Source organism: Conger conger, chromosome 13, assembly GCF_963514075.1.
Source record: "Conger conger chromosome 13, fConCon1.1, whole genome shotgun sequence".
Lineage (NCBI taxonomy): Eukaryota > Metazoa > Chordata > Actinopteri > Anguilliformes > Congridae > Conger > Conger conger.
Window position 1 is genome coordinate 12,355,445 of NC_083772.1, and position 118,813 is coordinate 12,474,257.

Consider the following 118,813-nt stretch of genomic DNA (forward strand, 5'->3'; position numbering starts at 1 on the left):
CTATGCCACCAACCATATCACAATGTACATCACAGATCATCCAATCACGGTCTTCCAGGGTTGAGAACTGCTGGTTTTCAATCTTCCCTTTACTTCAGACTCTGGTGTGAAGACAGTCTGGCTGATCGGTAGCACTAATTGTTCAGTTAAATTCCTCAGGAGAAAAGAAAACCAGGGCAGGATTTGGATTTGAGGGCCAGATTTGATGATCCCTGATGTACATTTCACATCTGATGTATATCAGAAGATGCAAATCAGAATTTCAATGTAATTTCACTGACTGAATGGTGGCACAGTACATCAGGTAATACTGTCAGTTGGCATAGGTATTCATGAATGTTTGTGAATGTGTTCTGATGAACAGTTGAATATGACAATGGTGAATAACAGCTGCATAGGACAGAATAGGGTCGCAGTTTAGGGTCCACCTATTATGACCTTTCATATAGTACTATTGTACAATAACAAGTGGATATTCATAATAAGCTTTGCAAGTGCATCCCTTCCTTTCAAATTTAGGTTGTTTTCTTTTGTTGAGAAATGTAAACAGAGAAAAAAATGCAGAGTACAAATGAAAGGTTTGTGACATCTTTCATAAACAAGAAGAGTGAAATTACCCGAAATACTTTCAATGCTTGGGTAAACCCTTACATCACAAAGATGTTTCTGTTGGTGTATTGCCTTGCAATTCTTAAGGATCTTAAGCTTATTTACCAATTCGGGAGGTAAATCAGCTTAAGCTTAAACAATTTGGGAGGTCACCATATGTAGTTCTCACCTCATCAGCCGAACATGAGCAGCATTTTAGACCCTACTCTAGAGCTGTTCCGGAGAAGCCAAGTTCAAAGACACTAAATAGACATGCTGACAGATGGGAAAATTGCCCAATTTGAACTGCCGGTGACAATGGCAGCTGTTGACGCTGATGTAACAGAAGTCTGTTTCACGGACAAACAGGCCTGCAGTCTGACAAAGCCTCCTGCGTCTACAAATTTCCGCGCGTCTTCAGGCCAGTTGCTGCCTTTGGTCTCAGGACTAATGGGGGGGAAAACTGGGATAGGTCAGGTGACCCGGAGGTGCGGATCCCTGGGGAGATCAGGTGGAGCCAAGAAAACCTAGAGCCATACCCATGATCCCTTGCAGAAATAAGCTGTTATCAGATGCACAATACAATCGGGGGAAATCAAGACGTATTGTGTGTGCGGCCTATCTTGTGTGTTCTAGTTTTGCTTACTGCACTACTGTTTGAAATGATGTCTATGTTCTCCTGGTGTTCACACTCAGACATGCATTCCGTTGCCTCTATAATACGCTCACCGAGCATTTTATTACGTATTTATTAGACTTATTATTTTTACTTCTACTGATGTAGCCTATCCACTTCGAGCTATGATACGTTATGTGTTCAGAGATGCTCTTCTGCATACCACTGTTGTAATGTGTGGTTATTTGCGTCACTGTCACCTTCCTGTCAGTTTTGACCAGTCTGACCCTTCTCCTCTGAAGTCCCTCATTAATAATGCATACTGCCTGCAGAACTGCTGCTCATTAGATTTTTTTAAGTTTTTTGCACCATTCTTTGCAAACTCTAGAGACTAGTGTGTGTGAAAATCCCAGGAGATCAGCAGTTTCTGAGATACTCAAACCACTCTGTCTGACAGCACTAATCATTCAATGGTCAAAGTCACTTGGATCACATTTTTCCCCCATTTTGATGGTTGATGTGAACATTAACTGAAGCTCCTGACCCGTATCTACATGATCGTATGCGTTGCACAGCTGCCGCACAATTGGCTGATTAGATAATGGCATGAATAAGTAAGTGTAATAAAGTAAAACTATTCCGAATAAAGTGCTTGCGAATGTACGTATCTATGTAGCTTTAAATCGATGTATTTGACTTTAGGAATATGGGTGTTGATGATAAGGTATTTCCTGACAGAACTTGATTGGGTCATTTCTAATTCAATGTCCATATTAGCCATACAAATTGCCATTATAACTTTGTGCTTTCTGATGTCATTTCACAGGAAAGAAATGTTCAGCCGTCATCTTGCACAACTTTGCTCATGCATATTATACTACCCAATGCACCACCACCAGGGCTGATAACTCTTGAACGTCTTTTTTCTGTCCTGTTCACAGCGTGGCCTAACAGTGCAGTGTCCCATAAATTAATGCAGTGTCATACATTTTATGAGCTGGATTCACTTCCCTTCAAATGAGTTCACGATGTCATTTGATTTGATGCCAGGAAGGCTTGCTCAACCGGCAAGCAATAGAAAATGTGCCAGCATAGATAAGATCTGACTGCCTTTCCCTTGTATTAAATACCCTTGAATATTATGGTGGGCATTCTTTTCTCTGCAAGGAGTGTTTATCAAGTACAGCTGTGGAAGAATAGTTTAGTTCTTCTCGCTTGGAGACCTCCAAATGGAACATTCCACATTCCCATGCTGTCAGCACAAAAAATAAAACCTTAATGGACGTAATGAACTAACCAATCTGTCGAATAAAAAAACTGCACAAATGCACTGCTTGACAGGATGGCTTAGAATGCAGTTTCATTACCAGTTCAATCTATACTATATTACTAAGGGATACTCACCATTCTGCTTGTATACCATGCAGAATGGTGAGTATCCCTTAGTAATATAGTATAGATTGAACTGGTAATGAAACTGCATTCTATGGCAATGAGAAATGTACTTATGCTTGACAGATATACACTCAGTGGGCACTTTATTAGGCTAATTTATTAGACTTATCGGTCTTCTAAAGACTGTTGTGCGTGAAATGATCAGCAGTTTCTGAGATACTCTAACCTCCTAACCCTATCTGGCACCAAGAACCATTCCATGGTCTGAGTCACATTTCTTCCCCATTCTGACATTTGGTCTAACAGCTGAACCTCTTGACCATGTCTGCATGCTTGTGTGCATTTAGTTATTGCCAGATGATTGGCTGATTAAATATTTGCATGAACACGCTGGTGGACACCTAATAAAGTGATCACTGAGTGTATGAAGCAGGGCTGTTTGAGGGTAAATGCAGAGGAAACAAAAGTCAAGACTGTGGCTGGAGTGGCCTCTAGTTCTGTATCAAACATAAGCTGCAGTATCATTCTCTGAGCAGGGCTGTTCCCTCACCTCGGTCATGCCATGCTCCCCTGAATAAACATGGGAGAGTCTCAGCAGAGAGAGAGACCCGGAGAAGCTATCAAATGACGGTAAAAAGTTCAGGTTTACCTGCCTGCCAGCTGTGCTGCGGAGCCTGTCACCGCCAGCGCTCGGCCGCCCCCGGGGGCCACAGGCTTTGCTGGGGGCCACGTGGCTCAGGCAGTAAGAGCAGTCGGAGGGTTGCCGGTTTGATCCCCCGCCCGGGCGGTGTCGAAGTGTCCCTGAGCAAGACGCCTGACCCCCAAATGCTCCTGACGAGCTGGTCGGGGCCTTGCATGGCAGCCAATCGCCGTCGGTGTGCGAGTGTGTGCATGAATGGGTGAATGGAGAAGCATCAATTGTACAGCGCTTTGGATGAAGGCGCTATAGAAATGCCTGCCATTTACCCTTTGCTGTGGGAGTCGGGCCGAGGCAGGAAACGGGGCGTAGAGTATCCTTGTGCCTCTCCCCTTTGTAGATCACTCAAGTTGCCAGGCTGTCCTGGATGTGTGCTACGGATCCCGGTCCCAGAAGCTCCCTGGTGGGTTTCCCCAAGTTGACCTATGGTGGTTCCTTTACGATAACTGAATGGACACTTCATTTTTGCACATTAGAATTACGCACGGTACTTTCAAGCACTCATCATGGTTACATGTTGTATCTTCACGCAATTGCCATGGTTACAGGGCAACGCCATGCTTCCCTGTCGATACCCCCTCCATACACAACTCTCCAGGTAATTTAGTCATGCTTTAGACCAGAAAGTAGGACAACAAGCAAAACCAACCAAACCCAGTTCACTGCTGTAATGGAGGGGTCACCATAATATCAATAAAGCATAATCCTTCAGGGGGAGAAAGGAGACCAGCTGGGTTATGACACTGAGGAGTGGATACTAACAGAAAGCTGGGCAGAGAGAGACCCCCAGGCAGACCATAAGACTGATACAGGAGGAGGGTGATAAATTTAGACTAATTTCCTCCTCTGTCGCCTCTCCTCCAGCCTCAGCCCCCCCCACTTGCTTTGCCTCCTGGCGGCTGTAATATAACGCACGCAATCCAGGAGACGAGAAAAACAACCCTCCTTTAACACCAGATAAGAAGCTGCATGTGTCGAACCAAATGCACATAACCAACTGTGTATGGGTTCAGAAGCATTGAACCAGTCAAATAACCAGAGAAAATGAACATACTGTGGTTTCTGCCATAAGTTTGACATAGTGATATATTAAAATTTTTGTAATGGATCCTATTAAAACACCAACTCTACCATTACTGATGTGATTTACAGTAGGCTGATTTGACACAAGGGCCCACACGCCCATCCCCTGAAGCATGAACATGCAATATACTGCATATAATAGTGTGGAATAGCTTGCCAGGACATGTAGTGGAGGTAGAAACACTGGTCGGTTTTCAAGGCCAGGCTTCATACGGTGCTAGATACTATTTAGCTGTTAGGCAAACTAAGCAGAGGGTATACTTTAGTGGTAGGAAAAGGCAAGCATTGCTGGGCTGAATGACCGATTCTCGCCATTATGTTATTTTATATAAAAAGCTTGCTTGCTGGAATATTATATCAGAAAAGTGGGAAAGATCAAAGCACTTTTCTTTCTTTTATTGTGGCCAGTGTTCTGCCATTGATTTGGGATTTATGACAGATATGATATCACAGCCATGTGCTTTTGGTTCAACAAATACTTAAAAATTCATAATAAACACCATCAGTAGGACTTTATTGATCTTCACAAACAAAATTAAAGAGATTTCCAGCCCCCCTGTTCATCACATTCACATAAAAATACTTTATATTTGGTAGACTGCAGTTTGCAGCAGGCAAATCAGGAGTCCCATCCTAAAAACAAGATATGCTGAACACAGTTTAAACCATTAAGGACAATAAAGAAAAAAGAAGATTTCCATACATTAGAATGAACATTAGTAGAAGCAACTTTGAGCCATTTTATTGATTACAGTTGACGTATCAAATATATCATAACTTTTACTTTTTTAATAACAACCCTTAGTTGTGGCAGTGTCCAATAAGCTGTTGGCTTGGCTGGCCTGTTGCCTGGCCATGACTTTCCATAACCATACCAACAAAGATGTCAGTCAACGATTTTGTGTGAGCTGCTGATCTGGAAGGAAAGCAGTTGCATTATCGCAACGGGGGGTCTGGCTGCTGATGGTGGTTTGGCTGCCTACAAAGCTGCTGTAAACGTACTGGCCTGGCTGACCATCCAGGGAGGTGCCCGATCACTCTGAGGCCCACTGGCTGGCCGGGGCCAGGACAGGGAGCACTAGGCCCAAAAGCCTGGCCTAGTTGCTTATCCAGAGGTGGTAGACAGGCAGCATGGGCCGGGGCTGGGTTGGAGGCCAGGGGAACCCGGGGAAGGATGATGGCTGGGGTGAGGCCGTAGCGGAGCTTAAAGACACGCGGTGGGCCTGGAGCAGCAGGGCCATCCACAGGAGGCTTCTGCTGCTCTCTGGATTCGTTCTTGGCCTCGTTGAGGTTCCTGAGTTTCCAGCGCGGCCTACACAACTCCTGCAGCTTCTCTGCCTGGGCGCGACGGATGTGGTACACTTTCCTGGAGCATTGAAAGGACTCCAGGAACCCTTCCAGTGACATGCCACCTTCCATGAAGTTCTCCAGGAGATCCTGTCAAAGTTGACCAAATCATATATACACACCTCTATAATTCACAATACAGTGTATGCAAGGATTGATGGTAATGTCAAATAAAAAAATGACACGGTTGTCGAAAACACACCAATTTCCCATTCTTCATTCAAGAGGTTCAGATGTGATTGAGTTATCATGGTCATCATGGCAGTAATATGCATTGCAATTTGTATCTCAAAGCAATATCTTTACATACATAGGCCTGTATTTCCCACAGACTACTACCACTGGGTTTACAATACTAGTGTTTCAGATGTTCAGGAAAACATCCAGTGCTGTGTTTGTGATGTGACAATTCAATAAAGTGAAACATGGCACCGTCATTACACTGTTACTGTACGGTTGACGCAGAAGCCTCAAATTGGCAGTTATTTACCTCTGATTTCACCTCAGCACGAGCTACCTCTTCCTGGAGAAGGTGCTGGGCTGTCTGAGGCCCATGCCTTTGTATGCAGGTGTCTGGAGGGACAGGGAAAAGCAAGCCTTCTGAAACATGCTACATGAGCTGAGTCCAGTGAAAGCAGTGGCCGGAAGGCAGCCTTTGCTGAGGGTACACTTGAACCTCTATCTCGGTCTTTTATTTCCATGTGAACACCTTTCAGTCAGCTAGAAATGTTCCACAGTACAGCAGCAGCAACGCGAAGGCTGTTCTCAGCCCCTGGAGGCAAGAAAGGAAGCAAACTTTGTGTTCACTTATCCATCTGGAAAAAGAGGGGCAAGCCCCTTGAGAAGAGATATCCTGGGAGCATGTGTCCCAGCATGCATCATTTCACTAATGGGTGTATGCATACAAGTGTGCATGGTTATAACCTTCTAAGCAGCATTTACAGTATATAAAGGAAAAACAAAACACGGCAGGGCTACTTCAATGATGGGGGTCTGTACTAACTAAAAAGCACCAACAATACGCCAGCAAAAATGAAATTATGGAGATGGTGGTCTTTTAATATCACAATCGATAAATTACCCATTGCCTTCCCCCATTTCTTTTCCTTTTTGCATGATAATGCAATACAGTCTTCTTCCTAGAAAATGTGAGGCAAACAAATAAGCATCCCTTCAGATGTCTGGGGTTTGATGGGAAGAGACACACAAACACAGTGGAACAGCTGACCCAGATTTGGAGTGGAGATGATTCAGCACCTTAGCCTTTACTTCTCACAGAAGAATATGTGGTAGAAACTTTTCTTGTGAGGTAAATGGTAATATGGTACCAATGGTAATTTCTCTATCACAAGAAGGTGAGCAAACAACATGGACCCATCCAGAATGGGTCCATTACCTGAATCTCCATTAAAGGACTAGCCAAGAGAATGAGGTGTCTGCTACCAGTCAACGGAAAAGCCTGCAGTATATTTTAAGTATGATGAGAAAGTCCAATCTATTCACATTTTTGGCTCAGTACTCAGAAATGAAAACTGGTAATAGGTTTTTTGAGCGAAATATAGCATGAAAGCCCAATGAAGAACAGATTGTATGTAGTCTTGTGGAATACTGATCAGGATTGCAAAAATAAAACTCATGACACACTCAAAGTACAAATTGTCTTAAAATGTTTCCTTATTCTTAGTAGCCAAAGAATGACAGACAACGCCAGTTAGGATATCACTAGAAGGCTTTGACAATAAATCACTTGACATATCCTCTTCTCTCATCAATGCTGCTTGACAGTACGCATACAAGCTGAAAAGGCATTCAATCCTCTGACAGTAATTCAAAGATCAGGTAAGGGCTAATGCTGAGATTGATTGACACTTCATGAAAAAACAGTTTCATTATATTTCATAATGTGTTTAAAATTTTTGCCTGCAATTTGTCATTTGAAGAATATATGGCCCATTGCATATGGTCTTGTGAAAGTGAAAGTCTGCATATCCCAATGCAACATTACAGGAAAAAGTCTGCATCCAGCCCACAACCGACGCATTTGATCCTTTAATACACAATCACAAAAATAAATATCTTCATTTGAACTGCCAGTCACCTGCTGTACTGAGCCCAGCATGTCTCGTAGAGCAAAAAAGAAAGAAAGTGTAGTTTATTTTCAGCGCATCAGTGGGGCTGGTGCATTGTTTTAATGTATTTGAACATCTTGAGAAATTATTCTCTGAGGGAATGTGACTGTCATTCCAGTTAAATAAAATAAAACAACAAAGCCACATTGAGGAAGAGGAAAACATTTTTTTATATATATGTTCCAGATGTCCCCACTACATCTCCAGATAATTAATATAAAGTATAAAGAATATATGACGAAAAGGGCCTAAAAAGGTACAAATGTCGCTGGGACAGTACCCTACAGGTGCTAGCCAGCAACATATAATAAACGTGTACCTTTGTTTGTTTGGAAAAAGTACTAATTTGTATCCAATGAGAACGTTACTGTACTTTGAGGGTAATTTGGGAAATTTGATCGTTGAAGAACCGCAATGTACCTCCACTGTCACTTTCTTCTGAGAGCGAGAGTGTTTCGAGAGCAAGACGGGCAGACACTGCAGTCCTGATAGTTTAAGATTAATGTGTTGACGGGAACTATAAGGACTGAGAATGAAAATTTCACATAGGCCCTGTGGATGTACATTCCGTACTGTGGGACTGCAACATTTATCAAGTCTCTCCATATGCCTCTGTCAAAATACCAAACAACCCATAATCGGAACTGTGCCACCACTTTCACAGCAGATGCCGAATTAGATACTGGCAAGCTCATCATATGAGCGATGAGGAGCAGGGACCAGCAGGGAGCAAAATTCATTTTTGTCACCTCCCAGAATGCACTTCATGGGTACAAAATGAAACAAAACATAGTGTTGAATAATTGCATGAGTAGTTTCACCCAATGAAAGCAGGTAGTTGGTGAATTTTATGTTAATCCTTGCCCAGCATTATCCAGTTTCATCCTGAATTTGCTGTTTTTCTGATCCCAGTACAATGTACAATTTATAATGTTTAAAGAGGACACTAGATGCACTAGCTACCCTGGATGTCTATTTTTTTCCCCTGCCACATTCTTTATTCCTCCAAATTACCATGACAGTATTGTCATGGTAACTTCTACTTCCATAGGAAGTTACATCACAGCCTCCTTCTATCACTGAATTACCTTTGTTGAGGCATATGGGGGAATGTAGATGTGTACAGGGGTCCTACCATACGCATGCAGTCAGAACCATCTGACCCACCCTATCACTTCCTACTGCATCACATTTAAGAGACAGATCAGATTCTCCACAGAGATCTTCTATATTCCCCAAAGACCAACGTCTTAGCTTTGCCTAGAGAGGACCAACCCCCACAACTACCCAATCCTCCATGGCCAGCAGGTTCAACAGCTGTTCGTCCATATTTAACACATCTGCCTCTGTATGTGCACTAGACTGTGATCAGCAGATATTGCCCATCTGGCAGAAACCAAAAGTGCCGCAATCCGATTATGATGCCATGTCTGTGTTCTACCATTTCCATTGCCATAGGCTGTGATCACGCACACTGCACTGGGCTGTAATGTTCAAACTTAAAGCTGGAGAGGAAACTGCTTAAAAAACAAAGGAACTCTTTCATCCTCTAGGAACGCTGCCGCAGGACTGTGCACTACATCCAACAAGACCTTTTATTTCCCAGTGATCACAAGGACAGATGGATAGGAATGAGAAAGTGGACAATTACCAAATTGTTTTACATGATTATGTATTTTTCTGCGCTATTCCTCAACCACAGAACATCACAACAATTGAAGTCATCATTTTGAAAATAAACATTTTCGGCACATTGTTTAAAAATGATTTAATGTCTGGGTGCAGTACCTCCCAGCTCTATCTAGCTTGAAGAAAACAATTTCTGAAGGAGCATACAAGGTCTGCCACAGAAATCCTTTTCGGGAGAAATGGAGAGATAGTCGTGGACTTGAATGAAAATGATATAATTAAAAAGTGAATATTACGAAACACAAGTCCACCAGATGTTACACTGCCTACAACAATTGTTTTCGGGGGTGGGAGGGGGGGATCTCTTGGCCAAACCTCTGGGACTTGATAGCTTGGTTAAATCCACCATCTTAATCCTTGGTGGGATAAGAACCTGCTCTAGGTAATTCCACCCAAATTCAGAGTAACATCCTGATTTCTTTAGAGGCAGGAGCCATATCTGGGGCAGTATTGTTGGTGTCTCATAACACAAAATTATTTAAACTAAATAATAGAAATTAAATAATAATACAAAAATAATTAATAAGAATTCAATTTCTATTAAGTAAAAGTAATTAAAAAAAGCAAAAACACAGAGATTAAAGTTCCCTTCTCTTCTACCATCCCTTCCATAGCACTAGTGGAAAAGGATTACCTATTGCTGACATGTTATGGCTGGACCAGTCTCATTAACTACTACTTGACATGTTGGTGAGTGACAAATCTAGGCCTTTCTCATACACTAATCTCTCTGGATAAGAGCGTCAGCAAAATCCCTAAAATGTAAATGTCTATAATTCTCAAAATCACACATGTAATAACATTATACTACCTGCTTTAAAAAAAAAAAGAAAAAAGAAAGAAAAAGGTTGAAACATAATAATAACTGTGATCTAACATACTGTAATATGATAGGGGTCACAGTTTCAGAACCATCTCATTTGGAGTGACTTTGAGTTTATCACACTGTGTCGGGATCACAGATTCACCGGTTGACTTTATCAGGCTGATTCTCAGGCAGCTGCTGTAAAGCTGAACCCAGGCTTCGCCTCTGTCTGAAGCCTCTTCCCCCTCTCTCACCCAGTCGGCTCTGCTTCTCCCGGCAGACGGCGTCGAGCTGCTCCAGCTCCCGGTACTTCTCAGCCAGCAGTAGCTTGCAGTTCTGGAGACGCGGCCGTTGAGAAAGATTCTCCTCCGCTTGGCTGCGGTTAGCAGTCAGCAGGGTCTCTCTGTCCACCTGCAGGCCCTGAAACTGCACACACGGACACAGCCCAGCTCAGCACTCGCCCCTGTTTGGGTGTCCCGAAACTGGGCCTGGCCAACCTAACACCATTCCTCTGGATTGCTGTCTGTGGGCTACTGGACCAGGTAACAGTGAAAATTAGCTGAACATGTGCACATGACTGCAAAACAACACAAGAAAACACTAGCAAAAGTTACCCTACTGGATTAGTACCCTGAAAAATATCAGAACTTTAAAAACAGGCAAAAAGGTGAATCATTTTCTTTATTAAACCTGTAATGTCTCTCTACAAACAGAGCATAGATAAGACAAGGTTCTCTGTAAAGCTGCTTTGTGACAAAGCCCCTTTGTTAAAAGTGCTATACAAATAAAAATGGAATGATTGATTGATTGATTGATGAGATTGAGCATGTTTAACAGCGACTAGCTGGGGACAGATTTAAGCCTGGGATCTCATTTTATTCCTACCTCTAAGGCTGCAATATTAAAATTTCAGTGTTTGAATTTGTTTTATGCGGCAGAGACATCACACAGCTGATAAAAATTTAGAGGATATAAAACATGGAAGAATAAAATAAATAGGAATGAACAGACCAGTGATTGACAGACAAGCATGAATACAGTAATACAGGGAGTCCCTTGGGGGTTAGGTGATATCCAGCCCCAATCATTACTGAGAAACAAAGCGTATCGGATGCAATATGGATATATGTAATTGCCAGTTTAATCCAACAGTTTGTCTGTATACTACGCTGCCATCAAATGTATGGTGTGCCAGTACTTATTTATTTCTTTACAAGGGACAGTGCACATTAATCAACATTTTCAAAATCTATGTAAATGTGCCAGAGTTAGCTAATGAGCTCATTTTCATCAGTAGTCCCTAACCTGCATGTTTTTGGACTGTGGGAGGAAACATGCAAATTCCACACAGAAAGCACCAGGCGGGGCTTGAACCCAGGACCTTCTTGTTGTGAGGCAACAGTGCTACCCACTGCAGCACCCCACCCCAAGTTCCCCACTCCACCATACGCCTACAGTACCACAGCGTCATCTTATGAAGCTCTTCAGAGATGCTACCCTGGCTGACAGCACTATCAATTATTTTAAAAATACATGGGCAAATAATATTTCTGATTATAATGTTACCAGGGCATCTGGTATTCCCACTTGATGGCAGTGAAGAAGTCGATATTAAAGAGACGATGAAAGAAACACATAAATCACCATGACTAAGAGTTTCTGTAGCACGTAATCTACTCTGCCCAGACCCACTGGATAAGGAAAGGCGGTCTTCTGCCCACAGTATGCTTTTAATGTGGCCCCACCCAGCCTGCCAATGAGGGGTCCCGGAGGGCCAAGAGTCCCTCAAAGAAGGAGTTTACCAACATTACCACATCACTGTAAAACCACAGACCTAAGTGTTTACAGTACAAAACAAAGTAGTGTATTCTTTATAAGAAGTCAACTTTGGCTTTGGGCTCAAACCCCTTCAGTGTGAAATCTGTGAATCACAAGTACAAAACCAGAGGCGTTATCCATAAAAATAGAAGAGGAATGCCTGCACATGTACACGATTTTATTTCGGACTGAATAAACATATCATTAGTATAAAAAATTGACCGTTTGCAGAAGAAGGTCCACAAGGACCAGATTGAACAGAACAAAGGATTAATAAACGTGATTGCAGAACCTATTTCAACTAGCAGAATGAGAAATACACTTCGCACTGGTATTAGGATGAGAGAGGATCCTTCAGTTAGGCTGCAGAACTAATATCATCCACGATCCCATTTGGAACAGTGTCCAGTATAATCAACACAGTATCTCAGTGTGTTTTCAGGAGAAATGTACCGTCATACATACTGATTAACATACTCACGTATGCAGTATTCATTCTGCATACACTGTCCATGTCTGATTAAAATGAGTAGCGACTGACCCATATTTCCTTGATATGATTTTAATACCCTTACTGGACTGTAGCCTGCTAAACATATCCAGTTTCCAAATAACTTTGCCTACTATATATGGTGCAGGAGTTATTAATACTAGCCATGTAGAGAGCAACTGCTTCTTAAGTTGGATTGATGAAGAGGTCAGGGCTGAGGTAGTGCGTTTCGGCCAAGCACTTCGAGTAATTAGTATTATTGACTGACCTTTATCTCAGACAAAGGCATGAATCCAAACAAGTACAAGTACTAAAATCTGACATCCGCAATAGTCGCTATCGGTGTTTTCTTTATTGCCTAAATGTAAATATCTTGCACTCCTGTCAAGTTCGCAGTCATCGCCTTGATTCATAGCGAGATACATCTCACTAATATGCCATTTCGGATTGGGGATAGGGTTACTTCTATGAATGTATGCACAGGTAGGCTAAGTTAACTTTTTCCAAATGTGGCGGAGAGAACATGTTTAGGTATTTTTTATTGAGCAAGCAAATATGTATAGGCGACAAAATAGTGTATACAGCAAACTCACAAAACTCATACGCAATTGAGCAAGAAGCCTATAAGCACGGTTGTCATGCATTGCTGTCAAGGAGCGGACGCGGAGGCAGCATACTCGGTAGCATCAGCCGCAGTTTAGTGTAATATATGATCATAGAACATGAAAGCAAGTAGTTAACAAGTAGTCTCGCTGTATAGAAATCCAACCCATGGTGCTCACGTCTGAGCTAATACAGGCTAATAGCTTACCAATAAACCCATATACCATCAGTAGCTATGACTGCTAGCAAACAATAATTAAAAAGCATAATATACAACCTTTTGACTGAGTCTGATGATCTGATCCATTGTTCCTTCATCTTGTAAAAGATTCCGGAGCTCATTGGTGTTCAGAATCCTAAATTGGTCTGGGTTAGAGTTTAGGTCTCGACTGCGGGACATCCTTCACTTGCTGTTCAGACGATTCAGCGCACGAGCCGACCCTGTTCCAACTTGTCACCCGAAGACGACATACATAGACGCAAGATTTTAGGTAATACAAGTTACATTGTTCTTGACCACAAACAAGAACCGCACCGTTGCCCGAGACAATGCGAGTTCCTGCATTGCCAGTTTCACACTGGCTTCGTTTAGTATATGTAATGCCACGGGCAGCCGCACGAACGCATGGGATATAAGATTAACCCTTTATCGAAACACATTATGAAATCCTATGATAAAACATGCAGCACTTGGCCGTCTCAAATGCATAGGAATAGTTCTATAATGTACCCTGACGCTGATATTTGCAGGCAGTCCACAAGTTTAAATATGAAAAGGCTTTCTACAGTTGTCGTATTATCCGAGGCGTCCAGGAATCTGTGCTTATTAGGATACATTACAATTGCAGCACATGACGCAATTGCCCGTGCTCTTATCCACAGGGATTTACGAAATGATACAAGCGCTGTCATTTGAGATTTAATGAGACACGTTGTAAATGAATTATTTCCATGAATTGTTTTTTTCCCCTTTTTACCAATTCATTGAACCCAATTAATACAAACTAAAAATTAAAACAATGTGTGTACTGAGACTGTAATGAGATACAACTTTGTGTCTGGTTTTAAGGAGATTGTATTCGTTGCAAAATAAAAGCCTCAGCCACATCGCCTCTGACAGTATGGCCTTTAAAGGGGTGCACGGAAAGGCCACGCACACCCTCCCTGCAGTGGGCAGGTGCACATAGAACGACTGTAATTCCAGTTGCCAGGTAAATTGAAAATGTAGGCAAGCTGAAGGAAGATAGACGAGCAAGTATGTGGGACCGCTAAGGATCAACAGGTAAACTGTTGCGTGTTTCCTCCATCTGACTGGTCCCTGTGGGTGAGTGTCCTGTTAAGATCACGCCTGTATATTAGGAGACCGCCACCTCGTGGAGGCGAGGTCTTTCAGCACACAACACAAGAAAAATGAACAAAAATGTTAATACGTTGAAAGGACTACCTAGTCTTATAATATAATTGTTTCAACAATGTATCACATAACCCTCACCCATAGCATTAATGTACTGTATGTCAGATCTCTTCAACTGCTGTATCAACCGCCTGTTAGGCCGTTTTCATTTTGCAACTTAACATTTAATAACGATTTTTGTTTTTTTACACTGGCAGGGATCTCTGCCGGGAAACGGATCCCCATCAAAACGGATTATAAATAACTGCGAGTTCAGAGACTGAAAATCCAAAGAAAGGCTTGAGCAAAGTTGCGCACCAGGACACCAAGAATATATTTCTGTGATTATTCAAATCTAAGAGTTCATATGAGTCCAATAGGGATTAAAAGCTACTCTGTCAGAATACAATTACTCAGTGCAGGTACACAGAACTAAAACTGAATGGAAAGTCGGCACAACTGTAAATGTAAACCTCTTACAAATGTAGAGATCGTTATGATAAATAAAAAAAAACGCGCATATTATGAAAAAAATGAATGTGCAAAGCGCAAAAGTTGACACCCTTCCAGGATAAGGTGTGATGAAAAGATATTCCACGCAAGGGCGGGCTGCAGGTCGTTTTAGGCGCAGCGAGTGGAGGTCTTCATGCCGCAGGGTTTGGTTAATATCAATCATTTTGCTGCCGTGGGGTATAGGGGCTCAGCCCAGCCAACGCGCTTCATCTCGAGCTGCCAAGAAAAGAAGGGCCAATCAGCAACCACATGACCACTGGTATAAATCACACAGGTCCAGGAGACGACACGGTGGAGCATATAGCAGACCACTAAAAAAGTGGATTTTAAAATGGAAATATTGATGAGACCGCTTTCAGACTGAGTAGGGCTGAGATAACTTTCAGTCTTTATCTCAAGGACTTTGATTGTTCAAGGAGAAAGTTGAAAAATTGTTTACTTGGAGCAAAAGTTGAGCAGATTACAAATTTTTATCATTGCAGCAAGATTGAGGATTACTTGTGGGAACTGGAAATACTGCAAAACTGTTGGACTTTGAATAAGTTCTTGGTCTTCAGAATAACAAAATTATCTGGAGAGTGCAGGCTAGGATAGAGACGACACCAGGGCTGTGTACAATAGGAGACGCGTAGTGGGTAAAAGCAAGAGTAAGGGCATGTTGAAGAGATCATTTAACAGAGCTCAGGCGTCTCACCTGTCAGTCACCCAACAGTCGCAGGGCATGCACCCTTTCCTCAAACAGCTGGATCTTCAGGCCCAACTGAAATGGCACAAACACAAAGATGACAGACAGCTCAGGACTCTTTCTTCAGCAGCTGCACTAGAGTAGAACAGGAACCATCTCACATACAATCTTAAAATAATAAGGATCCTCAGGAGTTAATGTGCGTGGAAAGGCATGTTGATTACTCATGTGCAGATGAACAGACGCACACCATCCAGGAGACCAAAAAAACCTGTACAATCCAGCACACCACTACAATGTATGACACTAATCTAAAATGTCAGTTATATCTGTACCTGTAGGTTATTTTTAATAAATGTATTCCAAGGGAACGGATTACCCTCAGGGAGCTCATCATTATCCAACATAGCAAGGGATGCATTTCGCACGTCATTAAGCAGCTTGTAAAAGCCTTAAAATGAAAAAAAAAAAAAAGGAATAAAATTTAAAAAATCTAACTCAGTCAGAATTTAAAGGAATACACCAACATTTAGGGAAATATAGGCCTACCTTATTTCCGATTTAGCCAGACCTAGTCGAGATATTCGATTTAATTTTCGCGCATTCACTGGCTCGGTTTCCATGTCAGCATAACGTGTCAGCTTAGCATAAAGACTTAAAGCCTATAGGAGTCAGTAGCCAACCTCCTTCAATACAGTACATGTGGGTTCAGCGGTTATAGTTCCAACAGCATAAGTTCTCCGAAAACAACGTCTCTTTTTTTTTTTTTTTAAAGGAAAGAAATCCGCACATGCATTTTAAATACACGATACCTTGAGTAAATAAGACAGCTTCGGAGTTGCTGTCAGGTGTATTTCTTCACTTTGAAGTGGGTAGGCTACTGACTCCAATAGGCTTCAAGTCTTTATCCTAAGCTAACATGTTATGCTAACATGAATGCACAAAAAATAAAATGAAATCGAATATCTCGTCTAAGTCTGGGTAAGTCGGGGTATTTCCCAAAATGTGGGTGTATTCCTTTAAAGACCCTATGTATAATGGTTAAAGGTACAATAGGTCATTTCGGACTCCTAACAGACAAGAGAGAGGAATTGCAGCAAGACGCCCTCAAACCACAACATGTACATGTTTTGGAAAGTTAACAGTGACAAACGCGACAGAGCCTGCCGTTCTAGTAAGAAAATGTTCGCCGAACCGGTGAACTTATGAAATGTTCACTTTAGTGTTCTGCACAACACTATTAATACGTTTTGTCTTTTTGAAGCTTTCACTTTAGCTAACCAACGGTATTATGAGCAAGCAACTTATTTGGCTATGGAACTAACTGGATATATAACTAAGATATGATAGTGTACCACAAAAGAGGCAACTTCAACTTAACAGTTTGAGACAAATAAAGGTTTAGCTAAACACGCATGATTGAACACGAAAAGGGATTAAAGGAACGCGAAGATGCCCAAATTGCACACCAGACAAGCGATCACTGAAACTCTATATAGTACTGTTGATTATCTAGTTAGAAAACAAGACCAGTTCGCTATCAGTAACAGCAAACAAATGAGCTATTAGCCTACAAGTTAGCTTCCCGAATTTACAAATATCCACCTGAAGCACAACGTTTGTGCAATCGCTGCTATTGCCTATATTTTATTGTAAATGGATATTTGTAAATGCGTGAAGCCAACTACAATTAATTTGCTTGTTGCTACCGATAACAAACTGGTATTGTTTAATAACTAGTTTTGTAGTCTTTGCTTGGATAATAAGCAATAGTAGCTACCCAGAGTTTCGCTTGTCTGGAGTGCAATTTGAGCAGCTACACAAGCAGCATAAGCCCCCACCAATTGGCTGTGGCAGTTTTCCAATTTTCAACCAATGAGCTTGAATGTTGTACAGCTGTACAACGTTTTTACACAGTGACGGCCCGACAAATTTACACTTTTATGGACTACAAACACAGGCAGAGGGTCAGAGTCAACATGTCAGTGAGCCTTTTTCAATGATGGGAAGGGATCTACAATGGTCTTGCAACAATGTTTTAACACAAAAAATCTTACCTATTGTACCTTCAAAGTCTTTTTCAGTCTTTTCTATGTTATAAATCCTAACCTCATGGAAATTTGTATCATTTATCATGAGCAAGATTAAATCACCCTCTTTACAATGGGTTCTCCATATGACCAATGGTGCTATCATTTGTATCCCTTCACTCGTCCCATTAAACACCAGTCATGGCTGAAGGGCTTAAGGCTGCCATTTAAACTACCAAGAGCCATATTTCAGAGATAAAACAGTGTACGGGTTCTACACAATGCAGAATGAGGGGAATCTTTCATCGGAATGAGTATTTGGAAATCTCTTTTCCTTCAGGAGAAGAGGGGCAAATCAGGCTTCATATACACAATCGAGAACTTCATTAGCTGAAACACTCCCGCCAATAAATACATCACAACCACCCCGAGTCATCCTCAATGCATGTGATCAGCTGTGTGCACAATACAGACAACGCACAAAATAATCCAGTGACAATTTGCAACATATTATAGTACCAGTCACCCTGCTCCCCTTGACCAGTTCCAGAAGATTCCTGACCAATGGAGCATAAGGCAGGGCAGCACTGCTGACGACCTGTATGAACATGCACTATAGCACATGGCACTGCAACCATTACCCGATGGGAGACCAATCACACCTCCATGCAACAACAAAGCAAAAAATGCAAACTCCAGCAACCAAGTGACAAACACACCACAGAGGAGGCTACTCTTTACAGAGGGGTTACAGCAGCACAGATTAATGATGTGGTTAGGGTGACATATGCAGTTAGAGGTAGTGTTGAAAGCATGCATTTTTTTTTTAGTAGCACCAAAACCCCACATTGCACATCCTGAATATTTATTTAAATATCAGCAAGTAGATTAAAAAATAATCAAAAAAGATAAAAAAAATCCAAAAATGGGCTACTCGAGATTTTTGATTTAACTATTTTAATCACAGCTCTAGCACACTTTGTAAGCCAAAAACAATTATTTGTTAAAATCTCTTAACATCTTTCAACAGTTAAAATGCTCAGTCACATTATATTAAGAGCAACCCCGCAAGGCCTCGCGACAGCGCAGACGATATGAACACGGCGTTACCGCCCCTTAAAGCATTCACAAACAAACCGGAACGGCAGATGGCTGACCGATTTGTTGCAACGTAAACGGCGTGTGCATACGTTTCACGGAGGCCTCGGGAAGTCGCACTGAATATCAAGTGTGAGCAGAATTCTCTTTGTAAACCACATACTCAATGCTGACAGTGTCACCGATTGTTATTGCAAGTACACAAGCAGCTGGATAATAAAATGCAATTTCAAGGCAACATGGAGTATTCTGTATTCACACAAAACTGTCCCATTTAAATGCCATAACCCATGTTCCTCAAGTTTTACATTTTCTTTTCCAAGTGAATTACTAATTTTGGTTACAGTATCCTCCATAGGCCAGTTTTTTTCCTCCAACAATCATTCATGGGAATAAAAACGGTTTGACATATAAAAAAATACAGACATTTGAAAGCTTCATCTGTGGACACAGTTGAGTTTACATCCACGTGCCACATCCATTTGTTTCAGGATGTTCCTGCATTCACTTAATCATTTGTCTGAAGGCTTTCTGATATTTCTAAAAGGGAAGAACCAAAAGTAGGATCCAAGTCACACAACTGCTGACAAATTAAATTGACATGTTCACACAGATCTTTAGCAACACGCTGTGAGTTTATGCACAAACACCAATAAGATAGCATGGCAACACAAGACAGTTCTTGACAAACAAGAGTTCTTTATTTTATGTGGAAAAGCAAACTGCCATGTCACTGAATTAAATCCAAGGTATATGCTGGAATTACTTCATTTTAGATGCACAACAATTAAATAAAATATCAATACATTTGTTTAAGAATATAACAGGTAATCTTTAAACTTTTAAGGTTAAGGGTTGAGGGAGGGTTATTATTGATATTTTAAACATAAGCATACAATGAAGACACCAAATAACCACGGCCCTGTGATTTTATTTTCCATTTGAGCAGAATGCACAAACAAAACTGGCAGGAGGAGCAAATATGAAGTTTTTATATTCATTCTCTGTACAGTTGATACAGTGACCTAGAACACCACAACATCCAGCACACACAAACCTCAGCACAAGGAATTATTGGGCAGTGGGTTCATACAGAATTCAGAATAGTCTTTTCCCTCCTCAAAAATGGAAATGGTCCCACACAAGAGCACTGTATACAGCACAAAAAACTCATATGTTACATATGGAGTGGAAAAATAAACAAACCAAAAACAGAAAAACAAAGACTTCTACACGGTTAAACGGAGAACCTGTATTGGCTGGAAAAGAATGAAACTGCATGGATGCAAGCAAGTTAAATTATTCCATAGTGCTAGGCGGCTTGTGTTGAATACATTTTTATTACTTAGTGTTTCTAGTGGAGTTCACGGAAGCGGTAAAGTTCAAACAGTAAGAACACTGTAGCTTTTTATTTTTCTGGACATACAACAACCAAACCTTTTTAGGGACAGACTGACCAAGCAGCTCAGATGCACTGAAATGAAGATTCTACACTTGCTTCTCACTAGAGTGCAAAATGGACGCTTCAGAAACGGATGCTGCAGACTCGCTCTCCTCGTGTACAAGCCCTCTTTACAGCACATTAACCATTCCCTCTCAGGGAGGGGGGGGGGGGGGAAGAGGAAAAAAAACAAAAAACAAAACAGAACACATGGGACAGACAAAAACATTCAAGCAGTACGTAAAAATGGAATGTAAAAAAAAAAAGGAAAAAAGAAAAAAAAAAAAAGGAAAAAAAAAGGAAAACGACGAGGTCCGTGTTTTTTGTTTTTTTTCATAAACTGTAAAAATAAAATAAAAGTCCTTCATGACAGTGTAAAGGAAAGGGTGAGGATGGTAAGAAGTGGAATCGGGCTTGTTTGTACAGTATCCCCTGTGGCGAGCTGGTGAGGAGCTGAAAGAGACGGGCTGGTGGCTCCGGGCTGGGGGCTCTTACATGCCGTAGCCGAAGCCGGGCTGGGGCGGGGGCGGGCCGTAGCCGGCCGGCGCCGTGTAGCCGTAACCGTACGCCTGCTGAGGAGGCACGGCCACGTTGGGTCCCGCAGTGAGCATCAGCTGGGGCGTGCCTGCAACGCAAGTGTGCGACATGCACCACGCGCATGCACGCAAGTGCACACACACACACACACGTGCACACACACAGACACACACACACGCGCACACACACAGACACACACACACGCGCACACACACACACACGCGCACGCACGCACACACACACACACACAGACACGCACACACACACAAATACACACACACACACACACACGCACGCACGCACGCACGCACGCACACCCGCACGCAAGCAGACACGCACACACAAATACACACACACACGCACATGCACACCCGCACCCAAGCAGACGCGCACAGCCACACATGCGCACACACATACAGACATGTACACAGACACGCAGAGAGACAGACACACAGACATACAGTCAAACTAGGGACAGGTGGTTTAAAGCATATCTACAAGATTGAAGCTCAACAAACCACCACTATATAGGTGGGGCAAGCAAGCACATTCTATTACCAGAATTTGACAATTGCATGTTAAATACCACAGATCTAAACATTAATGAGTAAATATTAGAAAGACGACAAAAATATTAAATATTAGTATTCAATCAAAAATAAATGCAATCAGCTGTGAAGAATATCATGCCAAACAATAAAGCAAGGAACCATGAAATAAACCCATAAAGAACTATCTGTAAATACCCCTGCCAACCACTTCGTCTTCCTTCTTTTCGAGTTTTAACATCTAATCAAACATTTTCAAATATGCAATCACCATGATTTACAGTAACCAACCCTGGAATATAGTTCCACTAAATCTTCAAAAAGGTCAAATCCTAAATCTATGAGGCACACCAGAAGATTATCTGCAAAACCTTTGTTTCACTTTCCCTACTTGACATAATTGAATCCATCAGACAAAACCCGACTGGCTTATTTATCCTTAGCAAAATTATGATGACTGTAATCTTTTAATATTTATTCAGTTTCAAGTGCCTAAATGTCTAATTGCTCTGATCCTATGGCATGATGTAAGATAAGATATACTTTATTGAACCCCATGGGTTAACTTGTCCTCTGCATTTGACCCATCCTAGTTACTTAGGAGCAGTGGGCAGCCACAGTGCAGCGCCCGGGGAGCAATGTGGGGTTAAGGGCCTTGCTCAAGGGCCCAACGGCTGTGCGGATCATTTATTGTGGCTCGACCGGGATTCGAGCCACTGACGTTGTGGCTCCCAGTCATGTACCTTAACCACTACGCTACAAGCCGCCCCCAGAACCGAGCCATGCCACCATGTGCTAGCGTGTTAAAACAGTCACAGCACTGAAGCCCAGAAGTGGAGCACAGAGGCGGCAGCAGGTGGCAGCGGTCACAGGAGGGGACATTCTCTCGGACACCCTGGCATGGGTGACAGAGGGGGGGGGGTGGGGGGGAGTAGAGTGAGGAGGTGCGTTACCGTAGACGATGGGCTGTGTGTCCGTGGCCTGCTCCTCCTCTTTCCTCAGCGACTCGGAGGCGTCCAGCTTGTCCACCTAAGAGAGTTTGGGCAAGTGAGGCAGTGAATGTGACCAGCGGAGGGGCAGCATTCCCACGAGAACCGCTGGAAAAAGCCTTCATTGAAACCCCCGGTTGGTTGTTATTGTGGTTAACCGACAAAATGACTGGGATGGATGGGACCATTCCTAATGCAGGAGGGTGAGACTCCTTCATTCAGGAGTTCAGTGCTTTGAGCGTGACAATCTTAATGCTGGATACTGGCACCATGCATTGAAGTAAGGATGCCTCTTTAAAATCTACTTTTAAACCATCTAAACACCTCCACCCTGAGTCCATAAGTGAATGTTCTTATCTACTGATCAATAAAAAAAACTATCCAAGTTTGGAGGGGGTGGGGGCGGTAAATGCATTGACAATGGTCCCACCATCAAGCCACCACCTTTTTTTTTTTTTTTTTTTCATTTTGATATTGATTGGAACTGAATGTAGAGAACCAAACCCAAAGAATGGATAAAGTTCTCCCAACATTTCTGCAACATTACCGCAACGTGAAAACTGCCGCACGGCTACAGAAGTGTTGAGATACTCGCGTTAGCTGGAGGAATGGAGTGTGGACAGTGAATTTCTGCCTAAGAGGAGTCCCTGTGCTAGCATGACCTTCCCAACTAATGCTTTTTTTCTAAAACCATCATGTACATGCTGCCGTTATAGAGTGGAATTTATGATACTTTTTGTTTTGGTACAATGAGTTCAAATACCTTTCTTTAGAGAGGAGACCTCTCACATACTATACTAAAACCCCTGACTTTATGATCCCCATCCTTGTGCTTTTTCCAATGAAACTGATGCTCCCAAAAACATGCTCTGTAACTGTACAATACTGTCAAAAAGATGTTAAAGTGGAATCACTTTACCTGGGGAAAAAAACTAAAAAACAACAAAAGTATTTCAGTATAGCTGGGCCTCTATTGAAATGATGTTGACATTATGACCTATGGAATAAGAAGCATAGCACAAGGTTCTTAAGCGGTTAGGAAAAGATCGATCGGGTTTGAAACGTTTGCAAAAGAGTTCAAGCGGCCGGCAAGATGTCTTGAGCTAGCAAAGCGGTAAAAGCAAATAATCCTCATATATGCGTGATATATATATATATTTTTTTAACTATCTGCAACATATGGGTCTGAACTGACTGCAGTCCAACTCCGAAAGAAAACCCACTTGCTGTTGGGGTCGAGTCTTTGAAACTGGGTTCAGTTCCCTACATGCTTCTCCTTATACACCAATTAAGTGTGGCTCTGTTAAAAAGGCTCTTCCAGAGAAATCTGAACAAGCTGGAGGGATTGAGAAGGGAGGAAAAGAACACATGCGAGTAGATGTGTTAACTCCACTGTTAAATGTGTGCATGAGAAAGAGGCAGAGAAAGTGAGGAGGAGGAGGAGCGGATGATGGTTATTATCAAGGCCATTCAAGAGGCTTCGAAGAAGCAGGCGCAGCCAAACAGCGATGTCACCTAGCCTCTCAAAGAAAGTGCCGCTATCGCTACGGAAAGGGTAAAACATGCCGCTTTTAAACACAAAGCCTGCCTGCATTTTACACTCTGCAGCGCTGTTACCAGGTCTTCACACACATCTCTTCGCTGGTCTGCACAGTAAGTGAAGGACCACCCTTCTCGGTTCCCGTAGGGAATCGTCTCTCTCGGGAACTTACCTTACCCTCTGTTCAAAACGCACTCATTCTTAATTGGGCGTCATTACCCCCAAGACATCAGTAGATAGAACTGACGATGACGCCTTCCTCCTATGCTGTATCCAGAGTGTTTATTCTCCTCCATCTTGGTCACATCCAATTGCACCTCTAGGCGGGTCACATAGTGCAGAGTGGAAAACTGTCCACCAGGAGCCACTAACCTCTGTACTCGGCCGTCTAGCAGCTGACCTGGATCAGACTCATGAGTAGATGGTGCTGGTCGTTCCACCAGAGGAGGTCGCTACTCTACATAACACACGGACAACCTGCCGACCCATACCAACATTCCTGGGTGAACCTACGGCCAATTATGCACTGCCCAGTCAGGCTATAGGTAAATAAATTTAAGTCCATCTGGACTGGATACCAACCCGTGGGGCACACCCACACATAGAATAAATAACCGTTTTTTTAATCATTAAAAAAATATACATAAATTAAATATTTTAACATCAAGAACATCTCAAATGTTTGATTCATTTCTGAGAAGGGTGGTCACCTCACAAACACACATACATTCTTTGCCTACATTTTAGTGAAACAGACAAATGTAGTCTACCACTGGTTTCCAGTCCTTGGCACCTTGGCATGTGTGGTAGTACACATCTAACTTACAGACCATGTCATTTATCACTATTCAGGGCGCAACTCTGGCCCACCAAAATGCTACTCAAACTGCATTCATGCTACAGTACCCAGACATGACAATTAGGGGTAAAATTTAAGACAGATTTTTCATTTCATGCAACCAGCATGCCAAAAGCCCATAGTCAGAAACAGAACTTGTGTTCCTATAAATAAATTAAATGACTTGCACAGATGCAGTTTGAATAGCAGGAGACGGTTTCTGCAGTCTTCCAAGTTCAACTGGGTTAAAATGACGAAAGAGGACTGGGAACCATTAGCGGACCACAGCACGGTGGCCGTACAGTACTCTCCTGGTACTAAGGACTTTATTAGTATCTACAGGCTCTAGGGGAGTAAGGCTACGGCTCTGCCTGCACTATGCCAGGGCTCTAGAGGAAACTGGGAGGCACTAGTGAACGTGTGGTTTTAGAAGCAGCAGTGCGACATGGGAGAGGAGGACTCATGCAGACTCCTGAGGTTTCACTCCTCCGGACTAAAAACAAAATGCAGAGTAAGAATCGACTTTCACCTTTTCCTTAATCGCATCAACCTGAAAAGGAATTCAGAGGAGCAGCTTAGAGAAGAAAAAAAACTGGAAATAAATAAATAAATAAATCAAAACTGCATTTACTCAGCATTGAAAAAAGCAAGAAAGACAACAAACACAAGCAACGCAACCATGGAGGCGTAAAACACTTCTTGAAAAGAATATTAAAAATACACAAATAAGGGGAAGGAAAATCTGCCTGATTCTGTTTGACGCACCAGTTAGAGATGCAAGTGCTATTATTGTGGACAAGGCTATGACCATTTTACTGCATTAACATTAGAAAGGCCGCAGTTTTTGCTTTCCTAGAACCGCCAAGGCATTATAGCATGGACTAATGTTGTGAAACTATTTCCCAGAAATTAAGGACACAACTGAATCAATTTCAGGGTGCCATATCATTTTAGAATAATTTTGTCAGACATAAATTCAGCACGCTTCCATTCCTCCTCTCACACTATTGGGAGTGCACTGAGTGCACTCAGTCTCCTCTCACTCATCAATTCCACCAAGAACTCAGACCTTTTGTGGCCTGAAACGGCCAGATTATTCATCCCCACATAGTCTATCATCTTCATCAAACGACTGAAATTAATTCATTTTGTTTATTCATGTGCCAAATCAGCTTCGAAAGCACTTGATTGGGCAACTGGGTATCAAAGCGTTGCTGAATAACGTGCCGTGGAGGAGGTGGGGGGCATGTACAGCTGGGTACCAGCACCGGATGCCCATCTTATGACAGGGGATTCTTGTGAAGAAAATGGCTGAAACAGATTAAAGAAATTTCTAATAGAATTTCACAAAATTTAGGAAAACCTGCGGAAGGTTGAGGGTATTGCATTTACAGCATTGAAGTAATTTGAATTTTAAAGTCTAAATGTCCGATGGTGTTGTCTCCGGCCTTTCTAGTGTTAAGCCAAAGATCACAAATTCCAGTTCAGGAGGGCAGTAAGGTCTACATGTTATAACTGTTTCCTTTTGACAGCCAGTAGGCAGACAGAAATAAGGCCTCCCTGTTTTAAAATGCATGGTGCCCTGATGAGAAGATAAATTCTTGAAGGATATTATCCATGAAGATCAAGATACTGGAATATTTTACAAATCCTAGGTGATGGGATGTGTAAAAAAAAAAATGGCTGCTCAGTTGTCTAGTGGCCTCTAAAATGAATAAATAAAAAATAACAGTTTTTAAAATTTCAGTAGGAAAATGCTGTGTGGCAGCATTTTTCTTACATTCAATGAATAAGGGAAAAGTCTATTTTTAGGCATCGCAAATTTCCTCAGAATGTGAATTATGACCATGTATGTATACAAACTATTCTACAAAATAAAATAAAAATAAATATTTAAAAATGAAATGAATAAATAAATCAAATACATAAAATGAATAAATGAAGCAGGAAAGCACAAAGCTTCAGTCTGCTGCAATTAGAGGTGGTGAGTTTGCGCAAGGCGAAGGCTTAGATGGCAGACATTCAAAAGCTGAGGAGGGCTGGACAGATCTGAGAGCAGGGTGAGTGTTTGAACTGCTCTCTGGGGGGGGGAGGGGGCTGATACACTGAGGACTAAGGCCTTAACATGAGTCAGGGCGCGGAGGGGTGGGGACATCCTGCTTTCGTGCTGGGACTCATTACACAACGGAGGACGGCAGGGCAAACCAAAACGAATGTGGTTTAGAGGCGGGAGGGGGGGGGGGGGGGGGAGATGTAAAACGACCCCTGACCCCTGACCCCTGAACCCTGATCCCCCACCACCCCCACCCGGAGCCCCAGCGACCCCGGGACTGACCTTGCTCAGGTACTCCCTCATGACCTGGATGAAGTAGGGCATGGAGAACTCCATGATGTTGTGCCTCCAGGCGGTCTCCAGCACCACGTCGGGCCGCAGCAGGTCGTAGCAGGTGAACAGGCAGGCGGCGAAGCACTCCTTCTTGTCCTCCAGCAGGAACCACTGCAGCAGCTCCTCCGCCAGCTCCGTGTCCTTGGACTCCGACGCGTACTGCATCGCATCCTGGGGAGGCCAAGCCAGAGGGTCAACAGCGGCCTGATCGCTGGCTGGGGCAGACATGCTTTACCGGGGCAGTCTTTTTTTACGTTCTTTTGTGGTTCATCCAAGTAACAGCAAAAAATAATAATAATAAAAATAATAATAATAAGAGATAATAACAATAATAATAATAATGTGCAGCAATAAAGGATTCTGTTCATCAGGGGACAAGAAATTAATAACCCACATAGTTCCTGTGCCGACAACGTCGTTTGGACAAAGGGTTTTGTTCTCTGTTAAAGGTTTACTGATATACAATTTACTGCCAGATAGGTATAAGCAGCCATGAACGGTATTAAATAACTATTATTCTGCTTTGTTCTCAATAGAACATTATCAATGCCCATCTCGGGAGAAAAGCTGGTAACTACCGGTTGCCTCACACACCATGTACAACACACTGGTTTCTCGGTTTTGGCAGCAGGTCAATGTTCTACTGTGTTTGTTCAAAACAAGCGAGTGAATAAACAGCGAATAAAATGGAGGTGATGCTTTGAGCCGCAGAAAAGGCAGAATGAGAAGGCAGAGCTTGTCCTTGTAGAGCCAGGCACCTTGTAGAGCTTGTCCTTCTTGCAGAGCTCCACGCTCTGCTTCCAGCGGTTGTTGCCTTTGAAGAGGTAGGCGGCGATTCTCCTCAGCTCAATGAGCTCGTGCTTCTCCAGGCTCTGGGCCAGCGAGATGTTATCAAAGTTGTCGTAGGCGTCTATGGACGTGCGCAGGGCCTGGGGTCGAGGGGGAGAGGGGTCACTTTCACACCATTCATGTCCACATTGTTCAAAGGCTACAGAGATCTTATTTTCACCCCCAACCCTGACCTTGTCAGGGATATTATTATTATTCTTTTTTATTTTTTTTAACCTGGCTTCTCATTGTGTGGGCATGCATATTTTCAGAAGACCCGTTTCATGAAAATTCATAACAGAATATCAAGTGCCTTCAAACCCTCCACCAAATTCAAATTTTGGGCACACTTTTGTTTTGGTCAAATATATTCTTCAGAGCATACGGGGGGCTAGTATAGGTCTCCAAATACACTTTGGTCTCTGCCCGATTACATTCACACAGCACACAATATTTAAGATAATATTCAAGAGTTCAGACCTGATAATCTTCTTCTGCTATAAAGAGGTTGTTAAGTGCTTCATTGACGGACTTGTTGTTGTGGTTCTGTACAGACCGCAGGTATGGTTTGACCAGTGCAAGCTGCTTGACCTGGCGAGAGAGAGAGAGGAAGTTAAAGAAATACTTATAAGTGTGAATAAGCTGTTGATGCAACACACAAGTACGTAATATTGATTTTGCCACAACAGCTGGCAGCTGAAGAGAGGCAGCCTTACAGTTGACTGTGCAGAAGGAGGCACCGTAAGAGGAAGGTTACCTTGGTGAAGTAGTTGACCGCACGAGTGTGGTCTAACCGTGGAGACAACACAACCAGTAGGTCGTTCAGCAGCAGTGGTTTGAACTCCAAATAAAACTGAACGGCTTTGTAATACAACTCCACATTGGCCACCTACAAAACGGCACAAAGCAACAACGTGTTACAGCAGGAACAACGCGTTTCTAAAAGGTAAAAGATACTCAATATTTGTCTAGCTGAAGTCTGAGGAGAGGAGAGGTTACCTTGGTGATGATGTCTTTAAACTGGCCCTCTTTCCAGGCGTCGGGCGGGTGGTTCATCATGGTGATGATGGCGTTGTCATACTCCTCGTACTTATCGTACAGGAAGACTAACTCCGCCCAGAGATGGGCCTGCTCAGCCGCCCTCAAGACCTGAGAGGCAAACGACCAGATGATTAACACACCCGCAATCAACATGGTCACTGTTAAATTAGCAAGAACGGACACGGAAAACTACCAAATGATTAACACACCCGCAATCAACATGGTCACTATTAAATTAGAAAGACCTGACACAAAAATGACCGAATGATTAACACACCCACAATCAACATGGTCACAGTAAAATTAGGTCATTAACAACTACAGACCTCCAAATAACCCCCATTCAACTTATTATACATACTTATCTACTTCACAAACAATTGTGAATTTGTCAATTGCTCCCAAACTGACGCAAAAACACAAAAGGTTCATGTGAAAGTTTTGATGTTAATAAAATAAAAAAAGAGAGCTGTCTCTGCAGTGACCCTCACTCGTCGCCCTGATACCCACCTTTGGGATGTTGACTCGGGACCAGAAGAGCTCCAGGTGCTCCCTCATCTTCTGCGGCTTGAATTTGGAGTAGAGGATGGCCAGCTCCGTGAACATGCCCATGTGCGCCCGCTCCAGCCCCAGAGCGGCCTCCAGCATGGTGATGAGCTCCTGGAAGTACCCGCGGTCCTGAGGGCCAGAAGACCAGCATCGGTCAGAGCTCCTCTCACGCTCTGCTACTCACACACTGCGGTTAAGAGCTCATCACATTCTCTACCCCACACACACTGCGATTAAGAGCTCATCACACTCTCTACCCCACACACACTGCGGTGAAGGGCTCCACACACTGCGGTTAAGAGCTCATCACACTCTCTACCCCACACACACTGCGGTTAAGAGCTCATCACACTCTCTACCCCACACACACTGCAGTTAAGAGCTCATCACACTCTCTACCCCACACACACTGGTTAAGAGCTTATCACACTCTCTACCCCACACACTGCGGTTAAGAGCTCACCACACTCTCTACCCCACACACACTGCGGTTAAGAGCTCATCACACTCTCTACCCCACACACACTGCGGTTAAGAGCTCATCACACTCTCTACCCCACACACACTGCGGTTAAGAGCTCAACACACTCTCTACCCCACACACACTGCGGTTAAGAGCTCATCACACTCTCTACCCCACACACACTGCGGTTAAGAGCTCAGCACAGTCCTCCTCTTCTTCCTCTTACCCAGTCTACCCTTCACACACTGGTTAAGAACTCATCTCACTCTCTATCCTTCACACACTGCAGTCAGGGTTCATCTCTCCCTGTTTCTAAGCCCTGAAGTTTCAGTCAGCTCTCAACTCATGTAATCTCTCTCCCTCTGAGCTTCAGCCAGTGTCTACATTACATTACATTACACTATTGGCATTTGGCAGACGCTCTTATCCAGAGCGACGTACAACAAAGTGCATACCCATAACCAGGGATAAGTTTGCTGAAAGACCCTAGAGGGAATCTACCCTGCATAAAACCACTGTGGCCTTGCAAACCTAGGTCAGTGATCCATATTAAACCTTTACTTTGAAGCAGGAGCAAGCGGTTGCCACTTTTAATGACTCCCTAGCCAAGAAATTCACAAACTCCAGGAAATCTTCACATACAGTTCTTCACATATAAAACGAAGCAGAACCAGCCGAATAAAAGCTGTGCTGCATGATTAAGAAATGGGATTACAAAAGGGTTGGATAAATGCATTGAAACACAGACACACAGAAAGTATAACAACCCGCCATTCCAGTTCATCAGATACACTAAACCTAATTTCAATTTGATTCTGCAGCTGCAAAGCAAGACCGGCTGTTCTGTACACGGCCAGCACGGACTCAAACAGAAGTCCCAGCATCTCACACGCATGTAAAAAAAGTGGAATGGATTCAATAATCGTGTACTCTGGGCGCCGGTGACATGCCTGGTAGTAGTTGATGAGTTCCTCCAGTTCGTCGGCGTGTACAACGATGTGCAGGCCACACATCTGAGCCAGCCGGAACTCGTTTCCATCCACACAGGCAAAGCACACCTACAAACACAAAACCAGAGATGAGCCAGGAAAACAGAGTACACATATACCACTTCAACAAACCCCGCTAGTCCTGTAAATAAAAGCACCTTCATGGGCACAGGCTAGATTAAGGCATACTATTCCACAGGGAAAATGTGTGCTAGCCTGCGATCGTGTGCATCATGCATTGTAAATGCCAGCACTACATCACATGAGATTAAGCCGGGTTTGTCATGGTTCGTACCTCCTTCCAGGTCCTGGTGCTGTTGGCCTTGCGGGCCCCGTCTACCGCTGCCTGGTATTCTCCCAGGTGGACCAGGGTGGAGGCCAGCCTTCCGAAGTTGGACACGTTATTGTACAGTAACTTAGCTGCATCGTACATTTTCTCATCGTAGCACCGGTCACCAACCTGTGGAGGAAAGAGGCAAGGCAGCAGCCCTTGGTCTCGGGTTCAGAAGCTCATTTAACAGCAACAAAAACCAGAACACAAAAAAAACAGACATGAAAGCAACTTTAAGGCGAGCACCGAGAGGCGTTCCGGTGACGGGGTGATGAGCGTACTTGCTGAATGTGAGCGTTATTGGGGCCATTGATGAACTCCTCCAGTTCAGCCAGGCGGTTGGTTTTGGCCAGAGCGAAGATCAGCTCCGTCTCCACATAGGACTCGCGGGCCTTCTTCCGCGCCATCTGCAGGAACTTCACCAGGTCCTCCCAGTTTCCTGAAGAGGAGAACGCTCCATATCATCAAATCACTCCACAACCTCAACAACCATTCCACTGCATAACAAGCCATTCTATGGATTCACTTTCACCATATTAGTTTTTACCAGCTCCTCAAACGGTCAGAAGGTATGTTGTCCACAATATAAGAATACCTGTAAAACCTTTACTTTCTGTGTCTATTCAGACATTTACCTGACGACTTTAAACATCAGATTTTAACAATGAATTTTTATGGAGTTATGGAAGAGGTCCCTCACTGTACAGCAGCATTGAGTCATAGTGTATATTTGAGCATTTTCTGTTCAATGGCGTAATAAATAAATACTAGATGAGAAATGAAGGTAAAGCCCCGTTCGGAGGGCCCGGCCTCACCACTCTGGTCAGCCGCCTGCACCACCTCCATATAGGCAGACGGGTCGTCTGCTTTGATGTAGGAGTCGATGGCCTCCTTCACCAGGCCCTTCTGCAGCTGCGCCTTGGCCAGCTGGCTCCACACCGCCGGCTCGTTGCAGCGCTCGGCGAACTCGTAGGCGCGGTCCAGGTTCCCGATGTGCTCGATCAGCACCTACGGCACATCGTGAGAGGGGGGGTGAGCGGGGGGGGGGGTGAGCGGGGAATATTCCGGAAGAGGCAGGAGGACGGCGCGGCGGTCTGACCTGCACTGCCGAGGTGTTGACGTCAAACTTCCTGAAGATGGCGAAGGCCTCCTCGAAGAGCTCGTTGCTGATGGCGATGTTGGCGATGTCGGGGGCGTCGTAGTTGTCCAGGCGGTTGATGTACTCCATCACCCGGGTACGGTCCGCTTTGATGGCCGTGAGGATCAGGAGGTTCTGCAGGTTTCTGGAAATTACACGAAATGGGAGAAATCGACGTTGAATGAAATATTGTAAAATACCACTAATCTACTGACGCGGTAGATTCCTCTTTATGGAAACAAACTGATATAAATGGTCACAACTGCGTCACTCAACACATTATCACATTACCTGTGCTCGCTGAAGACAGAGTTGTCCAGAACAATCTTTTCCAGGAGTTCAATGAGTTCGTTGGGAAGGTCAGCGGTCATGAAGGCCTTGACAGTGACAGACACCTCCTCCGGGTCTTGTGTCTCAGACAGGGCGGTCTGCACAACCTGCGAACGGCAACAGCCTCATAAGTGGAAGAACATGGCTGACGGGCCTTCGGGTTCTGGGCTGGGTGTGACAAAAAGCACAAGGAGGCAGGAGACCCACCTGGTCGATGAGGGACCTCCTGTAGGGGTTGCTCTCCAGAAGAACGCTGGCCCACAACTCCGGGTCCTTGCGTCGAACCAAGTACCGGGACAGGCTCTTGAACAGGGAGTTCTCATTGCACACCTGTAGTGGATTTACACCAAAAGGTGAACAACCCTGATCCGTTTCATTTCTGTTCAAATGAATTAATATTCATCCACTTGAGTTAGTGACAACATTTTGAAGAGGAATTTCAATTTTGTTCCTTTTTCATAATGTCTTCGAAGCAAGTTTACAGGTTTCAACAAGAACATTATATAAATAAATAAAAATAAAAAAAATAAAAAAAGGATTCATTGCAGTAGGCTGCAGAACCGCAATAAACACCAAAGCACTGGACTGCCTTTAGCAGTGGGTTGGTAGTAAGAGCAAGCCTGGCCAGCCGGTCCCACACTCACGTGAATGAGCTCCAGGTCGCACTGCCCTCGTTCATAGGCAACACAGGCCAGGTGGGGGTCCCTCTTCTCGCAGTACTTGCCCACCACGCGGCTGTCGTAGAAGGGGTTCTCGCGCAGGAAGCGCTCCGGGTTGTTGTTGCTGTCGATGTAGATCTTGGCCAGTGCATTGTGGGTAGCGGGCTCCTCGCAGCCCTCGTGGATGCGAGCTTCCAGCCAGGGCAAGAGCAGCTTCAGTCTGGAGGGGAGCACGGACATCCAGGAGTTAGCACAGCAGATAGTTTCTAAGCAACACGATGAAGTAGATAAAGAACCTCTGTTCGCGGCCACAGAGGGATATACTGGGATTTAAACTCATTACTCTCAAGTCCTCTCAAGCCTTCTGCTCAAGTCACTGCACACCTCATAAATAAACATTCTGCCGCACACAAAATGAGTCCCAGGGATGCGCTCTGGCTTGTGACCAGTACATTCTGGATTTGTCCCACGAAATGGCAGTGCAGCATACTAAACATTTGGGATTAAAAATCTGGAGCATCTGATCTTTTGGCCGGATTTTCAAATCAAATAAAACTGAGATCTCTCTCCAAATCAAATAAAAACCGGAATCTCTTTCCAGTTCAAAGGAGCTAGCTTCACAGAAGCCCTTTAAAACTTGATAAAAAAAATATAGTTTAAAGACTATTCCCCTGACACCCTGCTTTGAGGCTGCTTGCGTACCGGTTTCTCTTCTCCACCTCAGCCACCAGCTCGTCTGTGGAGAACTGCCCCCGGACAACCAGGATCAGGTTCTTAATCACGTCTTCAGAGCAGTCAACATCCAGCAGCCCTCCGATCACCACGGGGAGACGGCTGGGGTTAACCTGTAACACGCACGCGCACACGGACACACAAACACACAAGCACAAACACGGACACGGACACGGACACACAGCAACGATCAGAAACAGACAATTGACGACCCGAAAGGCACACAGAAATAGACATAATTACAGCACATACGATAATTGAGGAGCATCACCCTGAAAGCACGCTTCAAGATGTGGTTACAGGATACGATTTGCATGCAATTTCTGTGGTCTGTATCCAAAGGCCATTAGCACTACCATACTCAAACACAGCTGAGGGGACAGCCCACCTTCTGCACGTAGATCTCAATGTACTTCTGCAGGCTGTTGCGGTACAGGTAGAGGACCAGGTCATGGACAAAGTCGAAACGGTCACAAACGATGATCAGTGGGAGCTGGTCGGTCAGTTTGGCCTCCTACAGGAGTGAGAGGAAGGGAGTTTTGTAAGAGACATAAATGCTCTCAGGGAATCAAACCTAGCTGGCAAAATATTATTCTTGACAAGAGTGGGGACACAGAGAACTTTAAAGCCAGAAATCAATGCATGCGAGTATATATATATATATATATATATATATATATATATATATATATATATATATATATAACGCACATTTATGATATTACAGAATCCCCACTAATACGGTAATTGGGTTTTTTCCCTGCGAACTACAATATTTACACAGCTCAGCTGGCAATGAGTGTATAAAATACAGTCCCTAAGAGATTAAGCTGAACATTTAAAGCTTTAAAAATGTGTGAGATCAATATCTGTTATCTCAGCCAGGGCCTTTAGCATCCATATTGTAATGAGGGAAAACAGTTTTATTGCATATCATATGAAGCAAAACCAATCATCCTGACATGGGAAAAGCCAGATAAAGGAATGAATAAAACACCCATTAATGACACTGAGGACTTCACCTAGTGAGTCTGCCGTGCACAAGAAATGCTTTCCCACTGAGTGCTTAACCGGCATAACACGTATATCAGTGTAAAAGACCTTGAAACAGAGCGCAAAAACCTTGTAGACATTATTTGATGCATGTGTATGAACAACAGAACAAAAAGTACCCAAAAGCGATTAGGGCAAAGTGCATAAAAACAGAGTGGTTCACACTGCGAGGGTCACAGCATTATGAATATTTCTGCCGCCCGTTTTCCACCTCCCGCTCGTACAGACGCAGCTCAGCGGCGGCTGGCCCTCGCACCTTCAGGAAGTTCTTGACGCGCTCGGGGTCGTAGCAGTTGCTCTCTCTGCAGATCCGCTCCACCTCCTTGATCTGGCCCGTCTTGCACGCCGCCTGGATGTACTTGAAGTGGACCTCTGGGTCCTGGCTGAAGTTCACAATGGAGCCCAGGAAGTAGAACAGCCCTGCGGCGCAAAGCAACCCAAACGGGGGGGGGGGGGGGCGATTAGTACCCATGGACCCGCGCAGCGAAGCAAAGCAGCATTACTCATCAGGATGGCATGTCCTGGGGGAGGGGGTGAGGCTTCACAGCCTGGTGCTGCACCAGGGTCATCGGGCCCTAATTACGGCCGTTAATTAGCGCTCAGAATCGATGGCAGCCTGCCGCCGTCGGTTGGACTCTATTGATCTCTTTGACCGTTGGCCTACTTCGGTGATGAAACGAAAGGGATTTCAAACCAGCACTGTGGTGCTGAGGCCTGAAGACTAGCTGAAGGCGCTACAGAATGAGGATACAGAACACATGGAGGCAGGGCTGTGGGAAGTTTTTTAAAGTGCGCAACCCGCGTTATCTGTTCAGGCAGCTGTGCACAATGTGAATCGTGCATCACCAAGGAGTGTGCTACACATTGAGGCAAACCCCTCCCCACCCCCATCATTCACAGTGAAGCTCTTGGAGATCTCGAAAAGCACCATACCGACGCTGTTATAGACGCTCTCACCTTCAAAGCTCTTGAAGGACTCGAAGAGCTCGGTGAGGGACTGGGTGGACAGCTGCTCGTGGTATTTGGACGCCACCTGGACGCAGATCTGCAGGTTCTGCCGGATGTTGGCCGACAGCATGGCCCGCAGGCACTCCAGGGAGTCCTCCACCGACAGCGAGCCGAAGAAGTTCACCAGCCACTGCGGGCAGAGCACGGGCGGTGAGGGGCTGGACCTCAGGCCCGACTACAGGGAGGGGCCAGTTACCTCAGGCCCGACTACAGAGAGGGACTGGACCTCAGGCCCGACTACAGGGAGGGGCTGGACCTCAGGCCTGACTACAGAGAGGGACTGGACCTCAGGCCTGACTACAGAGAGGGGCTGGACCTCAGGCCTGACTACAGAGAGGGGCTGGACCTCAGGCCTGACTACAGAGAGGGGCTGGACCTCAGGCCTGACTACAGAGAGGGGCTGGACCTCAGGCCCGACTACAGAGAGGGGCGGGACCTCAGGCCCGACTACAGAGAGGGGCGGGACCTCAGGCCTGACTACAGAGAGGGGCGGGACCTCAGGCCTGACTACAGAGAGGGGCTGGACCTCAGGCCTGACTACAGAGAGGGGCCGGACCTCAGGCCTGACTACAGAGAGGGACTGGACCTCAGGCCCGACTACAGATATAAATAAACAAATATATAATGTCTTTTTTAGTTTTACTGCTGTCTGACTGATCTTGCCATCAGTGCACTGGTGAGTACAGGTGTGTATATGTGTGTGTATTATTGAGGAGGGAGTACCTCTGGGTTCAGCAGGTGTGTGTGTGTGTGTTATTGAGGAGAGAGTACCTCTGGGTTCAGCAGGTGTGTGTAGGTGTGTGTGTGTGTGTGTGTGTGTGTGTGTGTGTGTGTGTGTGTTATTGGAGAGGGAGTACCACTGGGTTCAGCAGGTGTGTGTGTGTGTGTTATTGAAGAGGGAGTACCTCTGAGTTCAGCAGGTGTGTGTGTGTGTTATTGAAGAGGGAGTACCTCTGGGTTCAGCAGGTGTGTGTGTGTGTGTGGTGTGTGTGTGTGTGTGTGTGTCTGACTGAGCTTGCCATCAGTGCACTGGTGAGTACAGGTGTGTATATGTGTGTGTATTATTGAGGAGGGAGTACCTCTGGGTTCAGCAGGTGTGTGTGTGTGTGTGTGTGTGTGTGTTATTGAAGTGGGAGTACCTCTGGGTTCAGCAGGTGTGTGTGTGTGTGTTATTGAAGAGGGAGTACCTCTGGGTTCAGCAGGTGTGTGTGTGTGTGTGTTATTGGGGAGGGAGTACCTCTGGGTTCAGCAGGTGTGTGTGTGTGTGTGTGTGTGTGTGTGTGTGTGTGTTATTGAGGAGGGAGTACCTCTGGGTTCAGCAGGTGTGTGTGTGTGTGTGTGTGTGTGTGTGTGTGTGTGTTATTGGGGAGGGAGTACCTCTGGGTTCAGCAGGTGTGTATGGACCACGGCACGCTTGATGTCATAGAGGTCGGTGTAGTGCTCCAGGGCTCGCTGCAGAAGCCCCGCCTTCTCACACAGCTGGGCGATGTGGGCGCGGTCGTAGTTCGTGAACATCTGGTTCCCCAAGATGGCATCGGCAACCTGACAGCAACAAAAAAAAACAAACTTGTGTTTACATATTTGAAAATGAGGAGTTTGGCCGGATGTTTTAAGGACACATTAAGCGTCTGTCCCTTACAAAGCAGCCTGCAGCAGGCTGTATTTCTCCAGAAGGTGCCCATTCACACCATCAAATCCAGTAGGCTCTACTGTCCTACAGTGTCACTCAGGGGTGAGTGTGACCCCAGTACCTGCGGAGCGTGTGACCCCAGTGTGACCCCAGTACCTGAGGAGCGTGCATGAGGTTCATCTCCAGCAGACGGGTCTGCAGGGGGCCCTCAGTGGGCCGGTTGTTCTTCAGCGCGTCCAGCAGGAAGGAGGTGCACTGCTGGATCAGGTTGTACTCCATGAAGATGTCCACAATCTGGACAGAGCAGAGGATTATGGTCAGGATCACTGGAGGACACTCAGTTCATGAGTGAGCGGTCACATCAACCACATATTATAACGATCACTTTACCCAGCAGGTAGAGCACAGGTATATCATATAATTGAAGTACCAGGTTGCACTGGCAATCCATAACAGAAGAAACCTGTGTATTGTGAACCGGTGTGTGTGTGTGTGTGTGTGTGTGTGTGTGTGTGTGTGGGTGTGTGCGCATTCTAAACATGACTGTAGACTCATCAGATTGGTCTCACTCATTTCTTAACGCCTGTACAAAAGCTCTACGATGAATTCAAGAACAGAAGTGTGCTTGAGGAATTATGTGCATTAATGTACATTGCATCATAAATGTCTGATTATACACCCATCATTACACAGTTCCAGTACAGATTAAACACTCATTTTCAAAATCAGCCAATGACATCCAGCCCCGGGGAGATGGTTAGTTTCAGTCCATCAAGGGAAACTGAAAAAATCAATCATACCAGCTGGCCTGTTTCCAACTGCTTTGTTCGCATTTCATCTGAACTGGCAGATTCAGTAACCAGCGGAGCAGATGTTCAGCATTTAGGACTCGAGGCGACAAACTCTTTCCGTCACTCAAAACCAATCAGCAAACATAACCACTTTACAATAGGAACAGACAAAGGCCACATCACTTTAATAACCACAGAACTGATCCCATCGATTAGCAGGTCTTTGAATAAAACATATTACACAAATACACACAACGTGGCCTAGAGCCAGGCTTTGTGTAAGCTGTTGATTCATATTAGATATCTATAAACAAGTCATTACACGAGGGGGACTGCCTTTCCAGCTGGAACTGAAGAACACTTTTCTTTTTTGGCAGCCCTGATACAAGCCTAAACTCTAATTCCGTAGCTATGGGCTTAAGCCTTTGTCAACAGCTACACGGATCCCGTACTCCTGTAGCCACACAGCTCTGTCTGTAGCGGGCGATCGGAGGGTGTAGTCCCCCTCTCTCCTCTCTCCTCTCTCACCTGCGTGATGTCAGCCAGGGGCTCCTCATCCTGCACCAGCATCTGGGCGAACTGCAGGCCCTGCTCTGGGCTGATGCGCATCACGTTCCGGAGCAGGAAGATCCAGTCCGGCGTGTACCCCACCTGCAAACACCAAACCCAGCGTTAAAGCACCTTATAGGGGGTAACAAGAAACAATTCCCTCTCCCTGGTACCCCACAATGCAATGTATAAGTGATAAGTCCGATGAAGTGCAGCACTAATGAAGAACACAGCCTTTAGTCACAGTGCCCACACTTCAGCTGCATTGTGTCCAGTAAAAACATAACCCTTCTGCATTAAATACAAATCAAACAACGTGAATACATTATGAGACTTCATTAATATGAATGTAAACAGTCGCACCTTTTTGGCGTAGAGTACTATTTTCTGGAACTGTCCGGTCTCTGCGAAGCACTGGATGACCTTGTTGGGGACGTTGGCCCGCAGGTAGACGCTGAGAGCCAGGGTGGGATCTACAGACTTCACCAGATCCCCCAGCTCCTCTGAGCACTCCAGCTGTAGGACAGGAACACCCAAAGTGTTACCCTGAAAACTGTGCATGCGAAGAGTAATATACCTGCCAGTTAATACTTTAAGGGAAAATACTGTGTGTGTGTGAGTGTGTGTGTGTGTGTGTGTGTGTGTGTGTGTGTGTGTGTGTGTGTGTACGCAAGTCCGCATCTCCCTGCCCGCGTACCTTATCCTCCTTCAGCCACTTCTCCAGCAGCTGCTTGCGGCCCTGCTGCAGGACGGGCCTGCACAGCTCCAGGGACTCAAACTTGTTGAGCTGGCCCTGGTCCAGCAGGATCCCGAAGTACTGGAGCAGGGGGGAGGTCTGTCCGGGCTGGGCGGGAACGCTCTGGAACCTGCGGATGGTGTCTGGGGTGCGCAGGATGCCCTGGGACAAACAGCCAACAGCGCTGTTACGGCTACTGCGACCACGGCTCACAGGTAAGAGAGAGACACAGGAGACACAGGACACACTGCGGGGCCCCTTGGGCCTCGCCCCGCCCGTACCTTCGGTGCGTTGGCGGCCACCTTAGCGGCCTCAGAGTAGTTTCCCCCGGCGAACAGGTTGTTGAACTTGCGGGCGAAGAGCTCCTCGGCGCCGGCCAGGTTGTTGCGGACGGCCATGCGCAGCGCCAGGTCGGGGTTCTGCAGCACGTTGGTGATGTACTGGATGATGTTCTCCTCCTCCACGCACACAGAGAGCACCTGTGCACAGAGAGACACGGTCACACAGAGGGAGACACGGTCACACAGAGAGACACGGTCACACAGAGGGACACGGTCACACAGAGGGACACGGTCACACAGAGGGACACGGTCACACAGAGGGAGACACGGTCACACACACAGAGACAGTCAAACACAGGGAGACTGAGCCAGAGAGACAGTGACACACATACAGACGCACACACAGCGGCTGAGCAAAGAGATTCATAATTGGAACAGCACAGCGTTCAAAGAAAGGCATACTGAGCAGTGTTGTGGATAATAGGACACAAAGCACTGACACTTGTCAGCAGTGACATGGGGCTTCATGATGAAGGTGTCAGGGTGAGGGCCCTGACTGCAAGCGTGAAGGAATCTCACCAATCGGAGCCCTGGTTACTGCTGAGGAGTGATTTGCATCATTCTGGAAGCATCTTAATATAAATCAGAAGAGGTTTGCGGAAGTAGAGGAGTTTCTGGCCTCTGGGAGGAGAGAGTGTGTCCCGAGCATGGAACCTGCGGCCCAGATCCCGCTGGGATCTTGAGTTAAACACTGTACTCGAGTTCCGGAAAGTTCCAAAAGTCCCGAACACCAGCAGCAATGTCATTAATGAAGAACGTTGTGCATGGGCTGGATAACACGAGATAAAATTTTAGCAGTGAAACGTGAGCAGGAATGTGGGCCACATCACAGCTGCCATCTGGGCGGCGTGTGAAGACGGCTCAGGAGGGCGGGAAGCGCCAGACCCCAGGTCTGAGGTGATTAGGGCGCCCGTCAGAGCCTCCCGCTCCAGACCGCGGACGCCACCACGGCGGTTATTTTAAGGGATGCCTTACTTTCAAGGTCATCCCATGATAGGACCGCATGCCAAATTCACAGAAATACAGCAGGGAGAGTGGAGAATCCTGCCGTTTAAGGACAACAAACCCGCGTCGCACGTAGGAAACGTATGCATAACAAGGCGTGCGTCAGCAGGTGCGTCGAGAGACTCTTAAAGCTGGTATGAATCAAATTCACGAAATGAATCCTGCTATGAGTTCATTAAACTGAGGCAACCAGACAGCTCAAATCCCCACACGCAGCAGATATTTAATCATGACAATGCAGGAAGTATTTTTAGCAGCGCCCTCTGCTAGGCAGATTTCAGAGTTCCCACCAGGCAAGGCAAACATCGAAAGGCAGCAAGTAAATTGAATCCAGGGGGCACCCTAACACCCCTGAAAGCGAAGCGGAAACAGCACCCCTTATTGGTCAATGGAGGCGGTTCAGCATGAGACACCAGGGCCCGGCTCCTGGCTCAGACCCCCGTATCAGCTTTCTGCTCTTCTGAAAATGTAATGGACACCGAGGCTTTGTCTTCCATTACCTGAGCACATCCAGTAACCCTGAAGAAAGGGCTGGAGTATGGGAGGCCTCTTTAATTCAGTGACTTAAGTCTTAAGTCTCAGTGAAGTCTTAGGCCTGGACTATTTATACCCCCCTCTCTCATTTAGGATTCTGAGCTTCCAGGAGATAAACAAAAGCACTCTAAGCTTTCACATCCACCCGCTCTCAAAGCACTTTCATAATTTTTAATTTTGAACTACTACAGGTACACCCTATACAAACTTAAGGCAAAGGCAGTACAAAAATAAATATCATTGTTATTAGCTAGTTCCCAACTGAAAACATTTTGCTTAGTTCTTCTGAACTAACAGCAGTTCCTATAATATTCTGGTCTAATTCTCTTGCGCCACCATAATTGCACAGATGTGTTCTTATTTTAATATCAGACTGCTTCACTTACCACTCTGATGGTAATTGGCTAATGGGAGAATGTTGCCATTGTGAAGAGAATGTCGAAGCCTGGAGCGACCTTTAACCTCAAAGCACAGCCGACCGTCACAGCAGGAAGATGAACAGGGCCACATTGAAAGAGCTTAGTGTTATAGCAAAGAGCGGCAAGAGCCTTCCTCTACTGATCTCCCGGAAGAAAGCACCCAGCACACACCTGCACCGAATCACCACACAGGCTAAAAGAGTAGGGTGAACTCAAAAGGTAAACCAAGGCCAACTCATACCGGTATAACGTACCTGTATAATTTCTACAACACAACATCTAGACACTTTCAGCGATCTGCAGCAGAAAATGAGAGCTTCAGTAAACAGAAAACTGGTTAACTGGCAAACACAAGGCAGCTGTCATATTTTCAGCCTAATAAAGAGTTCACTTCACAGTGTGGAGCGCGGGCGGCGTTCTTAAAAATCCTCCACGATCGAACTCTTAATGCAGCACCTGCTCTTCTCTGCCGGGACACAAGCCTACCTTAGCACAACAGCGTCACCGTAAGCCCACAGGGCCTGCAGCTAATACGGGGCCCAAATGAAGCGCCACACCGGGGCAGCGGCAGCAGCAGCAGCAGGAGCGAGGAGGAAACGTCCGGCCCTTGGCCTGCGGGGGGGTCTGCACACGTACCTGCCCCTTCCTGTTGACCCCGATGATGCCGGCCGTGGCCTCGTGGGGGGCCGTGACGAAGATGGTCTCGCCGCTGATCCTGTTCATGTAGATGCAGGTGCCCGTCTCCAGGTCGTACAGGTGGATGTAGCCGTATTTGGTGATGAGGAACACCACGTCCTGCTTGGAGCTGATCTACGGTTGGGAGGGGAAACACCGGGAACAGGGCTGCTGAACCGCATGCAACATTATTTACATTTCATTTTGGGGGTGGGGGGGTGACATGCACTCAGAAACAGAAACACTTTAGGATCTGAATTAATTGCTTAACTGAAAAGAAAGCAATATAATGCTTTATGGATAATGTTAATTATGCACTTTTCGGCTGGTTTACCTGCATGGCGACGGGGAAGTCGTTCTGGGCCTCCGGAGGGAAGAACACGTCCACTGCTTTTTTTGGAAATGGCTGGTTCCCTGTGGGCGGGGTGCCCACTTCAATAATGTGCAACTGGAAGGTGAACAAGCCCATGTTAACGTTGAAAACATCACGCCAGTTGACTGCTCCCCTTGAATTCTTACATGCGTTTTTGAAAAACGTTTCTGTGTAAACAGATAATTTAATTCTCTCCCGTCTTCAAAGTGAAGGCTTCCCGCCGGTCCTACCTTTCCCCCGGCCTGGCCTCGGACGGCGAAGCAGAACAGGGTGGACTCCTCCGCGTTCCCCTCCATTTTAAACTGGGCGAAGCTGGCCGCATGCCCCTCTATGGGCTGGGACACCTTCCTGTCCACAGAGTACAGCTGCATCGCTCCAACCACACGGTTTTGCTAAAATAACAAATTCAGATTCCCGTTTATCAAATGGAATAACACAAAAAGTGATCCTAAAAGACATTATCTAGAGGCAAAGAAGCATTATACATCCCAACAGTATTAAAGGCTTCTCCCTAGGGTACCTGAGCAGAAATCCCAATGAGGAGAAGCCATTTCTGCTTGGCGTCAGTGCGGTAGTTTATGATTTGACAGCCTGCTAGACTGGAGTGCCGATCAAAGACTTTCATTGGCTGAGAATCTCCCTCCATGCTCCAATGGTAGACAGCGTTGTCCGTTACAAGTGCTACTGTGTTGAGTGAGATCCACTTCCAGAAGGTGACATCATCGGTCATGGTGTGGGCCTTCATCTTGCTCTTCATCTCAATGTTAAAAATCTGAAGAGTTTTCGCAGCTGAAATCAACACGCAAAGACCCATTAGACTCAGCTGGGGTGGCATCGCAACAACAACTAGTTAACTTCAGAAGCAACAGGTACCACGCACAAACACACACACAGCCAACTGAAGAAGGGACAATACTAAACAGAGAAATATTAGTAGCCACGGCCTGGTGTCTGTTAAGCAAGATGCTAACAGAACAGAGTATACAGTACATAAGATTGGCAAGCATTCAGAAAAATGAAAATGAGTGGGGAGGCAACAGGTATGAAGATCACAATTCAGTAAAGACGTGATGAGAACTCCAACATGAATATTTCAACCTCAGAACCCCATCAAACAGATCAAATTAAGGTTTGGAAACCCATAAAGATATTTGTGATTGGATAGCAATGTGTCCTGGAGGGGAAAGCGCAGTAGAGATTCCACTTTGGACAATGTGATGGACTCAATACCTTTAAGAGATTAGGCAATTTTATTTCCAGTCCAAAATCCCAAATCTGCAAATCATAAGGAATCTGCTCTACTGGAATTATATGCAGACTGAAGTCCTTACCAGCCCTTTACAAGGCTGTGAAAAATGCAAAAAAACATATACACCCCCTCACTTCACAACTCAACCCACAAAACCACACAAACCAACAGGAAAAACAATCCGAACACCCTGGTTACTTTGTATGTTGTTCATAAATCAAAGACAAACACAGTCTATGGTGGAGAAATCCTCATATAGATAGTGTCAGCCTATACGGACAATCAAACCATCTATATGTATGTTGTATATGATGAAAATGTGATCACTCAACTACAGCAAGTAGCAGCATTTTGAAAAATGTTCTACAACATTACAAGGAAACTAGACAGCTTTTATATACAAAAAACATCTAGAAAGCATCTTTAAAAGCAGTCATGCACAGAGATGACAGGAAAATCAATCAACAGCTTACATAAACATCTGTATCTCAGACTTGTATATATATATATATAAAAATAAAAAAACCTTGCAAAGATTCATAGTTGCATTTGAATTCATGAGCCACTTAAAAATTCATGAAGCAACGAATGTGACTGAACTGGGCCTCCCTGTGGTCTCAGCCAAAGACACGTTTCCCTGATCAGCTCAGAATCCGTAAATAAGCCAACAGCTGGTGCTTGAAGGTTGGATTCAGTGCCCTCCTGCATCTCTGTATTCAGCAGCCATTTGGACAGAGAGTGCACTTCCCCCACTTCCTGCTGCATAATCTAGCACTTCCCCATCAACGACAACCTGAACTGAACCTGAACGTGTTCCTTTACCTTCATACATAACTCAACCAAAAGGACCACATCTGGGGGTAAATGTAAAAGAATTTGGCCCCAGAACGGGTTAACAAAAACCGGACCTGCCGACTTCAGTAAGGTTCTGTGATTTTGTGGTTTAGTGCTAAAGCTTTTAACTGCAAAATGGTCAATTTTCCCGTACATTGCATACAATTGCAGGATGGGATAATGAGCGCACACACATAACATTGGTCATGCCAGGGCATTTCTGACTAAAATTCAAATGTGAGAACTGGTTCATGAATATTGATTGAAATCCTTCACATCACGGTGGATAAGGGGTCACGCTGGGGTGTGAATACACATTACAGAAAAGGGAATGACACAGACGACTTTCACAGGGACGACAACCACCCAGAAAGCACCGGGCTGCTTTTAGATCACTCACAAGCACATCATTAGAGCCAGGCAGTGTGCAACTCGAATCACTGAGCCTCCCACAGCAGCCCTGACAACTGTCCAGTTAAACTATATTGTGGGAACATTTCACTTAACCTTTCAAACAAGTCATAATGAATCTCATTTTCAACCAACTGCCAGAAACCAATTAATCAAAAACAGGCATTTTTTGTGAATTTGAAGTTGAAATGGCTAAAATAATGGTTTCTGTTTCCTTCCTTTAATTCTCCACTGTATAATTGTGTATCTAAGAGCCCGGTGCAAGGGCGTTTGGAGGACTTGTGGCCATCAGGGGCTGAGCCCAGATTCTAGTAGCAGGGACCAATGGGCATCCTCCCCCAGAGAAAATGTTTAGTAACTAACCTAATAAATAGACCACTTTCGTGCATGTTTCTTAAATGGGAGGATCATCACCAACAAAACATGTACAAATTCTACACACTTGACAAATAATCTCATTACCGTATGGAAACTCTTACATGCAAGTGAACCACAATTCGCAACAGGATCACTCTTTCAGCATAGTGACAGTGCATTGTTTATCTATCACTCTGCTTCTCTCCTCTCCTCCTCTCTACTCTGATGTCCTGGATGGCAGTGTCCATCTCCTTTTCTAATTGCTGAAATAAACGATGAGGGCACAGCTGCATAAAGTGTTCTTAAATGGTTGTGCGGCTCTCTGTGAATGCTTTCTACTTGATAGACTATTAATGAATATTGCTGGCTGCACATAGCAGTCGGCTATTTCTGACAAACTATAACCAAACCACAGCACAATTCACACTATCAGCAAAGGCCGCCAATATCAAAGCCTCCATTATCATGGAACAAACAGAGACTAATGTCAGAATTAAGGGTCTGCAATACAGAGTGGACTTTGCGTTACATTACATTAATGGCATTTGGCAGACACTGTCATCCAGAGCGACGTACAGTTGATTAGACTAAGCATGAGACAATCCTCCCCTGGAGCAATGCAGGGTTAAGGGCCTTGCTCAAGGGCCCAACGTCTGTGCAGATCTTATTGTGGCTACACCGGGGATCGAACCACCGACCTTGCGGGTCCCAGTCCTGGACTTACTGCATTACCAAGTAACAAGCTCAGAACTTAAAGGTGTGTGGTAGTAAACAGACATTCCAAAAATACACTTAACACCACATATGCTTAAAATAAGCTTTACACCTCGTCTTGGGCCCAACCAACCAAAACCAGCCCCCAACTGCTATGCTTCAACTTTCCTATATTCAAACTTGCAAGCATTTGTGTTACCATAAAAAGCATGAATGTTAGAAATGAAAGTATTTAAAACAAGATTATAACTTCCACAAATCAGGATACATAAATTTTAACTCACCGTCTGCATACACATAAGAAAGCGGTAAAGAAACAAACAAAACAAAAACAAAGAAACAAAAACAGACAAAGCAATTATGACAGCAAGGCAGTAAATTCAATTTACTTTCCTAAGTTAAACACACTGGCCAATAAAAACTACTTTACAAAACTAGAAATAGCTGTACATGTGCACATGGGTGACACTTACAAAGACAGGAGAACAGAGATCTCATTTTAACCCGATTAGAATTGAAAGATAGTTGCACGCATGAAACACTATACTCGGTGAAAACTTTCCCTGATAATTTACTAAAATGGCCCATGTAATTAAACCTATAGTTAACAATGACACAATTAACCAAAATGAATCAGATAAATAGTCATGCATCTAAGAGCAGTGGTAAATCATGAGTGCAGTAACATCAGGCCGCGGGCCTACCTTTCAGTGCGATGACCTTGCTGGCAGGGTTCATGATGGCGCTGTCTGCGGAGATGGGTCTGCGGATGGGGGTGTTGGGGTCGTTCATGTCGATGATCACCACCTGCGCCTGCTCGCCCACCTTCTCGCGGATGCAGATGAACTTGTCCGACTCCATGGTCAGAGTGCTGAACCCGATGTTAGCCGGGTTAATGCCCAGGTTCTGGAGCTATACACCAAACGGGGGAGGAAAATAGGTTTCGCTTAAACGGTGCGCCTCAGTCCCCAAACCTGTCCGAGAGGCAATCCGAGGGCATTTTTATTTATTATTATTTACAGCCTTTCTGCCTGGAAGCTTTAATAATGAGGTTCATTCAGTGACACAGATGGGATTCTCATTGCTGCCGATGATGCAGAGGTCAGTGTGAAATGAGGGATGCCGCTTTTTAATCTACCAATCAGTAAAACGGCAGATAACAGCCGAGAGTCCACGACCTGTTTCGGCTGAGGTGACAGGAGGACTGAGAGCACCCAGAGCCATAAGAAAAGCACAGGACTGAGCAGAACGACTACATACCACACCACCAAGGAAAGACCAGGGAAGAAGAAGTCTGCTAACAGCACAGGAAAAATTAGTACAGTTAACTAAAAATATGGATTTAACAGCAATGCAGTGTAAAAGCAAAACAAAATCTCAACTAATCTGCAGCGGAGATGGGCTCATTTTTCTATAGGATGTGCCCAGTGAAAAAAACATTTGAATAAGCAATTCAGAATTTGTTTGCACAATGTATCGATCGGATTGTGGCCTTTTCTCAAGGTGTGCTACGCACTACTGCTAATAACTGTTATTATTCACTGCATCTTCCATAATTTAAAAGCCTCTTGCAGTAAAGGAGGAGGGCTCAGGTGGCCCATGCTTCGCAGCCATTGGGGTGATACATGGCAGCCATTTTGCAGTCGAATGCTCACCACACATCACTGGTTAAATAAACCTCCAATAAAATAAAGAAATAAAAGCTTTGGTCAGATTGCCACATTAATTCAGAGAGAAACTGGATAGGTTCTAAGTAATTAGAGTAATTCTAAAACTAAAACAAGTAGTTTTTAGTGCAAGACTGTGCAAAACCTATAGATGGTAAAAAAATAAATAAAATAAAAAGAAAGAAGAAGAGTTTGATAATTAGGCTAAGTAAAATCTGCTTTACTGACTGACTTGGATCCTTATCTTGTGATATCATTCACCAAGGCAGAATCTGGTACTTTCTCTACCTTATACACAACAGTGAAGTATGCAAATTTTACTGATGCATTTGAAGTAAGCCAAATGTAGATCACGTCTGGGTTTAGCAGCTAGATTTAATGAACAGCACCGGGTACTTACAAATAGACAGACCCCCCATCTCCAAAAAAGGCCACAGCTTAGGGACTGTCAAAAGAGCTGACCAAAGCATATGCAAATCTGATGCTAATAAAGACAAATCTAAATAAAGACAAAGCAAAATTAAACACCAACTATAATCAGGTCTATGTTCTACCTATGTTCTATCTGAATCTCCCACGTGTGCTTCTGGGACAGAGAGAAAGTGCGCTCTTAATAATTCACAAGGATCATGACTAAAGAAGAAAGATTACACTCGTATCATACCGATGTTACTCTGCACAGGCTTCCTTGCGTTAAAATAAAGGGCAGTCAAAGTTGCCAGCTAAAAATTAATTCTTACGATTGTAGTATGTATGACTGATGGAAACGCAGGGTGATTTCGAAAATGCATTAGGCTGCATAAAAATAACTGAGCTGGCCGAGATGGAGAAGGAAAAAAGAAGAAAAAAAGAAAAACCACTGAGCAAGACCGGTGAGCACATTTATAACTGGAGTCATTAAGACATTTTCCCCATTTGATACTGCACGCCTATTAGCCTCAAAAAGGCCTTCCATTACAGTACAGCAACAACTCCATATGAGACATGGCTTTCCCCCCACACGATGAAGGCAAAGCGTGACAACGTAGTCTCTCTTTACCTCCGTTGCTCCTATAGAAAGCTCTCAGTCAGCTTATAACTCAGAGCATAAGGAAGGATGCAGAGTGCTGATGGTACAGAGCTTTGGGGCAGATGTTCATAACAGGAAGCCTGCCATTGTCTCTGCATTTAACCCAACGCTTTCACGTGGAGCCACCGTGACCATGTGACCTCAGGGAAAGGTGACTGTGGAACACGTTCCCCGAGGAATTTCGAGGGAGTGAGGAAGGAAACTAAATTCTCGAGTTTGCAGGATCACGTCCGAGATAAAGATTGCCACCACTCACTTTTTTTTTTACCCAGACATATGACTAAGCTTTGTCACTGTGACAGGCAATTACACCAACTTAGAACGATGATCAATCCATGTGCAGAAGTGCAGACAGCGAGTGCGACAGTCGTCACACTGGAGACTCATTAACATTTTAGAAAGAAACAGCCTAAGGTTTACAGTTACACTCTTTATAATAAACGATTATAAAGGCTATTTAATGAGTAGTGTTTACTTGCGCCATTCCGCTAGCTCTCCTTTGTATTTTGTGCATTTTCATAGACCGATTAGTGCATCAAATAGTGAATGGGACAGCCAGAATTATTATTATTATTATTTATTTATTTATTATCAAATTGGCTGCTTTCATATTTCTTCCCATGTTGTCCTGCGCCATCTAGTAATAAACAATCGCTTTTGGGCATCACAGTCAGTCACAATTACCCAAGGTTACGGAAACTGAGTTTGAGCATGTCTAAGTGAAACCAAAAACAAGACTTTGTAATCAGTACTATTTAATAAGAAATAAGATGCACTAACTGAGGCAGATTCACCAAGAAGTAACTGAACTCTTAAACTGTAAGAGAACACTGACATTAAGCAAAGGAGAATAAAAATCCAGAGATAATGGAAGCAACACCTCAAAAGGAAGTGAAAACGGGAATTCAAACACACAAACACAATCAAGACTTTGTTTTTTAGCCAAGGGAAATGCAAGACTGATTATACACATATCTCAATAACAGTCTGCATAGTATTTCAAGCTAAGAAAAAAATAAAATAAAATGCAACGCAGCTACATAACTTGGAAGGCCAAGTAGCAACATGTAACCTGCGCAAGCAAATCCAAAATGGCCTAATTGTGCAGTCCAGAGGGCTCGTCAGTGCATCTGCTTCCCTGCTGATATCGCATTCAACATGGGATATAGGCCTATTGCAACACTATGCATACAAGTAGATGCATGTGACATACATACATGGATCAGGAAAGGCATCTAAAGAGTGTGTATCCAACTGAACTTTTCAGGAAGAGAAGAGGATTCGCCTCCCAGGCTGAATCTTTGGATGGGCTAATGGCTCATCATTGGTCAAGGTTTGCCCTTCCCAAACTAGGCCACACATGGCCCGCTCAAAGCCCATGGTAAAGATCGGTGCCAATTTCTGTAGCTGCAGGCTGTGGTGCTACCCACTCTGACAGGAAACCAAAGCAGAATGAGACTTAGGAAGCAGCATCAGGGACGGGCTCAAAATGACCAAAAAGTTTTAAATAATGAAAATGTCCATCAGGGAAGTGTACATGAATCAGTAGAGAGCCCAGTAAAAGCAGAGAGGTAAGATTAAGGCAGAATCCAGACAGAGCGTTTAACCAACAATTAACCTACCATCATCTCTATGCAAGTTCACAATTCTCTGAATGCAGAGCGCTCGTGCAGCCACGCGATTTTAGTAGTTTGAATGGAATTGAAACTCAATGCATGGACTACTTTGACTGATTTAAGTGTCCTTAATACAAAGCAATTCTTAGGTCACAACAAAAACATTACTGGCTGAGTGGCTGGTATCACTTCAATTTCTATGTAAAGAATACCAGTTGTGCCAATTTATATAAGCTCTAAGGTGTGCCAAAGCAAAATTCCATTCATGACATTTACCTTACTTTACCAAGTAAAGGTTACTCGAACCAAGCATTAACTGTCTTTCATTTTACATAAAGTGGCCTTGATAACTGCATTCAACACGTTTTAAAATGCAACTCCCCAGCAGAACATACAGTGACAGCTCGACAGGGATAACATGGCCATTCAATAGCACGCGTGCACACCAATACTGTCAGTTTGTGCTAAACCGCCATGAAATTCTAATTCTATATAATGGGATTGTCAATTCTGATTGGGATACTCGCATATGAAACCATCGTACCATCATTATGGCATTATGCAGTTCTCAAAGAGCTTTCCAATGAAGTTGTTTTACCGACACAATTTAACAAACTCTGTTGGTTGGTACCTGGAAAAGTAACGTCAGGTGAATCTATTACAATATAAAAGCAATGGGGGAAACATCAAGACAGTTGTTAAAATGTAATAAGCGGTCTTCGCCTAAGTTAAGTTTGCTTCTGCATCCTCAATGAGATGACTGAGAAAGTCATCTCGTTAGCTACGAAGTTAGTCATCTCAGGACCTGCCTTACAAACAGAGTAATGACTAACGTTAATAGACGAATGCACAGTGCATTGAAGATTAGCTATAACTAATGACGAGAAAATAAAATCTAGCCAGCAGTGACGGAAGTTACAAAGCAAGAACCTAGACAGATAACGGTCGCTAGCTGGCTAATTAACGTTATCGTGATCGTGAGCTCGCTGGCATTCCATACCGTTAGCTAGATGAAAGCAAATACATCAGCTAACTAGGCTAGCTATTCCGCAACCGAGATAGCTGCTAATAGCACTAAGTTAGCTCGCCTACTATCAAATGGGCAATTTCATGGGACTTTCCTTTGGCAAGTGGCTAGCTAACGGCAACGTTAACGTTATGCAGTTAAATGTTTCTAGCTAGGCTAGCTAACGTTAGCTACATAGTTTAACAATGCTATTATTCAATTTGAGTGCCTATGACATCTAGCTTACTAGCTAACGTTTACATGATTAATAAGCAAAAATAGCAAGCGGTTAATACAGATTACAAACTGTAGGAAAATGCTGAGAAATAAAATCAATTAAAACATGGATGACATAAAGGCCGTTGTGGTCATGCAAGTTCACATTAGCCTAGTTAACGTTGCGCTAACGTCAGATGTAACTAGCCGGCTAGATGTGTAACTATGGTGATTTGAAGGCAACATTAGCGAGCCAATTTGCTGCTGTGATGTACGACATCGCATAGTCAACTTAGCCCGCTAGATAACATTAGCTAGCTAACGCTAGAATTTGAGGAAGGGAGGGAGGTCATTCATTTATCGCTTCTGATAACTAGCAAGCCAAAAAGCTAGTTAGCCAACGATAGTTAGCTTCCCAATGGCAGTGGAATTCGGAGAGATTGGGTAGGCAGTTCCCCCGGCAATTAGATTAACGGCATCATTTAGCATTTATTACGACGTACCTGCAGGTGCTCCTGGAAGCGAATCGGTAGGATCTGAGCCATGGCGGTTCCTCTCTGCTCTCTCCTCCCGGAGTCCTGGATCTCCAAGCTACTTACTACGGCTTCTCAACACAGGTCGAAGCCAAGACAGCTGACTAGATGAAGGTCTGAAAGGGGAGATGGGGATCTGTTCGGACTTGCGATTGCAGAGGCTATGGGACCGCGCGTGTTGTTCTGGCCGCCCGCTTGGTGTTTGTGCTTTTTCTCCCTGAATGAAGATCAGTGGCACCAGCACTGAACTCCGAAAACCCGCAATGGCGGCGGAAACAGCTCAGGAGAGAAACACTCCGGAAACTGATTTGGGCCTCCGCGTGGCGAAAGGATACGCATAACTTAAAGAGGATGAGACACGTTCTTTTCTCAAGAAAATAATCGATATTCAGTTTTTTGGGGGGTTTATTTTTCACAACTATGTGGATACTTATTAGCAAAACTTTGGCGAGCTTGTGTACGAGTAAGAAGTGACTTAGTTTAGATCATATAAGCGATATCAGTGGCACTATTTATTTGCGATTCGTCCTTTGATTTTTGCCACATCATTCGTCCTCGTAAATTTACGTCAGTTCCGTGCCAGCAACCCTGTCACGTTGTGTTGCAAATCCGGCGAATGTTGACGGTTCCGTCTACTTTATAATGTGACAGTGACTTTTTACGAACTAATGCGACCTGATGTCAGTTCAGGTTTTATGGAGACATCTATGCAACAATTTGATTTACATAATTATTCAGACCCTTTGCTGTGACACTCCAAATTGTGGTCAGGTGCATCCTGAAAAGTGAACATCTGTATATATAAGGTCCCACAATTCACACTGAATGTCAGGACAAAGACCAAGCCATGAAGTCCAAGTCTCTGTTGACCTGCTCTGTGATATAATTGTGGTGAGGCATAGATCAGGGTAAGGGTATAAAACCATTTAAAAATATTTGAGTGTTCTCAGGAGCACAGTGGCCTTAATAATTGTGAAATGGAAGAAGGACCACCAGGATTCTTCCTAGAGTTGGCCATCCAGCCAAGCTGAGTAACTGGGCAAGAAGTCCTCTGCAGAGATGGGAGAACCTACCTACCATGTTTCCCATCCAATCTGCTTGAGAGAATCTGCCAGGACTAATGGGATAATTGCCCAAATCCAGGTGCGCAAAGATTGTAGATTTACCCAAGAAGACTCAAAGCTGTAATTGCTGCCAAAGGGGCTTCTACAAAGTACTGAATTAAGGGTTTGAATACTGTAAGATTTCAGTTATATATATACACACTTAAGTCTCAACATGATTTCTCTATGTCATTATGGGTTATTGAGTGTAGATTGATGGGCAATATTTATATAATAAAATAAAAGTGATGGGGTCTCAATACTTCATGAAGCCACTGTACAGCATGCATGCTATATAATTAAATATTAACAGATTTAAAGGTGCCTCATGACCGAGCCTGAATGGGGTCCTATTGGTGCAGTTAAAGTCATAGGAATCAACTTTACCACAACCGATTGAATATGGCATATGAACCTGGGGAGACTAGATACAAAAATATCTCATTTGAACGTATCATTTTGTTTTTAACGTTGATCTACATACTTTTCAGTTGGTTAATTACCAATTTGTCATCGATTCATGTTGGCACACTTCAGCTTCACTGGTGATCACACCAAAAATGTCGATAGGTGTCACCCCAAGGTTTTATTGATGAGGTGGAAAATGTGTAGAAAGCACTAAAACCTAGGATCAAACCCATTTATTGTGTGTTGTGTCTATAACTATGTAAAATTGATGCATGGAGTATTTGTATTGCTTTCAAAGCCGAAAAGGAGGGATCAGTTCAAATTTCAGCAACTGTGCGAAGGAAATCTGGGAATCTATCCTCTCATATATATATATATATATATATATATATATATATATATATATATATATACACACGCACACACACACTGCCTGTCAAAGTTTGGTGACTATTTTTGTTTTGGTTCTGTACTGAATACCAGCTTTAATTTGAGGCTATATACATCCGTATCATGTGATCCATGCAGGAATTACAGCCTTTTTTAAAAAATTATTTTTTTACATACATTTTAGGGGAACAAAGTAATTGGACAAATGAACACTCTTAAAGTCATAAAATGTAGTATTTGCTTGCACATCCTTTGGCAAATCCCACAATAAATCACCAGACGCTGAGTATCATCCCTACTGATGCTCTGCAAGGCTCTTCAGTTGCGGTTTGTTTTGAGGGCTTTCTGTCTTCAATTTTAACATAGTGGCAGGTGATTGACTTGGCCAGTCAATAACATTCCACTTTTCAGCCCTGAAACTTGATTGCTTCAGCAGTAGTGTATGTTTGGGGTCATTATACTGCTGCAAGGTGAAGTGCCGTCCAAAGTTTTGAGGCATTTGGTGGGATCAGAGCAGAGGTTTCGGTACACTTCAGAATTCATCCTGCTGCTGCAGTCATCGATGAAGACAAGTGAGCTAGTACCAGTGGCGGACATGCATGCCCAAACCATAACAATAACTTGCATAATTAAAAGCAGAATCAAGACGACATACTAAAAGCTCTCCGCTTTACCTGCACAAAGGAAGCAATTGAATTGAATAAACCCGACTTAATCAGAAATAACTGTGAAGCCATTTGTCCCAAACATTATGGTGCCTTGAAATATAGTGGGCGGTATAATAATGAGTGCAGTAATTTGTACCGGGTGAAACCAAAGTGTAGTAAAACACCCTTTTATAGAAGTGGAGATGTAACCATTGGTTTGGTTACAAAACTGAAATTGTGGAGGACAGAGCCAAATCAAGAAAAAATGTCTTTGTCCCATTACGGCAAACTATGGAAAAGTAATCCCAAACTACAATCTGACACATTCATTCTTGTATCTATATTCATACGACAGTTATACATGAAATGGCACATTCACTCCTTGCTTACTGTTTGTTACTCTTATTAAAATGATATTTGAACGTCAATTGATTACATTTAAATGTAAACTGAATGTTACATGTGAGCATTGAATGTTATAAAAACCTTTATTCAGTTTCATATTGGCGTACATAGCCCCACCATCAGCAGGGGAGAAAGTGCACAGCTTTCATCTCTATAGGTCCCAGTCTGCATAGCTTACACCAGCCCACAAGTTCATGAGGCATGTAATGACAGCAGTGAACTTCCTTGTCTGCCATCAGGAAGCAGCCCATCATGTGCTCTTGCGATGTGGCGCTCATGTGCACCTTGCTCTATAACCGGGAACAGCACTCGCGACGCAACGGATTGTGAGGGGAGATTTCTTTCCGGAGAGGAAGTGGCCCAGCATTCCCCACTGAAGTATGCGATTTCCCCTGTTACTTAGTGGGCTTGCTGTGCTGTCAGGCTGAGGCAGGAATGCAGGGCACGACATTCCAGGGCCCCCTCCGCTTTCCCTCTGGAGAGCAGCAGCCTTCCAGCCAGTCCTGCCGCTCCCACGGGTCAGGGCGCTTTCTGGTGCCTCCTCTCCTGCTTCCTCTGCAGGTACCGTGCTCGGGCCTCGGACACCGACGTGTCGTCGTTCCTCCTCTCCGCTTTCTTCGCCATGTCCTCCGCAGACTCCCCTGCAGGGAGACCAGAGCCATCAGAGTGAAAGAGAACTCTCCACAAAGCCAGGCGGAGAATGGTCACTCTGCCCCTTACACTAATCCCTGCCTACAAGCAACCAGGCACTATCCATGATCCATCCCTACACACACCAAAATGAGACACCCACACAAAGGTGAACCCACCAAGAATCTAAAATTAGCACAAACGATCTTCCAAATATAGTTGGTGTTTACGCTGAAAGCCAGGGTCACGGTGGAAATCGTGCTGAACTACTTTTAGTCATGATGCTGTTTTCCAGTGAAGCGAGTGATGGAAATTCAATTTATAACTCACTGGAAAAAAATTCAGCCTCCTTACCACCCCACAAAATCCAAGTTGAAAACAGCAGTAATCCCCTCCTCGCTTTATACCTGACTGAAGCCTTTTCTCTCAGGATATGCATATAAAATATGGTTGAGGGTTGAGGATAGGTTTCTGCTCAGAGCTTTAATCTCAGATTGATTTCTTGCATTATATATGTTAAAGGCTCCAGTAGTCTGCAGATGGATCGCATTTTTACAAAGAAAGAGTGTTCAAAGTCTGAAAAAGAGCTTTTGAAGATATCCAACCATATTTATTTGAATTGGAATGTTACAATGAATGACTGAGGCCAAGTCTGTTTAATAGTAAGATTTATAGTATTAGCCAACTGCTGCAAATAATTAGTCTGGTCAACATTCATGGAAAGGCCGCAACTGGTCATTTTTTTGTGTAGAATGATTATACGCGAGGGCACTGCTCGTTGTGATATTGGCAACTCTGTTTGAGAGTATGGATACACTGTAGCGTTCCTCTCCCAGAATCTGGAGAACGAAAGCTATGACAATGGATTTTTGACCTGCAAGAGGATTGAATGGCCTTGAAGCTGCTTTAATATTGTATTAAAGTATTGGCACTGTATTGCGCAAGTGATAGTATTTTACATTTTCAATTTCCCATGGGCAAATTAATTAAACAAAAATATCAGAGCAGACCTAAACTTCCTCCTGTAGTCTGCAGGTTGGGTGCACCAAACACAAGGAATGTCCCATATCATTAAATAGTTGTATTTAATTATAATTATATATCCAATAATTTTTATGGACATAACCACTGATGCCTTTTCACAGTAGCTCCTTGCAAAGAACCTGCTGCTGACCCTTCACCTACCAAGGACCGCTCACCTGCTTGTCTTTTGGCCGCCTCCTTGGCCTCCCACTTAGCCACCTCCTCATCCGTCACCTCCTCCCTGGCCACACTGCTCAGCTCATATGCGTCCACCTCGTGCAGTTTGGGCAGCAGGTCCTTCACCCACTCGTACCGGACGGGACACACGGTCCTCACGTACACCCGGGAGGTGACCAGCACGTCGTGGAAGATGATCCAGTCCAGCTGGCTCTCCTGCTGAAAGAGCTGCGATAATGAAGGAAATTCAGGTAAATCAGCTGAGAGGATATCAGAGGCTCAGGTAAAGCACCTTAGAAGACACTAAAGATTCAGATACACAAATGTCAAGTAGACCTCTCACAAATTGAGAGGATGTGAAAGGGCTTCTTGACCGTTATCTTATTGCAGGATTTTTTTGTTTTTCCTCACTGCGGATGATGGGTGAATGTGGACCACAGATCCATGCCCGTCCATTGTGCAAAATGTTCTTCCCACTGCCCTGGGAAAGAAACGATGCATTGTCTGACAGAGGCCTTACAACTCATGACCAGTAAAATGGAAATATTGAGATTTATTTAATCAATGCATGCATCTGTGCCAACAATGAGATGTATTGCATTGGTTATAGTGTAGTGTACTGTGCCATTACTATTAACCCTTGTGTAGTCTTAACATTATGTACACTCCCCTTGTCCTAAGGGTAAAAAAATGACCCGCCTTCACTAAACCCCTAAAATAAAGCAGCTTAATTGCATTTTAAACCCCAAATCAATAAATCAATTAAGAAAGAACCTGTCACTCATCACAAACGTTGTTGTCAAATTTCAAGTCAAAAAATAATAATTTAGGAGGTTTTCTCTGCTGTTAAACACAGTGGTGGGTCATTTTTTACCATTAAGACAACACAAGGGTTAAGACATTAGTATTTCCATTTCAGATTGCATGCCTTGAATGGTAATAAGCTATGCATTGAACTTTTTAAAATTCAGCTCGTCAGAAAGTGGTATGATGGGTTGTATCACAACAGAATGAGCAAAAACAGCACAACTCAGCAAAACTGACAAAATCGATGGCTGACAGCAGATCAGTGCAGCCTGCAGAAAAGACACTGTCAACACTTGAGAGGTATGACCCATCTTTAAACACCATTTTGTGGACATAATCCAAATACCACCCATCCAACTACTGAAGTGAATGCCAGTATACTATTCAAACGACTGAATTCAGTAGTGAAGTGGCAAAGACATGGTTAAACACTGTAGTTGCGTTACAATTTCTGGAACGGTCTGAAGCATAGTCAGCCTAAAGAACGTGCACACGACTGAACAGATATGGGGCTCGGCCCTCTAGATGACTCAATTTCCCTGCATCTCTGACCTTCCCTGATACGGAGATAGCCTGTCCGAGGTAAATGAACGAGCCGCACAGCAATCTCTCTCTGCCTCTGGGGAGTGAGGCGCCAATCAACAAGAGTGGTTACCATGGCGTTTTCTCCCTGTGGTACTTTAACAGATGGCTTTCTTGCTAGAACTCAATTTCTAAGTCAGTACATTTTGTTTGACTCTTAAAGAACGACATTAGACACCTTGGCGCCAACCCGAAAATGTAGTTTTTTGTGCTGTGCTGTGCTGTGACAGACAGGTGTTGCATTTCCGCTTTCCAATTTCACCTGTAGAGGACACTGCTCCATTATATAAAGTCGTCATTATTTATATATGGACGTTTTGAATAGTAGAATCATTAATCATTGTCCTCTTCCACTACAGCTCATGGCTTGAAAAGTGTGGTCAATTCTGCTGAAATCATACCATTATAAAATATGAAAATCCTTTGAATTTTGATTATAACCATAAATGATTAAGACCCCTTGTGGAACTATGATTGTAAGCTTCCAAAAATTAATAGGATTGTGGCATCAGAGGTGGTAAATGTAAAAACCTTTAGAGAGAAGGGGTCTGTGTGTCACATTTTTACACTGCCGTTCTGTATTCATTCACAGCATTTCTCACGTACCTTCTGGCCACATTAGCAAAGTACCCTGTGCAGAGACACCTCCGGAAGAGCTCACTCCGACTGCCATCAAATTTCTCCACTGGAAAGTCTCTTTGCTGTAACAATGAACAAAAGCACACCCGGTCCACAGACTGGTTTACTCCAGGTAAGACCAGAGAATATCTGCCCTGTCCCATGTTAAACACACAAATTCCAGACCATCTGCATGATTGCGTTACTGGTGGTACTGGGGGGGGGGGGGGTCACCTGTTTCAGTCTGAGAAGAATGTCTCGCAGCTGGGTCTCTATGCTGAAGGCTGACTTCAGCGCCCTCCAGTGGACCCAGTGATCCCTGCACCACGCAGACGGCGAGTCACTGGATAACAAAAACAGCTCATAGATCAGACACATCACAGAGAAGTTCCCCGGTTTCACACTAAATTGGTTTTTACTCCGACTGTACAGGCTGCCACTGAAAGGAGATGAGATATAAGAACCTGGCTCTGCATTTCTGGAACACGCTCAGCAGCACGGTGAAGTCGTTGCAGCTGCCCGAGTCCGCTATCAACTTCATGTGCTCCCTCTCAGCGTCCTGCTGCTTCTCTGGCTGGCCTGCAGGGGGCAGCACAACACAAAGATTCCCAAAACAACATCGACGTGGCTGGTTTTCCAATGGACGCCATCTTCAACCACGGGAACTAAACTGTGGGTATGGGACTGTTACCTGGTCGAATAAAGATGTTCTCCACGGACAACATGGCAGCCACAGGGAGCAGCAGGTCTTCACAGCCCATGGACGCAGCCTTCAGTAGGGCCCGAGTGAGACCAGGAGGCAGGGGGAACTCCACCATCAGTCGACCTAGCCTGGTCACATGACCTCTCCTTCAGCCGGAGGGGGGTGGGTGGGCACAGAGCCAGATAATAAGGATAAAGCCACAACTTCTTTAAGCCAAGCACCGATTAATCACTTCCAACCAGCACAAACTGATTCACATTCATATTCAATGGACTTGGGACATATTTCATATTGCTCTGAGTGCCAGAGAGGGGGAAAGCCTGACTGCTCTGGAAATTAAGTGTCTGATTCAGCAAACCCATTCCCCTTAGGCAGGATCCAGGAGCATGTTACTCACCTGTCTATAGCATCACACTGGTACAGCTGCTTTAGGGCCTCCAGGATAAACCTCTCTTCAGGCCGATCGAGGTAAGGGAACCTTGACGGGAAAAAAAAACAACCAGCGTGGTGTGACTCCCTCAGATCTCAATCAACTGCGAGTGCAAATACCAAACTGGTCACTCCTTTTTGTCTGATATCAAATCAATTCTTGAAGGCTTATTTTTAATGCAGCCAGGCTTGTTTTGTTTTAATTAGCATGCAGATACAGACCACTGATCTTTTGAACTCAATTATGATTCCATTCGCTGCTGCAGTTACAATATGAAATTAATGTCATCACCCCTAAATGCTCCATAAAATTACCCTCTTCTCTACTGCCAGGAATACTGCATTCTTTATACTGACAATGATATTTCTCTTTACAGGTGTATATATACCAGTTGCAGCTGCAGAGCTTAAAATTTAGGAGGCAGAAAACATCCCCTTAAACTAATTATTGGCCTTGACCTGTGTTCGATCATTTTCCTTGAATAATCCATTGGAAGCTAAACGCACAGCTTTTCTATTGAATACCACGTTGGAGTAAAGGCTATCTAACCAGTGCTTTGGGATTGTTTAAGCTACAAAATCTGCGTATTGTAGATTATTGCCATGAATATTGACTATATGAGTGCGAGTGCAGAAAACAAAGAGTACCTACACGTATGCACACTTTTTAACAACATTGATAGAAATGTGCGGTTTCGGTGCAAATAAAACGTTTTATTTCACGTCATACCTAATTCAGGAGAACTGGCTACACCTTATGGTACCGAGTACTTTGTGACTTAACCTGATAGTCGATCAAGGACAATGATTTAAAACAAGTCGAGACCTACAATCAGTTTAAGGGCATGTGTCCTGCCTCCTCAAGTTTCAGCTCAACAGCGGTCACTGTTATACAAAGTGCAAACATGCAATCCACTCGGGTAAATGCTACGCCAAACAGTGCCCTCTTGTCTTGTCCCTATGCCAGGGCGGAGCTGGCCCCACCTGATGACATCATGGACTCCGAGACACTTGAGCGTGAGGATGACGGCAGTGAGGCTGGTCCTCTGGATCTCTGGGACCGTGTACTCCAGCATGCATTTCTCCCAGAATTCCTTGCTGTAGATCCTGAAGCACTTCCCGGCGGAGGTCCTCCCGGCTCTGCCCGCCCTCTGCTGCGCCTCGCTCCTGTTCAGCATCGACACGTCACCAGGGAGAACACCACCGCCAGACTCCCACCCCCACCCAAACATTTGTTATTGGTCACCACAAAAATATCCTCTGAATTATGACATATCATCTCATTTGGGGCTACTAATGCAAAGTAGCTTTTTGGCTAATTTGGGTACAATGAATTGCATGACTGTACTGAACATTGCCCATGGTAAATAAAATATACATATATACACTATAAAAATACCCTTTAATAAAAGCTGTGAGTATACGCTTTGACCACATATGACTTGTTTGATTACAAACAGAGAAAATATTAAATCTGAAACGGCCAAGGTGACCCCAAACATTTCAACAGTAGTGTGTGTGTGTGTGTGTGTGTGTGTGTATATATGTATATATATATATATTGTTGATGTTAAAGTACAAATGAATGCAGAAATCTGGATCTTACTTAGAAATGGGAACAACTTCTAGAATGTCCAGGCCCACTCTGGAATTATGATTCAGTTGCTTCACAAACCCACTGTCCACAATATACCTGCAACAGAGTATAATGCGCATTAAGTTACAAGTGCCTGTGATTGATGTCCAATGGCAGTCCGCTTTTCCTTTTCTGTGAGCAGCAGAACCATTACAAACAACATTACAATATGCAGATCCCAGATTAAATCTCAAGGTTGCCGAGATGCAGGAGAAATTGCCACTCACTCGATACATATTAAACAAGTAAATTAATGTATTCTGAGCGGTTATGGGGGACTGTTATTCAGAATAAATGTACTTACCTTCTAAACATGCCTATCTGCATATCAAGTGAGTTCTGGCCGTTTGCTCTGAATCTTAACATTTAGCATTGCCCGAGAGATTCAAGCACAAAAGAAATATTAAACTGAGAACCGAGCTAATATCTGTAGCAAATACGAAGGTCACAGAGGATTCAGAGAAAGTGTCAATGACAACATTCTTTAAACATTTGGATATGCAGTGTCTCTTCAGTATAATCCACACCACTCCTTTTTGCAGGTCCTATACACAGTAAGTATCGGAACATGTAAATATAAGTATCGGAACATGCACTACCAGAGGTGGATAAGCCAGTAGTTAATAGTATATACAGTAATAGTATGCATTTTCATAATTTTGTTATATTTTCAATTTCATATATAGGTAGATATCTATTCATCCAGGGATAACAGTCTCATTTATAATATTTTCACATCAACGAAGCTCAATATTAAACACAACAAGCATGTTTTCTCATGCATATTAATGCATATATAATGAAGCCCTGGTAATTATGTGATTAAACAGCTTCAGTAATTCAGTTCTGAAGGCAGGTTGTCAGTATGTAAATCACAGGAGTCCTGCTGAAGGACCTGCCGTCTGACTCACTTGATCCCATTAATCGTCAGGGACGTTGCGGCAATGTTGGTGGCGACCACGCATTTCCTTACGCCTTTCGGGGGTGGCTGAAAAATTTGCCTTTGCTGATCTGTTGAGAGAAAAATAATTTATCCACGATGAAACGATTCACAAGTCTGATGGGGTCTAAAGGACACTAGCTGCTGTGCAGGTGCTACCAGTTTCACCTGAGGTTTTTCGACAGGTCAGTCAGCTGACTTTGCTCAAGAAGTGGATGGTGCCATATCATTTTTATGGGCCAAGTCTTTGGGTGAATTAACCTTATGATGAGCTATGCCTCCAGTGCACAAACAAATAAAACTGTTGACAGTACTGCTCTGAGAAGCATCTTTTCCCCATTTAGGTGCCTTACCTGTTGGCATGGATCCATAAAGGGGCAGAATCAACAGGCCGTCGACCGTGCGGTCGTGAACGTCGTAGCGGTAGTCGATGCTTTCGGCCTTCTCATATAGCATGTCACAAGCCTTCTCAATCTCAGACTGACCTGCCACATCACAAGTGAAGATAAAAAATTATAAAAACTCCAAAATGACGTCCATCCTATCACAACCAAATAATCACATAGGATATTATCAGGAAGGGCTTTCTCAATGCCTTCAAAATAAAGTTGGCATTGTATCAGAACATATCACACAAAGAATACCCAAATACATTAATAAACGTGTGAAACCTACATTCTCACTGTATAACACAGACTCCACTTCAAGCTTAGTATTGAGACTTTGGACCCGAGAGAACTTGTACACTTCCCATTAGCACAATGCCTGCTCTCTGTGGTCTCAAAGAGGGAAACTGTGACATCCCTCCCCAAGGACAGACATAAATTTGGAGATAAAATTGTTCTTGTCAAACTCCTTGGCTGCAGACAGTATATAATCACCTCAGGGATATCCTGCCTAGATTTCCAGCCCAGGGGATTCTCCAGTTTTCCCCTTCATGACTTAAACCACACGGAAAGAGCGTATGAGGCTCACGCACCTGTAAGAAACACAAGTATGTCCCCGGCCTGCTCACTGGTGTGCAGATCCAGCGCCACCTTCACAACCTGATGGACAAATGAGATAACAACATGAGATATGCCAGTGCTGATGACTGAATCATTATATTCGAAACAGTCCCATATGATACAGATTCTTATCTGATTCTTATCTGATACACTTCTTATCCCTGCACATAAATACTGAAAAATCTGTACATCAACAGTTCGTAGGGAGCGGCAGCACACTCCACCTCCTTCACGTAGACTGTGCTGTCCGTATCCTTGGGCCCGATCAAGCCACAGAATCTCTCAGCCACGGGGAACGTCCGTCCGGGGATGGTGAAGACGGGACAGTCCCCGAGGAAGGCAGACAGCTTGTCTGTCTCCAGCGTGGCTGACATTACCACCACCTTCAGAGGGATGCGGCGGCTGGAGGAACCCCCTCGAGCCAGCAGCACCTTCCTCTTCAAGAGGCCGAGCAAGATGTCCTGTGACACACATGGACCATCGCATCACAAACAGCAGTTAATTGAGTTTACAGTGTTTACAGGCTGTACAAGTCTAATTGGTAACTGAACTAATAAAACAAAATATTACTGATGAACGGAAAACATTTTATTCTTGAATTACTCTAGGTCGTGTGGCAGCCATGCCGAACTCACCGTGTTTAAGCTCCTCTCATGAGCCTCATCCAGGATCACCACACTGTACTGCGTAAGACTAGGGTCTGCCAGAATCTCCCTTAGCAGGCAGCCATCTGTCATGTACTTAATGATTGTGTTCTGTTAATGCAGAAAAGATCCAAGCTTTAAACCTTTTAATATAGGCATGCTCTGCCTACAACTACTTTAGCAGGGTTCACGGTGATTATTTCTGCACGCATGCAAGCACAATAAGGAAGCGGCAATTACAGTTATTTAGCTGACACTTTTATCCAAAGCAACTTACAGTTGATTAGACTAAGCAGGGGACAATCCCCCCTGGAGCAATGAGGGGGTAATAGCTGTATGGATTTTATCCTGGCTACACCGGGGCCTCATTACATAATTAAACATAACAAACATTTCTAAATAGTCTTCCAGGATCAACAGACATTATATTTTCCTCTGTTTATAATGCTTTCATTTCAATGCTTTGTGGTTTTATTTCGCTGTTAAATGTGACATTAACGTTGATCATTTGAGAGGTTTCAGTGATTTAAGCTTTTAAGTGAGCATATCGGCAGTCTCACCTCAGTGGAGCAGTCATCAAAGCGCACCTGGTACCCAACTTCTCTCCCAAGAGAACAGCCCATCTCCTGCGACACTCTCTGGGCGACTGTAATAGCTGCCACTCTGCGTGGCTGGGTCACACCGATCTTACCATCCTTCCCAAATCCTTTTCAAGTGGAAAAACGACACAAATTTTCGGCCTCTGCTATTCGTTCAAGGTTAATTTACAGTACAGATTATTACACCAGACTACACACCGGAATATACTAACGTTGCTGTCCTATTGCAATTAGCATCTGTTAAGAGCTTGCAGTCGCTAAGACCCTTATTCACAGGGGGGGGAAAACGTGCCACTACCTAATCCAAAACAGAGCTTAACACACATAAGCAAAAGGAACGGGATCTACCTGCTTGGTACAAGTACTGCGGAAGCTGGGTAGTTTTCCCACTACCAGTCTCTCCCGTAACGACCAAGAATGGGTTGACTTGGACTGCTTTTACAAGTTTTTTCTTGTGCTGGAAAATCGGCAGGTTTTCAGAGTCGCAGGAATCCATAGTATGCACTTACTTATTCCACTGAATCCTGCAAGCATTAACAACGAGGGAGCTACCGTCAGCTAAGTTGGATAACTAGTTAGTTTGCTAGCTAACAATATACGCTAGCTAGCATACACAAAATGGTTTAAAATACCCAGGGTATCTTCTAGAGCTGGATAAAGTTAAACGAAGACGATCTCAAGATACCAGCATGACAACGATAGATAAAAAATGTAGCTAATTGGCTACTATATGATTGCTAGATGAAAACACCGAACAATAGCTATATTTTATTTGAAAAATAACTAGTTATACGTGTAAAATACGTAGCGAAATTCCTCATGTTGTTTAACAATCTTCCACTTCCGTTGTCTTGCGAAAGGACCGCGTATAACTTACGCCTTGATTGGTCTTCACCAAACAGTATGCATTTTTATTGGTCACCAGTTTGACGAAAAACCCACCTGACGTATGGAACGTCAAAAGGTTCAAAATTAGAAAGATGTATTCGCAAATCGAGCAAATGTTTGTTGATTGTCCACAAAATGTGTTCATGTATCAATGTTTATCCATTTTCCCACAACAAAATTATAAAAATAGCACTAAATTGTTGCTACCAATCGTCGTAGCGGTTCAATAAAAATGTTTTTCAATAACCCCCCCATATAATATCACAAACACTGGTTGAAATATTTGTACACATTTCACAGACCCATGATGTATACATAGTTTTAATAGAGACTGGACATGTCCTGGTTATAGCCTTGTTGCTGTTGCAGTACACTGTGTGAAGGCACAGGTTGGTTTGGTCACGCTTGGTTTGTCATTTTCCAATTCAAACTTTAAACAAGATTAAATCAATTGTTTTCATTTTTTCGATTCCTATTCTATTATTTTCACTACTGTTTACCGTACTTCAGGGTTTAAAACAATGGTGGGGAACTTAATCTTGTAGATGACCCAAACTTGTAAGTGGGCCAAGTCCATGAGTGTATGCTAATACATGCCATATATTTATGAAAAATAGCTCATATTCAAATTCAAATTAAGACAAAATTAAATAAACTATTAATAAATTCCATGATTGTATAACATCACACTGTTTATGAAATATGTATTAATTAAAATAAAATATAATTATATTTTTCATAGATTCAAATATGTATTGTTCATATACATTATGAATCTGATAATATAGCACATTTGACTGTGTGTTTTCCACCACTGCTTTAAAGCCAGTGCAGTATTTTCAGAAGCAAGTATTATCTTCAAGGTTTATCATCAAGAGCTTCACCTTTTTACATCTGGGCTACACAGAACAAGGATAAATGCACAGGTTGTATTGTGTTTTCATTTTTCAGGACTTCAACACAATCAGTTATTTAAACACTTAAGAAAAAGAGTGAAGATATATACTATGCAATCATAGCACATCCACTTGACAAGCAAAGCCAAACCTGAAAAAAACAATACAGACAGATGCTGCTAAGAGGGAAGCTGTGTAGTTTGAAAATATGTGTGGATAAAAAATAATTCATTTAACTTTACGAATGCTTCTCTCAGAATGAATTATGACATCAATATATTCACTCTCCAGTTCGAGATCGCATCTCTATGTATTGTACAGTTCCCTTTATATGAACACAGCTCACCTCTATCTAGCTGATCTAGTTACCAGATAACAGAGAGGATGTTCAGATCACACTGTCTCTATCCTCGCCATTTTGACTGCTTGTTTGGAGATCTTTTTGTATCTCTTCTCAGAGTCCATTTGCTGTTGTGTTATCCAGGAAAGTGTTTGCAGTTCCTTGGACTCTGTTTTTCATGTCAAGTGATGTCCCTGAAGATGTGTTTCTCTTTCAGTGAAAGAATTTACACAAATTGCTCCAATAATCTATCATTGAAAACAATCCCTGATAGTTCAATAGGATACTTTTGGAATGTGAGAGCAATTGTTTTGCTTTTCAGTGATGGTAACTTGTCACAGTTGGCAACATTAAAATACATTTGAGTTAAACACATAAATAATACAAATATGCAACCACACTGCCCGTTACACATAATACACACCAATGTTTAAAACTGGATGTTTGCACAAGATGTTGTATACATTTCATCACATACAAATGAGAAACGGAGGTGCAAAAAAATATAAAAACTGGCTGATGAATTTCTTTATCTATCCTATGATAGGAAAATAAAGGCTTCTTCTTTCCACATGTAGAAAATGGCCAGTAGTAACAGTTTCATGAAACAGCAAATCATCTGTGAAGTGGCGTATTGTACAGCATGGAGGAAGACAATGCCTTGGGTCCTGTTTGTGGTGGGCATTTCACTTCAGCCAATAAGGTGCAGGCAGGAGTTCCAGTGCCTTCACTAAGGTGGAACGGGGGAGAGGAAGCACGCTCATTATAAAATAGTGGGCAGAGGCGTTGGAGACATGTGATCTTTCGGTGCATACTTTGCAAAGAAAGGCAGAAAGATGGTGAGCATGACCCCAACGATGGCCAGCATGTAGCCCCAGCCGATCTGGCACTCTCCTGCGTTGTAGATATCCGAATTACCACAAAACGACTTCACCAGGGAGGAGTTCAGCCCAAAGGGGTACACCAGCAGGCCCGAGCCCATGATGAACACTGTGGAGAAACAGAGAAGAACAGCATCATCGCAGGAGTCAACACAAACAATATTCCTGGCATTGAGGGAACTGTTTTCTTTCTTATATAAATATATATGTTTTTGGATTTAATTCCAGTCACATTTATTTATTATTAGCAGACATATAAAATATACACAAAATAAATAAATACATTCAAATACATCCATTGTCATTTTAAAATTGTGTTGACATGCAAATTAAATTAACTGACTGTGCCAGACATCTGTCTTCAATGCAATGTGATGTAGTCAGCCATATGTGCCAGCCTTTGATGGTAAATCAGTTCATGTCATTTGTACATTCAAACAATCTTAAAGTGATAATGGATGTGTGTGCACAAAAATAAAAGTGTTTTAATACACCAACAATATAGTCTATACAGTATTAGTACTATGCACATTTCCCCTCACAGATGAAAGACATTTCCACAAGATGGCAGTAGATGTTGCATACAGTGTTGTGAAGATTTGGGGCACAATGGGTCGAAGCTGGAGTCAGCGTTTGCGACCCACTGTTAAATGCTTGTGTTTTTCTCGTCATCAACACAGTTTGATGAGTTCATTAATCAACAATACTACCATCTAACCTGTTTGTGAAGGTAGAAAAGAACAAAAATAATTCATTGTGAGTCAAAGTTAAGGATGAATGTTGATTGTATTCAGGACAAGAAATTATGTGTTTTTCTGACTTTGACTTCTGCTAGACGTCAGGTGCTTCAGGAAATATACAGCTATGGATACAAAAGTACGATCAATTGTACAATTACAGAATTTAATCCAGTAATTTTAGTCAAAACTGAAGCCTGGGCTCCATAATTCAGATTTACAAATACGTGGTGATTTTTACCTTCACAGGTACAATAAAAAAAAAGTAACTCACCAAACTGTAATTGTTATAATAAAACAAATTAACACTTGGATTATTTTTATTTTGACTCAAAGTTAAGTAAAAATTTTGATTAAATGCCAGCCCCAGTCTTATAAAGCTGAAATATCCCTCAGGAACTGTTGTTTACCAGACTATATCAACTTCCAAAAAAATATTATGGCGGCCTTGCCTAAACCCAGTGCTAATCAACTGCAATTGCTCTGTGCGAGCGGGAGAGGAGAAGACAAGGGTGGCTCCACCATGCAGGAGAAGAAGCAGTTTTAACGTCTCTATGTCTTGCCTCATTATGCCCAGCCATCTTGAGAATCCCCCCCCATCTAACCAACCCATCAGTGTCGAGGGAGTCAACATGGACTGGTTTCATGTTCATGTTTATCTGCAGGAGGCAGGCTTTTCAAAGCGTGATGCTAACGAGGCTTTAATGACACTCTCTATCAAACTTCCCTTAGCTTTGTTGAAGGAGTACAAAGTCTCAAAGAGCCAGACAGGTTTGGACACTCTCCTGCCTCCCCAGTGCAGTGTAGTTTAGCAGGGAACTGGAACTGGAACTTTTTGGGGCTTTTTTGCAGAAAGATGTTTTTATTGTGGAACAACTGAATGTGAAATATCCCATCAGAACAAAGCAATGAGAGAGACATCCCTCTCCCATGAATATATGTTTCTCATCCACATTGCATGAGGAAACATTCTTGGTTCACAAAGCCATTTGCCGTCTGCATCAGATAAATACCTTGCCTCAGGAATGATGCTATCACTGAGCCTGCATAGCTTGGCAAACATGACCCTGCAATACAGGCAGAGTACACATGTAGGACCCCATGCAGATAGAAGGGGTACAAGTATTGAGTGTGACACTTTTGTCGGTTTGACCACAACATAAGTGCAGGAATGTGTCTGAACAGGATGATTTCTGATACCACCAAACGTAAACTCACCATGTTCCGAAAACCAAGTTAACTCACTGTGTTCCGAACAGTGCAACTTTCATGACGAATACATACAAAATTACTTCCAGATCAGCTTTGTTTTTTGTGTCTAATTCCTTCCATTTTCATAAAAACATGGTACGAGTCACATAGGCGATCCTTTTCAGCATACAGTGACATGGTAATAGTGATCCACTGTGACACTTTGGTGGGGAAGCTGTTGCTAACCAGAGACTACAAACCAGGCAGGCTTATACGGCGGTGTTTGGACCATCGTGAGCTAACACGGTCTTTTGACCACAGGGATGCTGGGCAGTTATTTGTCGTTTTCTCTATAAATATTGGTCTAATTCACATCAATCAAAGTGTTTTAGTGTCTGGGATAGTCAATAAGCAACCAGAATCATAAACCACTTTCCTCAGGAGAAAAAATACCATTGAACGGAAGTTAGCTTCTGGTGGAAGCGAGTTCATGTTACCCATTTTCTGGAGACTAGATCACACTGGACTCTGTTATCACACACACACACACACACACACACACACATACACACACAGTAAATGTCAGTAAACACTTTTATTAATGGATCAATAGATAAAAATCAATGTGCTGTATGATAACCCAATAAGTTAAATGTTATTATAATGCACAGTATAATGGAACCTCAGAAACAGACTTCATCAGTTGCAGCACCTTGCTTTATAAGAATGAAACCTGCTGTGAGGACATATCACCTTACAATTTATGAAATGTTATCGCAAAGATCGGGTTTATCAGCTCTTTGCTTAAAAATGAGTTCATGTTGAATATGCCTAATTTTAAAAAAACAACAGCGATTGCAAGGATAATGCTCATCCAAAACAGCAGTTAATTAGAGAGGGAAGCCAGGCTATTCATCTGGGAATATATATGTGTAACCCTAAAACCCCAGAGTGCACTTAAGAGACAGGCAGAGTGTGAGTAGAGGCAGTTAGGGCAATGAAATCACAGACAAAACTATAATTACATGGATTTTAGAATGCAGTTACAAAATAGTAGCAGGGTAGAAAACAGTTTAAAACATTCCCTCTCAAAGCAATATAGTCAGTTTTACCTTCAGGCCTTCCCTTATAACGCACAAATACATTAACATATAGCCATTTAGCAAACAATCCTATCCAAGAGCAACTTACCAAGATTTGTTTTTTTAAAAGATACAAAGCATTTACACAGCAGGATATTTGCTGAAGCGATGCAGATGAAGTGCGTCACTCCAGGGAACAGCAGCAGCCCAGCTGGGAATCAAAGCCGTACCCTCCCAGTGACAGGCCGAGGTCACAGCGGACAGCTCACCAGAGTAGTGTATGGCGCAGAAACGATCAATCCACTTTTATTTACAGTCAGAGACACATTGAGGGACACGCATCCTCTTTTCAAAGTGCGCCAAGTTTATAATTAGAACATAATATGCAGAGAAATAACAAGCATTAATTAATTCATTAATTCATTCATTCATTATCCTAACCCGCTTATCCTGAACAGGGTCGCAGGGGGGCTGGAGCCTATCCCAGCATACATTGGGCGAAAGGCAGGAATACACCCTGGGCAGGTCGCCAGTCCATCGCAGGGCACACACACCAATCACTCACACACTCATACCTACGGGCAATTTAGACTCTCCAATCAGCCTAACCTGCAATAACAAACAAACAAATTAAATAATAAAAATTAAAAAAATAAATAAAGTACAATAAAGGAAAGATATGAATAGATAAAAATACATTTTTTAAAACATTCACAATTAGTATAATACAGGTTATTTATGAGCTCTCTAAAACTGTCCAGAGTCACAAGAGAATCAAGCTTTAAGATTTTAATTATTCCAGGAGGATTGAGCACTGTATCTAAAACCTGCCTTTCCAAGATCTATGTTTATTCTGGGAACTTGTAGCACAAGCCAATCTTGAGAGTGAGTCTGATAAGACCCAGCTCTCCATGTATGAAACAATGTGAGACAGGGTGGTAATCTATGGAGAAGAGCTTTTGCTCCTAAAACAGGAGTTGATGCTGCTCTCAATGGATCATCATGGTGCACTTACAAACAACACACAATACACATCACTTCATAAAACAAAAAACCTAGTCACATGGTATTAGCCTTTCCACTCATTGACCCTTCAGCAACTAATTATAATTCGTAGAGCCAACTGTTATCCATGCCCCATATGGGATGAATAGGTAATATTGTATAGTGTCATATGGGCAGTAGTAATGACACATTGGTTACAGTAATTATGATTAGTACAATAAGAAATATATGTAAATACCGTACCATGGAACCTCTAGTCATAAACTTAACCATAATATTAGCAGCCTTTATCAAGGTGTGTAACCGTAACTTATCAAGCTTGTTGAAGTATTTTGTGTCAGTGTTGACGTACACCGAGTAAGCACTTTATTAGGTATTTATTAGACTTATTGGTCTTCTGCTGCTGCAGCCAATCCATTGTGTGTTCCTGTCAGCTTTGACCAGTCTGGCCCTTCTATTCTGACCTCTCTCATTAACAAGGTGTTTTTGGCTGCAGAACTGCCGGATGTTTTTTGTTTTTCGCACCATTCTCCACAAACTCTAGAGCAGGTGGTGTAGAGCATGGTAGGAGCAGATACCTGCAGGCACTGAGGCCCACAGGACGTGGAGTTGAGTAGCGCTGCTCGAGAGACTGTTGTGTGTGAAAATCCCAGGAGATCAGCAGTTTATGAGATACTCAAACCACCCTGTCTGGCGCCAACAATCATTACATGGTCAAAGTAAATGGTTAATGGTTGGCATTTATATAGCGCCTTTATCCAAAGCGCAGTACAATTGATGCTTCTCATTCACCCATTCATACACACACTCACACACCGATGGCGATTGGCTGCCATGCAAGGCTCCGACCAGCTCGTCAGGAGCACAAGACCCCTCTGTTCTGCCACTTTGTGCCGTCTCGTGCCTCCCCCTCCCAACACCTGCACTTCACGCTCACGACTGCTGTCTATTCTGGTCCCACGGTGGTGGAATGACCTCCAGGTGGATGTCAGAATGGCAGAGTCTCTGACCTCCTTCAAGCGCAGACTGTAATGGCACTTATGTATAGATATTGCTACTTGTATAGGTATTATTGTTTTTAGTGGCTGTTGTATTGTTGTATTCTAGCTGCCAACTGTGGTATGCTAGTTTGAAAGTTGATTGTACTCTTCAAGGGTTCTGATTTTCTGTATGTTTACACTATGACTCAGAACTGTACTGTCCTCTCAGGTCCTCTTTGCACTTGTGTTTGATTTGCACTTTGTTGTACGTCGCTCTGGATAAGAGCGTCTGCTAAATGCCATGTAATGTAGGTGTCTTGCTCAGGGACACTTCGACAGCCCGGGCGGGGGATCGAACCGGCAACCCTCCGACTGCAAAGTGACTGAAAGTCACTTAGATCACATTTCCTGCCCATTCTGACATTTGGTCTGAAAAACAGCTGAACCTCTTGACCATGTCTGCGTTTATGCATTTAGTCACTGCCACATGATTGGCTGATTTGCATTAACAAGGTCTACCTAATAAAGTGCTCAGTGAGTGTATATTGCAATATTCATAATCATTTAATAAGAATTCACTTGTACAGGAAGCCATAAATGTGCACGTTGTCACATTGTCTGTCTCTCTTCCTCAAGTCATATTATAAGCAGGACACTCTGCTTATACCCTGTCTCCTTTTGTATCTGCTATAAACACCAAATCTATCAGCATCCCCACCAGAAACCCTGCAATGGAAACTAAATCTCTCTCTCGATCTCTCCCTCTCAAGTCCTGTTATAGACACTGAATCTCTCTGTCTCACAGCCTCAGTCCTGCAATATAAATAAAATCTTCCCTTCTGTCCTCCTCCGGCCCAGTAATATGCACTGAATCTTTCTGCCCTCCTCCCCATACGTCTCTTTATAAACGCTGAATCTTCCCGTCTCTCTCCCTCAGGCATTTGCAATAAGCACTGAATCTCCCAGTCTCCGTCCTTCAGGGCCAGTAATTTGCCCTGAATGTCCATGTGTCAGTCCCTGAGTAGCACAAGCAAGGAGGTCAAAAACTTTAGCCTGACACACAGCTATGCCTTTCACTGGGGCCCATTCTGGCTGGAATTCTGACTTACTTTTTAACAATGGTGTGGGAAGAGTAAGTCATTGCTAGCTCCGGGGCATATACAGAACTATATTCAATCAGGTTCACTCTCGTATTGCCACCAGGACCATACAATGTATGCACAGTATGACAGCATCATCCACAGGACGGATCCTAACATTTACTAGGCAATGCCATGTTTAATCTGCGTAATAACATCAGTAAATATAGAACCTACTTCACATGGAGATCCATTATTGACGAAGCTTCTCTGTAATTTGTACCTTCGTCTTGTTAAAGTTATTGCAAAGCGACCCAAAGGAAAACCGTGTAACTTTGTACTTGTGATCCAGGTGTTTACTGTTATTTTGAGAAGACTGCAGATTGACCCCTTCTGCGTACCTTTCTGTGTGAAAGAAGCAGCTGTTTCCAATCATCTCCTTAAGCTAATGAAATGACACTGCAGCTACCCCTGGGCCTCCCTATGGAAGGTGGCGACCTGGTTAATTATCACCAAATTGAACATCTGTTGAAGAGTGTGCTATTTCCACCCTAGTGATGACAGATGAGTGGATGCATCAATGAAGAACGAAGAACCAATGTATTACAATGCAGAACACAGAACAAGAACAAAAAAAGAAAATTACATTTACCTTCAGCATCATAACGGTTTTATTTTTCATTCCTAATGCAACTTTAAAAGCAACTTTTTAAAAGTTGAGCTGGTTGGAAAAGATTCTAACTGAAACAATTCAAGTTAGACTTCATTTTTTCCTTTTCATAAAATTTGCCACCGAATGTGGGGTTGAGCATGCCCAATGCCCAGCATTATTTGGAAAGGCTAACCATCTGCAACCTGCAAGCCACATTCATGTGCAAACCCCACTGCTGATTTTGGATGGTGTAGACATCCACGGTTCTGCGGTCCACAGCATCCGATTGACCAGCTGGGGTTGCTAGACCCCTAACTGACTGAGCCATCCCATAACCTGAGTGACACAATCGCCAATTGCACATGGCCCAATGGAGCTAGCAGCCTCAGCACTGGTGTGGCCCAGGTTCGATCCAGGATAGTCCAGGGCTCGTTCATGCATGCACACCTTGGTGCCGAACGAGCCACCCAGCAGCAATATGTTTCATTCTAATAGAGAACATATGGCCCCTAGAGGACTGCCTTAGAGAGTCTGCTGTGTGTGTGTGTGTGTGTGTGTGTGTACACGACGCAGTGTGTGCTTTATGTCTATTCCATGTTATTGTTCCTTCTCATTCATATTTTTATGATTGAAAAAGAATATAGCCTATTTTTTGGAACTTTAAAAAGTGTGTGTATTCCCTCATGTGAACCATTGGGGTGGTTTAAAAAAAAAAAGAAGAGATTGCTCGTGTTGAACAGGTCTGAATGGGTAAGATGGATCTCTCACTCGGCAATGCAAGATGAGGAGGGACAAGCAACAGCAGACGCCGAGGAAGGCACGCGTGGAGACTGCCTCAGACGCACACCGATGTCAAACAAACGAAACAATGTGGAATTGCCTCAGCGTAAATGGTGCCCCTGTCACCAATGATCGCACATGATAATGTCACCATTGTAATAACACTGAGTAGAACTAATGGGAATTTCGGCGTGCAGCTAATAAAATAGCTGGCATTCCCCGCAAACGCAGCCAGCTATGGCCGGGAGCCGACAGCAGCATGACACAATTAGCCCCGCCCCGGGGTAGGATGAGTTTGGTCTGCCAGGGTTCCTCGGGAAACTGTTGTGTTATTTCCATCCGGCAACACGCCCGGCAACGCACGCAACACACACAGACTACTGGGTCTCATCACTGAGAGATGTGCCCCTCCCCTCACATCCGCATTAACTCTTCGTTTGTCGCCAGGCTTTTGTGCACGTCTTTTATGCTCATTGTTTCCTTGGCAGGACCTCCCCATTCCAGTGTTCTCTTGTTGTTTAGTTGTTTTCACCTTGTCAGGTGATCTGCTGAGAGTTTTTTTGCTGTCTCCATTTTAAAAAGACAAGCCTCACTTGGACACTCAGATATAGAAGGAAGTACACATGCACTTTGGTATAGTTTGGTCAACATGTTTTTGTTCGCACTACCTATCTTCACTACCGACCACACTACGTATCATGGTGACACTCCTTGATTTCAGTGCATCCCCGAGGGGAACTGAATAGTTTCTTCATCTCAGGCCGTCCCTTCCGAGACATGTTCATGTAATTATACTGTACATCAGCACCTGTACTTCACAAAAGAGGAATCATGGTGCACTCACACCTGCTAAGAGGAAATATTTTTCACAAAGTAATTTACAATTTGAGCATTTTCATCATCAGTTGTTCAATTCAAAGGGCACTTTAAACAGCCACCAAAATCAACTAAATATTAAAGCAAATAAATGGCAAAGAAACACCTTATTTGTATTTTACAATGAACAATGAACATTTTTGTATAATTTCTAAAGAACATATTACACCTACTCATACACTACTGATGGCTCCTCCCATTGAGCCTGGCTAATAACAACATGAACAAGTAATGCTCAGAAAAAATGAAAGTACTGCTAATTACAAGATCTTCTTCAATCTCACCGGTCAAATGGTCAAAGGAAGAATGGCGTCACATGAAACACTTTGATTTACCTCCCCATGCTGGAACATTACAGCAGTCCCCACTCATAACGCACAGGTCCCCACCAGCGTTGACTAGCTCAACAATGTTGAATCGGTGCTGAGGACTGAAGACGGATCACCGCCATCTCCCATCCAGTGCCAGCCACCCTATTACACACGGGCTGTCAATGAATTCAGCCCGATGTTAAACAGCCTTAACTAAATAGATGCACCTCAACACGAATTGCCTTGTGGCCCTTCCTTGGTGTTGCCAAGGCAACAACGGCACAGTAATGAATTCCTCCCAGGGGCAGGAGGCCCCAGAGCATCTCGGTAATCAAGCCTGGATCAATGCAGTCCTGTCACAACCACGACCCCTGACCTGCTGGCATTACATTGAAATGAAAGCCATTACCCTGAGCCTTCACCTTGCCAGGTGGCTGATGGGATCAAGCAACACCTCCCTTGTCCCACCCACGTCTCCTGGACATGGCTCCGGCCCAGCAGTTAAAGATAATTCACCATTTACAGTGAAAGTTGAGTGAAAATGCAAATGCTCTTCTGTGACCTGAGTACTAAGAAAACTGTGATTATGTATGTTTTTAGATTATGACAGAAATTGCACTGTCCTGAAAGTGCACCACTCTGTCACTGTCTTGCCATCTTGTCAAACCATACATTTAGGCGATAAACCATGCATAAATGATATATATATATATATATATATATATATATATATATATATAAAATCCCATTAGTAGAAAATTAAAGTACAACACAGTTTTCATGGGCCACAATCATATATTTCACAAGGCAGACATTTATGCTGATGTCTCTTATAATATTCTCTGCTCTAACAGAAAACAAATGAACAGCCTGATATTTATCTGTACTCCTCTGAGCTAAGAATAACCTTGCAGGGAAAAACAAGCACTGCTATAATGCTTCATTAAATGAGCGAAAGCAATATGAATTAATCAGCAAACACCTGTGCAGTCCCAATATTTTAACAAGCTTGTTACATGAGTTACGGGCAAATATAGTTACCCAAGGTGACTCAGAAAGAGTCTGAGAATTTTATTCAGAACATGCACCGTAACGGGACCCAGCGAGAGCAAGCAGGGCAACGCCCAACAATCCCCACCCTTCTCTCAGCAGGCCCGGACGTTCAGAAGCGCAGTAGTGTTTGAGTCGCCCCAGCAGTGGCTGAATTCCCCACCGTATATCACTGCACAGGAGATAAACTCATGTTTCACAAAATTGATGGGGTTGTTTGAATGCCAACGATTCTCAATCAAGGCTAAGTTCAGCGACATTCTGCAGTTTGAAACAGGATACCTACTGTATATCAAACCTGAATGGAAAGTGAGCGCGAGTCACAAGAACAATACCCACAATGCACCTCCAACCCTTTTGTCAGCTAAGCACAGGTGTAAAGAAACACGGGCAACAAAGTCCAGGATGTGCGTCAGTCCCCTGGACGTCTGCCCGGATTAGCCCTGTCATACACAAAGCCCAAAGCCACGGGGCCTGTTCCGATATGGGATATCGGCATCAATCTGTTTCTCCACATCATGCCCTTTACGCAACAGAGACAGTTAACCGTTTCAATGTCAGTTATCACACAATGTTATTTAACTGTGTAATTCCAATAATGGTTGTCATGCAAAGATTCCACCGTCTCCACAGCAGTGGTACCTCAGGGTCACCATGACGGGCACGGGCAGGACGGTTGGCATGGCAGCCCTGTCAGTGTGATCACTGGTTATGGCAAAAAGGTGCTGTAGCACGTCAACTTCATTCAGTCAGAGGAATTCTCCTTCACTGCTGAGTGTGAGAACATGGGGAAGAGACAGCAGGGCTCCGCAGTGACATCAGGCCAGGTCTTAATGCTGCCTGTCAAGCTCTCGCTCCCTGACTGACAGACCGAGGAGTGTTGTGAGTGCGGTGGGAGCTTCTTCCCGTCTGACTGAGGCTTGGAGCAACAGCACAACCAGAAAAGACGGTTTGACGAGTGGGCAGCCAGGTCGAAAGAGCACTCTGTCTGAAACGTACTTTAGGTTTTTAAAACCCGCATTCATCACAGATTTACTTTTCTACTTTATCTGTATTCTGCTAGCCACCATCACTCTGCAGCCCACCAGCTGAGCTCCAGGGACTGAATCAGGGCAGCCTCACGGACAGCGTGCGTAGGCTGGCTGCCGGTGCGAGGTCAAACAGGGGGATTTCACAGAAAGGTGGGGTCAACCCGGCTGACTGACACCCTGCCCGAGCCAATTATGCGTCGGTGGGCCACAATCAGCTTGAGAAAGGCCAGGATTCTCCAAATATACTGGCTTCATCCTCCTGAGAGGGGGAAAGCAAGATAGCCCATAGTAATGTGGCAGAGACAGGAGAGTAATTACACGGATGTGGAGATAATTAAATGAGCATTATATGATGCTTGAAATTGGAAATTCAACTCCTCCAAAGCAGGTGTAAAACTACATTTAGGCAATGTCAGGCACAACCATTCACTTGATATGTGATGTAAGGGCGTGTGTCTTGGGGGATGGTCTTTTGCGGTCATGCTTCGAAATGTCTGTGGGTGCATCCCAATACTCGAAAAATGCATCCTTTTCTCCACTGATCTGCTCCCCCATACTTCCAGATAGGAGGAGGCAAGTGGAGGAAAGGAGGATTTTTTGAGAATATTGGGACAAACCCTGTGTATTTCTATTCATTCACAACATTTCCGGAATATTTTTTGTTCTCTGTGCATCTCGCAGAGTACAACCGGCCTCCGATTAACTGAGGACAAGAACAAAAAGATTAGAAATGATCAAAATGAAGTTGATGAAGATAAGGTTAACCTAAAAATAAGGATGAAGGAAATTCATAGGAAAACCAGCTGAATACATTAGAAGAATATATGATCGTTCAGTTGATCGTCAATTGATTTTTGAAGTGAATGAAGGGAATAAGTCACCTTTCCCGTCAAACAGATTCATAAAAGCCTTTTTGATGATGATTAGGTGCCCATACCGCTCAACATCTGGGCCACACCGCTGTTCTCCTTAATAAATCGCAGGCTCTGCTGACTGTGTGCTGTTGTCCTCATATAAATCTTGTAAATAGATTTCTGGTGCATTTCAGCGCTTTCTCTCACCAAGAGGAAAAAGGAGCCGGTCCAGTAATTGGATTGGCGATAGAAACCTTCCACTTTTCCTTACGTTTCACATTGGTGTGCAGGCTGCTATATATCAAGCCCCTTTCCTCTTATTTTGGAGGTAGGGGTTTGTTCTATGACCCCTCTGGTCAGAAAGGCACCTCTCTACCTTTGCCTCCTCTTCCCTCTGCTGTACTTAACACTGAAGCAATGCCTGGGAGGTTACAGAAGTCCCTACGCTGCATTCTGTTGGCTATTAATTCACCTGCCTTTTTGTCTTTCTAAACAATCCATATACTAGAACTTTCCATGTCACCACTTGCCATTGTGGTGTACATACACACACGTATGCTCACTCACACACACACACACACACACACACACACACACACACGCACAAGTGCACACACAAACACAGTCTCTCTCAAATCCAAAAACAAGCTCACATATTATCTCTCACACATCTAAACACACAAACGTGAGTCCATACACACATTCTTTCTCACTCATGCACAAACACACACAGCCAGTACACATGTGCTAATGTGGGACAGCTATTACAACATATCCCTCCCAACTGTCTGTCTCTTTTAACAGCATTGCATTGACACCATGACTGATGTGTCAGATAGAAATATACGGCACAGTAAGATAAGTTAATTATGAACAAGCACATGTGCTTCCTAACTGTCAATCAACAAAGTGTTTATGAATTCTGAAAAACTAATTTAGCCGTTACATCCAAACATTTTGAGACACAATTAATCTAGCAGTCAGGCAAAATCAATTTTAAAGCATATCAATTCTATTTGTCACCCCTGCATGATTATAAATGATCACACTTGCCCGCTGGAAATATGACCTTATGACAAACAGGACTTGACTGGTGGTGAGGTGGTTAACGTTATTTGAAAATATTAAATATTACCTTCCTGTTTAAAACTGTATTAACCTGACATGATAATTGAATTTTGTACTTTTCATTTCATGCAGTATGACATCAAATAGTTATCATTTTTAATGAAAACAGTGTTCCCTCAAGGGCACTGATTGTCTTCATGCAACACTGTCTACTATTATATTCTATTCTGTTTTTGTTATAGGAGATGTGTACTCAGCAGCCATGAGCCTAGCAGATATAACAGTTTCAGGAGATGTCAATGGGCATATAAATGTCACTGCCTGGAGATTGATTAAGAGTTTGATTAGGTCCCTTGGCTGTGGATCTTTTGTGATTAGCTGAGCAAGTTAATTTTACGTCTGGTTGTACTGCATATGGGCCTGGTCTGGAACCTACTTTAGGCCTATGTAGCGATCTTGGACTCCACAAATTTGTGATGATTCATGTTATCCCAGCATTATTTGACAATGTTCCAAAGAGCATCTTGTGATGTTACTGAATGCCTGGCTTTGTCTGACAATTTATGTTTTGACGGCTGACAAGTGTCCCCATAAATGTCCAATGGGGTTGAGGTCAGGTGATTATGGATTGTGCAGCACTCCTTTCTATTCTTTGGTCTTCAAGTAGTTCTTGCAAAGCTTTGAAGTAACTTTAATTTGTTTAAAATGTTTCAAAATCTTAAAACTTTCAGTTTATTTCCAGGATTATATGAAAGAAAATCCCAGATTTGTGTCTCAGATTTTGGACCCCAAAGTATGTCAGTTAATGAAAGTCTTAATTTTAAATGTTAAGGAATGCCACACTTGATTCCTTTCCGTGAGTGAGTATACCAATAATTGTACTCATGCCACAATTCCTCCTGTACTAATAACATTTTATATCAATGACAGTTTCCCGTTCCATGCAAGGTCTTAAGTGCACCTTGTTCTTTCCACTTTGGTTTATCTGAGCTGTGGGACTCAAGAGGCTTGGGCAGAAACTCAATTGTAATAATGTAAAAGCTCTTTGTTTCAGGATCGACTGCAGGAGGAGGACCCAAATTAACATACCTGAGAGTAAGACATGCTTTGGAGAGGATGCATTTTCCAAATACAACCATCTGTGGTGTTTTGGCCTTCTTTCAGGACTGGTTGGAGACCAAGGCCACAACATCATACAATCATCATCTGCAATCAGCTGTTGCTAAGCAAACGAGAACCTCCTCTCTCTTCGCACAGATCCATTAAATCCCCTTTCATTGTATCAACCTGCCCTATACAGGAGGAAGAATGCATGTAACGCTTTCAAACAAAGGATTGATTACATTGATAAAATCTTTGAGCATGTTCCATTCAATCTATATTTTACAGGGAAGGTGCAAAGAGTATCATCACTTACCTCAGAGAGAAAGAGAAAGGCATATAGTGAAATGAAATAATATTTTAGAGTGTTGATAGATGTCAATAACCCCAGAAATTATGACAACATTGAGTGGTCTGATTGAACCACCCACAAGATTGTGAGCTATTTGTGGTTACACCACGGTGACCTTACAAAAATGTTGTAAATCTCTCTCTCACACCAGAACACCTAACAGAGCAGCCCCCATACACAGCTCCAAGACAAAGGGACACATCCCAAGTTATCCACCACATCCCACACCACATAACTCCTACTCCAGACGATTTTCTCAGGGCCAATACAAATATAAAAACTCTCCACGTAACCATTCCCCTTCTGTCTCAACTCAGTGCGGTCTGCAGAGTCTTTTTGCTCTGTGATGTCTACCACACAGGAATATATTCGGTACCATTGCAAACAAAACCAAATACTTTTATTTCACAACAGCATCAACATCAGCTGTCACTGACGAATAATCTCAAGGGAACTTCAGTCTGGTAGACCCAGAATGCTACAGCTCCCCAAAGGTTTAGTGCAGTTCTAATCCATCATGAGCACACTGCAGCCTGCGCTGGCATGTTTTCATGCCTCTTTGAGGATCTGGATGCTGTAATCTAAGAGAAGGAACGAGAGCAGATAAACCCCCCTACAACCCCCTCCTGTCCAATGCTCAACGCCAGCGCTCGGCCAGGACTGTGATAAGAGAAGTCATGAACGCTGGTCCCCCATTATGGACATCATGAGCAAAACGAACATGAAGGTTGAAAGAAAGAAAAAGGTAGAGATGGAGAGATGGAGAGTGACGGATCATTCCTGAAATCAGACGGCGAAGGTGAGTAGAACTTTGATGGCTGGAGAAAGAAATTGGCATCAGAAAGCTGAAGGGGTGGTCTGTAAACTTCAGTCCCTAATCCTCATTTAAACTCCAAGTGTCCTGTCACTATGCATCAACACTAAACTCCCCAACGGGGAGTATACGATTTTCTGAAAAAGCTGCCAGCTGTAACATCGTTATCGCCCATTTGAGACCGTTCTGTTCTGTGCCAGACTGTCACTTCATCTGACAAAGAGCGCAATGTCCCTCAGTTAAGCAGGAGTGGAGAATACACAGCATGACCTTCAAAGTCATTTTTATATTTACTTTTTTATATATATATATACATATCTGAGATACATATTTAGATTTCGATTATTGGGTTGGAGCAGGAGGCTGTTGCTGCGATGTAATAAATCAAACTGCAAATCACATTATCCTCCACATAAAAACTGTAGGCCCCATTTAATAAGCAATGTGTAAATAATGTTTTATGTCCTAATTAATTGAGTATCTGGGAGCCCAGTGGATCATGCATCATTCCCGAGCTCTCACTAGGAACATGATGAATTTCAAAGTGCACGATCCATTCATTATATGGTGATGAAATGTCCTGTATTTCTCAGAGGGATTTGTTTTATGCATTGCACTTGCTTCCAATTTGAACTCAGATGAAGCCGCACTGGCCTCTCTGGCTTTGAACAACAGTGCTTGTGGCCACAGGAACATTCTGGAAGATGCCTGCACTCTATGTGGGTTAAGAGAACAGGAGTTAAGATAAGCAAACAGGGATCAAACTGGGAAACAGCAGTGCTTCAGCCTACAGAAGTGATCATTCACAAGAAATATAATTACCCTTCATCTTAAGCTGGTAAACAGGCACATGGGTAAGTGACATAGTCCATATTTTGTGACATTCCTTGCCATCATTTATGGGGGTTGGTGAGTGCCAAAATTACTACACAATGCACCTTTTAGGTGCCATGTATGTTCACAAATGCACACGTGCAGACGAACCCCCTCACCCACACGATGATAACATGCTAAGGCTGTCGAATGCGCATGAGCAGTGAGACTGCTATGGCCTCCTGCCAAGAGGCATCTTCATCTTTAACTATGATCATCAATGAGAAGGCCTGAGAGCAGATGAACAAAGAGATGCATCTGTGGAGACAGAGCACATGAGAGAGAGCTGAAAGAAAACTGGCTTCATTCCTCATTTACCCTCCTGGGTCAGAAACACGTTCAGCTCCTCGGGACAGAACCAGCAATATCAACAGTCACAGCTCAGATGAAAAATACATTGGTTTCCAGCATCACATACAGTATCCTACAAGCCACACCCTAGAAATCCTCCAGACCCCATAGATCATCTTTATACTATATGTACCGTACATTCCCATTCTGGCTACAGTGGCACTGTATGAACAGTCCCAGGGAGTTTCCATATACTTTCACACATTAATATCACAGCTCACACTCTAACGACAAACCGTCTGAACATCCTGATGAAGGCTTGTTATGCTGTAGCAACGCTCGAGGTAGAAGGCCGTAAGCACACGCAGTTGATTAAGTACTGGGCTGAGAAACACTTCTTTCATTGAAAATTCAGGTAAAGCCCCCGCACCGACCTGCTCCATAACACCTTCTGTTGTGACATTGCCTTGATCTGAGTGGTTCTTTGTACTACACACATCTAGAAAACAAAGGCAACTATTTGTGTCTGCTGGAGATTTCATTCATTTGTGATACTGACCACAGCCGCCTGGCTACTGGAGCCCACAGCACTGATTCCCTCCACCTCCTGTGGTTCTTTAATGTCGCTCTTCACCATCTGAGTGGAAATCCAGCAGCGATTATTAAAGGCTTTCAGTGGCCTGTCCCGGACATTTAGATAATTCTGCATGTGCCAAATGCCAAACCCGGCTATCGCAACGCTCCAGATGTTGAAATGCATGTGGTTCCTGCTCACTGCATAATTGCAGACAGCCATCTCTTTGTTTATTTCATTTCAGTTGTATTTCTACAGCCCAGGAACACAAAAAGTGACACGCTGAACATTCATTTCAGAAAATAAATTCTGTATGACAATGCCGCTGATATTGAAACTAACTTATGACCAAAATTTGAGGTACAGTACATTGATTTCAGGCCAGCATCCATCATAATCAATCACTGCGCTCAAGCCTGTCCTTCCTGTAAAGCCTGCTACTTCAAGGTAAGGTGTCACACTCCAGTGTTGACACCTTCACATTTATTGCCTGTTCTCACCCCCACGTGGCCGCAGGTAAGCATGTACTGTATGCCCGATGCTACATTTCACACCTAGCTGCCAATCACGGCACTGAAGCAGAAAATGTGGTCGAGTTTGCTGAAGGGGGGGGGGAATGATCAGTGCCATAAGAATCTGAATGTGAGAGCAGCACGATCCCAGGATTACGCCCTGAACGTTTTCAGGCAAATCAATAAGTGCAGATTCTGTTCTGAGCTTCCTTTCCACTTCCTTACATTCTGAGCACTGTAATTACAGACAGATGCACATTAAAAGCAGCGGTTACTGCGGATAGCCATGTGTGCAGGATGTGCCATTCCCATAACTCCACTTAATGAATGGTATTTGCAGGTTTTTTGAATGGCAGGATTAATAAGTGCACAGGAGAGGAGCTGAGGAGACACGCCAAGAAAAAAAGAATTGACTGTGGAGCCCTGCTGGAGAATAAATGCGATACAGTATACAGTATAACAAACAGCACTGTGAAGGTTCAATGCACACGCAGATGCACGCATACCCTCACACACACACTCACACACACACACACACACACACACACTACATTTACATTCAGGCATCTGGAAGCAATTGTTTCAGAGAGTGTGTGTGTGTGTGTGTGTGTGTGTGCGTGTGTGTGTTCACGTGCATCCCCCGGAACCAAAAGAAAAAGCCGCGACATGGAGGGGTTTATGACCGGGAACTGGGGAACTGTTCCAAACAAAATAAATAAACCTGCAGTGGAAGCATTCACTAATAAGGCCAAAAAATTAATGAGATAAAAATGTAAAGAGACAGACACACAAGTCTACTCTTTCAGAGCTATCTTCCGCAGTGATTTGTGCCCTACATATTCCCCCCATTTTTAGCATCTCATTGTTTTCTGAGTGCGTCAGCATACAATGTGATTTTGTAAAATATGCATTCAGCCTGAGGCAGTCATAAACAGTGAAATCTTCAGCTGCTTCTGGCAACCAGAGCCATTCACAATGTAAATCCAGACACTGGGTATTCTACAATATGCGCTTTTCAATTTGCCAAGATTCATTGCAAATTGACAATACTTTGTCCAAAACAAAACAAAAAAAATGTAATTGTAATTGAGTAACTAGGCATGCACCTGTTTAAGGGTTTCCTAAAGCGGGCGGTTCCTTTGTCTGTGCACACAGAGAGCAGTATGACAGCTGTCAGGGGCCTCATCCTGCAGAACACCAGCTCAGTGATGCGGAGCCTGGTTTAGTCTCGGAAAGTCCTGAACATAAATCTCAATTCAATTTTTGCTCAATTTTCTTCAGGATTGTTTTGGGGGACACCAGCATTTGCGTTCCAATACAACATGACGATATTGGGGAGTCACCATTTGATGTTTTCCCAAAGTTACAGGGGGGCGAGGGGCGTCCTTGAGGTGATGTGTACGTCCATGGTCTTGACCATACCCGACTACAGCCAGCAGTCCCTACAGGGCATAGCTGGAAGAGGCTTGGCGCAGGATTCGGTCAGAACCGTCTCCCCCCTCTCACAGAGCGCCAGCGGCCCCTTTGGGGCCCCCTCAGCGCCCACACCAGCCGCACACGCCTGGCGTTCCTGCGGCACGACGGCCACGCATCACCTGGCAGCGGGCCCTCGGGACGAGAGCGGGCGGCTCGTCTGTGCCCGAATTAAGGGACCGTGCTGCAGCAGAGAGATAGGCTGGGGAACATTACGAGTCCTTCCAGACCGGGAGAACAGAGCAAGGCTGCCCAGATAAAGAAGCTTCAGTGAGAAAACAAATCCCCTCTGCACTGTATCAGGAGATACAGTTTTAATATCCAACACGCTTCCCGAGTGTTACAAACTGCATGTCTTACAAAGGGAGATTTTTTTTAACAGACTGCGTTGAAAGTAACACGACATGTGTTGTCCTTAACTAGACAAGGAGGTGTGCTAAAAAAAAAACCTACACTTTATGTGTTGCTTTTAACACGTCTGCTCAGAGAGTATACAAAGCAAAAAAAAGCAAGATAATGCTCAACTTTTTTTAGGACGGGGCAAAATTTTATATTCACATAATATAATCGGTATTGTTCTGCATCTATATTGTATATCAATACTTTGATTAGAAATTCAGCAGTAAGGCAAATTTGTCCGCAGAGTTAACCAAGCGTAGCGGTCCCCTGGGTGATGTGATCTTATCCGGATCCAGAGCAGCAGCTGTGACAGGCTGGCCAACAGACGCAGTCTTGGGCCCCCGGGGGCCACGCCGCGCTCACACAGTGAAAGTCATTTTGAGTCCGAGGCTCATTTCAGCATCATGCAGTGAAGCCGTGGGGGTGTCAGAGTGTCGTCTTCAGGTGTAGCTGCAACAGCATAACAGCAGCCATTACCTGCCACTCCACCACTTAACCCTGCAATCTTTCAGCTTTCTCCAGATGCCCAATCCATTCTGCTAGTTTAAGTAATCTCACAGTGCCAACACAAGCCATTACCTGCCACTCCACCACTTAACCCTGTAAACTTTCAGCTTTCTCAAGATGCCCAATCCATTCTGCTAGTTTAAGTAACCACACAGTGCCAACACAAGCCATTACCTGCCACTCCACCACTTAACCCTGCAATCTTTCAGCTTTCTCCAGATGCCCAATCCATTCTGCTAGTTTAAGTAACCACACAGTGCCAGCCAGGGAATAATATTCCTCCAGACTAATTGCTCCTCTTTAGTCTGAGATCAGACAGCCATCCACAGAGGATAATACTGCCCCGTTCAGCCCCGCCCTGTCCCACACGTCTTTCATGGGGACAACAGCACGGGGCAACCTCAGGGGACTATGCCCACCTGCCACCAGTGCTCTGGGACACTACACAGTCTGTACCTTGCTGCACTTTCCTGCATATCTCTTGAACCCCCTTCACTGTAAACAAACCTGTATAATTATCATGTGTGAGTGTGTGTGTCTGTGTGTGTGTGTGTGTGTGTGTGATACTAAGTCATAATATAGTAGTGCAGCATACTGCCCAAGTGGTTCTTGCTCTGAGCCATAGTGAAGCATTACAGAATATAGCTCCTAGAACTCTCACACTGATTCACAATACAACAGCACAGAACACTACTCCTGCACCTTTTCATCTGAGAAAAATCTGAAATGCATAAGAGCAACTTAATGTAATTCAACTGGCCAGCTGCTTAATTACAGACATCCTCTTTGTTTCAGTGTATCCATCAAAACCATGCACAGGATCAACAACAACACAAATACAGTAGATCAAACAAAAACGTGTTAAGTATGCTTACACGGCATACACACACACACACACACACACACACACAAATACACAACACACACACACATGTGCACACACAGTTTAGTCAAATGTAACCTTTAAATATGGTGACTGCAGTGAATCAGAATAGTTCTCTATTGAAATTCAGCAAACATGTACCTTGAGTCAATCTTTCATAATATTCCATGGTAAATATTTGAGAAGAATTTCTGGAGAGTTGGCACTTTTTTTTCATGGGATGAGTGGAGAGGATATGACCGTGGGAGGGTGGGAAATGTACCAGTAAACACAATCTGTCTGCGGAAAAAAGTCTGTAGCCATGCAGTTTTACAGGATATCCTTTTCATAAAATAATTGCACTGTTTTTGCTGGATTGTACAATACAGTGTGTGTCTTTCAGGAATTCAGTCCACATCGCACACTCTGGAGTAACAAAACCCCCCCCAAAAAAACAGAAAGAGCCTTTTATTTTTCACCCTTGTCATTACTTTCTCATTTAAGTAGGGACATTTTTCAGACCCATGCTCGGTTTGATTTTTTGTTTTTTGGGGTGGGGTTGAGGAGGATTTTTGTGATTGAAATGATAAATTGGGCACAAAACAATGCCAGCTCTATGTCCTTGCTATGCAGAATTCATTAGAGACACGGGTTGTTGCTGTGCATTGTTTACGACGCTACTTCCCCATTAAATGAAAGACTGATCAGTCATACACTCCCTAAACCAATGGCCTGTATTAAAGATCTACAATGTAATGGCCTTTTTATGATGAGTATTAAATCTTTCTGTGTGCCAAACATTCCAAGACTGAGGGCCATCGCGTTGCCTAGCGACTGCTGATGAAGAGCAACGTCTTTAGCCATTCTCTGTATGGATGCCGTTCTACATTTTTCCCCCCCCCCAACATTGGCTTTTCCTCTGGGACTAAACTGAGCCCTGAGTGTAACTGGCTGTTTCGGGGGACGCAGCGCTGTGGCTGTTGGGCTGAGATGGCGGTTAGCGAGGGTACTCACCTGACACCATCTGCACATAGCCAGCCAGGACACACGCCCTCCGCTCACAGGCTCCGCTGGGGAGGAAGATTGTGATGAAGGCCAGCATGGAGCTGAGAGCCAGGAGCACGCAGCCGCCACAGCAAAGGACCACACTGGCCTGCAACACACACACACACCAACAGGGGTCAGAAGCTGACGAGAGAGAGAGGCCTCACCAGGGCACCGGTCAATATAAACACTGATCCGACTTTGGCAAGCTGTGACAGACGCAGGAGAGGCAGTCCTGGGTTTTCTTGCACCTGAAAACAAGCCCAAAAGGATATGTCCAAGGTGACACTTCAAGAATGTACTGCAAGTTGTGAAGGAGTTCGGGCATTCAAGGAGAATGTTCAATGTGCCTGATCTAATCCATCATTTTGATTTTCCGCAGTGTATGTGGATGATAATGCAAGATAATAACGATAAGCCACTTCCATTAGAGAAAGCCTCCCAGAACTCTGGCTCTGAAGACATCACCAGGTTGATAAGATTTTGACAGTGCAATTTGCAGTATGTTTAAAAGCTGCCCCCAAAAAGGATATTTCTTAGGCAGGTTACATCTCACTATTTTCATCTCCTGTCATTGGAAACAGAGCTGAAAAGCAATGAAAAGTATTTTTCAGACACCAGAATGTGCAACACAGAACCCATGAATTCAGGGTTTTTTCTGTTAACTACAGCCCTTCAGATTCCGGAGACAAAAAGAGCTGACTGTCCTCAACTTACCGTTAGCATGAGGGATTGCCTGTTGCCTCAAATTGCGCAGCTAACAAAGAACAAGCTCACTGATTTAAAGTCTGCGTTCAACCTTGTCAGCCGTGTTCAATCAGTCCACTTTACAGGGTACGGTCCTGCAAGCACCATAAGTGCGAGCGTTTCACCTCTCTATCAAAACTTGTGGTGCAGAAAGGAGGAAAAAGCAGTACAATGGAAAAGCCTTACAAAGCTGCACGCTGCCCGTCTATTTTAATTAGGCCTACAGCCAGGCTTCTGCCTTCCTGCCAACTAAACCAAGGCTCGACACTGTCTTTTTAAGCCATTTATTTCTCTGTAATAGCCTTTCGCAGTCATGCCAATCTGCACATTTGGACAGCACCCCTTTTTTTAACCATGTGATTGCGTTCTGCTGTCTTTTTGGTTTGGTGTCTCATCAGCAGAAAATATGCCCCCCCCCAAAAAAAAGAAAAAGAAAAAAGCAGTCCAGCGGTAATCCAGGAACAATTTATCTTAGAATTCATTGTTTATAACAGGGTTACTCACAATGTATTCCATAATTACTGGAAGACCCAAAACATTGCTCCAAACTAAGTCCGACGGTAAAGGTTGGTTTGGAATCCTCATGTTGTTTTCCTGATTATTACTCAATAATTACAAATAATATGATGTTCAGTGCTGATTATAATGTCAATGCATAGATTGCATCTAGATGTATGAATCACATGTTCCTAATAGTTCAACTGGAGGCGAACGCTAAATTGTTAGAAAAAAATCAGCCTACTAAATTTATAGAGGAACTTAAAATCAAAAGACTGATCTCCAAGTAATATTACCTACCACAGAAATAATATATCTGCCCTGTTAACATAATAATTAAGATATTAAGAAACAAAAAAAATTGCGTCATTAACTCTCATTAATAGGCACACAGATATTAATTGCAGGGCACCTGGACAGGCTGAGGCTCAGTAACTCAAACAGATACACACCGCTGGGGCTAAGAACAGCACGGTGGGCTCACACAGACACCACACACATGGGCCAGCGATGTCTCTTCCCCACTCTCTGGAAGCCATCCACACCTCCACTGCCGTGCATCTGTCTACCTGTCAGGGATATTAAACGGCATCTGTCTCTCCCGCTGTGTGTGTGTGTTTCTGTTTGCGTTTGTGTATGTGTGTGTGTGTGTGTGTGTGTGTGTGTGTGTGTGTGTGTGTGTGTGTGTGTGTGTGTGTGTGTGTGTGTGTGTGTGTACGTAGGCGCATGTGTGTACATCTGTGGGGTGGGTTCTGTGGACCTTTCCGGTCTGTGTACAGATAAAATGGCAGCAGTATTCTGTGCCAAACAGCACCATATGTCCCCAGAGGAAGCCCGGGGGGGGGGGGATTCACAAGGCCAACGTGCAGGCCCAGGACTCCAGGTCACCAACACTGTCAAAGCCATTCCCTCCCAAACCGCTCCCTGGGCACCAAGAGAGGCCTGATGCCGCTCGCAGCACGCCCTAAAAAACCTCTCCTCCCGCCTGCTCAACATGTCTAACACAGAAAAACACTGCACTTCAAAGCATCCCTGTGGCAGCGCGTGTGCGAACACAGACTGACTGGGAAACATTCGTTAAAAATCACTATTTAATTACTCTAGAGAAATCAGGTCCGTGCATTAGCATTCAGACGGTCTCAGTTCTCATAACTTCACAGCGATGCATTTCTCTCCCGAGATGGTGATGAAAACTTGCAGATCCCATTGCAGGTACTTTCATTTAAAGATCGTTAAGAACACAACATTTTCAGACACGTACAGCCTGTGACACACTGTACGTAGAACTGTACAACACTCACAATATTCAACAAGTACAGAGTAGATATTGGCTCACTTTATACTTTCGGCACTCTCCACAAATGGAATATAACTTAAAAGGTAATAGGGTGTTTAATAAATGCATGACTTCCCCACAGTGCACATGTCATAATTCATAGGCAGCAGTTGGATTTCACTCAATATTCAACAAGACACTTTCCGCCTTTTGGAGTTGGAAATATATAGGGCTTGATCTACTTCCCCGTTTGAAGAAGAACTACACATTGCAGGTGTAAAAACGGGCTGAGAAACAGCTCTGTCATTATATGGACAGATCTGGTTTCATATTACGCATTCAAATCAAAACCATCGATTTCCACAGTGACAAGGGAGCACGGTCTGTTGGGATTTGAATGCTAATGAGGAAGGAATGTACAGAGGCACCCTTGACTGATTTCTCACAAGGGCCAACTGTCCATCGAGCAAATATTCTACTCCTTTTTTGTCCTCCCTTTAAAACCTTTGGATCTGAGTCTATCCTCCCAGAAACTGGTTCCCTCTCTTCTCCTCTCTTCTGCTCCTCACTGAACCCTGAGAGATGACATCAAATCACGAAGTGGATCCGTTACAGAAGAACCCAACCACAGGACCATAAGAGACCTCCACTGGGGTTCAAAGGGTTAATTCAAGGCAAACATATCCTGCACCGTATCTCATTTTATTCATGTAGGAAGAACTTTCAATACACACAAAGCAAACACAAAAAAGATGATTCCATCCGTCTTTGCATTCTGAAACATTTGAAAAAAACCCATGTGCTGCCTGCCGATAGTCTCTGAGCGCCCTAACATCCCGTCAGCCGCAGCCCAGGGGCTTGGATATTACAGCTATGCCTGTACAGCCAGGAGACCCGAACACGGCGAGCTATCCACCAGCAATGACTCGGACAGCCACCATCAATTGTGCTCCTACATTGCATTCTATCAAAGTGCTGTTAGGTTAACCTCGTGCCATCAGATAAAGGTGAGATGTGCGATTTAAAGGTTGTAACATAAACTGGCAGATCTGGTCCCTCTGCAGGATCACGGCTGACCACCACTAGTCTAGCTGGAAATACACCACAGGTAGTCATGAAGTATTTCAGTTGCTCGAGTGAAATATTTATTGCTAGGATGAGCGGTCTATGGAATGAATAAGAATAAACTTTCAATGTTGTATCACCAATACATCTATTTAGCCTCCGGTGGTAATGGGAATGCTATGGCAATGCTTTGGGCACATTACAGCTGGGGTGAAAAGCCAAGTGGAAAATTACAACAAGTTTAAAGACTAGCGAGCGAAAAGACAAATCAAAGTGAAGAAAGTTAATTTCAGTAGGCAGGTCAGGAGACCTTGATACAGTGAGGCCTCCATTGAGGTTGCATTGTGGTGGGAAGCAGGAAGCATGTGGGCAGGAGCAGGAGTGGTCTGTGAGCAGAGACTGGGAAACAGCCAGACAAAGACAGCTTCAATTTAAGTTTATTGAATAAATCGATTATATTAGCCAAACCAGCAAACTAACAATGCACATCCAAACAGAACAATGAAGTATGGAACTGACATCACATCACTAATGCCTATTTTTTGTATTTCTCGATTTTATCATCAATTCTTATCAATATTTATACACAGATAGACACACACATGCATACACACACACTGACCTTCTAACCAAATTGCCGGGAATGGAATGCATTTTTACTTTTGAATGACAAATATTGTATGTCATTGGCTACAGCAACATAAATCTATATGGCTCGTTGAAATAAGTGTATGCATCATATTGCTTTGGGTATTACAGGAAATCTATTGAATACTGTGCCTTTTAAAGTAATGGCTCCTTTGGGATCCTGGTCTTTTGTCTCCTGAACCATAATGCATCTGATCTGCATCGCCTTAATTGGAATTCGAAGATAAAACAGATCTCATCCATCAATGTATTAGACAAAGACTGCCACAGCAAACACATGGCTCCTGGGGTCTGTACAGTGGGCTTAATATGCCAAAATTGAGCAAATTATTATGCGGAGTGCATTTCAGGTTAAAAATAAATGTAACACACACGTCTCTAGTGCTGCCAAGTAGTTTTTGATTTATATGCACAATGCACAATTAAAGTATGCTTTGCGGCTATGCACACATAAATAACCCAATTTATAAATAAATACTTGGGAGCCTTGGTCTGAAATACAGGTTTCTTTTTTTCCCTCCAATATATTTCGGTCCTGGACCACAACCTGTGCTTGTGACCTGCTTGGGGTTATCATTTGTTCACTTCAGATACCAATTTTTTTAAATAGAAAAATTTACAAATTTGCCTTGCACAAATGAGTCACAAAGAAGGAGCAGGCCACCTCCCACTTTATGACACCGTTCGACAAAAATTCCCCAACAATGACTGTGACCAATGTTACCGTAATGCCAAGGATAGACTAAGCACGTGAGACTTTATATTAGGGGCTGGATGTCTCTTTTCGTACATTTTTTTAGTTACTCAGTTACGAAATCAATTGGTAATTACAAATGAAAAAGTATGTTAATTGAGCAAAAAAGGTTCTGATATCAGTATGCCCCTGTATCGTTTTTGCCTGTCAGTAGTTAATGGTGTGCTTTGTAGCCAACTTGTATAATAATAGTAGCTAGTGATATCGGCTGAACTAGTCCAAACCTTTCTGGAACTTCAAAGGAAACTTGAACTTGACTCAACAAGCTTACCTCTTGACCCAGTTAGTCATGCCATCTGAATATCCTTGCAGATAATGTCAGTTCCACACATAGTTAGGCAATGCATGTATCCGTAACAGTATGCAATGTCGCATAGCTATAGTAAAATAAACATACAGAGTACTTTAATTTATTCTACCACCAGTCATGTCAGCAAATGAAAAAGCAAGTGTGTCGTACCGCGTTAATATGTAGCCTAGAATGTTTTTGAAACCCCACTAGGAAACCGTAGGCTAAATGAAACGTCTAAAACAAGGCTACTTGCTGCTCAAAAAATAAAACCCCCAATTATTTTCAAAACACTCCATGGATTTGATCTTGCAATACACCATGCTGCTTATAAATGCAACAACGACAAACTAAATATTTTCCTTGAACTCAAGTGTTCTCCAGCCAATTTTAGACGTTAAATCATTCAGTGGGGTATTCAAAGCAACTTGCAATATATACAATATATACGCCGCCTCATTGATAACAAAAACAATCACGTTAGAATGTAATTGCGATTTTAGTTTGTGCTCGGCTAAATAACAATCGGCTTACATCTTATCAACTACCACATGGAGCTTGAAACAGGAAAGCTGTTATGCTCTTCCTCTTGCCGTTTGATTTTTCACGCAAGGGACGAGATAGAGGGGAAACAGAAACATAACGATAAAATTGTGCATTTGACATTATTAATTTTTACCTGCCAAGAGACGGAGGGAATTTCAGCAAATTTCCCGAGCCCTGCAAACGAGTAACAGCTGTACATATGATCCATAGACTCCGAGCAGTGCCACAGTAGCCCAAAGCTCACTGTGGCTTCATTTCGTAGGGGGTCCTTCACAATCCATGCCGGAGTGGCAAAACTGTAGCTGCAGATCGCCACGAGAGCCGAGGAAAGGAGCACCCAAAAGCAACCGATGCAGCTGAACATCCTCGAAGACCAGTTCAGTGAGCGCAACAAGAAATCAGTCAAAACCTTGGGTTTATGTCGCCTTGCTGTCCATCAGGTAAAACATGATAAGTTAATTCCCACTCGGACCAAGGAAGAGACAAATGATGTCCGAAAATATAACATCTGTGTTCACAGTACCACGGTGAAAAAGTTGCGCGCGACTGCTGTGATCCTCTGTTTTAAATTACAGTACACATGTTACGGTCAAGGACTTGCGGCAGTATTTTGTCACACCCAAATGAATACACCCAGAGAACAACCTGCCTCCACATCTGTCATTCCGCAGCTGCGCGCTAGATATCAAAGTACAGATACATGTCAATTCATCGTGCTCATTGTGCGTGAAAGTTAAATCCAGAATTAAGTGACAGCTATCGAATCACTCCATCAGGCGCTGACAGAGTGTTCGCTGTGTTTGAACGCAAGAGCAGTGAGCAAATCTGCTGTAATTAAGGAGCAGGTGTTGTCTTGCGTTTCTTGCGGCACACCAAGTGGGCGTTTCTCTGTTCGGGGTTTAAATGTCTTTAAACTGAAAGTATAGTTTCGCCAAATTCATTATTGGATTTTTAAGATAAAAGAAAAACAGTTGCGGTAATAAAGCTTAACAATGTTTTTGTATTGTTGTCTATGTGTGCTGTCGTGGTTTTGCAGCGTTAAATCGAATTCAACAGAAATATAAAAATTAGGCAACATGACAAGTGTCATCAACATGAAGGAAATGTGTTTGTGTGTTAATTTTATTATGCAATTAAAATATGTTGATGTTCATTCTTAAAAACTTGCTATAGCCAATGAATATAGAGATCTGCATGCAAAAAATGTTAATCAAACAGAGGCAGAATGAATTCATGCATGAATTAATAGAAATCAATCAACATGTAATGTTGCCATACTCTATTTGACAGACCACTCAATTACTCCATTATCCAGCAACATTTATCCCACAGCGCCCTCTCTTGGGCTGGTTTGGACATTGCCACGAATAGACTTGACAATCTTTTGGCCACGACAAGTATACTTTCAAGTCCGCAGGCACCATTTACGCAAAGCACTATTTTATTGTCATCATTTATACAACATTTTCCCACAGACACTATTGAAAACTTAACTGCAAATGTACAAAGTGATATTGATTACTGTAGTCATGAATATATATTTAAGTCTATTCTGAACAAATGTGAATTAGAAATGGTACAAAGGCTCTTATGACATTCAATAGATACACGATTGATCAATGAACAGGCATACTTAAACATATTTATATACTGTACAGTACACACAGTACAAATGCAGATTGTGGTTGAAGGTTAGAGAATACCGGATTCAGCAGTACTCAAGCCTATCCACATAAATAAATAGGTAAAATTAGTATTTTATACACATACAAATGATGCTGTTCCCGCATCTGTCCTTGTCTAACATTTGAACAGAGCCAGTGACAGTGCAATATCACGGAGTGTGTGCATATCTTCATTCATATGCACAGACATAAAGATACACAGTTGAGCAAATCACATTTCTAAAGTATGTAAATGGAATTTCTCCAATCAATAACCCTGAAGCAATAATGGGATACGATACAAAGGCTATATTAAAACAGCTTCTGGGAGGCTCCAGTCCTTAGTTCATGCTGACGTTCATAAGCAAAAAAATAGTTTCTACCACTTGTCACATGCGCTGACAACAACAAGAATTTGGGACAGCCATGTGAACTACAACCAATAACGACCAGAACCCCCACCGCCAATCCCCTGTGCCCCCCAGATATCTGACTTTCAAAAAGAACCTGACCCCCTCATAATCTGATTTGTATAATAATCTCCCAATAATACACAGGCACACAGGCACACATGCATACACACACACACACACAAACGTGGATGACATGGTCAAGTGCTTGACTTTCCTTTGGAGCGAGAGGGAACCAGACCACAGCCGGACCATTATCTTCTCTCCCATGGTGGAGGTGAGAAAAGGGTATCGTAGCAGACCAGCAGCAGGGTCGAGTGCAGCCGAGCGCGGGGCGGTTTGGGGGCGCGGACGAGGGGCCGAAGTGAGCGACAGGCCTGGACAGACTCATTCAGCTTTTCCCCCCTGATGGGTTTAGATTGACACTCTCGACACCCACAGACACACACAGCCACACACAGCTCAGGACTAGGTAAAGCACACAGAGAGTAGAGTTTCTTGCTTCTTCAGTTGAGACTCCGCTCTTTCTCTCTCGCTGAAGCAGCCCCACGCCGGGCAGTGTGAGCGGAGGCAGGCGCTGCAGAAGCCACAGCCCAGGCTATCCGTCGGAGGAGAAGTAGAGGGTGCTGCGTTTGAGCTCGGAGAAGGACACAGAGGGACACTGCAGGAAGTACAGAAGAACCTGGACCTACCAGGACACAGAGACAAAGACCTGTCATCCAGCAACCTCCACAACCACGAACAGGACATCACCGTATAGAACTCACAACTGCAAAAGCAACTTTTTTACTATTATTTAATCAGACCGGGTCCAGACGTGACCCGTCTTAACGTGATGGGAGAAGAAGTCTGGATTTAATCCACATCTTCTTGTAACTTTGACTGACAATTCAATGGAAGTATTCCTTTTTCTTCTCAACATACGCTCTTAGATAGTTCTGCAATTGGCAAAAATAAATATAATTTTTCAACAGTTGAAATGTACGTTTTTAAAGTTAACTCGTACAGACAAAATGGTGACTGAGTCGAGGCAGGTCTCACTAGACGTGGATTGTCATAGTACTGTACCACAATCCCACCAAAAACCCGTTCCCCCCTGCCAGGTGCAAATCCCTCCCCCACCGGACCCTCTCCACGCTGCCCTGTCCTGCGGGGCCCACCTGTGCCATGACGTCATGCGACCACAGGTCAGAGAGCAGGGCGATGTGGCCCTTTCTGCTCTCCTCCGAGGGCCTCAGCAGGGTGGGGCCGAAGATGGTCGCCAGATTCAGCAGGGACATCTTGTTCACTGACTCCATTTCTGCCACCCTGCGGGGAAAGGGACACCGGTGTGAAACAGGGGCTCCAAAATAACCCACACAGTCTTCTGAAGCCTAGGTTTTAACCCTCCTATTATGCTTGGGGTCAGTTCGACCCCATTCAGCGTCTGACATCTCTTAAAAAACAGTTAACGCTTTTTTTATATTGATACTGTATGATTTTTTATAATTTTACAATTTCTTGGATTTAAATAGTCAAAATGCAATACACATTATGCTATGTAAAGTCCTGTCCCAAACATGGCATACAAATGTGTTGTGCAGTGTTATTTTGACCCACTGTAACTGAATAAAATATACAAGCATTTAATTTATTTTCTCAGATTTCTTTGTGAATGATTCTGGTGGCACTCAGCACTCTCATACAGTGTCAATTTTCATTGTAAATCTGGCTCTAAAATGAGATGTTTATCACAGATGTTTCACATTTATGGACAAAAGGTTAGTAATTTGGGAGACAATAAGAAGGTATCGCAGTATGTATCAACATCAATTTGACGCCAAATGTAAAACCGGTCATAAACTCTTAACATAAAGGGTGGTTAAAGCACTGAAAAATTATTAATTTTGAGCAACATAGTGTAATTATCTTTATTTGTGACACAATCCTGTGAGTAGTGTCATCCCAATCTGCAATCATTACTGTAATGTTACCAATTTGCAATCATCACTGGTTGGTGTCTTGCAAAACGTAAAACTGTAAAAAAAACAAAAAAAAAACAAAAGTAACTGTGGTAAGAATCTTTGAATAATATATCTTCCTCTTTCCTTGTTTTGATGGGCTGCATATTGTCTGGGGTATGTCATGCATTCCTTCAGAATTGTTCAAATATTCAGTTCATTTATTAGAAGGAATGTCATTCGTCAGGGAGACCAGTAGGTGCCACTATTTCACAAAACAACTTTTATTTCCCATAAAATGTACTGTGATCCACAACCCAACACAATACATAAAATGCTGTATTGTACTTCTGTTCCTCTGCAGTTGTTCAGTGTTAGTTTGGTTTACATAAAAATGTGATACCATTGATATAGTTGTTCAGGAAATGCTGTATAAACCCACTTATTTACCTTAATATTTTCTCTATATATTTCAGGTTTCTGTCATTTTTTAAGAGCTGCATTTGGCCAGGCGGCACGGATGGTGCAGTGGGTAGCACTGCCGCCTCACAGCAAGGAGGTCCTGGGTTCGAATCCCCGTCGGCTGGGGCCTCTCTGTGTGGAGTTTGCATGTTCTCCCCGTGTCTGCGTGGGTTTCCTCCGGGTACTCCGGTTTCCTCCCACAGTTCAAAGACATGCATGTTAGGCTGATTGGAGAGTCTAAATTGCCCGTAGGTATGAGTGTGTGAGTGAATGGTGTGTGTGCCCTGTGATGGACTGGCGACCCGTCCAGGGTGTATTCCTGCCTTTCGCCCAATGTATGCTGGGATAGGCTCCAGCCCCCCTGCGACCCTGTTCAGGATAAGCGGGTTCAGATAATGGATGGATGGATGGATGCATTTGGCCAATTGGGCATACTTTTGGGATGGTAAAATATTTGGGCATAATGTTCCTCATTTTAACTGCTCTCCAGTGGAACCAACATTTATAAATAATCCTGTACAGAAAAAAAAACTCTAAAACTGACGCTTAAATATTCAGATATTTGTGAATGGTGCTGTTCTGTTGGTTATACGGGAATTTCCGATGAATGCCTCTTCAGTCTTCATGCCACTGCTTTGCAAGCCATTGAGTGTGAGTCTTTCATGTATTTAGTTTCTACAGTTATTTTAAAATCTATGCCCATTTTTAATCATACACCCCTCGACTGAAAACAGTAGCCCATTTGTTTGTGAATTAAATGGACAATACAAAAAAGGGTTTTATCACTGAAACTTGCTGCAACAAGTTGTGTCCTGTAGCAGCAACCAGGCTTTTATCATCTGTCTCTGTGAAAGAAGTCTAATTTGAAATCCAGTTAAGAACCAAGAATCGGGCATCACACTGAGCTTCCCAGAGCAACAGACAGTTTACAGTAATGGCTTTTCCATCCTCTCTTTCATATCGTCCAGCAGATGGCGCCAAAGCGTATCATGTGCCACACAGGGGGGAGGATACTTTACGCCGTACAACAGCCTGTCTGATGCCATGTCTGGAAACAGACGCTGGCCAGATCTGTGTGACTGAGGACTTCCTGTGTGTCTCTGGTGCTGATCATGACAGATTCCCGCATCCTGGTCTGGAAGGGCAGTTGTCTTGATGGGAAGTCTGCGCTTGTGAACGGGGAGCTCTGGAAAGCATCAGCAGGCACAGCTGACGAGCCTCCGTTCCAGCAGGATTGGATGGATTTCTGCTTTTCTTTCGGATGTGTGTCTGATGGGGAAAGCAGGTCGGAGCGACACTGGTCTGAGGGGATTTTACTGCTCATGTCATTACATCAGAGGAGGGTCTGGGTTCTGATTTGGAAATTTGGGAGTCCTGTTGTAGTAGTGAAGAGTAAAACAAACCACTGCATGCAGTTTGGATGGTCACAAGGTCCACAGCGTGAATGTGAGAGGACAGAGACAAACACACAAAATATAAACGCGCACATAGCTATCAACAAGGAGGTCGCCGTGGATCAACCTATAAAAAAAGGCTAATCTGGTGCTTCTCAGAAACATTTTGACGTTGCTGCATCTTCATCAGAGTCAAACAATTATCTGATGAAGACACGGCAGCGTTGAAACGTGTCAGCTTTGCACCATTAAAGGGCTTACTTTGCATCCGAGTGCTCCAGACTATTTCCCCTTTGATTCACACACACACACAACTTTACACAGTCTGTTTAAGACAGTGGCTCCCAACCCTGTTCCTGGTCATCTACCACTCTATCTATCTATTCATTTCAACCTGAATTTGGCACAACCCAATTCCATCAATGTGCTTTGTTTGGGCTAAAACCGACAGGATGGTAGATCTCCAGGGACAGGGCTGGGAAGCACAGTTTTATGAATATCTGAATGTGATTATAATGAGGGTCACATTTCCCTGTCCTCAGCGCATACCTCCTGAGGTGCTCCAGCAGAGTGAGGAAGGTGATGAGGTTAGGATCTGGCAGTGAAAACAGCAGATGCATCATACAGCTCTCCTTGGCGGCAGGGTCAGACAGTGCTGTGGAGAGGAAGGAGGAGTCCCAGTAGGCAACATACAGACATACAGACAGACAGACAGACCTCTCTGCATCTCCCTCATCTCTACCAGCTCATCACTCTCCTACAACATCTGGAGAACTATGCACGCCACCCCACTACAAACTCCTCCACTAAGGTTATAGCCTTAAAATACTGCAATCATACACACAGTAGAATGGGCAGTCACAGATACACACTGTGTATTTCATATTAAATGAAGTGCCCTCTGTCAGGGTAAAATGTAATCTATCACGGCTAATCGGACAATCAACATTCTGCTCTACAGAAATTCTTCCATTTGTCTCCATCGATGTACTATATGTAATATTAAAATGTATGACTAATATTTATACTGATACTAGTAGTGTGCATGAAGATGTAGTTTCCCCGATTGATTCTGGGTTGTGAGCTTGGAGAGCTGGAGAGTTTGGAGTGTTTTTGGAGAATGACATTAAATGGAAAATGCTGTTGGTGTGCATTGCCATTGCATGGAAGGGCTGAGCTCTTCCAGTGAGCGCTGCCATACCTATTCCCTCCAGGAAGGGCAGGTACAGCCGGTCTGTGAGCAGGGCCTCCGGGAGCTCACGAAAGTACAGCTTCAGAGTTCCCGCAATGGCGTGGATGTCCGTGCCTCTCAGCTTCACTGGGAAGTCTTTGGAGCTGTCTGCGGAGACAACGCACCTGTCTTATGCTCTCTCATATGGAGCCTCGCAGCTCAACTCAGGGACTTGCTCTATTTGCATTACAGAGGTAGCTTTGAAATTCATGAGTTTGCTGCATCTGTCTCGCTCATATAAGGATGGGGAGACACAGCTCCACTAGTCCCACCAGGCTCAGGGTGGTTTAAAGTTAGCTAGCTTAAAGCTAACCATCTCCCTCCTCCCAAAGCCAGATGCTCTCAGCTATGAGATATGCCTGCCCTCCAGTTATCTACCTCCTGCAGTACTGGGTGAACTGTAGGGTGTGAGAGAGTCAGTGGTTTGTGTACACACTTCAACTGCGATGCCCTGCATTGGGGAGACAATGATGACTCAAGAGGCTCAATCTGATTCACACTAGAGGAGCACTTGGTGCTTGGTCCTGGAGTTGTTGGAGATGGTGCCTTTGGAAATCACTTTGGATGAAATTGTCTCCCAAATGAATGAATGTACGGTTTCTTACTTGTGTTGAATGTAGCTCTCAGGGTCTGGATATCTGTGGCTATGCCTGAGATCCTGTAGATGCCCACCTCCTCGATCCCCCTCTTCTCCACCTCCTCAATGCACTGACGGATGACAAAGGGTACCTTGGAGCACTCTCGCCTGCGAAGTGGCAAAACATCATAAACAACATGGCAGACACCATTAACCTCCATTGCAACACTGTAACCGACACGATGCACACCGTTAAACTCCATTACAGCACTATAGCCAACATGGCACATACCATTAAACTCCATTACAACAGTAGTTGTTCAAGAGAATTGGCAGCATTCTAGAGAATTGATGGACCCTGTGGTTTGGGAACAAATCTGGGGCCCCGTGGTTCAGGATCAAATCTGGACTGTGCCAAATCTTAACCGTGGTTACCATACCGACACAAAATTGCGAAACACCCCTGCTGGTGATTGAGTACGGACAAGTTTGCTTGTTGAGCTGTAAATTAAATGTCTCCTTCGACTCATGTCTGTGCAAACTGCGGTGTAATAAAAAGCAGCAGTTCACATCACATGCTTCAGAGGAGGACACATGCTCATCTGAACTCTCCTGGGCAACAAAGTTTGCGATGAGCGTTGCAGCATGAACAGGATTGGCTTCAGTAACCAGTGATTTTAGCCGGAGAATTCACCAGATCTTACTTTGTGACCACACTGATTTTTACACCAAACACGCCACTCTGTTTCTTTGAAGGGGTTCTCTTCAAGGTCAAGTCCCGACCGGTAAACTTCATTGAGAACTCAACTTTGATCTGAAGGAGAGAGAGTAACACAATAATCAGCGGTTTTTAAGTGTGTATTCCTTTATGAATTTACTTTTCAGTATATTCATGTCAGGATATAAATTCAAGGCCTGGGAAAGTTTACAAGCAGGCCCACTGTGTATGATAGAGTATGGCTCTTACCCCATTCATTTCGATTACATCCATCTGCCAGTTCTTGGACTGTACTGTTTCTGGACCCAGCTGTTATGAAAGGGAAACAGAAACAGAACTTCATGTCAACTCTCACTTTTTAACCTTTGTTATGGATGTTTTCTTAACAGTGTGAGACAATACAGTAGGTACACCATCTCTTCAGGTAATGCGAGCTCATTCAGACTGACTGCTCCAATGTGAGGCATGAGCTCTTTTCTCTCTCTCCTCATCAGAGACATCACCATGCTCCCAGGATCAGGTAAAAAATGGCAAGCAGCTTAATTAGGACAGATATTTGAATACATGATCTTGTTGAGTAATGTTACATTAAGTAGCTGTGCGTCTTCCTTCGAGCACCTGTGCAAACATTTCTCTTTTAAACATCTTTTCTGCTCTCGCCAGCCTCCGAATCCCTTTCATCCATGGCCAGCACAACAGGAGCACGTTACAGTTTCCACTCGTAACTGGGTTATTCCTGGAGCCAATGCGCGGAAGACCCAGTTTTCCCATGTCTGACGGAAATTCCCAGACAACTTGGTCTATATTTAACCCCCCGGGGGAATTTCAGGTTAAGGCATATTCATTTTGCCTTCCTTATTAAATTCCCGGGGTCCTGAAGTCTGCTTACATTGGCCGCCTTCTGCGCTGAGAGAGCCAGGCATCGTGCTCAGCTGACCCAGAGGTTCTGTGTGATTTATGGCAGTGTATGCGCTCTGCTGTATGCTGCCAGGCTGAAAGTCTTGCTCCTCTCAGTATCCATCCGGCAAACTACACACTAAACAGTTCTGCGCTCTACTGGATCTGCGCAGATGGATGTGATTGTGGTTGGGTACATCAGCCAGGATTTCGCATGCAACAGCCTGGAGTGAACGGGCAAACAGTGGCTGCTATTTACAGCAACAGAAAGAAGACGCAAACATTGACAACAATATCATATTGACAGGAAATATAACAGAAATGTAAAACTGAAGCCTAACCCTGCACTTGAAGCCAGCCTGCATACATATAAATACACAAAGTAAACAAAACCCAAACCTTAGACAGAGTAATAAAAAAGTAAACAAATGTAAATGTATTCTTAATATAAACCTGCATATAGGGAGACCATGGGGGGCAGTCCATAGAGAGACTGACTCTCAGACCGTACACAAATCTCACTGTACAGCCTTGGGTTCTGTTTCCTGCTGTAGCAATTTACAGTTAGTCATCTAACAGACAGTTTAAGCCAAAACGACTTACAGGACGCATTCCGCCCCGAGATCCCATCTCTATCAGTTACCCCCTCTGCATTCCTCCTGTCTGAGCAAAATGTAAAAAATAAATAAACTGCATCAGCATTGCACTCATGGGCAACAAGCGAATGTTTAGTAAGTCGCTGGAAATCATCTTTCTAATTTATGTGGTTAACTACCCTTCCCTGTAGTTAATGGGCTGGAAACAAAATGCGATGAACCATAGCCCTGCAGGATTACGGGAAACCAAGCGTGGTGGAGTCTACCCTCTTTGCTCTGAAGGCTCATGCCTATGTCACAGTAGATCCAGCCAGGATGAACTGAACCCGGCTGCTGAATCATGCGTGATTAAAAGAAATGATAACATAACATATGATAATGTATGCTCCTCTAATCTATATTAAATTCAGAAAACAAGGAGAGGTCCAATAGATAACAGAAGTGGTCAATGATGAATGGATTACTGTTCTGTAAATCAAGATAAGTAAAACTATGTCATATCAAAAGAGTGCTGTTTCTCTTGGTTACTTAGGACCTGGAGAGCAGAGAATAACAGAGAGAGGTGAAATGAACTGAAAACACTTCAGAGGCGTTTCAGTACCAAAAGCTTTTGGTGATGTTTTAGAATACAGATTTTTCAACAGCAATAAAATAATTTAATCCCTGAATATATGAAAGTTTTCTATGCTATTGCTGTATAATACAGTATCAGAATTTAACAAAATTGAACTTCATTTTTTTATATAGTATGTACGGAAAGCGTTATTTTCTTATACAGAAGGCTTCATAGAACAATGTTACCCAATGTTCTATTGCCATTGACCACTCCTGTACATCATCACCACCATTATTCCCATAATAAAATCTATTAAACCAACCCTTTACCGTTCCAGACAAAACTGGAGACCCAATGAGTTTTTAAAATGTTCTTGCAGTGAAATCCCAAGGTTCTTCTGAGTATTATCAGATAAAAATGCAAGAAAAGGACGCATCAAAACCCGAATGCAAAACTAACTTCCCCAGCTCCTTTGTTCTGTATCCCCCCAGTAAGTCATCTTTTATTAACATTCTCAGGAGAGTTCTTTGTTTGCATAGCAGTAGGCTTACGCTACAGTACGCAGTGCATAGGGAACCCCCAAGGCTTTCAGTGAAACACCACATGCTCAGCATGACCATGGAGTTATGTGGGAACAAGAAAAGGGGCATCTCTGAGTGTAGCCAGAGACAAGCAGGTTATGTACATCCCTGTCTCTATACTATGCCCACGAGAAGACCACCCTGCCGTCTTCTTCAAATCAACAAGCTGTATGCCTCCAAATATCCACTGTATTTGCATGAATTTTTAAATAATAAATGCATCTTGTGCTTCTGTGCACGATATTCAAAGGCAACTTCTTGACACAGAGATTGTCTATGCATGGCAAAAGATAGGGGAGACAGGCTGTTCTTGTATTCTTATGTACTTAGCTTTGATCTTGATAAGATCATCTTGATATTTTATGTAATAACTGGCAATTATGTTGTAGTGTGTTAAGAGACAAATCATAGCTGCTTTATAAATAACCAGTCACCCTGAACACAGTCTTCTAAGATCATTTTCAGTGGCTCTGCAGTGAGAAGCTTATGTTAAAAAAAAAATAGAATATATAGTGAAAACATATGTGGTATGGGCAGCAGCCTCTAGCTTTCTGTGGGAAAGAAGCTGCTTTGATTTAATGTCATTATTCCAGGATCTGTAGGATCTCTTTCGGGAAGGGTCGCTGCACGGACTTTGAAACGCACTTCAAATGGAGCGCGGGGTTTGATGGAGTAACTCTACACTAGTGGGGTAAGGGTAGACTGCAGCCGCCACTCGTGCGGCCAGAGGGCTTTGCCAGCGGGGGAGCGGGGGAGCTCAATGAGGCCCAGATGAGGCGGCGCTGGGGCGGGGGAGCCCCACGCTGAGCCGGGGTAGTGATCCGGGCCAATGCAAACAAAGCAGCCGGGATCGTAGCCTAAAGCGTCCACATCCTCTGCACAGACAGGGGTTTGAGACTGCCCACATGCGCAAGTTACACAGCTTCGACTGTCAGTAGTGAGGAGATAAGAGGGGCACTGGGGAATGCGGGGAGACGTGATGCTTTGTGCCAGGACAAACATTTAATTCGGACAAGGACCAAGCGAAACTTCTCGGAGGATGAAAAACATCTCTACTAACACTGGTATCAAGCACGGACACCGAAAGGCAATGAGCCCCTTGGTTTCAGCATGATGTGTGGTAGGGAAGCTCTATGGGAGATATGGATTAGGTTCCAATAGTACGTTCCCATCCTGTACACAAGAGCGAGATCCCGGCAGGACTCTTCCTCAAGGAAAGCAGCATGTCTCAGGGTGCAGTTATCCACCTTGAAATACCCGAAACTAAATTAGGTTTGACAGGCACACTGAACTGGATGTTATCCTGCTTGGTGGGGGTGCAGCGGAGGTAGCATCCCTCCTGGCACAGCTTGTATCTGTTAGGGAAATTGGTTTCAGGACAGACCTGGCACATCTCCGGGCTCTATAGAGCTTATCTCAAGCGCATTCTGGACAGGGCTCCACTCACTTTAAGCTGATTAAGACATTTGCTGTGCAGATACATGCATATAGACATATTAATGAGACTTTGGCGCTACGACCAAGTTTGTACTTTACAGCAAATATCGTAACTTTGGGAATGTTGATCTTATTGACGTGCTTATTGTTGCAGACTGTCGCTTAGTGATGCTTGCTGTGTTATCCTCATAGGACGCTAGAGGCATGGCTGCAGGACCAAACCTGCAAACACATCAATCACATTAATGCATATGCCATTGTGCTGGACAGAGTACTGCACTGCATGTATGCATGTAAAGGCGTCAGTTTCATATGTGATTGTGCAAGGTGGTGTAATATAATTTATTATGTAATACGTTACAGTTATATAACTCAGAGTTATGTATCTTCTGAAGAGAGAATTGCACACTAAATGAATCGACTTCGGAAAGCTCTGCTAGAATAGAGGTCCAGTGGTCTCGATGTACTGGACATCAATGTGCCCCTTGGACATTCCGCAAAAGGAAAACATTTTTTAAGAACTTTCATATCCTGTGCTAATCTGCAGAACACCAACATGGAGGAATCACTAATACAATGCCTACAAGCCATCTCACTATCCCATGAGCATACTACACTACTGCCTGTCCATCCCATTTATAACAGGCTGAATTCAGTCTTTTACTGTACGCAGACCAGCAAGCCGTTGGTGAAATGGATTGGCCATGCAGTGAACTGGGTCTGTGGTAGCAGTTAAATCAGTGCTGTTACTTAGCTGGGTCAGTGAGATCTGTCTGCTGTTCCCTAGACAGGCTTATCTGCTCCCCCTCATCACACTGCCCACACACTAAAGGGGATTAATGTTTGTACTGTACTGATCTGACCTGTGACCTCTGGCCTATGCCCTTTCTACTTCCCCGAGGTATGTCTGAGGGAGGATTCTGCCTTTTTTCTTCAACAATTCAAGTTCCTGGAACTACGCAGAAAGAGGCCAGTGTTAATTCAGCTCCAACAGAGTTTATATGAGTCCTATAAGGGCCACATGTACTCTGTAAGAGTTCAATTAACACTGAACATTCTACTGTGTATTACTTGGAAAGATGTAACAATGATGCTCCATGTTTCTCAGCGAACAGTTCAGAAATGTAGCAGTGCCATAAGTACCAGTGCATTAGGTTGTACACACACACACACACACACACACACACACACCAAAGAAGTAATCGGCATAAAGTGGTTTTGAAATTTGGACAGCATTAAAAGCTTCACCTGCAAACCGAGCACTTGTCAGCCTACGGTAACAAAAATACTTCTACTAAAACGTTCTGCTTCTGTAAGTTCAGGCTAATATTAAACAGTTCTGTTTTATGCAGATTTATGGTACAGTTCCAGAAGAATCCAGGTGAACCACCACCTTTGCTGCAGATCTAGATGTAATGCCTTTTCTTAGCAGAAGAGAAACTCTAGCACCATGGTATCTATGAAAGTGGGGACAAAGTGGAGATAAAAAGAAAAGCTTAATCCAGGCCCTGGGAATCAGTGTAATCACCATCAGTGGGCATTATAAAATTAACAACAGCTAAACAATTCCAAACAGTCATGAAATTTTCTGGCAATATTTTAAACGCACTCAAGGACTGTGCGCAGCTATAGACCAGTAAAAGACAGAGTGTTTTTGAGTGATTCCTTGTCTTGTCTGGCCCCAGTTTCACATAGTAAGGTTCCAGCCTTCATCAGCTTCCAAACACAAGAGAGCAGAGATCACACCTCCAATGACTATCACACAGAGATCGAGTGTCAGCCAGCCATTTTCACAGCATAGCACTGACAGATGGCTCCTGTTAATCTAGGAGAGAGACAGTGAGAGAAGGAGAGAAAAGGAGAGAGACAGACAGAAGAGAATGAGAAGTAGACAGCGAGTAGAGAGAAAGAAAGGGGAGGGGAGAAAGAGGGATTGGGAAAATAGAGAGGGGTAGAGAGAAGAAGAGAGATGTGTTTCAGGCACAGTTGTTGTAGGTGCGACCCATTAGACTGTGTGGGTGAGTGAGTGGGTGAGTGAGTGGGCTGAAACCTTTTGTCGGAGGATCTTGCTGCGTACACGGCCCCATAGCTTGGCTCCGGTGTTGGGGGGTCTCTTGATGGGGGCCCGCTCTTCCACCGGGCTCCCTGTGCCACAGTGCTCCAGACCCTCGCACACAGAGTCCAGCTCGCTCTCCGACACCGTGTCCGTCATTCCTCCGTGGGGGCCTACACGTCCAGACAGGGCCGAACCGGGGGAGACTGCCGGTGGACCTCCGTAGGGGTTGAGGTTGAGAAGAACGGAGGAGGGTTAAAAAAATCTAATAAATCCTCAAGTCCAATCCAACGGAAAATGCGCACAATGCCCAAATTCCTCAACAGCTGGCAAAGACGAGTCGAAAGAGGTTGTGAAAAGTGAATGGTTCTGAAAGACTCACTTCTTAAGGCTGATAAAACAGGAAGAAATGAAACAAAACAGCAGAGTCTGAGGTAGGAAGAGTGATATATTCCTCTACAAAATGAGCTGAAGCATTGGCACAGTTCTCTCCCTTTGAAAGTTTGGGCATCGCACTCTGATTCCTGTATTCAGTGTTACTTCCAGGCAGCTGCCAGCATCTCTGTGTCTAAACACTAAAACAGGGAACCAAGAGGAAGAGAGAGGAAAGAGAGAGAGAGATGAGGGAGGAGTGAGGGCGCTGCTATCATCACCCTCCAGTACCGTGAGTTTCCAGTTTTAAACAGTGAGAGAGAGAGAGGGAGGGAGAGAGAAAGGGAGGGAGAGATGAAGGGAAGAGGCAGAAAAAGAGTCCTCCCCAGTGTAGACAGATCCTATTCTGTCCGTCAGAGCTCACAGGTCTGCTGTCAGCCGCCTGACTGCCAGGACTGCTGCACACCTGAGGAAGAGAGCACAGCGCTCGTTACAGGAGGGAGTACAGGGGGGCGGCTCAGGGGCGCTGATGTCATTGTGTTCCAAACAACTGAGCAAACATTAACCCTTTTTGCTCCAGGCAGAACCACCACTCGGGAGAACCTCTGCGTGTGTTCTGCCTGCGATATCACAGCTGGTTGATACAGTGAGCTATTCGGACACTGCTAACTTAAGAAATGTTAGTGGCATATTCATTTATGAGTTATTCTGCATGCTTGCAATGTAATTCAACTCTTCAAACAGACTTGCAATCTAAATTGAATTGAATTCTACCACATGTATATTGTATACACACAATACAATTCTCAGTAGTCAAAGCCAGTTCATTAGACATTACTATTTCTACTATTTAATATATATGTGAGCTGTCTCACATTGTCAACATGCCACCTACAATGTGCTTGACAGATAAATCCACCCAATCACAGGGATGTGCTTTGCTACTCAACCACTGGTACGCCATTTCTGATGAATCATCATAATCTCTTGCAGGTGTTCCTCCAAACAGAGTCTAAGAATCAAGACAACTGACATAATGCTGGCTAAAACCTTTTAGAACCAATCCGATGGCAACTTCTCTTTCCAGATGAATACAGCTGATACTCCCATTATAGCAGGGCTGTTTAGCAGCCCTAAACTGTGGAAGTGGATTAAAGGGGACTGTACTCATTTTTGGGACCATTTGTGTTCCCCTTGCTGGCTATACAACGAAAGCTTTTCTGAAAGCATGCAGATTAGGTATTTAGGTATTTATTAGACTTAATATGTCTTCTGCTGCTGTAGCCTATCCACTCAGAGGTTTGACGTGTTGTGTGTTCAGAGATGATCTTCTGCATACCACTGTTGTAATGTGTGGTTATTTGTGTTACTGTCACCTTCCTGTCAGCTTCGACCAACCAGGCTCTAACCTCTCTCATCAACAAAGTGTTTCCGTCCGCAGAACTGCCGCTCACCAAATGTTTTTTTTTGTAGCATTCTGAATAAACTCTGTTCTGTGTGAAAATCCCAGGAGATCACCAGTTGCAGAAATACTCAGACCAGCCTGTCTGGCACTAACAATCATGCCACGATCGAAATCACTGAGATCACTTTTTTTCTCCATTCTGATGGTTTATGTGAACATTAACTGAAGCTACTGACCCGTATCTACATTATTATATGCATTACACTGCTGCCACATGATTGGCTGATTAGATAATTGCACGAATAAGTAGGTGTGCTCAGTGAGTGTATGATGTCCCATCGACCGCCAGGTCAGCGGTTCACAAACTTTACAAGCCAACACCCCGCATAATTATGGACAATATTTGCTCTGAGCCACACCTTCGTCTGGCCTAATACTGTATATGTTCACTACTATACTGTAGTAACACTATTTACCAGCGTTAGCTATAACTATTTAACAAGTGTAAGTGGGTGGGGTTGTTTCACTTGTGACAGATTTCATAGCTTGTCTCAAGGGCATGTCTTGGCAGCCACAGCTCTGGAGGAGTTAAAAGATAATGACAATCTTACAGTAGAGTGAAGAATAATCTGAAGGACTGTATGGTTCAGCTCTGCTCAGAGGAGCTTCAGTGACAGTGCAGAGAAGAAAGGAGCCATGACACGAATAGCACTCTTACTGTGGGAGCACTAGGTAAACAGAAGAAGCCAAGCGCAAATGTCAACTAAAAAAAAAAAGTTATTCCCCTAGCAACTGTTGCCATGAGAGAAAAGTTACAGCAGGAGAATGGAAAGCATGTAAGTAGGGCACACAGAAGCTCCTTTTATATGGAAATATAATCTAGTAATCAGTCAGCACAAAATTGCAATAAATAAAGGACCAAATTACTTTAACTTTGAACTGTAACATCATTTAGAAGCAAAGCAATAGGGCACTACACGTAATTGCAGTTCCCTGGTTTAAGTGCTTCTTTTGGACATCTCAGTGGGAAGCCATCAATGCTTGCTTTTTGGGCACATGTCCCTCGTGCAGATAGAAACATCGGCTTTACAAAGCTGCATAGCATGCAATGTTCCTCTGGTCACACAATATGAACATGAGAACATACAGTTTATCAGCCAGGACCAGCTCTGAGACAATGTCTTCTGCTCAAGGGCGTATGTTGAGAAAGAAGACTATCAGGATGAGCCTCTTTTCTTTGCAGACTCCTGAGGGTATCTATGTTCCCTTGAGCTCCCGGTAGGATCAATGCCTGCAGATTCCACCCCTCCACCCACCTCCATGCCCACCTCACTGCCACACTGAGCTCCATGTCACCTCCCCCTCTTTCCAATTTCCCTACAGTAGCATACAGGTGATGAAACCTTACTGCTATAAGCAGGACCAAATCCAGGACCCAAAAATGACCAGGCTTAATTACCTTTTTTAGTAGTTTCATTACTTAACAGTGTGCATTTTGTTCAGTTATGAAGTGCAAAGGATGGACCAACTGATGACTTTAGGTCAGACTAAAATATTGCACCATTTGCAATAGTCATTTATGAATCTTAAATATAGTAAAATAACCGGCAGAGTACCAATTTTAGGCTAATCTGGGGATAGATGACAATGATTATTTTACCCAGATAGCGTATTTATGCTTCTAAAGTCACAGCAACTGAACCAAACAGTTTATCAAATGAACAATATTCCCATTTCCATTGCAAACTGAGATGAATCAGTCATTCCTCGCTACTGTCAGAGGTGTCACACTGTACAGCAGCTCAAATGACCATCTTCACATGATAATGTGTCCTTTCCAGTTCTTACACAGTACTATGGGGTACTCTAATAGAACTGCTCCGTGAGTAGAGTAGCCTAAGATTCTTTCGGATGGAGCTAAGCTGAATTTGAGCTTGTGTGTGCGTGTGTGTGTGTGTGTGTGTGTGTGTGTGTGTGTGAACGAGTATTAGCGCATGTATGAGAATGTGTATGTGTATATTTGTGTGTGTGCGTGTGGGTGAACAAGTATTAGCGCATGTGTGAGAATCTTTGTGTGTGTATGTTTGTGTGTGTGTGTGTGCGTGTGTGTGTGTGTGTGTGATTTTACATGTGTGTGTGTGAACAAGTATTAGCACATGTGTGAGAATTTGTATGTGTGTGTGTGTGTGCTCCCTCTCCTGCAGCATGACCCAGAAATGCAGGATAAAACAGGACTTTCCCATGACCGTATCACCCTCCCGGGCATAGAGCTGCTCCCCAGAGGAACAGCCTCCAGAACTGTGCCAGCATCAGTATCAGCCAGGCCTTCCATTTTAACAGAGAACCGAATGTTATCATCGAGATGGACTTAACACAGAGCTGCTTTTAAAAGTCCAAAGTCTTCTCATTGTTTCTTACAATAAATGCTGGGTATTGTCTAGAAAAGCAGTACTTTTCTCTGGGCTAATGATTCTGAAGTGATTGGCAATATAATCATACAATGCAAAGAAGAGGTGGCCTCAGTTTCCCTGAAAGCATCTCTACAAAAGCAGGTGGATATAAAAGCATGCTTGGAGTTAAGATAGAGAGAAAATACACAAAAGCCAGCTCCAGTATCCCAGTGGGGTTGGCACATTAAAGGAAATATGCTCAAAGTCAAATATTTCTTCTTCAAAAAAAGAAACTTTCATTTGAGAAACGTGTGTTGTCTGGGGTGAAAACTGATCTCCAGTGATCCAGAGCATTTAAATAATTTTATTCAGTTCCTTCTTTCCTTTGTTCCCTTGAATGGGGAAGGGGGAGGGGGGTGTTACTTCCACATTCTTTTCTCATCCTGGAGACCCAATATAATTTCTTAACATCAAACCAATAACCAATATAATACCAAACCACTGTAACACTAAACCAATATAACACCAATCCAATAACCAATAGAATACCAAGCCACTGTAACACCAAACCAATATAACACCAATCCAATAACCAATATAATACCAAACCGCTGTAACACCAAACCAATATAACACCAATCCAATAACCAATATAATACCAAACCACTGTAACACCAAACCAATATAACATCAATCCAATAACCAACATAATACCAAACCAATATAACACCAAACCATTAACCAATATAATACCAAACCAATAACCAATATAATACCAAACCACTGTAACACCAAACCAATAACCGACATAATACCAAACCACTGTAACACCAAATCAATAACCAATATAACACCAAACCAATAACGAATATAATAACAAACCAATATAACACCAAAACAATAATGAATATAATACTAAACCAATATAACACCAAACCAATAACCAATATAATACCAAACCACTGTAACAGTAAACCAATATAACACCAAACCAATATAATACCAAACCATCCATCCATCCATCCATCCATTATCTTAACCCGCTTATCCTGAACAGGGTCGCAGGGGGACTGGAGCCTGTCCCAGCATACATTGGGTGAATACACCCTGGACAGGTCGCCAGTCCATCGCAGGGCACACATACCATTCACTCACACACTCATACACTCATACCTACGGGCAATTTAGACTCTCCAATCAGCCCAACCTGCATGTCTTTGGACTGTGGGAGGAAACCGGAGTACCCGTAGGAAACCCACACAGACACGGGGAGAACATGCAAGCTCTGCACAGAGAGGCCCCGGCCGACGAGGATTCAAACCCAGGACCTCCTTGCTGTGAGGCGGCAGTGCTACCCACTGCACCATCCGTGCCGCCATAATACCAGACCAATAACCAATATAATACCAAACCACTGTAGCAGCAAACCAATGTAACTTGAAACCTATGTCCCACCAAGCCAATGTAACAGCAAACCAATATAACATTAAACCATGTTGTAGCATCACATTGCTGAGAATATGTGGCACAGCCTTGTTGATTAAAATGGCAAAAACAGCCCTCTCAGCTGTAGCATACAGATTCATTCGCCCAAGTGTAAAAGCACAAACTGATTTATTACAGTCTGCAGCTTCCTATCAGACCTCCATTTATAGGGACCATAAACATCATCCCAAACTGGGTGACAAACATATGCTGCATTGAAAATATCCTGCACTTCTCCCAAAGCTGCAGTGCATTTTGCAGCATCTACTGTATTTCTGGTGAGTATATTTGATGGACAGTAGCAAAGTCTCTCAGTTGTGGTACTTTCAGTGGAGCTTCAACGGAACTGAAAACTAAAGGACACAAGTCTTTTACACGATGACAGAAAATGGTGTAAAAGGGTAAAAGGAGAGAAGCTATGAACGGGACAGGCATTCTTCTCACACTCATATACAGGAATGTTGATAATGTCTAAACCTTTTGAATTTTGCATCTGAAAAAATAGTTAGATAAAACATGACTGTGGAAAGTCTTTGTGCCTGAAAAACTTGGCAAGAGGAGTTTTAGCTTAAGTAGGTTTGTGTGCCCAAAAACTTAAATCTCGGGAGGTTGGTGAAATATATTTGGCCGTACTTTAATAGGAGCTGCCAGCCCCTCAGAAGCAATTTATTTTGGGATAAGAACTAAAGCCGGATCCAAGAAGGTGATCTATTTAACAGCCTTTGATGGCTGTCACTCACAAGCAACTTCCTCCACAACCTCCGGTGGCAGCTAGGACTTCAGTAGTGGGCAGATCTATCAGAGTTCCTCACAGAGCATCTGAAGACCATGTTTGGAACAGACTGAGGGCCTTCATGTAATGACTTCAAGCCTGTTCCAAGGCCTACAGCAATGTTCTAAGGGTAGCAAAGACACTGTCCCAGAATGCCAATATTCTGCTAAGTAGGACAGTGAGAAGACTGTCTAATTGGCCTCATTTGCAGGCAGAGTGATCTGATTAGGCTGATCTAGGCTGGTGGAACTGCCCACCCCCCTAAATCAATGACAATAACAGGTCCTGGAAAAACAAAATGCAGAGGCTCAATGCTCAGTCCAGCCTGTGGAACACCGTGTTCATGAAAACATGGAATTAGAATATGGAAATTAGCGACAGCTCAAAAGCACTGGGTTAAAAAGTTTGTGTTTTGAATTTTAAAGGGGCCCACTGCTGCATTTCATGTTGCGCCCCTGCATTCTATAAATGAATCCTACAATGCCATATCAATAGGTGAAGGAGGAATACATTGGCTGTAATATGAAAATGTTTGCAGAAAATAATTAAAGCTTTATTGTGGCCAGGTTTTAAAATGTAGAATGTAGATGTGCTCTTATTTTGGTCTCTATGGGGTGTTATTTCAGTTTGAGAAGCCTTCAGGACCATGGAGAGTTGCAGTCCAAATGAACTACAGGTTGATTGTTTATCAGAGCAGGTGTCACTCATTGCTTTCATTAGTCCTGTCAATAATGGGAAGACACGTAAAAACATGCAGCTTCTGTGCATGGTGCTCCTCGTTGTTTTTCAATTATATTGTCACATTTCTAGCTTTTTGGTCAAATTGGCTGAATTATGAATGACATTTGATTTTTTCCCCCCTCTAAAATAATTTAAACTGTGTATTGGCAAGGTGAACTTATTTCTGAAAAGAAATAACCATGATTGTGTTTCCCGGGATTTGGTGTTTGGTGCCATTTGGTCAACCTGCATGAAGAAGTTTGCTATTATTTTTCTGATTAAGTAATGTCATGGTTTTTTTCTCCTTTTTTCCCACAGCTGTATTTTTTCACACCACAAACTACAGCTGAGCTCATATAGAGTAGACTCAGAGGAGGATGTTTCATATGCAGCTGTAACCTGCAGTCTACAGGCACTCAATCAATTAGCAGGGTTGCTTCCTTCATACTAAGTGCTTATTTTGAAGGTTCATATTAAATTCAATGGCAACAAGGCTATAATGTGGTCTGTGGGATTCCTTTCAATGTCAAGAAATCACTAAAAAATGCATCTTAGTTTAAGAATCTGGCAAATATACTGTATGTATTGAACCACTGATCTAGTAGATAGCGGTGGTCAAATGAAAGTTATGTTTTCATGAAAATGAATAATGTCACCACAGCAGTACAATTAGTGATAGTCATAGTTTGTTTAAACAATCTGAACCCAGATATTTTCTTTATTTTGTTCTCAGCTGGTTATTCCCAATTGCATTTCAAGCCCTGTCTCATCACTGCAGTGTGCATCATTATGTAAAATGGCTAGAGTACTCGGTTTATAGCTGAGAGGTTGCAAAGTGAATTTCCAAGTGGGAAGCTATTATACCTCAAGGTCCTTTACCTTTATTCTGTAAAACTATTTTTTATTTGCCTATATACTCCACAATTTGAGATTTGCCATTGAAATAATCACAATGAGAAAGTGCCCATTGTCAGA

General features: G+C 43.5%; 5 protein-coding genes across 9 annotated transcripts; all 5 read right to left on the minus strand.

Moving 5' to 3' along the window:
* Nucleotides 1-5,089: 5,089 nt before the first annotated feature.
* LOC133108021 (vacuolar protein sorting-associated protein 37D-like) lies at nucleotides 5,090-14,678 on the minus strand. The gene is made up of 4 exons (XM_061217429.1): nucleotides 13,538-14,678; nucleotides 10,604-10,775; nucleotides 6,217-6,299; nucleotides 5,090-5,816 (listed from the first exon to the last, which is right to left on the minus strand). Exons 1-4 carry the CDS (start codon nucleotides 13,658-13,660, stop codon nucleotides 5,316-5,318), a joined length of 879 nt encoding a protein of 292 aa, XP_061073413.1. The 5' UTR covers nucleotides 13,661-14,678; the 3' UTR covers nucleotides 5,090-5,315.
* Nucleotides 14,679-14,816: 138 nt separating this feature from the next.
* Nucleotides 14,817-53,393, minus strand: LOC133108020 (clathrin heavy chain 1-like). 4 transcript variants are annotated; one of them, XM_061217427.1, is made up of 34 exons: nucleotides 53,075-53,393; nucleotides 47,702-47,909; nucleotides 43,953-44,221; nucleotides 43,663-43,824; nucleotides 43,394-43,507; nucleotides 43,021-43,194; nucleotides 40,367-40,564; nucleotides 40,047-40,247; nucleotides 39,713-39,865; nucleotides 39,329-39,451; nucleotides 38,166-38,303; nucleotides 37,757-37,921; nucleotides 36,329-36,509; nucleotides 35,628-35,791; nucleotides 34,707-34,832; nucleotides 34,289-34,431; nucleotides 33,572-33,806; nucleotides 33,135-33,257; nucleotides 32,889-33,034; nucleotides 32,559-32,742; nucleotides 32,275-32,467; nucleotides 31,741-31,898; nucleotides 31,424-31,588; nucleotides 31,090-31,197; nucleotides 29,638-29,805; nucleotides 29,086-29,235; nucleotides 28,844-28,975; nucleotides 28,567-28,677; nucleotides 28,017-28,187; nucleotides 27,208-27,429; nucleotides 25,402-25,422; nucleotides 22,459-22,534; nucleotides 15,861-15,926; nucleotides 14,817-15,382 (listed from the first exon to the last, which is right to left on the minus strand). In XM_061217427.1, exons 1-33 carry the CDS (start codon nucleotides 53,114-53,116, stop codon nucleotides 15,901-15,903), a joined length of 4,950 nt encoding a protein of 1,649 aa, XP_061073411.1. In that variant the 5' UTR covers nucleotides 53,117-53,393; the 3' UTR covers nucleotides 14,817-15,382; nucleotides 15,861-15,900. The 4 variants fall into 4 exon arrangements, with proteins under 4 accessions (XP_061073411.1, XP_061073412.1, XP_061073409.1 ...); XM_061217428.1 differs by lacking the exon at nucleotides 25,402-25,422; XM_061217425.1 differs by lacking the exons at nucleotides 14,817-15,382; nucleotides 15,861-15,926 and adding an exon at nucleotides 19,659-21,045.
* A 2,728-nt stretch (nucleotides 53,394-56,121) lies between these two features.
* dhx40 (DEAH (Asp-Glu-Ala-His) box polypeptide 40) lies at nucleotides 56,122-66,719 on the minus strand. 2 transcript variants are annotated; one of them, XM_061217018.1, is made up of 18 exons: nucleotides 66,485-66,719; nucleotides 66,201-66,376; nucleotides 65,814-65,959; nucleotides 65,245-65,364; nucleotides 64,834-65,070; nucleotides 64,582-64,648; nucleotides 63,956-64,087; nucleotides 63,574-63,673; nucleotides 62,633-62,719; nucleotides 62,011-62,193; nucleotides 60,995-61,075; nucleotides 60,586-60,743; nucleotides 60,359-60,473; nucleotides 60,129-60,237; nucleotides 59,883-59,977; nucleotides 58,299-58,368; nucleotides 57,887-58,115; nucleotides 56,122-56,698 (listed from the first exon to the last, which is right to left on the minus strand). In XM_061217018.1, the coding sequence occupies exons 2-18, from the start codon at nucleotides 66,346-66,348 to the stop codon at nucleotides 56,577-56,579; spliced, it is 2,199 nt and encodes a 732-aa protein (XP_061073002.1). In that variant the 5' UTR covers nucleotides 66,349-66,376; nucleotides 66,485-66,719; the 3' UTR covers nucleotides 56,122-56,576. The 2 variants fall into 2 exon arrangements, with proteins under 2 accessions (XP_061073002.1, XP_061073003.1); XM_061217019.1 differs by lacking the exons at nucleotides 56,122-56,698; nucleotides 58,299-58,368 and having other exon boundaries at nucleotides 57,893-58,115; nucleotides 66,201-66,719.
* A 295-nt stretch (nucleotides 66,720-67,014) lies between these two features.
* On the minus strand, nucleotides 67,015-96,978 carry LOC133108101 (LHFPL tetraspan subfamily member 7 protein-like). The gene is made up of 4 exons (XM_061217524.1): nucleotides 96,312-96,978; nucleotides 90,326-90,464; nucleotides 68,792-68,966; nucleotides 67,015-68,706 (listed from the first exon to the last, which is right to left on the minus strand). The coding sequence occupies exons 1-4, from the start codon at nucleotides 96,540-96,542 to the stop codon at nucleotides 68,592-68,594; spliced, it is 660 nt and encodes a 219-aa protein (XP_061073508.1). The 5' UTR covers nucleotides 96,543-96,978; the 3' UTR covers nucleotides 67,015-68,591.
* Nucleotides 96,979-97,596: 618 nt separating this feature from the next.
* LOC133108100 (active breakpoint cluster region-related protein-like) lies at nucleotides 97,597-111,354 on the minus strand. The gene is made up of 8 exons (XM_061217523.1): nucleotides 110,692-111,354; nucleotides 104,824-104,883; nucleotides 104,561-104,670; nucleotides 103,885-104,024; nucleotides 103,250-103,387; nucleotides 102,598-102,703; nucleotides 99,413-99,560; nucleotides 97,597-98,940 (listed from the first exon to the last, which is right to left on the minus strand). Exons 1-8 carry the CDS (start codon nucleotides 110,851-110,853, stop codon nucleotides 98,851-98,853), a joined length of 954 nt encoding a protein of 317 aa, XP_061073507.1. The 5' UTR covers nucleotides 110,854-111,354; the 3' UTR covers nucleotides 97,597-98,850.
* Nucleotides 111,355-118,813: the final 7,459 nt, after the last annotated feature.

What these genes read in the sequence shown, in the direction of transcription:
- LOC133108021 (XM_061217429.1), bottom strand. Translation starts at nt 13,660, where the DNA reads ATGTCCCGCAGTCGAGACCTAAACTCTAACCCAGACCAATTTAGGATT. An exon ending in TCATCAGACTCAGTCAAAAG is followed by an intron (nt 10,776 to 13,537) that starts GTTGTATATTAT and finishes CCGTGTGTGCAG; the next exon opens with TTTCAGGGCCTGCAGGTGGA. An exon ending in GGAGAAGCAGAGCCGACTGG is followed by an intron (nt 6,300 to 10,603) that starts GTGAGAGAGGGG and finishes CTGTCCCTCCAG; the next exon opens with ACACCTGCATACAAAGGCAT.
- LOC133108020 (XM_061217425.1), bottom strand. Translation starts at nt 53,116, where the DNA reads ATGGCTCAGATCCTACCGATTCGCTTCCAGGAGCACCTGCAG. An exon ending in ATAACGCTCACATTCAGCAA is followed by an intron (nt 31,589 to 31,740) that starts GTACGCTCATCA and finishes TTTCCTCCACAG; the next exon opens with GTTGGTGACCGGTGCTACGA. An exon ending in AGAAGGACAAGCTCTACAAG is followed by an intron (nt 27,430 to 28,016) that starts GTGCCTGGCTCT and finishes TGGCCTCCCCAG; the next exon opens with GATGCGATGCAGTACGCGTC.
- dhx40 (XM_061217018.1), bottom strand. Translation starts at nt 66,348, where the DNA reads ATGGATTCCTGCGACTCTGAAAACCTGCCGATTTTCCAGCACAAGAAA. An exon ending in TTATGGATCCATGCCAACAG is followed by an intron (nt 63,674 to 63,955) that starts GTAAGGCACCTA and finishes TTCTCTCAACAG; the next exon opens with ATCAGCAAAGGCAAATTTTT. An exon ending in GAACATCTTTATTCGACCAG is followed by an intron (nt 60,474 to 60,585) that starts GTAACAGTCCCA and finishes TGCCCCCTGCAG; the next exon opens with GCCAGCCAGAGAAGCAGCAG.
- LOC133108101 (XM_061217524.1), bottom strand. Translation starts at nt 96,542, where the DNA reads ATGTTCAGCTGCATCGGTTGCTTTTGGGTGCTCCTTTCCTCGGCTCTC. An exon ending in TTCCCTCCGTCTCTTGGCAG is followed by an intron (nt 90,465 to 96,311) that starts GTAAAAATTAAT and finishes TGTGTGTTGCAG; the next exon opens with GCCAGTGTGGTCCTTTGCTG. An exon ending in CTATGTGCAGATGGTGTCAG is followed by an intron (nt 68,967 to 90,325) that starts GTGAGTACCCTC and finishes GTTTCTCCACAG; the next exon opens with TGTTCATCATGGGCTCGGGC.
- LOC133108100 (XM_061217523.1), bottom strand. Translation starts at nt 110,853, where the DNA reads ATGACGGACACGGTGTCGGAGAGCGAGCTGGACTCTGTGTGCGAGGGT. An exon ending in AAAATCAGTGTGGTCACAAA is followed by an intron (nt 104,025 to 104,560) that starts GTAAGATCTGGT and finishes GCCACTTCGCAG; the next exon opens with GCGAGAGTGCTCCAAGGTAC. An exon ending in CTGCTGGAGCACCTCAGGAG is followed by an intron (nt 99,561 to 102,597) that starts GTATGCGCTGAG and finishes CTTTCCCCGCAG; the next exon opens with GGTGGCAGAAATGGAGTCAG.